Genomic DNA, 142,813 nt, shown 5'->3' with positions numbered 1-142,813 from the left:
GCCCATTTTTAGAAAGCTCATTGGAAAAAGAAAATCCACCTACTCATCAAGTCAGATGTGTTCACCAGAAATGCATAACAAAGCAGCAACAGCCTGGGTTAAAAATGTGTTCAAACCTATTTTCATAAGACATTCATAAATCAACTACTTAGGTGTGAAGTACACCTGCCAAACTCAATTTTGATAAGCACATCTTGAGGGTACGAACTTACAGATTTAGGCTCTTAATAAGGCCTACTTGCACTAGTGTAGTTCTTGATAAGACTTTCTTCATCTTTCTTTCACAAAGAAATAGCCTGAAAGTTAATACGTATAAACTAACTTTAATCAAAGGTAATTAATGAAATCCTAGACAGGGAATAAAGAGAACTTTAAAATTAAAAAAAAAAAGTCTTAAGATTCTTTCAAAAATTACTTCCCTCATATTTAACAACAACAACAAAAAAATTCACCTTACAAAATTTTGGTCTTTCCAGATAATTCCAGGAACATTAGAGCCGCACAGGGATGGGCACCTGTATTTTTTTCTGGGAGGATATGGTTCTGTTAGATCTAAGGGAAGAGGGGAAACTGGCAGGAAGGCATGAGCACTGCACTGGGAAATGTGAGTAGATGAAGTAAAAAAGTTGGTTAAAAAAAAAATGGTTGAGAAGCTAAATCACTTGATTTTCAAAGACCGTGCTAGACTAACCTTTTTTTTTTTTTCTTTTCCGTAACTAAAAATGCACTCAGATCACAAAATGCTGTCTACCGCCGCCACCTTCCAGTCGGCGGAAGCCCTGGCTTTGCTAGAGCCTCCCCCGGCTGGATGGCTCTTTAACTGAACCAAGGAGATTCTGCTCCAACAAACCGGGTCTACTACGAAAACTCAGCCCAAGCAGGAAACACCGTCTGCTTCATCTCGACTGTGGCAATGCAGTCCAGCGTTTCACCCAACGGCGCTTAGACCCCGGGGGCCCCCAAATCCTGACGCCGCTGGAGGAACGAGCTCCGCGCCACCATCTGGGGGGCGCCCCGTATTCCAAAGCCTTGGTCTCTTTGGAAAGAGCTGATTCTTTCTTGAGAAGGCTCAAATACGCCAGGCGTGTGAAAGGGAAAGTCATTTAATACCGACCAAGCTCTACGCGTCACCATCTCTGTTTGGGGCTCCCCGCAGTCAAGAAACAGGACCCGAGCGCGGCCTCCTTTGCGGGCTTCTCCCGCCCCCCGCCCCGGGGGCCCCGGGGACGAGAGGTTCGGGCCCCCACCTCGCCAAATCGCGCCAGCCACGGCAGCAGGCCCAACTCGGGGACCGCGAGGCAGAAGTCTCCCCCGCGTCTGCGGCGCTCGGCGGGCCCCGGGCGCCCGCGGCTCCGGGCCAAGTTCCCGGCGGCGGCCCGGGCCGCGCGGGGCTGCGGGGAGAGGCGCGACCCGGGCGACCCCTTCCCCGAAGCGAGCGCCGGCGGAGGCGGGCGAGGCGGGCGCGCGGGGGCGGCGGGCAGCGGCGCTCAAAATGGAGCAGAGGAACCGACGGGGAGGCGCGGGCGGGGCGGGGGCCTCGGGAGGCGCGGGGGCGGCGGGCGGGGAGCCCGGGGGCCGCGGGGAGGCGGCGCGGAGGGGCGAGCAGGGGCCCCGCGAAGCCCGAGCGACAGCGGCGGGGGCAGGGAGCGGGGGGACGGGGGCAGGGGGAGAGAGGGGGCAGGGAGACGCGGGCAGGGGACGGGGGGGGGGGCAGGGGGCAGAAGGACAAGGCCAGGGGGGCGGGGGGCAGAGGGGCAGAGGGGAGGGAGGCAGGACGGGGGCAGGGGGCAGGGCAGGGGCAGGTGGCGGAGGGGCAGGACAGGGGCAGGGGGCAGGGGGCAGGACAGGGGCAGGGGGCAGGGGGCAGGACAGGGGCAGGGGCAGGGCTCCCGGCGCAGCAGCGCCTGGTTGGCCCCGCGCCGCCCGCCGGCCCGCGGGGTGTCCGCGCAGAGCACGGTCGCAGCAGCGGCCCGGGGGTGGGTGACCCGGAGGGCGCCCGGGGCCCGGCCCGGCCGGAGACGAGCCCGCGCCGCAGCTCGGCGTCGCGGGGACCAGGAGCCCCGGCCGGCCGGGGGTGGGCGCCGGGGCCCGCGAGCCAGGCCCGGGGGGAGGGCGAAGACGGCCCGGGGGGCGGCGGGGCACCCCCGGGGGACGCGCGGCTCCTCCCCGGCTCCTGCCGCCGCCTCGGCCGCGTTCCGGGGTCTCGGCGCGGGGCCGCCCCCGGCCACCCGGGGCGCACGTCGAGGCGGCGGCTGCCCGGGCGTTCCCGCGGGAAAGCGGCCCCAGCGCGCGCGGGGGGCCCGGCTCCACTAGGGGTCCCCAGGGCTCCCGGGTGCGGGGCTCGGGTGGGGGTCCCCGGGGAGGCCACCCCTCCGCCCCCGGCCCCCGCTGCGGGTTTCCGTCGGTTGCACCTCGGTCCCCAGGCAGCGTGGAGCGGCCCCAAGGCCATTTCCTTCGTCTTCCCCGCGCCCCACCCCCGTCCTTCGCTTGCCCTTGACCTCGTCCTTCGCTGCCAGGCAGGCGCTGGCGCAGGGCTGAGGCCGCGGTCCCGCCGCGCTCGGACCTGCCCCGAGAGCCCCGGCCGCGCGCGCCAGGCTCCCCGTCTCCCCGTCTCCCCCGACCGGGGTTGCGCTCGTGGAGGCTGGCGGGGACCCGGCCTTCTGCCGCGGCGTGACGCCTGGCCAGGCAGAGCCCCGGGGTCCCCGCCGCGGTGCCCCCAACCCCACCGCGACCGCGGCGTCCGGGTCTGCGCTTCGCCCCCTGGGCTCCGTGAGGGAGAAGCCTGCCCTCCTGTGTCCCCTCGGCCCCCTCCGGGTGCGTGCCCCCGGACCCCGGCGTCCAGCCGCCGCGCCACCCAAACCGCGCCCCGCGCCGCGCCCCCGCGCAGGCTGCTGCGCCCTGGAGCCGGCTCCCAGGGCGAGCCCGGGAAGCGTGCTGCGCGCTCTGCTGGGATGGTGTAATCTGCCCGGTGTATCGCCACTACTTTACTAAGTGACCCTAAAACTGAGTTCACGCTTCCTGTATCTAGTTTTTCAGACTGCGGGTTTCCACAGGGATTTTCCCAAACGGCAAAAAGCAGTTTTTAAAAAAATTCTGTTCGAAAAGTTGCATAGAAATGCAGTTCTTATCTTACTTGAGGATTATTAAAGTGTTTTTCTTAACAGAAAGCTCAGTGAATGAGCTCAACCTGTGGTCTTGGCATATTTATTGAAGGTGATCCATTCCGTGTGTAAGAGAGAGAGAGAGAGAGATGCTAAAATTAAATTTTCAAATTCTGATAGCCATGTAAGCCATTTCGAATATTCCACAAACTAAGAAGTAAAAATATTGCCAAGTTACCAGGCCTAGGTCCCAAATAACATTGCAGCTTCTTGTTTCTTAGAGATTAAAAAAAAGGGCTACAAAAGATTTTTTAATTATTCATAGCCTGGAATAGATATTTGTTACTTGGTAATATATGACTTTTTAAATATATGATATCTTAAGTTGAACATTATCCATGAGTCTTGTGATTGTTAAGTGGAGTCTTTTGTACCTCTCTTTTTCATGGGAAAGCTTACATTTTACTCACTAGCTTACTTTTAATTTAATCATGATTAAAACACTCAAAACCTAAAGACATTTAAGAAAAGGACATTTTATGGCAGCTAAGTACAATGGCAAATTCACCTTAAAATAAGTTACTTTCTCATCTTTTCCTGGACTTCTTTCTTCAAAAGTAGGAGGGGAAAATTGTACCCTGGTAGGTGTTCTGTCCACTCAAATCCAGCCCCCACATCATCCAATTGGGTATTAAGGCCTTTTTAAAAATTTTTCTTGCCTTTTTAAATAAACAATTGCAAAGCACTTATGAAGCTCTTAAGAGAACCCTGAGTTGTTTCTGTTTTTGGTTTTTTGTTTTTTTAATGAGGCCAAGTACTGGTCAATTGTCAATGCAGAACCAGATCACCAGGTTTACATGTCCCACTTGCAACATTTCATGTGATGAGTATCACTAAACAATATGCAATTCAAAAAGGAAATCCTGTTTCGTAAATTTACGAGGTAAAAGGCAGGCAATCACTGTCTTAGCATTAAAAGAAAAGGTAGAATTTTAAGTAGAGCTCTTATTCTTAGCCAAAATCCATTTAGAAAGATAGATAACATAAATTACCTTTACAGCAAAATTTTTTGGCAAGATAATACTTTTAGAAAAGCCCAGAAGTAATTCAGAAATTTCCAATGAGCAATAATCAATTGATAACACAAAACTATACTGATGATTATTCTTAACATTACCTATTGGTCTAATGCCATTCAAAATCTTAATGTTGGTAATGTGTTGAATTCTTTTAAGGCATTTATTTGTCTTTAGAACTGTCTCCTTCCTTACATCACAAGTCATCATTGCTCTAATCTTCTAAAATATATATACTTTAAATACTAATAAGTGTATTTAAAATAGACCTAATTTGTATAATGAATACTTCAAATTTCAAAATCTGTAATCTTCACATTTTAGAAGCACACTTTTGAAATGACATGTTAGCACATGGAATCCATTCATGTATTTCATTTTAATAGGACCCAAATGTAAGTGCCTAAAATAAATAGAATCATAGGAAGCAGCAAAGAAAATAACTTCATTATAATTCTATTGGCATTTTAAGAACATGCAATTAAAAACATAAAACAGCATATGTTTTAGTTTACATTTCCAATTTACTAAGACCTTATTTTTGTAGTGAAATATTGAAAAGCAATCCTAGTTACATTCTTTAGCATCCCCCTCCCAATCCACTGCTTTATTAAATACTCTTTCTTTGATTATTGATATTTAGTATATTTTCCAGTTCCCTTCTTAATGTTTGGTGCTCTTTCTTAATTGTTTTATGAGAAACCTATATAGTTCAACGATCTTAATGATTTTAAATCTAAAATTAAAATGAACACATGTCATTCATTTATCAAATACATAGAATTATTGTGACCCAATATTACTTGAGCAATGAATGTGTTGAAAATAAATCTTGATATACAGGAAGGTCAAGACTTTCAATTTGTCCTGTTAATTGGGAATTTAGGCGTAGTATTCTTTTTTAGTGATTATTTTACCATTATCTCTTGCTTTGGGAGAACTGCGTATGGTACCAACATCCTAAGAAATGTGCGTGTGTGGCTGGGGGCGCCAGGATATTGAGCCTTCTTAATTACGTGCTTGTTTGAAAACAGTTCTCGTTTGTTTTCAGCTAAATATTTGGCAATATGTTCAAAGCCCCAGGCAATTTCTTAGGTTATTTGTAAAGACCTTAAAAAAATAAAAAAGAGGAAAAGATGAGCTAAGATTTTGTAGCTCTCATGTCACAAAAGTTGAAAATGAGCTGTTGATCTTAAGCGGTATTAATGAAAATTCTGCAAGGCAATATAGAGTAATTACATAGAGATATTACTTAATAAAAAGTATAACTATAATAAAGGTGGAAGGTTATAAACGTCAGTCATTTTTCACAACTAAAACTTCAAAAATGAAACGTCAGTGATCTAACACAAAGATTTCATATATTGTTTTCAGTTCTCCACTTTATCATAGTGTAAGTGTTCTGAATTGAATTGTTTTTAAGCATATACAATTCCCAAATGTAATTTTGTACATAAGGAAAAATAAGTTACTGGAATTCCTGGTTTCTAACCAAGGTCTAAACACACTGATAACAGAATTTCATAAACCAATTATATGCTCCATTTGGAGATCACAGAGCATAAATAACTTACTTGATACCAATACAATGTTTTGTTTCTTTGCGGAACAGACTATGAGCTGTTTTCACTTACTGCACTGAAATGCTGTCCTCTAAAATTAAGGAGGGACTGAAGCATTCTAGGACTGTGCAGGGAACTGAAGACAACCTGAAGCGGAGCTATCCAACTGTCTTCCCAAGTATATTTTCCCTACCTACACATTTATTTTCCACACAGGACCAAGTTTTTTAAAACTAAGCAACTTGGTGGAAAAATTTCTAAATTAATATGTGTGTGTGTATATATATAGAGAGAGAGAACAGTATTATGAACAGTGTGAAATAAAATTAATCACTTGAAATGATATCTAGAAATTGTGATTTTAATTTATAATATTGGGTATAAAATACAGTAGTGATGTACTTTCCACAGTGCCCTCATTTACAAAAACACAGGAAAAATAGAAACAAATGCATGGATATTTCAACAAAATAGACATTTTCTAGTGATGCAAGATGAAGGAGAGTTTTAGGAGGGGCAGGGGACACAGAATTCTCGTCTGCCTCCCTTTCAGGTGAAGTAGACAAACCTCTACTTGTTATAATTTTGAGGTCAACTGATTAGAGCGCATTGTCAAATGTTTCCCTCACCAATTTAGTGATAGTTTCGATATTTCTGTAGTTTAAAGGCTGAACCTAGCTAAAATCCAAATATTATTGAGAAAATCCACATTCAAAACTATTCTCAATTATTTATAGCTTGAATGAGTGTCCAGTCCCTTCTTGAGAGCAAACCTTCGTGAAAGGAAGAGAAAATTTCAGGAGGCTGAGCAATTAATTAGTAATTTCAGGAGCTGACTGGAGAGGGGAGAGTTTGAGGAGGTGGGAGGGGACAGAGAAAGGGCTAACAGGAGAAACTGTTGAGCCACAGAGACAAACTTTGACTCCACAATTTTGCCTGGTCAAAATTAACTAGATAATGTCCCACAACATTAACATTTAATGTTTTATAAGCCACTTCATTTCATACCATTCCTTATACTGTATCTGGACAATTAAGTGATCAGTGCAAGGTGTAATGGAAAAAAATGAATTAGATACTTCAGGGGCAAACTTGAATGAATGTTGAATTTTCATTATATTAAAATCATGTTGATAAAATAGAAAGTGAAATATTGATTTTGTTATGCATTTGGCAACCAGACAATTTTCCAAGTCAAATTAACCAAATGATTGCTAAATTTCAGCTTTTCTATGGAGCGGTGTTAGTAAATATTACGTCTAAACACAGGCTCTTAAATCGTTTGGTAGATTTGGTTTTTTTCCCTGTTGGCTAGATTATTGACTCATTTCCACATTGTGGAAATTAGAACATTTGTCGATTCAAAATCAGCTTTTAAGGCAGCCAAACAATCATGTCATGTTTCAGTTATTTCAAACATACGCCAGACTCAGATTTATTTTTCTAGCAAACAGGTTCCAACCCACTCAAGATACCATTCCGAAAGCAGTATTTAGCAGTTTTCAGGCTAATTCCAACCAAATGAAGATGAATGGATCATCAATAATTAAGACAGCTTCACAATTTAAAGTGAAAAATGAATTGTTGCTCAAAATGCTAATGACATAAACGTGCAATGTATGTGTCTCTTGTTCTCAAACACTGAACGAATATCAACTAATCACACTGTTAGCCCAAACCATAAATACTGAAATATAATTCCTAGTTAATTTGTTTATCAGCCATAATTTATTATCCCTCTTTGCAATTCACTACCTTATCAGTGAGGAAAGGTATATTTCTATTAATTAACCCTTCTTTAAGTTCCAACAACCGGAAACCATTCCTCAATGGTATGGCATTTCTTAATATTAATTCAAGCAGTTTGGAGAAGTATTGCTCATTTTGGAAGCTGATCTGTGTTTATTTGCAGTTGTTCAGCTCGAAACCTGGGCTCTGGGGAAGTAGAGACACTGGTAGGTAAGGATTGGGGACTCTTCCTTACCTGGTTAGGCGCTGGGCTCCCTGAGCCCACTTCTACAAGCCTACCTGCTCCGCCTGCCCACCCCACTTGAGTCTGCTTCCTCGGCTGGTGATTGCGCGCTGACTTTGCTTTCTCCTACCTCCCTCACTTGGACTTGACAGTAAACCGATCTGGTTTTCAGCATGCCTTCTTCATGTCTGATGTTGGAAGCAGCCTTGCCCACCCCACTGCTCGCAGCGCCCTGGCCCCGGCGGACCCTCCCGCGGTGGACCAGCTGGCGAGACGGCTGAGCGGGGCCCGCCGCAGGGACGGGGCTGGCACCGCGGGCTGGGCCTTGGCTTGTCCAGGAGGGGCCACTCGACTGCGTCCGTCCGTCAGAACACACGGGGAAGGTGCCATCTCGGCAGCACTTCGCAGTGGTGCTGGGGCTGCCCTGGGTTTCCCGTATCGACTGGACTGGTGAGCGCCACGTGTCTGGGTTGCTCGTTGCCAACGATGACCTCCCACCGGCTCTGTCGGCGCGGCTGGCCAGTGGCCCGGCTTGGGTTCCAAGCACACAGCAGCCGCCCCGCCTGCCCGGGGCCTCGGTGCTGGAGCCTTCCAGGACGTGCTTCCTTAGGGCTGGGTGGCCTTGGGAAGGCCTCAGCATCCCTGGCCTGGACTTGGCCTTCAGGCTTCATGTGGGGCGTCCGAGACTCTGTCTTTACTGGCACTGGCCCCCTCATCCCAGACAGCCGCCTCGCTGTCCCTGTGGCCCCTTTGGCTAAACCCCAGCACAGCGGCGGACTGCGCGCCCCGCGAGGCAGCTGCGGGAGCCCGAGGCAGGTCGTGTTGTGTGCAGGAAGAGGAGCCATGCCAGGGTTCTCCTTCATTCCACGTTTTCAGCAACACAGTTCTGTCGGTTTTCCCTGCTCCCCTCTAGGATTCTGATGCAAAATATGGGTGGCAGGGCTTAACCCCTCTGCTGGGTGTGCCACTTGGTCCAAGACCTGGTCTGGTCTCCTTATTCCCAGCTATCATCAATTCTAGGAGAAGCATGGCAAGGACCTACTTGCAGTTTTTTAAAAAAACTACTTTTCTAAAATGTCATGTTATGTAACTTATTCCTCCTAACAAGTTTAGGGGGAGATGATCAAGCCCGCTCTTCACGAAGGCAGGCACGTGCTCTCAGCTGATACAACAGCTCGCATTTGGACGAGGGCTGTGCAGAGAGTGTGAAGGGCTTTACCACGACATCTCTGTGAAGTGGGTACAGTTCTTGTGACGTTGTGCAGAGGAAAGGAGACTCAGGAGGGTCACAAAGTGCCTGAGGTTTGCGTTGACGCACCGGCGGCCTCCCTGGGAGTGGACCTTTCTCTGCCCTTACCTTCCCCAGCCTCAGAGCACCAGTCAGGCTTTCAGGCCGAGAGCACGGGGACCTGCTCTTTTTCCGACCTCTTTGTTCTTTTTTCCTGCTGCTTCCTTTTTAACCTTAACTCCCAAAGATGAAGCCTCTTAGCACACCGCATCCATCTCCTCTTCTTTCTCTGCCCTCTCTCCTTAGACGATCCCAACCCTCCCAGACGCTTCTGGTATAGTCTATACTCCTACGACGACAACCTGGCAGCCGCTTCCCTGACCTCTCCTCTGAGCACCAGTCCGTTTACCCACCTGTCTACTCGACGTCGCCATTTGTGTGATTCACGGTAGGACCACACGGTGCAGCCGAGCCAGAATCCTTGATCCTCCTCTACAGCATCACCTCTTACCCAAGTCAGAAACGTGACCATCATTATTTTCTTTAAAATGTCTGCATCCAGTCCATCATCAAGTTCTACCAATTTCTCTCCCCCAAATATCTTCAATCTTTCCATTTTTCTCTATCTTGACTGCCACCAGATTTGGTTCAAGCCACCGTCAACTTTCCTCTGGACTTTTACAATGACTTCCCGGTGGAGAAGGCACGTTCCATCATCCCCTGAAATCTGTTCTTCGCCCAGCCATTTTGTTTTCTAAAGTCAAATTTTACAGAAATTTTATAAAAAGTACACACTTCACAAATGGACAACCTGAACAGAGTCATGTAATGAACAGACAGATCAAGAAACAGACTGTGTCAGCTCCCCAGAAATCTCCCTCCCATCCCCTTCCAGTTAGCAGCTCCCAAAGGGAACCGCCGTCCCGACTTCTAGTACCCTCGATTAGTTTTGCCTGGCTTTGAACATTATATCCACTGGTAACATACAGATTTGAAATCATAAACCATGACACGTCAACTGCTTCAACCTCTCAATGACTCCCCTTTACCCTTAGAGTAAAAAGCAAACGTGCTACCGTGGTCTGGTGGTTTGCATGTACCCCAGAAAAAAACACGTTTTTAAATCGAATCCCTTCCTGTGGGTGTGACCCCACTGTAAGCAGGACCTTCTCATGAGGCTTCTTCAGTTAAGGTGTGACCCACCTCGTTCAAGATGGAGTTCTTTATAAACAAAATGAATAGAGAAAGAGAGAGGAAGGGAGGGAGAAAGCCGCAGAAGCAAGAAGCTGAAATCAACAAAACCTGAAAGAGAAGGGAGAACCCAAAACAGGCCGCCGTGGGCCTTTCCGAAGGCGGCAGAGGAGCCGAGATTGCCAGCAGCCAGTCTTCAGCAAGAAAGCGTCGCTTTGATGATGCCTTGACTTGGACAGTTGCACGGTCTCAAAACTGCAAGCTAATACATTCCTGTTGTTTAAGGCAATCCATTTTGTAATGCCTGCTTTAAGCAGCCGAGGAAGCTGGAACACGTGGCCTACAGAGTGCCAGCACAATCTTCCCTCTGCGTACTTTCCCAGGCGCATCTCCTGCCATTCCCCACTTCTTCACATCCTCCTGCTCACTTGGTCCCATTTCAGTCTCCTGACTGCGCCACGCTCCTTCTCCACCCAGGGCCTCGACACATGCTCTTGCCTGTAGAGGGAGCTTGCTCAGCACGGTGGTTTCTTTCTCCTAAATTCTCCTCCCAGAGACCCCTTTCCTCGACCGCCATACCTGAGACCCCTTCCCAGCCTTTGGTAAGGATAAGGCCTCTAAAGTCTGGAGGGGATCAGGCGTGGATCTGGGTCCCCTGAGCTCGGCAAACCACAAAAGACGTAGGAAGGCTTTTGTTCTGGGTTTGTTTTAGCAGCAAGGCACACATGCAGTTTATGGGGTATTCAAATTGCTTAACTCTGGGTAAAAAGGAATAGAGTTTAAAAAGAAAGCTGGGGGAAGTGAGTGAGCTCCCGCCTACCGCGTGGGAGGTCTGTGGTTCAGTTTCCGGAGCCTCCTAAAGACACAGTACACAGCAAGTTCAAACAACGAGGGGGTGGGAGAAATAAATAAATAAAATAAATCTTAAAAAAAAAAGAAAAGGAAACTGGAGGAAGAAGAAACGAAGCGTCCATCAGATAGGGGAACATTCAGGACCTGCTCCGCTGTCATCCAGGAGGCTAGATAAAGCAGCTGCCTTCCCAACTCCTAACACTGATGTGAGATTCACTGGTGGAAGAGGAGGCTACAGTCTTTTCTTGTAAGATGCGAATATTAAGCAAATCAGTCTTCCATCTTCCCTTGTGAATAACTGTGTTATATATCTACATAGTTGGCAGGAAGGAAATAGAGAAAAGCAGGGGGAGGGTAGTGGGCTTGTGCTTGAGGAAACCGAGATACAAGTTGTCCTCAGTGGGATGCCAAGATCCCATGCTGTCTGGGGTGGCCTCAGGTGCTCCCCAGTTTGCCCCCTTCATACCCAATACCTGGCCCGGGCCTATGCTGTAGCTTCAGACGTTGTCCCTAGAAATTGTTCTTCACTGTCACAGAATGCTCTGGTTAGAATAAGGTTTTTTAATAAAATGCTTCATAGGGGGTTTGGGTTCACCTTGGGAAAGTAACATCCAAGATTTTTCCAATGCTTGCTGTCATGTAGCAGAGGCTTGAAGAGAACACAAACGTATAATTTGTTATTGATAGGCTAAAAGGTATTAGACTTGTGTTACCATTTGGGGTTAAGTTGCTTTTGTTGCAAAAGACAGAGACTGACTGGAGTCACCTCAGCTGATGGATGGTCTGGGTTGGGGTGGTAGAGGCCAAGTTGGGAAGCTGGGGGAGGCCACATTGGAAGCTAGTGGAGGCCAAGTTGGCAGCTGGTGGAGGCCACGTTGGAAGCTGGTGGAGGCCATGCTGGCAGCTGGTGGAGGCCAAGTTGAAGCTTGTGGAGGCCACGTTGGCAGCTGGTGGAGACCACGTTGGCAGCTGGTGGAGGCCAAGTTGAAGCTGGTGGAGGCCACGTTGGCAGCTGGTGGAGGCCACGTTGGAAGCAGCCTTGCTCCAGTGGTCAACAAAATGGATTCACTCACTTCTTGCGTCCCTGTGGTGTTGGCTATTGAGTCTCATCTTGCCATTACTGTGACACAGGCTTCCTCCTTCTGTCTTCAACTGGTGGGCAGAAAGAGGAGAAGGGTTGAAGGAATTTTCCACCACCAGGGATCATGGCCTGGCTTTCTGTGCTCCAGCCAGTAACTTGACCCTTGATTTCTCCCTCAGGAACCTCCTCCTGGCTCTCAGAGCATCAGTCATCTCATAATTTTACAGCTCCAACTTCTGACGCAGCCTGCCTCATTCCCTTAGAGTGACTCATTTCAAATTCTTGAGGATCTCTGGCCAGTCTGGGAAGTCACTGTCCTCTCAGCTGGGGCTGGGACTTGGGGTGAAGAACCATGCAATACATGCACTCAAAAGCACATATTTTTCCCTTTTGGAGGTGCTGGGGGTGATATATCTTCCTTAGAAACAAGATGACTGAACGACAAAATGAAGGACTGAGCACTATAAGGAAAGAGAGTAAATAACGCACACAAAGTCATCTTTTTATTTTACTTGAATGTTAGTATAATGAGGTTGATATTTTAAAAGAATACATTCTTCAAAAAGAAAGAACGGAAGGAAAGAAGAAAGATCTGGAATGTTTATTTGATCCAGCTGTGGAGCATTATTCTACTAATTCAAGAAGTCAATATATTCTTTAGACATATTAGTATCATAATAATCTATTCCTGCAAGCAATAAAAAATAAAAACAAAACATTACGGTTGATGTTTAGTTTTGTGCACCTGGACTTTAATGGAAAAGAAAGCCTTGGAGCTGAGCTGGCTTTGGAGAGACTGTATGAATAGATGTTAGGTATTTCCAACCCTTTTCTGCATTATTTAACATACGTTTAACCCAATTTTTCCTTAGGCTCAATAGAAACCAGGTGTCAAAAGAACAACATGAAGATGTTTTTATATTCCGTAGCTATTTCTGTAGCAGTGAGAATAAGCGTTTTCCCACATTCTGGGAGAAAATAAGATTATATGTATCCATCAGTTATAGCCAAAAACCCAGCAGCGATCCTTGGTTTTTCCCTCACTTTGCCCCCTGCTTCTAGCCAATCCATCATCAAGTCCTGATGATTCAACTTCCAAAACGTGTCCTGAGTCTGCTTCTCTCCATCCCCGGGCACCACCCCCGTCTAAGCTTTAGGCTCTGCACTAGGAATGCATTCAGCAGCCAGAGCGGAAAACTCAGCCGTGACAGCTTTAACAAGTTGAGGATTATTTGTCTCTCATGAAAACAGTCCAAGGGTAGGCCGTCCAGGTCTGGAGCACCAGCTTTTCCATCGCATTGAGGGCCCAGGCTCCATCTTTCTTTTCTCTTATCCTTAATGTATTGACTTTTATTATCATCCTTGTCACCTCACGATCTCCAGATGACGGCTGCGTTTCTAGGCATTGCATCTGTGTTCCAGACAGGAAGAAGGGTGGGGATGGAGAACGAGTTTCTTCAGAAGTTTTGTGTTGTTATTCAGGAATGGAAGCTCTTGCCAAAAGATTTCCCCTCACATCTCATCAGCCAACTGGATCCCATACCTAATCTTAGACCAATCAATATCCAAAGGACTAAATTTGCAGAGGAGGATATTGTAGACTTGTTTCCACAGCATCTCTTCTCCCCCCATTCTACTGTGCTTCCCTGTACAGCAGAGAATGGAAAATAAAAAGTACATTTCCCAGATTCTCTGGCAGCGAGGAATGGAGTTGAGCGAGGAAAGGGTCAGGGTTCAAGCTGTCCATCGGGCTTGTGTTGATTCATACAGATGTGGTCATTCTGGAGCAATTAAACAGCTGCTTCCTTGATTGCCCTTTCTTAATTAAGTGATGATTATGATAATCATTAACTCAGAGATGGACTTGCCACTTTTTGGTTTTGTCTCCAGCTGTTTCATTAGGAATGGTACAAAGCTAAGTTACAATAATGCACTTTACAACATATATGGTTTCCCCATAGTTCATGAGCAGTGCGTGGGCAAAATACATTTCTTTGGTCTCAGGACCACAAATTGCCAGGCTTCTTGGAAAGCACTGGCTACTGCTGGTGGTGGACACCCTGTCCTGGGCCGCTAACGGTGTTTCCTTCTCCTCTTACTATTAGGAAAGCTTCAGTCCAAATGGGTGCTTTCTTCCTGAAACAGCTATGTCATGCATGGTAGCCTCACTTCTGCTTCTCTCTTCCCACTCCTATTTCCCTTTTCCTTGATTCCTTTATTTATTTTTGATATTTCATCCTGTTGCATCTTTTTTCCATGTGACAGAAACCCTTTTTGGAAATAGATAGGATTAAAATATTATTTGTACTAAAGAAGAACAGTCATTAAGCAAAGACATTCATTTGGTCTCCCAAATTAGAAAAAACAGTCAACATACTAGATATAAAAAGTAAAAATTGGGGTTAAATATTTTACGGCTGTAAAATGACTTCAGTAGAATATTTCAAACTGGTCCCAAACATAAGTCTCTGCTTTGTTCCTCCGAAAAATCCAGACTTTCCTCCATATCATTGCCATAAAACTTATGAGTAGGGTGAACATCAAAGATGCATGATCGGTACTGTGCCTTAAATCATCTCACTCTGTTGATAAGGTCTGCACACATCACAGCACTTCACGGAAAGTGTTTGTCACTGACACTTAAAAGAAGATAAGTGCATATGAAAATGTTTAAACACTGGTAGACAGCACTGCCAGTTGAAAACCATGCCGCCGTGCTGGTGACGGCGTCACGGGCGATTTGGAAGAACACCACAGCCAAGACAGGGGAAGGATGTGTGCCCCTAGGGAGAGGAGGCGCTGCGCCCTGCTCCACTGCTGCTCCCTGCCCCAGACCAGGAGCTTTGCAGGACAGCGTATGCTTAAAGCTAGAGATAATATTCCTGCAGAGCAGCTGGGTGATTCTGCTGCTGCCAAGTTGAAAATACATGAGTGGGGAAAGGCTGTGGCTCCGTCAGCTGGGCTCCCGTCTACCGTATGGGAGGCCCTGGGTTCACGTCCCGGGGCCTCCTTGTGAAGGCGGGCTCGCCCACATGCCGCAGAGCGCCACCGGGCCCGCAAGTGCCACAGAGAGCTGACTCAGCAAGGTGACGCAACAAAAAAAGGAGACAAGCAAAAAAACCCCAGAAGAGTGTGCAGTGAATGGACATAGCAGACAGCAAGCAAGCCACAAGGGGAGAACGGAAATAAAAAATTGTTTTAATTTAAAAAAAAATACATGAGTGGTGGGTGCGGATGTGTCTCAAATAGTTGAGCACCTGCTTCACACACGGGAGGTCCCTGGATCAGTTCCTGGTGCCTCCTAAAGAAAGCAAACAATGAGCAGACATTGAGCAAAAACCGACCAGGGAACAGATGAGGGAGCCATGGGAGGGTGGGGGCCCGAATACATGAATGGCCATCCAATTACCATATTCAGGAACGTGAAACTGTGCTTTCTGAAATGCAGTATGGAGCAAGACAAAGAATCAGCCTCAGAGCTTCATGCTGTTTTTGACCCAAAACAATAGAAACATGCTTCATCATTGACTTTGTTTAATTGACACAGTTCCTCTAAATGGGTTTTGTTTCCCCCTCTTCCTCAAATGAAATCCACTCTCAAAAGTATTTATTAACTTTTGTATATTCAAAAGAGTGAGCTGAAGGCAATTTGAAAAGAGCCCTGGGAAGTTTTGAGAGAAGCAGCTTTATCAGATAAGTATGGAAAACATTCCTTGGCTTGCCAATGCACTCAGCAAAATCCACAGCCCCTGTGTTGCCTCATAAGTGTGCCACATCCTCTGCCACCTCCTACCCGCCTTTCTAGTCCATTCTTCCAGCCAGAGTTCCCGCTCACCGCTCAGGACCCGATGTGGGCTTTCCCTCCTCCAAGGAAACTTCCTTCACCTCCACTTGTGTATGGAACCCAACGCACCCTTCACACTGGGCTGAAATTGCCTGCGTGCTCTTCCCACCGCCCGCACACTCCTTGAAGGCAATTCTGAGCTGTTGACCTTGCGTCCCTAGTACCTGGAACAGTGCCTGGATGTGTTTGTTAAGCAAATGAAGGTTCTTAATTCTGAAGGAAACAATTCACTGCTAAGGGTAATTCTGTTGTGTTTGGGGAAAAAATCACTCATCTTACGGACATAATTCATATTTTATCCACACAAATGTTTCCTAATCAATGCCCCCCAAAAGTGCTGCCGTCCAATTTGCTAACCCTACTACTGCATTTTTATCCCTGTGTTAAACTTATGAAAACTTCACTGTAGCTTAAGCAAGAAATTCATAAATCAAAATACTTAAAGAAAGGAAATACTTGCTGAGCAGAACTGGTAATTTAATAATAACATGAAACAAACAGGAACAATATTTCCCTGTTGGATAGGAGCCTAGTCATACTTTTGGCTTATACATAGTAAATAGCTCTTTTCTAAGCTGGGGAGAAAAATATCAAGAATAAAAGTGGCTACTCTCTTTCTCTGTCCTGATGATGACAATAATGATAATAAAAGTGGTAACAATCTACATTTACTAAATGCACACTGGGTGCCAGGCACTTTAAATGAATGGACTCCTTCAGATATCCGGATGAAAGGTAAAGAAATGCGTTTTAGGAAAGTTAAATGACTCGTCCAAATGCACACACTGAGTGGTGCGTGGCAGAGGTGAGGTTTTCGCCCAGGCAGCCTGACAGCAGAGCGCGGGCTCTTGGTGGACTGCAGGGAGAGGGACCCCCGCCTCAAGAAACAGCAGATGCTGTAGCTGGGTGTGGCGGCCCTGGCCCCATACCTTAGGGGGCACCGCTAACAGCCGAGCGGGGCCTTGGGTGCCTCACCCGGTGACTCTCAGCTGCTAGCGTCAGAAGTGACGGTGTCAGTTACGATGGCTACATGCACTCCCCCCGGGCTCCGTGGGCTGGGGTCTCCCAAGGTGACAGCCGCGCTGCTGGCCAGGACTGCGGCCGGGCCGAGGTGCCGATGGGGCTGAAGGACCCCCGTCCAAGCTCGCTCGGCGCTGCTGGCCCAAGGGCCCGTTTTCTCCCTGGCCACTGCTCGGAGGCGCCCCCTGTTGCCGGCCACAGGGACCCCGCCCCGTGGAGAGCTCTGGCTTCCTTTAGAGCGTGGCAGGAGAGCCCGGGGAAGTGGCCGTGCTGTAGCACCTTCTCGGAACGCCACGCCATCTCTCTTGTTCTGTTCCTGCGCATCCGGCCGCTAGGTCCTGCCCACACCCAAGGACAAGGGACTGGACAGGCCAGGGGGTGATGCCAAGAGAGGGGGCGCTGGGGGCCTCCCTGGAGACTGCCCAACCCCCGCTCCTTAGCGTGGACACGGAACGTGTGTTTTAGCTTCATTCCTGAGTTTTAGGTTTCCATTTGTTGGTGTTGGCTTCTCCCCTTTATTCACGTGGAGAAAAAATAGATGATTGGGCTAAATGGCTTGCAGAGGACCCTTTAACTTGAAGACAAAATTGGAAAGATGAACTAAAATTAAAAATCTTGAATTCACAATTACATCCAGTTGCTAATAAATTTCCTAGCAAACATCGCATTCTCTCCTAATACAGTTCAAATGTCGGGACCAGCTATAATGGGCCCCAAAAGAAAGACCACACAAAAAAAGCCAAAGGATGGGGAGCAGAGAGTTGAGCACCTGCTTCCCATGTATGAGGTCCTGGGTTCAATCTCCAGGACCTCCTTTAAAAAAAAGAAAAAAGCACTTAAAAATGCTCTAAAGTATCAATTTCTGGAGTCCATTGTTGTGTCTCCAGTGCACCCGTTTTAGGGCTGACTGATTCTGAAATCAGTAAGACAAGAGTCTCATCAGAGATTACTTGGGGACAATCTGAGCAATATATCAATACTAAGATCAATTCAAGAAAAGGTGTGTCACAGCCTTTACAAAGCAATTCTTCTCTTTTAGAGTCTTTTAAATTAGTTGTTTCAAAGATAAGAGAAAGATACGTTAGACCTAGTGGGTAAAATGAAATAGTGGTATTTACCATTTTAAATCCATTTTGGAATGTTACTTGGAAACTCAGCCTGCCACTATAGTGTTTAAAATTCATAATTTATAATGACATTGTCAGAATAAGAAACCTCTGTTCAGGAAGCTTGTTAAGGACTATGGCCCAAAGCCCTAAAATTCTGATCCAAAATAGCATGCATTTTATTTGTAAGTGAGGTTATATGGTCATCTGAACAATTTTAAGATGTCTGCCCTTGACTTACTAGGTGAAAAGTGTACATGCTTCTGGTTTTTTATTTGTCAGTAACTTCTCATCTCCAATACCGTCTTCCTATTACTTGAACTTTTGTCATATGTTAGCATAATGATGTTTTCCAACTGTGATATTGTTACAATAAATTAATCTCGTATATACTTTACAAGTCCAGGGCCTACTCCAGCACTAACACAGTGAGCTGTGTTGATTGCCCTCACTCTTATCCTATGGCATCCAGAAGTCAAACCTGAACTGAAGTTTCCCAGGCTGAGAGTAGAAATGTGCCTTCCTTATAAATTTAGACTTAGTCTTGACTTTATTATATCAGAGAAGAAAATATTCTTTTCCTTATGCCACTTAATTAGATAATCATCTTGTATAAAAGCTACATAAGATTTACGAGCATATTTTCAAAAATAAAAAGATTTGTAGTTTGAACACTTTCACTGTTTTTAATATTGAGTAGTGTGAAACTTCATTAATTCATATCGAGCAAATTCAGAATTTATTATTCTTATTGCATTACAAATATATTTTCACTTTTGCATGCGCTATTAAAAGTGCTTATAGCTACCTCTAAAATGTAATTTAGATCCCACAAGAGAATGTTTTTGTAGTTAAGATAATAAACATTCTAGAACATTAGAAGCATTTTTTTTTTCAGGATAGTTAGGAATCATATGATCCCGTTATTTCAGTGGTCTCTGAAAGTTTGCTATCCATCAATGCTTAGCTCCTGCCTCTGTAAACTCCGGAGAGAAATTTATCTTCGGGAAAACGCATTCCTTTATATTGTAATTTAGCCGTTTCACTAAGTCAGAAAAGCCTTTTTTATAATCAGCTCAGTTTATCTGGTTTTGTTTTTTTGAAAATTTGAGGGTGCATTATACATGGATTATTCAATATAATGTACTAGAAAAGAAAATCTGTGATTTGAAAAAAAAAAGCCCCATTTCAGATAAGAGTGGATTGCTAGGCTTTTCAAAACAGAGTTTCTCAAATTGCCTCCAATTTCCAATTCAAAGTCAATTTTAAGTGTTATTTGAAATTCTCAGGAGAGAATCATCAATGTAAGGGGAGACCATTCCCCAAGGAATCACTTCAAAATGGAGTGATTTAAGTAGATAATAGGTTTTTGGTTCATTTCAAAGTTTTATGAAAATAAAGTTGGTATATAGCTGGATATAAAAGAATAAAATAAATCAGTTCATATTCAACTCAGGGCCATAGAATATAATTCTGGACTGAACCAAACCACCAGTCAATAAGTACTTACTGAATATTTACTAATATATCCAGCTCTGGGCCAGGTTGCTATTGGGTGATTATACAAGCATAACTAAATATATATATATGTGTCTGTGTTCAAAGAATTTATAATTTAGTTGGGAACATAAGCTTTAATTAAACAGCAGAAATAATTTAAAATTGAATTACATGGAAAGAAAAACTGTAAATCATAAATGCAAGAGAAGTTGAGAAAAGAAAGCAATTATCGGCGCTGGTTCAAGTAAAACTAAAAAAGATGTGTATGTTACCTGAGGCAGTTAAGAGATGAATAGGCTTTCAGCATTTCCATAGAGGGAAGAGAGAGGTCTCAGCTGGAGGCAGAGAATTAACAAATTGACCGAGGAGGGAGGTTACCAGCAGGAAGGAGCTTAACCTGACGGAGTGCAGCGATTCCGGGCGTGGTGGCAGTGGTATCCCGACAGCCTCAGGAGGAAACCGCTGGAAAACACCGCCAGGAGCTCAGATTTGGTGCTGAAAGGAATAAGGGCCCCTGGCAGGTTCTTCAGTAAAAAAAACAGCGATGAGAGTACTTTCAGGCAGCGTTTCACCAATGACTACATTGAAATATAATTAATTAATTAGGAGCCTCTTATTTGGGAAAGATGATGTTGGGAGATAAAGAAAGTGGAGCTTCTTAAATTCCATTCGCTCAAGTTCAATTTTATTTGTCTTTATTCCACCAAAAATAATAGAGTTTAGAAAATAAAACAACATCCCAAGGGAAGTGAAGGCCAAGACAGGGAGGGAGAGAGTAAGAGTGACAAAGGAACTACTTCCACAATTCAGCGTAAGAAAATTGAGTGCCTCTTACTTTCTAGTTGCTTAAGATATGAGGCAACCAAACAATAAAACCCAATCCATGCACCCAAGGGGCTTACAAGATAGTAAAATATTAAGGAGCGCACATCAGACATTTTATAAACATCCTAACAGAGGTGCAGAAAAATCCTATCACTGCAAACAGCCTTGATATCTTTTAACAAATGAATGGATAAACAAAGTATGGTATACGCAGAGTAGACTATGATTCACCTGTAGAAAGGAATGACGTTCTGATAAATGCTACATGGATGAACCTTGAAGACATTATATTGAGTAAAATAAGCCAGACACAGAAGGACTGAGCCACTTACATGAAATAATCTAAAATAAGCAAATTCATAGAGACAGAAAGTAGATTACAGATTATGGGGTGGGAGGTGGGGTGATGGGGAGTTATTGCTTTATGGGCTCAGGGTTTCAGTTTTGGGGTGGATGAGAACATTTTGGTGATAGACAGTGGTGGTGATAGTCCAACATTGTAAATACCACTGAATTGTACTCCTAAAAATCGTTAACGTGGTAAATTTTATGTTCTAGTAATATAGGTTACCACAATTTAAAATTTTATTTTAAATTACGTAAGTGTTCTTAGAAGGGGAAAAGTCTCTTTTCAGGTGGATGAATCCAGGTGGGTTTCATGGAAGAGGAGGCATTTTCGGTAAACCTCAAAACGGGGACGTTTGGCCCGCAGAGGTGGGCAGGCATTCTTGTCAAAGGAACGGCAGGGGAGCCTGGGCACGGGAGCGGGGATTCGGGGTGGCATCGTGTCTTCTGAAGACCCCAGGAAAGGGGGAGAGCGGATCTGGGGGCCAGTGGTAGGGTCTGCACAGCTGGCTGGCGAGCAGCGCGTGGCTCACGGGCGGGGGCCACAAGTTTCCCGCCGCCCAAGCTGCCTGGGCACAGCCCCGAGCCGGGGGAGCTGGCGCAGGAAACGCAGGAGCAGCTCACATGAACGTTTGAGGTCCCAGATGGGGACAGAGCAGAAGCGCCTTGTCCAGCAGAGGGTGACCTGGAAGAGGCCCCTCTCGGGGCCCCCCTGCAGGGCGGGCCCTGACAGCTAAAGCCCTCGTGGCCTCAGGCCCTGCGCTGGCTTTCTCTCTTGCTCTCTGGAAATGAGAAGTCTGACCTCAGAGCTGCTCATACTTTTGCTCCAAACTGGCTCCCATACAGCTATAGTGGTGACGTACTTAATCTCTTATGTGACAAGCAGTGCACTCCACTCAGTGTGAAGCCTCGCCTGAAAGAGGTCACTGCGGACCCCCCAGTCCTCAGACACCCCCCTTGGGTCGCGCTATTCCTGCATTGACGCCCCCACGTCCCCAAGCAGCGGTCGCTCCTCGCTAAACCTGACTACAGAGCAACCTCACCTTCAGCACATTTACTCGGGAAACATGGGAATCGAATTTGGGTGCTCTCAAGCCCCAACTCTTATCACTAAGAAACTGAGTGCTCCGCCTTCTAGAACCAGCCATGCAGCCTTCCCCGAAGGTCAGCTTGATCTAAATATCCCACAGCACTCCCATGCTAAATGGGTTCTTCTTTGTTTGTAAAAAGGACAGGCTGCTAGCAAATGTTTGATGAAGAGATAAAATGTGGTCCTGGGAAACTGAAGAATTTAATTTAAAAACAAAGCAAGACCTTCCTGGGCCTCCTGCAAACAATGGCCGTGGTTTTCCATTCGTTGCCTCTTGGTGCTCCTGTCGGGTCTCCTGTGTAGGGTCCTCCTGACCCACCTGAGTCTAAGCGTTGACGTGCCCCGTGTTCAGTCTTTGGAAGGGGTCTCAGGCCATCTCTAGTCTTCAAGAACTGCCCCTGCGTTGTCAGCTCCCATTTTATGTCTACACGGCGTCACTGAGGCATCTCAGACTCGAGGTGTCCAAACAGAACTTCTGATTTTTCCCCCAAAATAGGGACAGTGCTTCCCACGGTCTCCCCGCCTCAACCACTGGCGCCTCCATCTTGCCCCATTGCTCAGGTGGAAACCTCGGGCCTCCTTGACTCCCTTCTCTCCTCACACCCCCACATCTCAGCTGTGAGGAAATCCCGGCTCTCCGCCCCCTCCCTCCGGGGCAGGGCCCATCTCCCCTGGACTCTTGCGAGGTGTCCCTGCTTCAGTCCTCTCCCTAAGGCCTGCTGAAACAGAGCAGCAGGACATGCTGGGCTCTCCTCTGCTCGGAGGCCTCTGCTGTGTGCTCGCAGCGTCCCCTCAGGATCCCCCAGGTGACTCCAGGCCCTCCGCGGCGCTCCCACTGGGTGACTCCAGGCCCTCCCGGCGCTCCCACTGCTCGCAGAGGGCCTCACCGGCTCTGGCTCTTCCTCCAGCCCTCCAGGCTTCTCTCTCCTCAGCTGGCGGTCCTCGGCCAGAAACATTCTTCCCACAGGTATCCTCATGGATATCTTCAGGTCCTGGATTAAAAGTCATCAACTCAAATTGTATCTGTTTTGTTCACTTAGAAGAGCGCCTAGCACGAAGGAAGTGCTCAGTGGCTACATGGCAAATAAAGAGTCTGCGTAGGTAACTGGGGGAGAAACACCATGAATAAGGATACTTTCGTGAAGAATCTCTCCTTACGAGCAGACACCGTGCTTTATTCATCTTTGTGACACCAGCATCTAAGGTGCCTGCTGTACTGTAGGCATTTAATAAATACTTCCTGGATTTAATTGGGTATTTAGTGGAGAGCACAGACCGAAGCTAGTTTGCCTGGGTTCAAATCCCTGTTCCTCCAATCACTAGTTGTGTAACCTAAGGGAAAGTGTATAACTTCTCTGGACCCATTTTTATTTATAAAAGGAGTAATAATTATAATAGCAATTATGTATAGGGTTTGTATTAGTCAGCCAAAGGGGTGCTGATGCAAAACACCAGAAATGGGTTGGTTTTTATAAAGGATAGTTATTTGGGGTAAGAGCTTACAGACACCAGGCCATAAAGCATAAGTTCCTTCCCTCACCAAAGTCTATTTGGAGCAAGATGGCTGCCGACATCTGCCAGGGTTCAGGCTTCCTGGGTTCCTACATTCTGGGGCTGGCTTTACTCTGGGTTCAAGGTTCCTCTCTTCCTGGGGCTGGCTTCTCTTTCCTCTGTGTGCTGACTTCCTCGGGCGCCAGCTTAAGGCTTCAGCATCAAACTCCAACATAAAAACTCCAACCTCAGAAACCCTGAGCTCTGTCCTTTGCCATGCCTTTAATCTGTGAGTCTCCACCCATCAAGGGGTGGGGACTCAACGCCCTAATCATAACTCAGTCATGCCCAGGTACAGATCAGATTACAAACATAATCCAATATCTATTTTTGGAATTCATAACCATATCAAACTGCCACAGGGTTGTTGTGAGAAATAAATGAGTAAATTTATTTAAAGCTCAGAACACCACCTGGCATCGAATAATTGCTAGATGACGACGACGACGATGACAATGATAACGACAGGATGCCAATGACGGTAGTGATGAGATTTCTAAGAAACTCATAATGAAATGGGAATCTTCTGAGTAATTTAAACCAACTAAGCTTTTTAAATATGAAAAGTTACAGAAATTGAAGCAAAGCTATAGTATGTTGCTCCCTAACTGAAAATCCCTGAATATAACTGCCATTGATATGGGCTCTGTGTGGGGGCTGTGTGTTTCTTCACGAATAACCTGGGCTGTGGGTGTAAACTTGCTAAAAATTAAGATTCCAGCATAAGCCATGTGTGCATGCAAACAGTAAGAACTGCAGCCCCGCCTCTCGTAACCATGCCAACCACTCCAATCTGCCTAGTTCCGGAAAGCCAAGTAAGAGCAGAGGCTCTACAGACTTAGGATATTCAGGGAGGATGCAGACGAAATATGTTAATTCAAGCTTACCTGGAATGTGGGGGATATGTGTTAATTCAAGCTTCTCTGGTACTCAAACAAAGCCCCACTTGACGCCCCAGTCCTATATCCTCTGTATAAAAAGGACCCGAAGCTCCTATTCGGGGCTCAGTTTTTTGGACAAGAGTCCACCATGCCCGGCTGGTCATTAATAAATTTTCCATCTCAAAACTATTCCTGAGTACTGGCCTTGCATATGCAATCATCGAATCTCTGCTTCCACAGCACCATTGCCTCCACAGCAAAACCCAAACTTCCCACTGAGCAGTCCAGGCCCTGCACAATTTGTACCCAAATTTCACTTGAGAATGAAGAAGGTAGTTTTACGATTTTTCAAATCATAAGTCAAGGAATTTTCCAGAAAAATACAATGATTTTTCCAAAAGGCTCCATCAGTTGGGCTCCCGTCTACCAGACGGGAGGCCCTGGGTTCGCGTCCCGGGGCCTCCTTGTGAAGGCGGGCTCGCCTGCAAGCACCACGGAGTGCCACCCGGCCCGCAAGCGCCACAGGGAGCTGACGCACCAACGTGATGCAACAAAAAAAGGGAGACAAGGGAAAAAAAACAACAATCACAGAAGAGCGTGCAGCGAATGACCACAGAGAGCAGACAACAAGCAAGCTGTAAGGGGGAGCGGGGATACAAAATTTTTTTAAAAAAGGAAACCGGGACAGGCATTATTATCTTCAATTTAAAGACTTGTATCCTCAGTTCAAAGAAGAGTAAGATTCACAGAGAGTAAGGGATTAGTTTCAAGTTTCATAGCTAACTTATGGTGTACCCAGGAGCAGAGCTCTGATTCTGCTGAGACTGAATTCAAGGGTGCTTTTACGACCTTCCACTGATAAGCTCGGAATTTGATGACTGGGTTTTATATCCCCTGGAGTGTTTAGCACATGCCAGGAGTATAACAGGCGCTTAATGCATGTTTACTAATTGCATGAGATAGAAAGGACAGTTAGCCACGGTGGGAGCGGGGACTGGGAAGTTAATGCTTATTAAATTGTACAGATGGAAAAGTTTTGGTAATGGACGGTGGTGATGTAGCACAGCACTGAAAACGTAATTAACTGTGCAGAATTACATATCTGAATGTGGTTAAAAGTATAAATTTTCCATCAAATCCAAAAAAAAATTGGACTGTACAGCACAAACACTGAACCCTAATGTAAGTCATGAATTATAGTTAATAATTCAATTATAAAAATGCTCTTTCATTAATTGTAATAAATGTGGCACATTAGTGGAAGGTGTCAATAATAATAGTAATGTATATGGGAATTGTATTTTATGCATGATTGTTTTGTAAACCTAAAATTTCTCTAATTAAAAAATGTATTTATTCTTTTGCTCTTACCTATCAAACTTGTCATCAAAAGAAGAGAGTTCATATCATTTGTCAGAAAATAAGCTAACTTCAAAATCTTGCTGTCCTCCTAATGGTTTCAAAACTTTTTAAAGGTCTATGAACTCCCCTAATAAGCTCGTCATTTTTAGGGACGTTCTTATTTGCTAGTTGTTGTTCTAATAAAAAGGCTTCTTATCAATCTCCTAGGAGTTCTGCAGGATTGACCCCTGGTTTCATGACATGTGAATTATCAGCTTTTACAAGATTTTGTATCCTTCTGACGTGAGTGTGATGTTCCTTCTATATTTGAAGGGTTCAAGAGACTTGACTTTAAATTGTTTTATGCAGCTCTTACACAGCTGTTTAAAACCTTGTGCCTTAACATTCCATCAAGTATGCCTAACATTTTTCAGGTATAATAAAATACAGAAAATAGTATATTTCTATTCAAGGACCTTATGTTTGAAAATAATCCTGTTTGAAAGTGGGCTGTGAGAAGCCAGTAGCCTTGAAAGAATTTAGCAGACACTGTGTAAGAGAGTCTTATCTTTTCTGTTTCACCCACACTCTGATGGGTAGTGGTTTCTTTAAAGCCTAGAAACATCTAGAAAACCTTGGGTCTTTCTAAACCTGCTATTGTGAAGCATCACAAACACAATGGTTTGGGGGAAAAAAAGAAAGAAAGAAAAAGAAAGAAAAAAGAGCCATTTGACCCTTTGGGTAATTCAGTTGTCTGTTGTGGTTGATCTCACAAAGGGAGGACAGAGGTCTCCTCCTGCCGGGTGCTCTTTGGGTGACCTTCATGACTCTCCAAGGTCACTGTCCCCGTGGAACTAACCTGCAGGTTTTTAAACATCGAGAACCAGGACCCTCCCTTCCCTCAGCTCCACTGTGGTTTCTGCCATTTCGTGTGTCAAGAGCATATGATAAAACGTGGCCCAGTTCAACGGAACCCGGTCCAGGCGTTCTGCAGAGGTGACACTGGCATCGCGGTGCAGGCTGCTGGCGTCAGCTGCCACTCCCTGGCCCCTTCCACCAGGCGGACGTCCAAGCTTGTGGTGGGCAGCCAGCCATCCCAACAGATGGGCCCCGGGACGCCCGCCAAGGGCCTCGGTGTGCGCGTCCTCTCTAGGTGCCGAGAGCAGGGCCTCCAGCTGGGAAGATCAAACGGCCGTCTGCCGCAAGTTCACTGCGAAGAGTTCCCGACCGGGGCCTTGTTCAGGAGAAATAGACTGGAATACAAGGGAATGGAGGGATTTTGACCAAAAACCTTGAATGTACCTGTATTATTTGTAAAGATACAAATGTGAAAATAACTTAGACACTTACAAATGGTTTGATGGCATCTTCTGAACTGAAAATGTTTCGACTTTTCCATCGTTTCGTGATGGTAAAGTGTCCCTTTAAGACATAGGATTAGAACCTTTTAAGGGAATTAGCTCTTTTGTGTCTCATTTATTATTAAACTTGTTGTGTGAGTTCAACGCTATTCTTTTCAATGTCATTTATAATTCTTATGGAAATGTATCCTCATAGATCAATTAAATTGAATTTCCTAATTTCATCAAGCTGCTAAATCTCAAAAATGCCGGAGAATATATTTCACATTCTTTTTAATGTAGGAAAGGAAATTCCGAGGAGATGCTTTTGTAGTGTTTTAAATATTTCTTCCTGAAAATAAAATTCAAAACCTCAAATCCTAAACATACATGATTTGACGCATAAATGGGAGGTGGGGCAGGCAAGAGTTAGTTTCAGAGTCCCTTACGGGACGGCAAAGGCCCTTCAGAAGCCGGGACCCCTCTCCTCTGAAACCCTTGTGGAAGGCTGTGTGCCCCAGGCGAGAGCTGCGCCTTGTTTTAATCCTGGTTCGTGGGTCAGCGCCTGCCATAAACGGGCCTCTTGGAGCCGCTGCCTTCAGTTAAGGTGGGCACAGCTGACGAGGGCAGCTCTTACCCCGTACTACTGGAGGTCTTAGAAAGAGAAGAAACTGGAAGCCAGAGGAGCTGCCAAGGTGGACGGCCATGGCCTTGAACAGAGGCAGAGGCGCAAGGCAGGGAAGGCCAAGGGCGGCGCGGCCAGCTGCAGGACGCGGCAGGCTCCGGGGGAGAGCAAGCCTTGCTGATAGCTTGGGTTTGGACTTCTTTTAGCCTCAAAACCCGGAGCCAATCCGCTCTTCCCGTGTCAGCCCGCCCTTTGCGTGCGCTTTGTCATAGCAGCACAGCAAACAAAGACGCTCCTCCATAAAAACGTGTTTAAATTTGTATCGAGGAATAATACAGAGATGAGCCCAGATGGTAACCTGAACGCCGGCTTGAGAACAGCAGCAGATGGAGAAAATCAACACGACAGTGCCCCGGAGCCACCTCACACTCCTTCCCACCACTGCCCCCTCAGAAGCACCCGCTGCCCTGGCTTCTGCACACGAACTGGTTGTCACTGTCTCTTTAACTTCAGACGGATTGAAGCACACAGGGTGCACCCCTTTAAGCACTTTCTGCACCCGATATCTTTCACCCAACATGATGTTCATGGATACATCCATATTCCTGCATATGGTTTGAAAATGTTCATTCTCATTGCCATACAGTATCCCGTGCGTTCATCTCTTCCCCAGTTTCCAGATTTGGGCTATTACAAATAGTATTCCCAAGAACATTCTAGTATCTTTTAGTAAACATATGCATGCCTTTCTCTTGGGTTTATTCTGAAAGTTAGAATTGCTGGGTATAGGGCATGCATATGTTCAGATCTTGTAGATCCTGCCAGTTTTCCCAAGCGATCGTTACAAATTTTCTTGTCCTCCACCAGTTTATGAGAGTTCCAGTTCTCTACATCCCCATCAACACTTGGTATTATATGCCTTTCTTCGTTTTAGCTCTTTGGGTTGTTATCCAAATGTGGTTTTGATTTTCACTACCCTGATGGCTAATGAAGCTGGGCATAGTTCATGGATTTATTGGTCATGTTTGTCATCTTTCATCAAGTGTCTATTCAAGTCTTTTGCCTATTTTCCTGTTGGGTGTTCTGCCTTTTTCTTGGTTTGCAGAAGTTTTGATATCTGAATATGAGTCCTTTCCCAGATATATGTACTGTTATATTATCTCCCACTGTGTGGCTTACCTTTTCACTCTTTTAAGGACATCATTATGAACAGAGTTCATAATTTTAATATAGTTCTGTTTAGCATCTTTTTTCTTTCAAGGTTAGCCTGGTGCTATATTTGTGCCATAGTTCAGACATCTTTGCCTACCTCAAAATGTGTTTTTTAAGGGCTTTTGTGAAAGGCGAGTCTACCGGGTCCCCTAAAGGGACATCAACTCCAGCACTCTTATCTCCCTAATGCTTGCATTTCTTCCTGGACATTATAACAAGGAAATTCTGGTATCTCATTTAGCCAGGTTCCAATCAACCAAATGGGTAATCCATTAGAACCTTTCACAGAGGACTGAGTCAGTGCACCCTATAAATTCAGCCTGATCTAAAATCCCAGGCCATTCTCTTTGGTTTAACACCCTGAGAAGCCATTTCTAAGTTTGTCAATATAAATTGGCATCACCCTGCATTCCTTTGGTGTCTAGTTGGTCTCTCTCTTGTTTCATTTTATTACAGACCATCTCCCCCAAGGTATGGTAGGAGATATATTAGTTCTATTAATTATTAGACATATTATCAGATATGTCATTTTTATAGTTAAATTTAATTATATATCTACATATAGCTATGGATACCTACATATAAAACTATAATTATAACACTATAAGTACATATATATATATATATATATACTAGATAGCTAGACAAACACAATGAGATAAGGGATGAAAAAAACAATTCTCATGAGGTCAGATTTTTACAGGATCTTCAAGCAAGACAAGAAGACTCTATCAGCTTCAGTTGGCAAAGGAGTCTCAAGGGGGATTGCGAAGGCAAAAACAAACAAAGAAAAAACCCTGCTGGGATTTTGACTTGGAGTTTGCTGTTGTGTAGGGCTTTGAAAGCTGAAAAAATAATGTTTCTTCTGATCGTGCCCCCAAATTAAGAGGTGTCCCTTATGTTGAGCTTGCAGTTTGGTAAGCAAATTCTGAAATTAATACGGAAATGCAGAAAATGAAGAATACCCAAGGCAATCTTGAAGAGCAAACCTGTAGGACGTCACTGTCCGACATAAGACTTACTGTAAACCATAGTAATTAGGACAATGTGGCATTCACACATAGACAGACAAACTGCCATGTAGACAAGAGTAAAGAATCCAGAAACAGATCCATACATAGATGATTATCAGATTTATGACAAATGACACTGCAGGGCAGAGGGAAAGGATTGGTGCTTTGTTGATGGGATTATGGGAAAAATGTATCTTGACCCCTACATTACACTATACACAAAAATAAGTTCCAGATACATTGCATGGGAAGGTAAAACTCTAGAGATTTTAGAAAATGACACAGGAGAAATCTTTGACATTAGGGAGTCGGTGTAGCTCAGTGGTTGAGCACCAGCTTCCCATATATGAGGTTCTGGGTTCAACTCCCAGGCCTGGCACCTCAGGAAAAAAAGGTGAAGTGAGTGCCAACATTTATAAGCAAACAAGCTTTGTAGTAGTTATGCTGCATGGCCTGGGGGTGGACGGGGCTAAACAGGCGCCTGATTTCACTGGGGACTCACCGGGGAACATCAGGGTCCCAGGGTGGTAGAGAGAAGACGAGTGGTGTATCACAAGAGCCCTGCGAGGATCTCCGTAAGAGGCTATTGGAGTATTCGCTCCTGATTTCAACAAGGATGGTCGGCCCGGTGACAGCCTGCTTGAGCTAAATCACCCAAACCTCCTCAGCCTGGTGAACAGAGACTTGCTCTGTGCCCTGATGGAGATTCAGCTCTGTGCCCTGATGGAGAGCCACTCTCCCGGTCCCTGCGCCTGAGTCTGCAGGGTGGCCTAGAGGCCCCGCACGCAGGGGCGGCTGAGTTCCAGACGACCTCGCTCCTGCGCGTCCCCGCAGGCACCTGCAGGCATTCAGCCAGGTGTGCAGTCGTTAGAAACGGCTCTGAACTAATTCCTGCATCAAGCTGGTTTCCAGGTCAGAGTGGGGTCCCTCCTTCACGTCCTTTCATCTTAGCCCGACTGTCACCCACCCAAGAAGGTCCTCCCTGACCACCCGCTTGCAAAGCACCAAGCCTCCCGCCTAAAAGCCCCATCTCCCTTCCCTGATTTATTCTTTTCTAATCTTTATTATGGTAACGTATATACAGCATAAAGTTTCCTTGATTTATTTTTCACTCCATAGACTTTGTTGACTTCTAATGTACTAGCTTCTTATATATTTTGTTTATTGTCTATTTCTTTCCTTTAGAATTGAAGGTCCATGAGGGATTTTTGTCTATTTTGTTTCTTGCAATATCCCAAGCACCACCTAGAACAGTGCCTGGCATATGGTAGACACTCAATAAGAATTTATTGAATAAATAAAAATGAGATAAAAGTTTTGATGTAAGCTTGCCTTACATAGACCAAGTAGGCCCCTGAGCCCATGGTGTATTTATTTTTCTGATGCTAAGAGCATAACTTAACAGGTGGACTCAGATGTTGACAGAATCCCATCACCGACTCCTTGTCACAGCAGAGCAAGCACTATTGGGGTAGGAAGGGCCATGTTCAGAATTCTTGGGGTGTCTTCTCTCTACCTCTCCATGCCAACAAGTCAACAAAAAGCAGTACCCCATTCCTGAGAGATCACAAAGAGGTGGGTATCAGGAAAAACCTAGAAGATGCAGCAATAGTGATTCTTTTCACCTCTCTGTTTAACTCACCTGTGGGTCGGTGAAGTCAATTGGTGTCTTGAAGAAGACTGTGTACTGTCACAAATTTAATTCCCTTTATTGGAGAAGAAGTAAGACAGTGAGCTGATGCCAACAGAATTCAGTGATCCTGTATCCATCCTGCAGAGGTTCCTGACTTGTAGAACAGCAGAACGTTCTGTTGAAGACCTAATGATGCATGTCCTTGATAGATGGGTGTGCTCTCTTACCGGATGCAGCAAATGTCCCTAACCAGCCACCACTGATCCCACAGCTAGAGAGATGGATTTGGGAAGCAAGAGGGGAAACCCCTAATGATCCACTTTAAATGTTTGGTTCCCCTCCTCGTGACACTGGGCACTGGCAAAGACGTCTTAGTCCCCAAGGAATACTTCCACCAGAGGTAAAACACTGTTTCCACTGAATTATAAGCTGAGAGGGTCAAATGGCCAATACTGGCTTCTCGTGCCAGTGGGTAACAGCACAAGAAGTATTCCATTGTTTACTGGGGCCAATCCTCCTGACTGCTAAGGGAAAATAAGGCTGCCCCTAGAAAAAGGACAAGGGAAGAGTATGCATAGATTCTAAAGGATATCTTGGGGCACTTCCCAATATATGTCAGCAGGGGTACAAGTTGTAACCCCAAATATGCAGACCCATGAAGGGGCCAGGCTCTTCAGGAAGGGTGGTTTGAGTTATCCCATGGAGTTAAGAATCCCAACCAGCTAAAGTGCTAGATGAAGACAAAGGGGACACATAATGTTGAACAGAAGAGGAATAGCATAGCATCTACCCTGGATTTTGTAATTCACTATAAATGAGGCCTCTGCTGAGTCAGGTATACATTTATACATTTTAACTAACTTCCCCTCTTTTCTCCCCAATTCCTTTTTCCCATGATTTTATGTAAGTTCAAAATTAATCTGTTGATTAATTTTACAATGTAGTCCATAAATTGCAGGATACTAAGATGGAGTCGCAATGAAACCAGAAGAGGAATGGACACGAGCCTGAGATCCTGCCTTGGAAGTGAACACAGGCAAGGATGAGACTTTGGGTTGAACCCTCTGGAGGAGGAGGTGAGCACATTTTCCACTGTACATCAGGGTGTACTCATCATATAAGTCAGGATCAGTTCTTTCCTTCCAAGGTTCTTTTCCTTCTCGCTCAACCTTTTCTCCCTCCTTTCCTTCCTTTTTCCCTTCTTTTCTCTCTTCCTTCCATTTTTGGAAGTTTAAGTATGGGAAGAAGATCGTGTGCTGATATTAGGCAGTCAAAGGGGTGCAAAATATAGAACGGGGACAGACACGTGTCTTTGCCCCCCAGTGTCTGAATTCTCTCTATTGGGTGAATCCCTCACCTTATAAGTAGAGCCTGCCATTCACTAAGCTGCAAAGATGGAATACTTTTCTTTTTCAGATTCCTGGCCTCTGAGTGAGGGCTGTGACCCAGGCCCCGTCAATCAGATGCATCTGACAATTCAAAATCTTGGGAACTAGCAGCACAAAGACACAAGGAGCATGTGCTCCGAGGAAGGTGCCAGCTGCAGCAGCTCCTGAGCCAGCGAGGGCGGTGGTTCTGCAATCGTCCCTGTGCTCAGCGTCAGTGCTGGCGGCAGGATCATGCCACTGCTCGGGGGCGGTGCTAGCTTTCTCCGGGCAGCGCATCTCCTCCCAGTGCCACGTTCATGATATCACATTAGGAGCTTGAAAGCAGCCGTGGTGGGAGATCTTACACCATGGAAATTGGCAGATGCCAAACATCAGGGTTCGACTTATTGTCTTGTTGATTGTCTAGCTGTTAAATGATGGTGAAATGTTAATAATCCGGATTAAACTTAAAGGTATGACAACAGAAGGGGACAAAGAAGAACACACAGCAAATAGACACAGAGAACAGGCAACCGGGAGGTGGGGGGTGGGAGAGAAATTAAAAAGAAAAAACGTAAAGGTATGTCACATCTATAGCCATTAGTTGTACACAGCACAAAAATCGAGGACACACATTTTTCCCAGAGAGCTGGTTGTTAAATGTTTACCAGTGTGCCATTGCCCAAAAAACTCACCCTCTGGTCTTACCAGAGATTCGGAGAGGAACTGGTTTAGTTTCTTTGGCTGCTAAGCAAATATCAAGCAATGGGTCAGCTTAAACAACGGAAATTTATTAGCCCATGGTTTTGACTCTCAAGAAAGGCCCAATCCAGGTGTCATCAAAGTGATACTTTCTTCCCAAAGACTGGTGTTCTGGGTAGTTGCCATGTTCCGTGGTCCTTGGCTCCCTACACATGGCAAGGGCCATGCACACGGCGGCCTCTTCGTCCTCTTAGGGTTCCAACAAATTTCAGCTTCTTGCTTCCTGTGGCTTTCTCTTTCTGCCTCTGTTTCATTCTGCGTATAAGGGACTCCAGCAACAGGACTAGGACCCATCCTGGTTGCAGTGGGCCCCGCCCTCACTGAAGCAGCCTTGTCTAAAGGTCCTGCTTACAGTGGGTCCACACCCACAGGCGTGGACTAAGTTTAAGAACATGTTTTTCTGGGGTGCATACAGCTCCAAACCACCTCAGCAACCTATCATCTTTTTTTATAAAACCCTTTTCTGAATAAATCAGCCAGAGTATGTTTTTAAGGATGGCGCCCTAATGGAGACATTGAGTTTATCTGGAACAGGACAGTTATCTTTCCAGTAGATGTGGCCAAAATCTCTACAATGAGCCTTAGCTCAAGGCAGGGCAGGATTCTGCCTTTCCTTCTGAAGTGCAGCCTCAGATTTAACAAGAGCATTCCAGCCCTCTGGAAAGTAATCCAATCAGTTTCGATTTAAAATCGTGTTCATCCCAACTTAACTGTGAAATCACTTACATGTATTATGACAAATACCCAAGGTTCCTCAAATGTGTTTATATTCTGACTTGGGACTACTCTGCATATTTTTGAAGAACTAAGCTGCTCATATTAAAAGTCACAAACATTTATTGGAGCACCTTCTATTTGAAAAATACTGGGGCAGAAGCTGTTGGAGAATGAATGAAAAGTTTTGTCTGGTCTTGGAAGAACTTTATCATTCTGTACAGGAGATGACATGTACACAATAACTGAAACTCAACACAGAATGTGGGAAACTGATGTGGCCCAAGCAATTGGGCTCCTGTCTACCATATAGGAGGTCCAGGGTTTGATGCCCAGGGCCTCCTGGTGAGGGCAGGCTGGCCCACGCGGCAAGTTGGCCCACTCAGAGTGCTGGTCCATGTGGGAATGCTGCCCCACGCAGGAGTGCCACCCCGCATGGGAATGCCACCCAGCGCGGGAAAGCCGCCTCGCGCAGGAGTGCGGGGCGATGTGGAGAACTGGCGCAGCAAGATGACGCAACAAGAGACACAGAGGAGAGAAAATAAGAAGACACAGCAGAACAGGGATCAGTTCCTGGAGCTGCCTAATGAGAAGACAAGCAGACACAGAAGAGCATAAAGCAAATGGACACAGAGCAGACAACTGGGGGGGGGGGGCCAGGGGGCAGAAATAAATCTTTAAAAAACAACAGAATGTGTTAGGAAACATAAAAGAGATTCAAGGTACTATGATACCTACCAATTTAAGCAAGATAGCAACAAAGCAATCAAACCATCTATAACAGTAAGGCAAATAAGTGCCTGGAACAGAGCTACACACATCTCAGCTGTACGTGGGAAGAGGCACCTTGGAGCAGGCAGGTCTGGGCCTGGGAACTGGCCGGCGATGTGTTTGCTTTGAGGGGCAGCTGAAAGCTCCGTCAGGAAAGCAGAGCCTCCCAGAGCAACAAGGAAGAAGGGATTCTTTACAGGGACCAGGCCTCACCTGAGAGTGGGAGGAGACGAGCGTAAAGGTCCGCAAGGGGATGGCGGGAGGATCAGAGGCGTCACCAACCTGCAGTGGGCGCGGGGCCGCCTTAGTTTGCTGGGGCCGCTGTAACAAAATCCTGCGTGGCTTCAAACGACACCCGCTCACGGCCTCGCCGGAGTCGGTGCGGGGAGCCTGGACCAGGCTCCGCCAGCTTCCGGTGGTGGCCGCAGCCCCTGGCGTCCCCTCCGGGGCCTGGCTGCGCCTCTGCCTCTTCTCCGAGCGCAGATGGCCTCTCCCCACGAGGACCCCAGGGTTCCCCCACCCCCGATCCGGGTCGGCCTCGTCTTCACTAAGCGCCTTCGAAGAGCCAATCACCCACCAGGGCCCCGTGCGCGGGGCGCGGCCCGGGTTGGCCTTGAACTTGTGCGCCCCACGCCGGCGCCACCCCGGGGCGCGGCTGGAGTCGCTGCAGAGCAGCAGGGCAGCACCCGGCGAGGCGGGACGCCAGGGCGGGCACCGGAGGCCCGGGCCGCTCTCCCCGCCTCTCGCGGCCCCCCGACCTGGCCCGCGACGGGGAGCAGGTGCAGAGGGGACGGTGGGCCCGGCGGCAGCGCACCCCAGGCCGCGAGGAGGACGCAGCTCCCGCAGGGGAAGGCCGCTCCGCCCTCCGCTCCTTGCACACATTTTCCTCGTGGTCAACTCCAAACGGGAACCACAGAGGTCCCGGAGTCCTGGGAAACCGAGCCCCCCCGCTGCGCCACGGCACCCTGAGACCTCCAGGAGGAGGCCGCACCGCTGAGCCTCGGTTTCCCCACTGGTGAAGAGGGAGGCAGAGCCTTCGCCCGGGAGAGAGCGGGGAGGGTGTCTCAGGGCCCAGCGCGGGCCTGGAGCCTTTGGGATGAATTAATCTCAAGTTTTTCATGTTTTATGGTATTTCCTTCCATTTTTTTTTCAAATTATCCTCTTCTGGTAAGTTTACTATTATGATTTTCTATTTTTAAAACAATTACAGAAATTTTTAAAAAAATTTTAAACCAGAATAAAGTAAAGGGATACAAAAAATAAAGCTATAATAAAAATAAAATAATTATAGTTATTCTTCTTAAAATATATATTGGAGACAGAGAGAAAGAAGTTTAGCCACGTTTTTTTGGGTTTTTTTTGTTTTTGTTTGTTTTTTAAAGATTTATTTTTATTTATTTAATTCCCCTCCCCTCCCCCGGTTGTCTGTTTTCTGTGTCTTTTTGTTGCGTCTTGTTTCTTTGTCCGCTTCTGTTGTCCTCAGCCGCCCGGGAAGTGTGGGCAGCGCCATTCCTCGGCAGGCTGCACTCTCTTTCGGCTGGGCGGCTCTCCTTACGGGGCGCACTCCTTGCGCATGGGGCTCCCCTACGCGGGGGACACCCCTGCGTGGCACGGCACTCCTTTGCACGCATCAGCACTGCACATGGGCCAGCTCCACACGGGTCAAGGAGGCCCGGGGCTTGAACCGCGGACCTCCCATGTGGTAGACGGACGCCCTAACCACTGGGCCAAAGTCCGTTTCCCATAGCCACGTTTTAATTTCAGTTTGGAATCTGGTTTGCTTGGTGTACATGCATGTTGTTTTTTATTTGTTTCTTGTGTCTTCTTACTGGTACTATTTTAGGTCTTCCAAAATCACAATTCAGCTAATCTTAACCAGGGAATGAGCTCTTTTGTTTGTCATCAATATGATTCATACTAGCAAATATGTTTCTGCATGTGCCTCTCCCCAGGGCCACCTATGGTAAGAGGACCACAGAGTGTGGGTCCTAAAGAACCATCTGTGATGCTGGAAGGGGCTCTTGTTAGCCAAAATGAGGTACCAGCCACGGGAGGCTACTGAGCTGGAAATGTGGCTGATGAATCTGAGGACCTGATTGTTTTCCCTTTTATATATTTTAATAGTGTGTTTACTGTGCCACTTTCTTTGGCATAATTTTTAATATTATTAACAGCAAAACTCAGATGTAGTTAACGTTTGTAGTTATGGTTCCAAACTTGGAAAAACACATAGAATTTGGATTATATGACTTCTCCTCAGTCATCAATAGTCTGGTCTTCAGACTACACTGAATAAAATTTTTAGATCCCTCCAAAATTTTTGCAATCCACCCTTATAATACTTTCTCCTCTGTGTTCCTAGGACCAAAGGTGGCAGTGAAATCAAAGTTCTCAGATACTAGGATTTTCAGATTTAGCACTGAAAAACAAAGGATGCTCAGTTAAATGTGAATTTAAGATAAACAATGAATACTTGTTAGTGTAAATATGTCTCATGCAATATTTGGGACATACATTTCTGAAAACATTATTCATTGTTCATCTGAAATTAAAATGTAACTGGGCACTCTGCATTTTATAAAACAACCCTATCAGCCCCTCCTTTCCTTCTGGTGCACCCTGATCTCACTAATTCAGGCATATCCCTGTCATCCTTTCTAATACTCTATTTCCTGACAGCTAGCTTCATACTCAATGTATCCCAAGGCGAAGCATGCCCTTGACTCCTGGACTGGCTCCACCTCTGTCTATAGTGGCAGTCGCTCAAGAAGAAATAGAGATCATGAGCAGTCATATATTTGCTTAAAACAATAAATGCATAGTTAGAGATCTACTAACAAAGAGAACTATAGGCCCAGATAGCATCCTTGAATGAATTCTACTTAGTATTGAAGGACAAAATTATGCCTAATCTACACACACACTTCCAGGAACTAGAGAAGGAGGGAGCCCAGGATTACCGTGATACCAAAAGCAGACAAAGACTTTTCAAGAAAAGGAAACTACTGGCCAATATCTCTCATGAATATACCCACAAAATCCTCAACAAAATATTAGCAAATCACATCCATCAGCACATAAAAAGAGTAATACATCAAGACCAAATAGGATTTATCCTGGGATACAGTTAGGGAGTCCTGAGAATGCAAGTTAAGTTCAAAATTTTAAATTAATATAATTTAGCATAGCAACAGACTAAAGAAGAAAAATCATAAGATGGGATTTCAATAGATACAGAAAAAGGATTTGACAAAAGTCAACATTTATTCATGAAATTAAAAAAAAACAATGTACTATCCAGCAAACTAGGAATATGGGATGTTCCTCAACCTGAGAAAAAGCAGCTTTGAGAAACCTTGAACTAAACCTCATACTTAATGGTGAAAAACAAATGCTTTCCCTAGAAGATGACAAAGAAGGCAAGGATGTTCACTTTCATCACTCCTATTCAATAAAATACTGGAGGTCCTAGCCAGTGCAATAAGGCATGAAAAATGAATTTTAAAAATATATAGATTGGAGTGGAATAAAAAGTATCTTGATTTATAGAAGACATGATTATTTATACAGAAAATCCAGAAGTCTACCAAAAAAAAAAAAAAAAAGCTATGAGAACTAATAAGTGAATTTAGTGAAAGCATAGGATATAAGGCCAATATACAAAAATCAATTCTATTTTCACATACTCTCAATGAATAACTAAAAATGAAAATTTTTAAAGTATCATTAAAAATAGTGCCAAATAAACATGAAATATTTAGGTATAAATCTAACAAAACATATCCAGGATCTACATTCTCACCTATAAGATATGATGAGAGAAATCAAAGAAAATGTAAATAAAACTAGGGATATTCCATGCTCCTGGATTAAGAGATTCAATATTATTATACTGGCATTTTTCCTCCACAGTAATCTATAAATTTAAAGTGACCCTAGACAAAATCCCAGCAGGATTTTGTAGGCACCAACAAGATAATTCTAAAATTTGTATGGAAAGGGAAGTGGATGTGGCGCAACCAGTTGGGCACCCGCCTACCACACGCGAGATCCTAGATTCGCATCCTGGTGCCTCCTAAAAGAAGAGGAATAGATGCTACCCCTGCTGCAACAAGCAGATACCACAAGCCAGCAGACATTGCGGTCCATGGGGAGCAGATGTGGTCCAGGCCACTGGGCACTCACCTCTCATGTGGCAGGTCCCAGGTCTGGTTCCCAGTGCCTCTTGGAGAAGGCAAACAAGCAAAGAGCAGACAGGCGAGGGAACCACCTGGGGGAGGGGGATAAATTAAGAAAAATATAAGTGAATAAGTCAATAAATCTCTTTTTAAAATTTATATGGAAAAAGCAAATGAAAGAGAATTGCCAAAACAATTTTGAGAAAGAACAAAGTTGGAAGACTCACACTACTTGGTTTCAAGACTTACTATAGTTTTTCTGGTGGTGACGACCTCCTCACGAGAACATGCCTCTCACAAAAGACCTCCTCCATCCCTCTCCAGGAGAGGAAAAGAGGAAACACAAGAAGCCCAGGTCCTACCTCCTGGATGTAAAATCCAGGATACTATAAAATCACCACGGTCTTTAGCTGCAAACAGTAGCTTTGTGTGTGGGTTGCTCCTCTGTCCTCTGCCAACCGACTGGAGGAGCAGCACAGCTTATAGCAGGTGCTCCTGCAGACAGAAGCAGCACTAAAAGCACCCTGAAGGCAGAGGAGGGGGATACCATCCCAACAAACATTTTGGATACCAAAAAAGACTTACTATAATGCCACAGCATTCAAGGCTATGTGGAACTGACAAAAGGACAGACACATAAGTAAATGGGATGGATTAGAGAGTCCAGAGACAGATTCATACATACAATCATTTGAATTTTGAGGAAAGTGCAAAGAAAATTCAATGGGAAAAATGGTAATAAATAGTGCAAAATAATTGGCTATCTATAGGCAAAAAAAATCTTCAATCCATCTCTCACACCATATATAAAATGAATTAAAAAATGGATCGTAAACCTAAATGCAATATCTAAAACCATAAAATCCTAGAGGAAAACATCTAAAAAAATTTTCTGTGCACTCAGTAAAATATTCCTTAGATACAACATCAAAAGCATGATCCAAAAAGATAAAAACTGAGCTTAATCAAAATGTAAAGTTTCTTTTCTTTGAAAGGTATATGGGAATCTTGTATTTTATGCATGACTGTTTAAGAAAATGAGGAGACATGGATGTGGCTCAACCAGTTGGGCACTTGCCTACCACACGAGAGGTCCTGGATTCAGGTTCCGATGCCTCCAAAAGGAGAGGAGCATATGCCACATCTGCTGCAAAGAGCAGATGCCTAAATGAGCAGGTGCCACAAGCCAGCAGACACCACAGCCTGCAGGGAGCAGATGAGGCTCAGGCTGTTGTGCACTTGCCTCCCATGTGGGAGGTCCCAGTTTCAGTTCCTGGTGCCTCCTGGAGAAACTGAGAAAACAATGAGCAGACAGAGGAGAGAACCAGCTGGGGGAGGGGGGGATAAATTAAAAAAAAAAAAAAAGAAGAAGACAAGTGACAAACTAGGAGGAAATATTTGTAAAAGCATATTTGATAAAGGATGTGCATCCAGAATAAGTAAATAAGTCTCAAAACTAAATAATAAGAAAACACAAAATCTTCTTTTTAAAATGGGCACGTTGCTGATGGCACTGGAAAACGGGCAGCAGCTGTGGGAGACAGTTTGGCAGTTCCTCAGGAAGCTAAGTATAGAACTGCCTTATGACCTGGCAGTCCCAGGCCTCCGTGCATTCCCACGAGCATTGAAAGCAGGCAGCTGAACAGATGTTAGCACACCAGTGTTCACAGTGGCATTACACACAATTTCCAAAAGATGGAAGGAACCCAAGTGTCCATCAGACGATGACTGGATAAACAAAATGTGGTATATCCAGACAATGGAATATTATTCAGCTGTGAAAAGGAATGGAGTCCTGACGTATGTGACAAGGTGGATGAGCCTTGAGGACACTATGCTGACACAAAAGGACAAATATTATATGATCTCACTGATACAATAGAATAAGCAAACTCATAGTCAGAATCTAGAATATAGGTTACCAGGGGATGGGGATAGAGACTGGGAAGTTAAGGCTTAAAACATGCAGGATTTATGGGGAGCGGATATAGCGCAAGTGGTTGAGTGCCTGCTTTCCACGAACAAGGTCCCAGGTTCAATCCCCAGTACCTCCTAAAAACAAACAAATGAAAAAACCAGCTCATTGGGGAGCAGATGTAGCTCAGTGGTTGAGCGCCCGCTTCCCTTATACAGGGTTCAGGGTTCAATCCCCTGTACCTCCTGAAAAAAAAGAAATGATGAAAATGTTTTGGTAATGGGTGGTAGTGATGGTAGCACAGCATTTGGCCACAATTGACAGCACTGAAATGTATACATGGATATAATTAAAAGGGGAGATATCAGACTGTATCTGTGGTAACAATAAATTTTTTAAAAAAAATCCATGGAACTGCCTTACACAGTGGACCCTAAGTTAAACCACGGACTTGAATTGATAGTATGATTATAAAAATGTACTATATAAAAAATAGTACAATTATAAAACGTGCTGGGGAGCGGAGGTAGCTCAAGCGTTCAGCACCTGTTTCCCACAGATGAGGCCCTGCGTTTGATCCCCAGGACCTCCTAAAACACAAGCAGGGAAGTGGATTTGGCTCAACAGATAGGGCGTCCACCTACCACATGGGAGGTCCAAGATTCAAACCCAGGGCCTCGTGACCCGTGTGGAGCTGGCCCATGTGCAGTGCTGATGTGCACAAGGAGTGCCCCGCCACACAGGGGGTCCCCCACATATGGGGGTCCCACATGCAAGGAGTGCGCCCCGTAAGGAGAGCTGCCCCGTGTGAAAAAAGTGCAGCCTGCCTAGCAGTGGGGCCTCACACACGGAGAGCTGACGCAGCAAGATGACGCAACAAAAAGACACCAATTCCCAGCGCTGCTGACAAGAATACAAGTGGACACAGAAGAACACACAGCGAATGGACACAGAGAGCAGACAGCTGGGGCGCAGGGGAGAAGGGAGAGAAATAAATAAAAAATAAATCTTAAAAAAAAAAAAACAACAAATAAATGAAAAAACTAATCTGGGGGAGCCGATGTGGTCGAGTGCCACCTTCCCACATACAAGGTCCTGGGTTCAACCTCAGGCCCGATACCTCAAAAAAAAAAAAAGGTTTGCTATCATCAACTGTAACAAGCGTTCCACAGCAGTGCAAAGTGCTGGTGGCGATGGTATACGGGAATCCTGTATTTTATGTATGATTGCTCTGCAAACCCACAACTTCTCTAATAAAGTGAAAAAATAGGCAGAAGATTTGAACGGATGCTACATCAGTCATGACATTCAGATGGCAGTAAGCACACGGAAAGATCATCCCTAGTCATTAAGGAAACGCAAATCAAAACCACACCGAGGGGGGCGGGTGGAGCGCGGGGTTGGGCGCCTGCTTCCCATGCATGAGGTCCTGGGTTGGTTCCTGGTACCGCCTTAATTTTTTTTAAAAGATTTATTTATTTTTATTTATTTCTCTCCTCTTCTCCCCCCACCCCGGTTGTCTGTTCTCTGTGTCTATTTGCTGCGTCGTCTTTCTCTGCTTCTGTTGTTGTCAGTGGCATGGGAATCTGTGTTTCTTTTTGTTGCGTCATCTTGCTGCGTCAGCTCTAGTGTGCAGCGCCATTCCTGGGCAGGCTGAACTTTCTTCCACACTGAGCGGCTCTCCTTACGGGGGACACTCCTTGTGCGTGGGGCTCCCCTACGCGGGGGCCACCCCTGTATGGCACGGCACTCCTTGCGCGCATCAGCACTGCACGTGGGCCAGCTCCACACGGGTCAAGGAGGCCCGGGGTTTGAACCGCGGACCTCCCATGTGGTAGACGGACGCCCTAACCCCTGGGCCAAGTACGCCGCCCCTTAAAACCTCTGGTTTAAGGTACCGCCTTAAAAAAAACCTTTGACATCCCACTACATACATGTCAAACAGCGGGGAGTTTAAGGACATGCTCTAAAGAGCTCATGGAGCCGGGTCAGCTGCAAGGCCCCGACAGCTTCGTTCCTCAGGGCTCTGACGTCCTCGTCTGCGTATCTCCAGGACGTCGCCACCCGCCGTCCTCTAGGGATTCCACGGCTTGCTTTCTCTCTCGCGTCAGGTGATACAATCACGAACAGAGAGCGTGCCTTGTATTTGTGGACCCGCCACGGTGTCTTGCGCTGGAAGGAATCCAGTGCCTGGCTGGAGAGGTTCCCAGTTCCGGGCTCTTCAGGTCTTCATCCGAAGGCCGCTGCAGCAGGGCTGGTTCGAGGGCAAACGGCGGGGAAGGTGAGACTTCCCTCTGGCCTACGTCGAGCTCCCCTTAACCTCCCGTCCGCCTCCGCCTCGTGGGGCTCGGGGAGCTCCAGCAGCGTGGGAGCGGCCCTCCGGCTGCCTTCCCCAGAGCCCTGTGCCTTTCCAAGATGCAGTTACCAACGAAACGGCTCCAGGGCAGTGCTGCAGAGCGAGGCCAGAGAGGGCCCGGAAGGGCTCCTGCAGCAGCAGCTCTCCACCAGCTCTTCCTTCACGTGTGACCCTGACGGCAGAGAGGCCAACTCAGGCAGGACCAGAGGCCGCTCTCCCACGTGGCCTGAGCACCAGACCAAGGCACAAATGGAAATTCCCATCAGCCCCTGCTTTCCTCAGACCTGTCAGCTCCTCCAGGCCACCTGAGTTACCACGTCCCCCAGATCCCTTCAGACTTGTCCCCGACGCTTATAAGTCATCGTTGAACACTGGACAAGGCACAGAAGTTTTTCCATTTGATAACTCTCATCAGTTCAGATTCTGGTTCCCGGCTCCTTTGCCTCTTCACAGCGGCTGCCCGGGCTCCGGCCCTCTCACTCGGAGCCCCGGAGGATTTCAGGAGCCCCGCCTGGCAAATCCTGTTCGCAAACTACTTCCATTGCCTCCTCCCCTTGTCAGAACTGTTTAATATTTTGAAGTCGTAGTGTTTAAGCCTCCACATTCCACATCGTGTGTCCTGGCTTCTGTGGTAGTAGCAGGTTCTATTTTCCTTTGTGTATTTAAATTCGCTCAGTCTTCCCAATGCCTTAGGGTGTGTGTGGCTCTTTGCAGAGCCAAAGGGGCCATAAAGCCCCGGCCGCCCTGCCTGGAGCATGAGCCAGCAGCTCCCTAGCGCAGGCAGTACAAGCCCTGGGGACAGTGTGACGGCATGGCATCTCGGTTTTGCAGCTGACGTCTGAAGCCCTGGTGACCCGAGGAGGCCATTCAAAACACCCCGAGTCAGGCCCCGGGGGAGAGGGCGTGGCCTCCCAGCTCTTCCTCAGGGGTGGGCTGGCGGGGTGGTGCTGGGCGGACTCTGCTTTTCCTTGGGGGTCCAGGGAGGGTGGGGAGGGGAGTCTTGTCATCGGCGCCTTTGGGAGAGTCCTGTGCTGTTACTGAGAGAGCCCTGCTGGAGACCGGAGAGGCCCTGGAGGAGGGTCCAGGCAGCCCGGGGTCTTTATTTTCATCTCTAAGAGGGCTCTAAGGGCTCATGTCCTCATCTGGGTGCGTTCCACGCACAAGTCGTGAGCGTCACTGAAAAGGCACGACCCCAGTCACAACAAAACTCACAACTACAAGGCTACCTTCTCTGGTTGTAACTGCACACAAGGCAGCTAAATCCGGGCTCTGGATGCCGAGGAGAGGCCACTGGTATTCCCAGGTATGCTGGGGAAAATGAGGCCAAGAAAAGAAAGCGGGTGTCAAGGTCACAGAGACAGAAGCAGGTGGGGTGGGGACCTGGGCCTGTTTCCCCTGACTCCAAAACGCAGGCCTTTTTATTTCCTAAAGATTTATTTTTATTTATTTCTCTCTTCTCCTCCCTCCCCGCCTCAGGTGTCTGTTCTCTGTGTCCATTCACTGCGTGTTCTTCTGTGACCGCTTCTATCCTTATCAGCGGCACCGGGAACCTGTGTCTCTTTTCGTTGGGTCATCTTGTGTCAGCTCTCCGTGTGTGCAGTGCCATTCCTGGGCAGGCTGCACTTTATTTCATGCTGGGTGGCTCTCCTTATGGGTCTGGGGTTTGACCCTTGGACCTCCCATGTGGTAGGGGGACACCCTATCCATTGGGCCAAATCCACTTCCCTCTGGGCTTTTTGGCAATCACTCTAAACTGCCGTGATTCATTCACACAGGTATTCTTGACTACCCATCAGTACCAGACACTTGTCTACTCATAGGATCCTTTTTAAGAACAGCAGAAGAAGTCACAAATACAAAGGTTTAAACCCCATGAACTTCGGTATGCTTTAAGAAGGCACTGTAACTGATAACTTTTATAGTAATCCTTACTGATGTAAAAATATCCTTAAAGCTAAGTTATGAATGTTTTTCCACTTAAAACAAAAGAGAATACATGTCTAGGTAAGTGTCCAAAAGACTTTTTCATATTCCTTTTCAAAAAAATCTCGTCACCCTAATCAATTATGCTATCAGAAAAAATGATATTCCACTTAAAACGAAAGATATACTCTAGTCCTTAAATTTGCCATTGAAACATATTTTCCAAAATAATTATTCATACAGTTACTCAGACGTCTTAAAGAAAAAAGAGACTAACAATTTTCACTCAAAGAATGGTTTAATAATATTCTGATACATAAAGTAGCATTCTCTGCCCCTCCTACTATTATATTTAGCTGGAATGATCTTTTTTTTTTTTAAAATGTACATCCTATAAAACCATAATTGAGATTCTGAGGACATATCTATGTAAAGGTATTTTGGTTTTTTTTTTAAACCATCTTAGGAATCACCTTCAAAGAAGTTCAAAACTAACCACATCCTTCTCTTTACATGATTTTCTGAAGTATTAGTAAAATAAAAGGAATCTAAGAGAAAGAGCTTCAGAAAAACACAATTAGATTGTCTTTATACTCTTTGTTAAGACAGAGAACCAAGGCTAAGCTAAAGATTCAGCTCTGTTTCTTTATGACGTATGCTTCTCCCCATTACGTGACAGGATGTTTGCTTGCAAAATGACTGCTTTTCTAGAGCCGCTCCTGAATGTAATACAGCAGACTATCAATATGACTCAACCATGACATTAGTCACCATGGAATGCCATAGTCTTTACAAAAGGACAAATATTGATCTTAGCAGCTTGTAGAAACAGAATAAAAACGAAATGTAGAATTAATTTCAAGTACTAGTTCGAAAATGCTCTTGTTGGTTTCTAAAAAACATTTTAATCACTGGTTAAAAATCTCACCAACATCTGTATTTTAGATTTTTATGTATGCCCACCCTGCTACAGAAAATTTAAAGTATTGGGGGTGGAATCATGGTCCCGGCAAAAGGCGTGTTGGGGCCCGAGGCCCTGGTCCTGGGGTGTGAAAACATTTGTAAATAGGACCTTACCAGATGTCCTCAGCCAAGGTGTGCCCAAACTGAACGGGAGGGGGCCTTAACCCAACAGCGCTGAGGTCCTTAGGAACCAAGGAAATTGGACACAGAGAGGGAAGCCACGTGGAGCAGCCGCAAGCTGGAGTCGGTGGAGCCTGGAAGAGAAAGGAGAGGCCATCGCCAGCCTGGATAGGAAAGCAAGGAACCCCTGGGATTGCTGGCAGCCAGCCCCCAAATGCCCCAGCTTTCCAGGAGAAAGCACACCTTGCTGGTGTCTGGGTTTGGGGCTTCTCCTAGCCTGAAACCTTGAGCCAATAGCTTCCCACTGTTTAAGGCAACCCATTGTCAGGCGTTTGTTTCAGCAGCCGGGAAAACAACAGTCAAAACTACATAAAATCACCTGTGGCAGGATATTATTTTCCTTCTTTTATTACTGGCAAAGGCAAGATCAGTATTTCCAAATATTTCCAGTGTACAGCGTTGGAAGAAAGAGTTCTTTGTAATAAAGAATGCACTTTTTTCTGTAACTTATTAACGAAAATGTGCTTCTCTTCATTGATACCATGGATCTTATAGGCCTCTTCTTCATTTCTATTAATAAGTATTTAATTACATTATTATTTGAGCCAACATGAAAGTTTAAAAAGTGTACCTCTGTTGACCCCACACCTATGTATCACAATGGGCCTCATTTTAAAATTTTCTGCAATTTTCAAATTTTAAGACCAGCATATGAAAATCCAAAGTTTTCCTAGGCCTCATTTGCTCACATAGTTCCACCTTACCGACTGTCTCCTCATTTCTTGGTCTATAATTTATAGAGCACTGCAAATCAAAGTTGCCAATTATCCAGTTAATTTTCATTTAGAATGTTGTTGCTCTAAATGATCCAGGTTTAGTTTCTTTAGCACAAAACAAAAAGAAAATTGAGCAATTACCCAGATACTAAAAACTCAGGTCCCCGTTTCTAATTACAGGAATTAAATTGACTATATAAAGACAATTCTCCCTTTCACCCTCTTGCCAGTCATTATTTTCTTGCTATTTTATTACATTAAAAAGCTTTTACAAAACTATCCTTCCAATCCCTTTCCATAAAAGACAGATTAAAATGCTTTCATAAAGAAATGTAATCTTGAAAAAAACACTTGAAAGACTTAGAATAACTACGCTTACATTTTAACCATAATAAAAACAACCAAACAAAAGTTAAGGGGGGAGAAACTAAGTTTGTCGGGAAAAACACAAGAGAAAAAAGCTTCATCTATTTCCTAGGTGAGTGTTTCACAACCATCTATAAAATTACTTTGTGAGGATTTACCAGGATGGAAAGATCAGTTATGTATAAACTATTTAGTCTTTCCTGAAATAGCTCTATCCATCCAAGAAATATAATTGAGAGATGAACACAATTATTCTAAGGTTTTTATAAAATAATTTTTAGACTGAATTACCCATCAAAGTGTTTCAAATCTCTATTTTACTCTGACAAGGCAGATAAAAAATATATTCTCTTGAAAATAGCATATACAAAACAACCATAATTAAAATGTTAAATTCTTAACCAGTACTCTCTGAAATATACTGTACTGGCAAAATAGTAAAAGTCTTTTACCTTTCTTTGCCAGGTAAGCTCTTTTATTTTGACTTAAATATTACTGCAGGTGAGTTAGAAACACATTTGGTATAGTTTTTTTAGTATTTGTAATGTATCTAATTCTTGTACTAAGCATATAACTTCCATTCTGAAATGCTTCATTTGATAAGTGCATGTGGTCTAATCTTTCATTTTATAGCAAGTACAGACTACTGTACTCATGTTTTCATCTATAAAATACTCCTTACCTTTTTTTTCTGTTTCCATTTTTCTTTATAAAATTATATATTTTTTAAACAAAATAAATATGGATATTGGTAGGTTGCTTACATTTCAGAATTTAATAGATAAAAAGCCTGTTCTCAAAATACAAACTATTACAGAATATTGGCTTTATACAATAAGAATAGTCCACAGAGTAGGCCCATTCGTTCACTTTTTGCTTGAATTCATGAATCTGGTCAAAACTCCAATTTCTGTGGCATGAGAAACACAGCGTTAGAATAGAGATTCAGAATGCAGAACCAAGAAAGGAAGGGCGTCTGTTGGATATTCTCTGCTCTTGTAGTCTAAATGGAGGACATCTTGAAACTCTGATGAGGTCCTGGCCGTGACAGATGAGCTGCCAGGCTATTTCGAGCCTCGCTCTGAGCTCAGTTGAAGCCAGTGTGGCTGGGAGAATCTTGCCGTAATGGGTTGTGTTAGAGAAAATAAACAGTAAAAACAAGCTTCCTGTGATAGTTGCCCCCAGGGAGGGAAAAGCGAAAAGCGTTTCTTCCCCCTTTTTTCCCTTTTCCTTTTTTTTTTTCTTTTTCTCTTTTCTTTTCTTCTCTTTCTCTTGTTCTTTCTTTCTCTGTCTTCTTTCTTCCTTCCTCCTTTCCTCCCTCCTTCCCCCCTTCTCTCTCTTTCCTTCTCTTTCTTCTTAAAACCCACTATTTAAAGGACAGTCTATACATGTGGAAGAATTAGATGCAGTCATCAGAGTACCCTTCTGCATCACACTTTCACCCTCTTGTAGCTAAGCCATGGGTCCCTCTAGTTGACACCAGATCAGTGAAGTAGGAAACCCGAGTGGTGAGCTGTATAATTTAAATAAAGAAAAATCAAAACCTGCTATTGAGTTGGAAACTGTGCCTACCATCTAAATAGCCTATTTGACAGAATTTGTTAGATGATCGGCCAGCTCCTAATTTTCATATCATTTCACTGGGGAAGTAGATACAAATAGTGTGATTTAAGAACTAAACTTGCTTTTTATAACCCATACAAAATATAAGCAAGTTGTAACCATTGCAGTCACTTACCGAATTTAAAGGCAAATTATTGCTTTGTCTATACAGAGTAATTCTAAGACACGACATTCGACCTGTTCTTTTCCTACTAAATGCAATATTGAGTATGATTGCTTTCTTTCCAATTTCTTTCTAATTGCCTTACCTTTAAATTAAAATTTGCCTTCATTCTTTGCCAAACTGCATATGTTTATTGTCATTTCCTTTTAAAAAATCAATTCCTCATTTCTCTCTCACTGAAGACTTGACAATGTTAGTCTGTACACCTCAGATATTCCTGTGTGACAGCAATTGCTCTGTTTCAGAATAAGGGATCAGACTTTTAGAGGAAGTTTCAGTATGCTTCAGTCCTAAAGAGTAGACATGATTTTGCTTATATGCACAAAATGTTTTTAAAACTATAGATTGGTTTGAGGCAAAGATTTGATATTAAAAGTTATAATTGATTCTTCTGTATGTTCCTTTAATTTTACAGAGTCATCTTATTCTGATTCAAGGAGCTAACAAAATCATGGCATGGCACCCTTGAGGATAGCTCCCAAATTTCACCTCAGAAATTCAAGAGTATACTCCTTGCCAATAGCTTGACTATAGAATTTCCTGTTTGCAAACTTTAACAAATCATAGTTTCATAACTTCAGGAAATGCTTTGAGAGTTATCTCTTTAAGAAACTGTATTTCCTGGCTGCATGATAATTTGACCTTTTAAAACTTAGATTAAAAATAAATAATTTTGCTTATTGTTATATTATATTTTGAAGTTTATATTTTATGTTAACCTGATGATACAATTATATGAAAAAATGAAAAGTTTTAGAAAAGGTATTAAATGATGAAAACTACTTAAATAGAAATTATACCATTGAATCTAAGTGTTTTGAATAAAAATTTTATGAAACAAAATCTAAAATATATTTGCAAAACCATAACCATGACTTTTATAAGCATTTTAGAGAACATTAGATCGCTGATTTTCACTGTCATGTTTCCATTTTCTTAAGGGTACCTAGTATTTCTCTTTTCCACATGTATTATGGCACTAATTCCAATGAAAAGAATTTGAGTTTATTTTTAAATTCACATATACAAACTCGGCAGTATTATATGAGGAAAAAAGTTATCCTTACTTATATTAATTCTTGTAGCAATGACCATTTAGGAATTGGATTATATGCTTAATTTAGAAATAAAAGTTTTGTTGACCCTTTTGAATACTCAATTTTGTGTGCCTGACAACATGTAATACCACTCCATCTGAGACCACTGACTACTGTCATCATGAATGAGCAAAAACTTTAAAGTTCAAATTCCACATCTCAAATTATGCCTATATACATTTACAGATATTTAATAAGAGACTGTATATTGGTTTTATGAACTTCACTGAAATGGTTTTTTACTTACACTCTCAAATATCATGTATAACTCAATTAAGTATTCCTCCCAACTGTTTGTGGTGAAAAGAGCTTAAAAAAAACAAACTCTATTTTCATTAACAAACATCTCAAGGCTTTAACATCATTAATCATTAAAGAATCAAGTCTAGGGGTTACAGAGATGATAGTTTCTGAAGTAAAGGTAGTTTTCAAGTGTTTCTTTCTCCTCTCTGGAAAATGAGCAGGTATTCTGTGGCCAGCATTAAATGGAACCCCGCTGGAACACATGACATGTTTATGCCATTAAAACTTCTGGATGACACATTGGCACTTAAACATATTGGTTTGTTTTCCCCCATCGATCTTCAATGAACTCTTCAATGTAAAGGAATAGTTTCCTTCAGCTTTCTTTGCATGAAACCAAAAGCACTTATTCAAACTAAAAGAGAATACTAGGGAAAAAATTATTAAGTCATAAAACTAACATAAATAACACTGAGGCCTTTGGGAAAAACTGACCACATGAGTTCTGTAAAAACCTTGGCCCATTTTAATTGAAATCACACTTAAATAGGACCAATACTAGGTTGTTTCTAAAGAAATTTAACTAACCAGCTCTAAGAACATAGTTTATTTTGAAACATTCTATAACATTATTTTAAATACTTTCTTGCTCTTCGTATAGTTTCTAGTATCTCAAAAATAGAAGCAATTTGATCATCACTGTCAATCTGAATATTTGCATGTTAGAGGGCAAGATAAATTGTTAACACATAGACGTCTGAATATATTTTGTCATTTCAGCAGCACATAATTGCTCTTTTAAAAGGCTGAGACCAAATTTAGGTTTAAGCCTTAAGAAGTTTTTTGTAAAGTTTATTGGGATCCAATACTTTTTAACAATGATCAAAGCAAGCTTGTTAGATAGTATTTTTCACGTTTTCAGAATATGTTCCTACAGTATAGTTTGCCTAACAACAGAAACCACATGGATTTTACTCCTGCAATCAGGAGTCTACATCTGAGTGATCAGACCTTTTCATGATCACATTTTTATGTATTTCAGTAACTACTCATCAAAGACACAGATGTTCTACATTTAAACAAATACTTAATCCTGTGACTCCTTCAAAGGGAGTTGAAATAAATGTAGCTGTAGCAGAAAAATTCAGTTTTTCTAGCATCAGGAAACATTATGGTTAAATTTTTTGTGTGAACTGGAAATTTACCCATCACTTTTGGGCCTAACACATGAATAAATTTAGGCAGAAGAGGACAAGTCCTTTGTTACAGAAAGTACTTACATATATGCAAGAGAGTAACATGACAGCTACTATGGAAGCAACACTTCTGAATTTCCTAACTTTTGTGCCTACAGACTCACAACCACTTAATTACATTTACTCTCCTCTTTTAAAATAACATTTTAAAAAAATCTATGTTCATGCATGCTTTCCTTTTTTAAACACACTAAACTGAGTACGATTACAATCATCAATTCAGATTCTATTAGAGTACAGACTATCAGGGTTATGCTAAGTGATAAGATACTTGCGAAATAAAAATGAGCTTGGGCGTTGATATTGTTTAATATTTACACAACTATGCCCTGTAAAACACATCGTATGTACTCCAGAACTGTTGAAAATCTCCAACTTCCATTGACTAGAGAAGAGAAACGCGTAGACTAGGAAGAAAATGAGCGATGGGAAGAGAAGATGAAGATGATGAATCGGTGTTTGTTTCATGAAGACCCTGGGGAGACTTTTAAAGCCTTCACTGCTAGGATATTCTCGCTGAGGGCACAGCAAGCGCGCGCCTTTCCGCCTGCAGGGAAGCCCTCGGTGGCGAGGCTCTGCCTGTTACTGATGCTAAATTATTCAGCTTGCGTCCTGTTGTTATGAAATGAGGGTTTCTCAACGCTTCCGTGCAAGGTTAAATGTTGAATGCATTCACTGAGACTTTTTTTTTCTTTCCTCCCAAATAGGCACCTATTAAGACGCCAAAGAAAAGAATGCTTCACGTGGGGTCTAACGTTTCCAACAATCGCTCTCTAAAACGACACCGCCCTCCTTTTTCCTCATCCTTTCTCCCCACCTCTCAAACATTTACATTATTTACTTTTCTTTTTCGGTCATTTTGATTTAAAAAAAAGAACAGAACTAGATCTACTTTGCTTCGCTTTTTTTTATTTTTATTTTTAAGGAGAGTAAGTTTTGTTCTGCAAACCAGCTTCGCAGAAATACAAAGGGGAAGTTCAACTTGATGCAGTCGTTGAATCTTGACGAGTATCCCCAACAGTGATTCCCTCCCAACGAAGATCTCGCCATTCCTAACTGCGTTTTCCTCAGAAAAGGGTCTGAAAAGTATTATTTACGAAGATTCTCTTGAGAAATTGAAACCGGACCCGTCGTGCCGCGAGCCCCGTCGCTCGAAGCGAGCATCACGCTTTGCCTGCCCACGGCATGTGTCTGCAGCAGCACGTACGATTTTTAATAATCCTGTCAAATATGTCCATGAATAATTTACGAGGCCAGCGGGCTCCAGGACGGCTTGCGCGCTCGAGGCTGCCGGCGCGTGTGCATGCGTTTCCGTACGCGCGCATGTGGTGCACACGCGCGCACCGCGCGCACACGCAGGAAGAAATCGGCCGTCGTCTTCCAGAAATGACAATGAAAGAGGAAAAATAAGCTCGAGCGGAATAATGAGATTCCGGGCGGCTGAGGCGCGCGGGGCGGCGCCGCGGAGCCGGGCCGGCGACTCCCCTCGCGCCCGGCGGCGGCCCTCCGGCCCCGACCCCCGGCCCGGGGCTCTCCGGGCAGCGGGCGGCGCGCGCCGAGCCGGGCCCGCCGCGGGGGTCGCGGCGGCGGGGCCGGGCCGGGGTCCCGGGTTCGCGAGGGGAGGCCCGCGCCCCTCCCCCGCCGCCGCCCGGAGCCGTGCGCGCGCCCGCGGCCGCCGAGCGCGCGGCGCGCGTCACGTGGTGCGCGTGTCGAAGGTCACGGCGCGCGCACAATGGAGCTGGCGGCCGGCGTGCAGCAGGGCTTCCAGCTGCTGGCCGACCCCGGCGCCTTCGGGCCCGGCGCCTTCGCGCTCGTGCTGCGCGCGGCCTTCCGGAGCCTGCTGGGCGCGCCGGCCGCCGAGGCCGGCCTAGGTAAGGCGCCGGGCGGGCGCGGGGCCGGGGCGCGCCGCGGCCGGGGAGGCCGGGCGGCCCGCGCGGGCGCGGAGCCGGGCTGCGGGAGCCGGGCGCACCCCGGGCCGGCCTGGCCCCGGGAGCTCGGCGCGGGCCGCCCGGCCGCCCCGCGCTTTGTTCCTCCGCCGAGCCCGGGCGCCAGGCGTGCTTGTGGCCTAAGCGTCCGCGGTGGCAGCCCGTCGCGAGCTGTTTTGACACTTGGGCTCCAGCAGGGCCGCCCCCTGCTCTGCGGGCTTGCAGGGCGGGACTGGCGAGGGCTTAGCCGGGTCTCTTTCCAGAGCCGCTGCTGGGTCAAATGGTGTTGACACTTCCCTACGCACAGAACGCCCCACGTCCCCAGGCCCGCTCCAACACTTCAGGCTTGTAGCCTGGAACCCCCAAGTGGGGTGCGTTCCGCTTTGTTCCGCGCCCGTCGCCAGGAGGCGAGGCTCCTTTAAGCGGGTCGGGTCGGTGTGTGCCGGGTGCTGTCAGGACCGACCGAAGGCATATTTTAAGGTGTCGCTTTTAGATAATTTTCTTAAGTATAAATATCCCAACAACTCAAATTTTGCATTTTTTTTTCTGTAGTTTCATAAACTAAACACTTGTTCAAGAAGTATGAAAGTGGAAGTTCTTCAAACGAAAATAGTCCCCACCACCTGGGTTAATCTCAAAAAAAGGATGGCTGTCAAAAACTGAACGTGTTGATAGGATTTTGAATACTGTATTTTATGCTCTGAACTTGTGCCCTCCCCACCCTTAAAATAGAAATGTCCAGGGAGCAAGTTACCCCCAAACTAATCAGTTTTTAGAGTGGAAGTGTATCCATTCTAAAATGTATACCGTGTAAAATATTTGCTTTCTTGTTTTTCCTTACAATTTACTCTACTGTAAAGTCGCCCCCCCCCCTCTGGAATTATAATGATTTTTTTTTAAAGTAAAAGATATACAGACAAAATAAAAAGTTAATTGAAGCCAGGTAACAGCAGAATTATTGATGTGTTCTCTTTATTGTTTTCTAATTGACCCTGTTTCTCATCTCATTTACTTGTAATTAACAGTCCTTATAGTTGACTCTTTTTTTGTTATCTTGTTAAAAGAGGTTCTTGCCTAAATTAAACTGCCCTTCTTAGAAACACTACTAAAAAGAATTTATCATCACAGCCATCACTGGTAATTAATTTATTTTAGATCACCCAGACTTAAAACATATCGACCCAGTGGTATTAAAACACTGTCATGCAGCAGCTGCCACTTGTATACTGGAGGCAGGAAAGCAAAGAGCTGACAAATCAACTCTAAGGTACAGGATTTATTTAAATATCCATTTATTTTCAAGTAGTGCCTTTATGGTTGCAGTTGCAGTTTTTAAAATGGAGACTAATTAAACTTTGGCCTTTTTTCCCTCTAGCACTTATCTAGAAGACTGTAAATTTGACAGAGAGCGAATAGAACTGTTTTGCACGGAGTATCAGGTTACTTAAATTAAAAAAAAAATTAACCATTACTGTTTTCCTCCTCCTCTGTTTGCAAAGATGTGTTTTCCTTTTTTCTTTTTTTCCAGAATAATAAGAATGCCCTAGAAATCCTACTGGGAAGGTAGGTACTGTGTAAGGTGTCAAGCTGAGTCACTTTTCACTTGCAGGTATGAATGGAGAGTGCTGGTGTGAAACAAAACAGGGATGGTGACCAAAAGAAAAGGGGCCAAAGGGCAAGGGAAACAATTGAAGTTAAGCTAATGTTTTCAAAGATACAGCTTATTGAGATAATTTTTAAATGCTTTTTTACTATTCAGAACTTGAAAATAATTTAACAATGTTTTAAATTCAGAATGGATTAAAATTTTGATGGTGGGGTGGGTGAGTGACGTTAGAGACCATTCTTAGTAAAAAAAAAATACTTGAAAGTTTTCCTATAGATATTACATACAAGAGTATCATTGTATCTTTCAGTATAGGCAGATCTCTCCCTCACATAACTGATGTTTCTTGGCGTTTGGAATATCAGATAAAGGTAAAGCTTAACAAAATGTTCTCTGGGAGAATTTGGGGGATAGTTTTATGTTTGTTTTTTATAGAGCTAAAGGCTGATAGGGCTCTGTTGTGTTGTTTTAGACCAATCAGCTTCATAAGATGAACAGACCTGCATATTTGGTGACCTTAAATGCAGAGGTATTATACATAAGTCATGTCTAAAAATTAAGTATGTAATGAAAGCTAAAGTTTCCTTGATTTTAAATAAACAGCCTTTTTTTTCTTCATTAGAACACTGATTCGGGATCCTACCCAGAGATTAGTTTTAGTTGCACCATGGAACAATTACAGGTACAGTATTAGGGTCCATGAAATGCCTATCTTTTTTAGATGTTTGAGAAGTGTGCTTATGGAAGGGTTCAGAAGAACAATCCGTCAGCAGATAATGAAGGATGGGTTAAGAATTTAATGGGGAGGAGACTTCAAAAGCAATATTTTCACATAGGCTTCACTTTTGAAAAGAAGATGTTACTGATAAGAGAATTGGTCCATATTTGCTGTTCCTTCCAATTAAAATAAACTTCTCAAGCACGTGTTTAATGTAAATTTCTTCCATTCATTGTAAGTTTGATCCAATAGGAAAAAGTAAAATTTAGAGCATGGCTTTGAAAATGTCTTCTTTGCTTTCAGAAATTGAATTAAACTTTGAACATGAAATTTTTAATAGACTTTGAATGACTGTTTATGGAGGAACTATCCATAAAATTCTAAACTTTCAAGTTGCCAATTTAAAACTGGGGGAACTCAAAACCACACTGATTAATAGATAGGACAACGAATGTATTTCTTCCTACTTAAAAAAAAGTGAAGATCAGGACCTAAAATTTGGATGAAATTAAATTTTTCAAAGGCATATCCTACAGTCATTTTAGTGTAACCATTAATCAAATTTAAATTTTTCAAATGCGTGCAGTATAACTTTTGTTAGACAACTTGAGAAATTTAGTTTAAAACCTTGCTCAGTAAGAGTATTCCGTAGAAATCATGTTGCAAAACCAAGTTTCAATGTGAGGGCAAATAGCCAATCTGAAGATGGAATATTTTAGGGAAAATGCTTCTTTTTTTGACCGAGAGTGGTTTCTTGTGCATTTTAAACTTGTTTAGGAAGTGTCTCCAGAATTTCTTCTTGCATCTTCCAGAAACTAAAGTACCTCTCTCCCTGTGTTCTATCCTGAAAAACGCTGCATTATATTGGTGCCTCTTGTAGGACTTGGTGGGGAAACTGAAAGATGCTTCGAAAAGCCTGGAGAGAGCAACTCAGTTGTGACGAGAGGGCAAGGGAGCCATCCGTGATCGGTCCGGGGGGCCAGGAGGATCAGGGACGCCCTTCCTGCAGCCGAGCCACCGCTTCTGCGTGCCCTCCTGTTCCCTAGGAAAAACTGTCCTCTCGGGTTGATGCCGCTCATCAATCTTGACACTTTATGCCTCTGCTCCTGGGAAGAGGGGACGGGGGACCTTCTAAGCAGTTGAATTGCCCCTCGCCTACACTGCCCAGCTCTCCTCTGTTGATCTTTTTCAGGTCTTCCAAAGGACGTAGTCAGTATTACACCCTGAATAAATAAGATGGTGTTCGCACACACGACAAGAGATGATATTTTGTTTGGACTCGAGTTTGTGTGTTAATTATTACTTTGTGTGAGGGGAGACACGCTTAGCGTGAACTTGGCGCGATCGCCATTTCTCCGGATGAAGGGAGCGCGGTGGGAAGGGATGCGGTTTTCGGGCTCGGCCCGCGACCCCCCGCGCGGGGCCCCGGGGCGCGGCGCGGGCCGCTGGCCACGCGAGGCAAGGCCGCCGCCCGGCGCCGGGGTCCCCCGGGCCGGGGCCGGGGGCGCGGGCGGGCGGGAGGGCCGGGGCCGCCGCGGTCGCGCGAGCCCCGCTCGGGCGCGGGTGTCGAGGAGGCCGAGCCGCGGGCCCCGGGCCGCGGTGACGCGCGGCGGGGCGACGCCTCCCGCGGCCGCGGGGGCGGGGCGGGGGCGGGCGGCGGGGAGGGGGCGGCCCGCGACTACACCGACACTAATTCCCAGGCCGCCCTTAAGGAATGGGAGCACGTGACCCGGCGGGGGGCGGCGAGGGCGGCGCGCCGAGCCATTTTGGAGCCGGTGTCAGTTTCCACCGCCTTCCGCGGGGCATTTTTTCCGCCTCCCCTCCCCCCGCCCCGCGCTCCCCGCCCCCGCGCTCGGCCCGCACGCCCTCGGCGCCCCCGCCCCCCGCCCGCGCCCCCCCGGGGGATGGTAACCGAGGGGTGAGGGCGGCGCGCGGCCCAGACAATGGGGCCGCGGGCGCGGGCGCCGCCATCCGCCGCGGGAAGCCCCCCCGGGCCCGCCGAGTAGCCCCCGCGCGGCCTCGCGCGCTCCCCGAGCGGCCGGGCGGGCCAGGCGGCGGCGGCGGCGGCGTTGGCGGCGGAGGCCGCGGCATGAGCGCGGCGCGGCGGCTCCCGGCGGCGCCCGGCGCCCATTGACAGCGGCGGCGGCTCCAAGATGGCCGCCCGGCTCGCGGCCGCGCTCTGAGGGACGGCCGCGAACTCGCATTGTCTCGCCGCCGCCCCGAAGCCCCGGCCGCCGGCGCTTTCCGGGTACGTAGCAGGCGCCGCGGGGCGCGCCGGGGCCGGGGCCGGGGCCGGGGCCGCGCGGGCCGGGCCGCGGCCGGGGGAGCGGCCCCCGCCTCGCCGCCCCGGCGCCGGCCGCGGGCGCTGACAGCGCGGGGCGGCCCCCGCGCCCGCCGCCCCCCGCGCCGCCGGGCCCCGGGCCTCCCCGCGCGCGCCCCGCGCGCCCCGCGCCCGCCCCGCGCCGCGCCCGCGCCGCGCGCCCGGCCCCACGTCGGCGGGCCGCTCCCCGCCGCGCGCCCCTCGGCCCCCGCGCCGCACATGGCCCCGAGGGCCGCCCGGGGCCGGCCGCCCGCGCGCCCGCCGGGCCGCGGCGCCCTTTGTTGAGGCGGCGGCTCGGGGCGGCCGGGGCCGGGCGCCGGGGACCCGGGCTGCTCGCGGCCGCGGGCGGCTCTCGTCGCGCCGAGAAAGGGCTCTGGAGGGCTCGGAACGGCCAGGGAACGCACCCATCTTATAGGCACGGGCCCCGCGGGGGGCGGCGGTGCGGCCGCGGCGCCCGGGGGGCGGGAGGGCGCGCGGGCAAAAATGTTATTAACTTAAGTTGGAGGAGCGCTGGTGTGAAATTGGATGGCGGGTAAGATGGCGGTTCCAGCCGTTCCCAAGGTCTTCTGCCTTGGCGTGTAAAATGGTAAAGTTTTCAAGGTGGGGTTGGTGGGGCGCGCGGCGGAGTTCTCCGGCCGCGGCCCGGGGCGTGCTCGCCGGGAGGTGGGCTTGCCGGATCGCGAGCTCCTTTTGGACCGAGGATGGTGCCTGACCGTTCGTCCTGCGTGAGCCTGGCTTTCTTTCTCTCTTCTCTCCTTCCTCCTGCTCTTCTCCTCCCCCGTTTCCCCCCACCCCCAGCCCCGAGACTACCAGTTTTCTCACCCCCTCTCCTCCACGCACTTTAGAACCCTGATTTCAGCCTGCAGGGTTTTCAGGTTTTGCTAAATGTCAGCCCAGGTCATGTGGCAAAGGGTTGCTTTGGAAGAGGAGCACCGAAAAGTTGGTGGCATTTGTTTACGCAGTCTTCCTGACTTGACAGCAGTATAGCTCGATCTTATTCCCAGAGATTTACAGTTAATAGTTGGAAGTAAACAAGTCGAGAGACTTTGATCATTCCCAATTGCAATAAAAGGATTTAGTGGGCTTAGTGGTCACGGTTCAGTCTTTGGAAGAGAAGCATGTATTAACCCCTTCACTTAAGGGAGGCAAATTCCAGGCATGTGTATCCAAATGCAGGTGTAGGTGGGTGGCACCTAGAATGTTATGAGTAGGTCAACCTGTATTTTACAGGATCCTTAATACCAAAATCCTGGAATCGCATTAAGCTACAATAAAGACTTGATGCTTAAAGATGCAAAGTGTTGACCTTACGTACCAAGTTATGAGACTGCATAGTAACGTTAGAGATTTGTTTCAAGTCGACTGCTCAAAGAATACCTGTGTGCTTTTATGGGCAAAATTAGGAATTTTATACACTTCAGTTCATTCCCATTCATCTGTGTCAAAGTGCAGTGAAAGATGTTGGAAATAACCTACCTGTGCAAATGATGCACCTGGCAACAGTAACTAAAGCCATAGAAACTTGCACACACACAAGCCTTCATAAGAAAATTAGACATTTGATTGCACTTAGCAAATGCGTTAATCCTCTCCCACCAGGTTCTGGGATGTATTGTAAGTGGCCAAGTAGACCCAGGTCTCCTTGGGAATCAGTTTACCCCGGCTGTACACGTACTGGTACTGGGTTGTGAGCGCCAATGGGGTTCTGGAGTTCATTTGCATTTCTTAGATTGCAATGGTCAAGCTGACTGTTAACATTAGAACTTGTTTCTATTTTCCTTCATTTTGACATTACTGGTGTTGGGCCTCCAAGTAAACCGATGGCCCCAACTTAGTATGTAATAACGGTAGGTTTTTAACTGTTTGTTGGGTATGCTTGGTGCATTTTTATTCACCTAACTGGTAGTTTCTGTGTTGGAACTTAGAAGGTTTTCATTTCTAAGGTACAAGAAATTGTTTCTCAAGCCTTGTCAAGCATGTCAAGAAACATTTGGGAAGTCCTCATTGGGTTGCCAGTATTTATAAATGGGATAAAAAGATAAAAGAGCTGGTTTTTGTATAAGTAACAAAGTTATAAATGGTAATAGAATTGTGGCCAAATTCTTTTAAACTGAGATAGAGGAGTTGTGTGAATTAAGATTTAAGATGAATTTGAAGGGATTTTGATTAAGTACCGGTGACTTAGATGTTCTCAGCCAACCAGTAGAATGCACTCCACTGAGGCTTGATTGTTGAGTGTTCATTTTTGGGCTTAGGTGGTGCTGGTTCTTGCTAAGGTAGAGGAGGAATAAAGGCAGCTCTTTTTATTGGAGTCCCTTCATAAATATGATCGATGCCATTCGTGTGACCTGCTTTCACAGACAGAAGTGCCTCCCTGTGCCAACCATCTTTCTAGAAAGGTCCTGAGATTTCACCAGGAGAGTTACCTTTACTATCCAAGGGGCTGGTCTTTATCACCAAGTATTATATTTAAAGGCTGCTCCTCTTTAGGGACTGGGTTCCACCTACACCTTCTCCATGACCCTACTTAGAGTATATGAACAGTGTGTTGACAGTTCCTTCTGAGCAAGTAATCCAGAGATAAATGAGCAGTCCCACGTGAAGTTTTCTGGTTGTTGCCACTCTGCTCACTTTGAGTAGAGAGGTTCTGTTGTGCTTCAGCCGGTTTTTAAGTGCTCTAAAGCTTTTAATTTCAGCCATTGAGGTGTGTTCCTCGGCATTTCCCTCTTCTGCATTAAAATCCCCAAGAACTAAAGCCTCAGATGCATCTTACTGCTAGCTTCCCAAGCTCGGGATTTCTGTTCAAGGCAGTTTTCAGAATGTACTTAAGAAGCTCTAGAAACGTGGTGTTGCTGCAGGTTCTGAAATGAAGTGGGATCAGAAATGTGTTTTTCAAGAATGCTCCGCGGAGGAACTGGCTGCTCTGCCGGTCGGCTGCCGTGGGGTAGCTGCAGCTCCCCAGCGTGACTTCCCTGTAATGCAGTTATCTGTTGGGAATATCATTTCATCGTGGGGGGCGGGGGGTTGTGGGACGTCAGCCTAAGAAAATGACATTTGTTTTTCTCTTCTGTCTTTGCTCGGCGTTGGCAAGGTGTTGATTTAGCGCTGGGAATCTGCGGGTCACGTGGTTCTTTACATATTGTCACTCCCGTGCCGATTCCAGTAGTTTCTCTCGCCTCCTGCACGGCTTGCCCGAATCGGACGCGGGGCTTTGCCTCCTCCCCCTCTTCCTGTAAACTGGATTGCAGAGCTCAGCCTTTGCAAAACTTTGGGGCGCTCCTCGGACCTGCGGGAGAAGTTCCCGCTCGCAGAGGGAGCGCTGGAGAGGCTCGGTGCAGGAAGCGCCGCCGCCGGCAGCCGGGACGGGCTGGGCCGAGCGCGCCCGCCGCGGGCGCTGCGCGGAGCTCCTGGCCCCGCTCCTGGCCCGGGCTGCGGGCGTGCGCAGCCGGGGCGCCTGGGCTGCGGGGCGGCTCTGCGCCGGAAGGCGGGGGCCGGGGGCGGCGGCTGGGGTAGGGCTGCGGGCCTCGTGGGGCCGCCAGGCCCCGCCCCGCCCCGCCCGGGGCCCGGGGCTGCGCTGGGGCTGCGGCTCGGCCGTGCCGGGGAGCGGTGGCCGGATGCCAAGTGCGAGTGGAAGTTGCTATGGAAACCCCGACCGAGACGAGTTCCGAATCTCCCGAGCGCGCGCGCCGCGGGGTCCGCCCCTTGCCGCTCGCAGCCCGGCCGGGCGTGGGTCGGGCTGTCCGTGTCCTCCGCCCCGGCGCTGCCCGGGCGCCTCGGCCCGCACCGGCCCTGGAAACGCCCGCGCTGCCGAGGTGGTGGCGCCTTTGTACCGCGCCGGGATGTGCCCGGGGGTTCACCCGCAGGCGCCGGGGACGCTCCCGGGGGGCCGGGGCCGCCGGGCCGGGGGCGGCTGGCGCGCGGGGCGCCCCCCGCAGACCCCTTCTCCCCGCCCAGGGCCGCGCGGGCAGGCCCGGGGCCGTCGGGGCGGCCCTTTCCGGGTGGCGTGGCCCCGGCGCGCGGCGGCCGAGCGCGTTCCTGCCGTCGAGAGCGCGGGGCAGCGGCGCGGGGCCCAACGACTGCCAGGGCCCGGGGCGAAGGCCGGCCCCACGCGCCCGCCTGCGACGCGGCCGCTGTGTCCGTGTCTTACAGGGTCCTCGATCCAGCAAACATGCACCGAACAACCAGAATCAAAATCACGGAGCTGAATCCCCACCTGATGTGTGTGCTTTGTGGAGGGTACTTCATCGACGCCACCACCATAATCGAGTGTCTACATTCCTGTGAGTACGCCTGCGCCGCGCCCCGGGCCTGGCAGGCGACAACGGTCAAGCGGCAGCCTTTGGGGGTTTGGGTACAAAGTGATGGAGCCCTTTTCTTCCTTTGTCTTTAGCGACTTTTTGTTACTACTTTATTTCTAAGTGTGCAGGGTATCCGTGTTTTCAGAGCATTAATTGAGTTGGTTTAGGGAATACATGTTGGCATTGACTTTTTTGCTACTACTGCGTCATGGTAAGTGATAGTAATTTTTGTGCTTTAGCCTCTAATTTTTAAACTTACGAAACACTTAATGTGTTCCCACTTCTAGTCTGTAAAACGTGTATTGTGCGTTACTTGGAGACCAGCAAGTACTGTCCTATTTGTGATGTCCAAGTTCACAAAACCAGACCACTCCTAAACATAAGGTAAGGACTCGTTCACACTCCTTGTTTGCAGTTGTGTTTGAGGTTGCATAGTTTAGTGAAAGCTATTCTGTTTGTTTCTTCATAGAAAATTTGCCTTTAATTTTTTTGCCATTTTAATGGGGACCAACTTTAGACAAAGTTCATTGTTAAGTGATTTTAAAATTTTTGTTTCTCCTTGAAAAAACAAAACAGGATTAGTTCTCCAGCAATTCTTAACAGGCAAGAGTAAATGTTTTTAAAGTGCTTCCATTCTCTCTTTATTCTCTATTCAAATGAGCTAATCTAGTGCCTCGGAAGGCATGCTTCTCTGATCCAATGAAGGTGAAGAATTTATTATTAGTGAAAGTAACTTGGGGTATATTTGTGCTGATTTAAAATGAGTGTTCCTACATCAAAAGGTTTTATTCTTAAAATAAATTTTTGTCTTATCAATGTAGCTATGGACAGAGCAACTTAAGTAAAAGATTATAGCACAAATAAAAACCGCTTAAAAACTTTAGAATGCCTGCAGTTTTGCCATATTTAACTGATAGTTTACTTTCCTAATTGATTCTTTTTCAGGTCAGATAAAACTCTTCAAGATATTGTATACAAATTAGTTCCAGGGCTTTTCAAAAGTGAGTAATTTACTTAATGACTTTAAACGTATTCAGTGGTTTCACCTGCTTTACCAAATGCTTAATGTTTTTCTTCTTTCAGATGAAATGAAAAGAAGAAGGGATTTTTATGCAGCTCATCCTTCAGCTGATGGTAAAGTTTTTGGAGGGAAGGAGGCATTTTATTTGGGCGGAGAAACTACTACCCAGTAATTAAAATTTATGAAAATAGAGCCTAATCTAAAGTGTCACGTCCTTTCCCATATATTCACATATACACAGTACCTTAATTAAATGTTTGATTTTTTAAAAAATTGAATTTCACAATGTTTCTATAGCTGCTAATGGCTCTAATGAAGATAGAGGAGAAGTTGCAGATGAAGATAAGAGAATCATAACTGATGATGAGATAATAAGTTTATCCATTGAATTCTTTGACCAGAACAGGTAAATTCTCTAGGAAATGAGCCCTATGCTAATGTGTTTCTGGACACATCATTTTGCTAATGTGTTATCTGTTTCTTAGATTGGATCGGAAGGTAAACAAAGACAAAGAGAAATCTAAGGAAGAGGTATGTTCTGTGTTTCAAAAATATTTAGAAAAACATTTGGATTTTAGAGTTTGAGGGTTTATGTTGCCTTTTAGAATATTCTCATGTCAAATGATGATGTCAAATAGAAAATTGTCATGTTTGGTGTTTAGAAGTAGTCTACATCCAATAGTTAATAACTAGAATCTATTTTATATGATTATTAGTCTTATAAAGTAACTTAATAATTCATGTTTAATGCTCTGGTATACTTAAAGCTTCCTTTCTGTAAGGAGTTTAGTATAATAATAATAGTAGGAAATACAAATTTTAGTTGAGATTAGTCGTGTTGCAGTTTTATTATTTATTCCTTCTATCATATTCAGGCAATCTGATTGGAATTTTTTTCTTGTCTGAAAGTTAGGAATTTTTAAAAAATTACTTTTCTAAATGAACTTTTAGGTGAATGATAAGAGATACCTACGATGCCCTGCAGCTATGACTGTGATGCACCTGAGAAAGTTCCTGAGAAGTAAAATGGACATACCTAATACTTTTCAGGTATCTGCTTTCATTTACAAGCTTCCTGCATTTTAGGTAGGCCTTTTATTATTATTTTTAAATATTTTTTGGATTCTGAACCCAAAAAAGCTATAGAAAAATATAAACCTATAGTACTTTAATTTGAAGTCTCTCTTAAAACATTCTGTAGGAATTCTGTTTCATGCTAGTCCCTATTTTAAGATATATTGTTCTTCATTTGAAACTGTAAAAGAGATACTTTCTTTGTCCTAATGTTTGAAGAAAATGTTTTTAAAGGACTTTCGGATTGACAAAAAATGTAACTTTGTTTTTGTTACTCTTTGTGATACTTAATTAAATATCCTTATTTTTCCATAGATTGATGTCATGTATGAAGAGGAACCTTTAAAGGATTACTATACACTAATGGATATTGCCTACATTTATACCTGGAGAAGGGTGAATAGCATATCTAATAATCTCTGATTACGGTGGTAAACTTAATTTAAGATTTACAATTGATTTTTTTTTTTTCCCTCTTTCATCCTGGCAGAATGGGCCCCTTCCTTTGAAATACAGAGTTCGACCAACTTGTAAAAGAATGAAGATCAGTCATCAGAGAGATGGACTGAATGCCGGAGAACTGGAGAGTGACTCTGGGAGTGACAAGGCCAGCAGCCCCGCAGGAGGCCTCCCCTCCACCTCCTCCTGCCTGCCTCGCCCCAGCACCCCGGTCCAGTCTCCTCACCCTCAGTTTCCTCACATTTCCACCACCATGAACGGAACCAGCAGCAGCCCCAGTGGGAACCACCAATCTTCCTTTGCCAACAGACCTCGGAAATCATCAGTAAATGGGTCATCAGCAACTTCATCTGGTTGAAACCTGAGACTGTTAAGGAAAAGAATTTTAAACTCCTGATTTATATAGATATCTTCATGCCATTACAGCTTTATAGATGCTAATACATGTGACTGTTGTCCAATTTGCTTTCTTTTGTAGTGACATTAAATTTGGCTATAAAAGATGGACTAGATGTGATATTCATATGGGCGTTAAATGAAAAAGAGTGTTCTTACCAAGAATTGGTTCTGAGAGGCAGGCAAGCTTTTTTCCTGTGTTAGGAAAGATGTGAAATGGTTTCTGTAACCATTGTTTTGAATTGGAAATATGGGTATGAACATTTGGCCATAGTTTGTTAATCCAACTAACGCCTACATTACATTCTCCTTGATTGTTCTTGTTATGCTGTTTTGTGAACCTGTAGAAAACAAGTGCTTTTTATCTTGAAATTTCAACAAACGGAAAGAATATGCATAGAATAATGCATTCTATGTAGCCATGTCACTGTGAATAACAATTTCTTGCATATTTAGCCATTTTGATTCCTATGTTTCCTTTTTTACTTCTCTGTTGCTGCGCAAAACCGATCAAAGGAAAGTAAACTTCAGTTTTACAATCTGTATGCCTAAAAGCGGGTACTACCGTTTATTTTACTGACTTGTTGAAATGATTCGCTTTTGTAAGAATCAGATGGCATTCTGCTTGTTGTACAATGCCATATTGGTATATGACATAACAGGAAACAGTATTGTATGATATATTTATAAATACTATAAAGAAATTATTGTGTTTCATGCACTCAGAAGTGGTTGTTAAAATTCTCCCAACTGGTTCGACCTTTGCAGATACCCTATGTTTGAGCCTTGCTAATCAGCACAGAATATTTTTAAATGTGGATATCTAATTCTAAATTCTGTTCCAGTGGAAGCAACTGGCAAATCTTTACAATATCATCTTTTCTCCAATAACACATTTACTCTTAAATTTTATTGTTGTGGTAAAGCAAAAAGTATGGAATATAAAAAACAATGTCATTTTCCACTGGTTACAATGGTATTAATGTGTTTTTACAATGCACATTTATCACTACAATTCTAAAACAGATTTTTAAATATTCCTGCAATTTGCTGGAAGAAGGAATTTTACCTAAAATTATTTTAATATGTGATATAACAGTAATTTCAAATTTAAGACTGACTTTAACAGTTATAAACAATGGTCATATGCCTTCTCCGTAATGTCTGGAAATAGAAGCAATTTATTATGAGCTTCTACAGGTTTTAATTTTTAAATAGAGTGAGCATGTTGAATTTAAAATATGAAAACAATTTTCAGTTTGTATTTTGCTTTGGTCGAACTTTGGTGTGTGTTCATCACCCATCAGTTATTTGTAAGGGTGTTTCTTCTATATGAATATTGTTTCATGTTTGTATGGGAAAAATTGTAGCTAAACATTTCATTGTCCCCAGTCTGCAAAAGAAGCACAATTCTATTGCTTTGTCTTGCTTATAGTCATTAAATCATTACTTTTGCATATATTGCTGTTACTTCTGTTTTCTTTAAAGATACAGTTAAAATGAAGTTTTATGAAGTCACAAAATACATATATTTTTATTTTGACCTAAATTTGTACAGTTTCACTGTCAGTGTTGTTTCTAATTATAGATGTAAAATTAAATTTCATTTGTAATTGGAAAAAATCCAATAAAAAGATATTCATTTAGAAAATAGCTAAGATCTTTTAATAAAAATTTGATATGAAAAGCACAATGTGCAGAAGTTTTGGAAACCCTAAGTGATTGCAGCAGATAAATGCTAAAGAAAAAGACATTTCTGACTTAGAGTGATGTTGCTAAGTATACACTTTTTTGTATAAATGCTTGAAAGCCCAATCCGAAGATGTTTCTGTTTGTTTATTCTACAGTCTTTGAAGTAAAAGTTATCCATGTTTGCCACTTTGGTGAATTTTACTCATTTTTCTAGGCTTCTGCAGTTCTTCATGATGTTCTCCAAAGCAAAGCTAGTTAAGGGAAGTTCCAAGTTATATTTTTTACTTTAGATGACTGCATATAAAGGATGAAAAAATATTTTTCAGAGTCTAGAAAAACTTCAAATGCTAGCGGACTGGCATTTGACATGCACAAAACCAAGTTCTATGAGGTCAACACTGAATTCAAGGCCTTTATTTACACCTCAACCTCTTGATGATGGACTCATTTTTGAAATTATTAAAAGTAAAATGTTTCATTTATGGCTTAACGCTAATTCACCCTTCTTGAAAACATGCCTATTCATTTTCTTTGAAAGAGGATTTTTTTCCCTACCCATTTTGAAAGTTGCTTAAGCTTTTTAAAAAGGCGATTTTGGCTAAAATCTCCCCCTTCCCATGCCTTAATAAAATTGGGAAGATTAAGATTTTTAAAACTTTTGCTGAACTAAAGAATTTCAACCCTACAAAAACTATCAGAGCTGCTGACTTTGCACTTGACAGAGCCGCGTAGGTGAGAAGCCAGCATCAAGTTCGACTTTTAATTCTGGAAATTCTCCAGGATTCTACACTACAAAGTTAGTACTAACAAAATATTCCAAAGAAAGATCCTCAATTGATTTCACAGCTTTTAATTTAGATGCAAAAAAGAGAAATGTAGGTGGTTGCTGTTGTGTAAATAGTGATCTATCTCGCTCTTTACATGCATACCACTTTACAAGCACTTTTGGCTTTTAAAATTGCTGGCTGTTAATTACACGGAGTTGGAAAAAAAGGTGCCTTTCAGTTGACTTAAGTTGCTAACCGTATTGCTTAAGTCTCATACCCCTATGTGCAAACATGAGGAGCTCTGGAGGTAAAATGTAGCAGGCAGAGTATGCTTGGTAGAAGCTTGAAGGAGTTTTTCTTCATCTTTCCCTGTTATTCTTTATCCAATATTTTGATTTGTAGTTCATCTGTCAAGTCTTTCGGTACCTTCAGGCCTATTGGAATAAAGTTTTGTTATAGAAATCTTAATAGGAACTTAGGTGCCCATAGGGAAATACCACTTGAACTAACCAACAAAAAATGAAGACGTTTGCACTTTTAAAATGGCTTATGGTGATCTTTTGGGGAGATGGGACTTAAATTTTGGAAATAATCTGCTCATGGAAGCATGTCTCAAAATCTTGGAGTGGGGAAAGTTTTTTTTTCCAGACGGTAAATCGTCTATATTTTCTAGGTTTGGATAACTTCATATCTTTTCCTCCCCACTCAATCTGGATTGAGTCGGAAATTCTGATTTAATTTAGGATTTCTATGAAATGGAAGCGCCATCGTATTTTCAAATACTACGGTGGTTTTCTCCATACAATCTTCCTTGCGTTTTTCCCAAAACAAAAGGTCTTGAGCAAATTACACTAAAAACGACTCGATTTTACCATTTTAGGTCTGTATCCGAATTAAGACCTTTTCAAAAACTGCACATGCGTTTAAGACACCTGAGTGCAGAGTCCGGGCCCCACCCAGTTCCAGCAGGAGGCTCTCAGGTTAGGTCCCTCATTTCACTTGAAGATGTTTCTTCAAGTATAAAAAGTACTCGGCAACGGGCGATTATTTATAAGGTCGCTCTAAAAAGTGGATGACTCCTCCAAAGAAAATCTAAACTGGGACCACAGAATTCGGACAGGCAGGTTCTTCACCAGCCTCGCAGTAAATGAAACTTGGGAAACACCCCGCGGAAGACCTGCAGCCCGGCGCTCTCCTTACAGGTTTCAAGATCGCCCAGTTTTGATTATGAAAGTCTCCGAAAATGTTTACACAGTCGAGTGTTTCCTGTTTCCGCAGTTTTTTTTTTTTTTTAAAACACGTTTTTTTTTTTTCTTCTTTTGGGTCTTGAAACGGATTTCCTTTATTTGCACCAGTTTCTTTTTCTTAGTGTGCAATTTCTAGAGGTCTCACATGAAGAGCTGCCCTGGGGCCTTGTGTCTTCATCGAGTCGACGGCAGCGAGCGGCGTTCACCTCGGCGAGCCCCTCCAGGGCGCCTCTGCGTTTTCGGGAGAAGTTCAGGTGCCTTTGGAAAGCTCACCCCGGAGTCTCATTCAACCTGTCGCGTCACCAGCCGGCGCTCAGGAGGGACTTCCAGGGCCGGAATGAAGCTCCGCGCGCGTTTCTGGCCCCTGTGTCCCCCGCCACCGCCGGCCTTCCTCGGCCTCGCCTGCATGTCAGTGGCGCCCGGCGTCGCCCCCTCCCCGGGGCCGTGCGCACCCCGAGGCCTCTCTGGGGAGGCCATTTCGGGTGCCGCCTGCTAGGCGCTCTTCCCGGGCGCCCCGGGCCCGTCCTTCCCAGGCCAGCCGGGGCCCGAGCCGGGAGAGGGGCCCCGGGGTGGGGGACGCAGGGGTGCTGCCGGGGCGCGCCTCGGGCCTCCCCACCCTCCGGAGGGGCCGGCGCTCGCACAAGGCCCGGGAGCGGCGCGCTGGCGGGGTGCAGGGGCCAGGGTCCCCCAAGAGGAAGGAGGGCCTCTGCGGCCCGCGGCCCGGCCCCCGCGAGGCAATCTGGCGCGCCGCCCGCCTCCCTCGACGGCCAGGGGCGCCCCGCGGGGCCGCGGGTGCGGGAGGCCCGCGCCGCCCCCCGCCGCCTCCAGGGCCCGCGTCCTGGGCGCCCGGGTGCGGGGAGGGCAGACTGGGACCTCAATTCTTCGGGAACCCCGGCACTGCGGGAGGCTCCCGGGGCGCGCGGCGGGCGGCGCGGGCAGAGGCCGAGGGCGAGCGGCCCCCGGGGCGGGCCGGGGGCGGGGATCGCGGGCCGGACGGGCCGCCGCGCCGCTCCGGGGGCGGATGTGGGGCCGGGAGCGACGCGTCGCGCCGAGCGTCACCGCGGCTCGTCTACGTGGCGCCGTCGGCTCTTCCCGCCGCTGGGCACGACGCCGGTGCCCCGCCGCCGCCTGCCCGCGGGCGCTGGCCGCTCTCCCCCGGCGCGGGGGCCCGCGCGGCCCTCCCCGGCCTCTGCCGCTGGGACCCTGTCGGTGGAGGCCACGAGGTCGCCGCGCCCTCGAGGGCTCCCGCTCAGACCCTGCGGCTCGAGAGGCCGCGAGCGGAGAACACAGGGCCCGGGCGTCGAGCCGAGGCGGCCACGGGGCCGCGCGGGGGGCGCAGGGGTCGGCCCCAGAGCCCCTGCCCGGGGGATCCGCGCCGCCGCCCTCCCGCGCCGGGGTCCCGGGGCCCTCCCGCGCCTCCTCCACGCGGGGCTGCGGGCTCTGCGCGGCCGAGGCTCGGTGGCCCGCAGCAACCACGCGCCGGCGGTTGGCAGCCCCGCGCGGCTCGGGGTGGGGCGTGGGGAGTCGCGGTGGCCCCGCGCTCGGCCCTGCGCCCGCCGCAGGTCCGGGGAGCCCCGGGCGCTGAGCCGCACCGCAGGGAGAAGTCCCACCCGCCCCGGGGTTCTTTTCCAACCACTTGGCTTTTCTGGGCGTCAAAACTCCCGGTGGTGGCAAAGACTTGAGGTCAAGTCAAGCTTCCCACTCCCTTTCTGGCAACCCCGACCCAAAGACGAGCTCAGGGGTGTGTCGGCTCTTGCGAAGGGCTGCTCTCTGGAATGGGGTCACCGGCACTCGCTCCCGCCACCTTCCCTCTGCTTTGCCTGCCATTAAAGCCGTAGGAGCCACTTGGGTTGACTCAAACAGTACATCCAGCTACCTGAACTTGTTATGGAGCATCTATTTCCCCTCCAGTTCATTTGACGAACCACCCCAGCCCTTGGGTGTGTGAACCGAGTGGTCTGATGCATAAAGAAAAAGACCGACGTTAACTCTTAGGAATCTTTCTGTCTCCTCTCCCATCTGTGGTTCTGGGATGCTGATTTAGCTAGAAAGATGACTCGGGAAATATGTGCATTGCCAAATTCCCTTGCTCTTAATAATTGTACTTTGAATGGTTATTGAGTTAGCTAACTCTTCTCCACGGATGGAAGTTTCATGGAAATCACAGATGTGCTGAAATTTCCAGGTTTAAAGTTTCTTGAGGACAAGCACCTATCTTCTTCATCTTTGTGTCACCCGGAGTCCTTTAACATAACTCAGCAAATATTGGTCGAATTTCCGAAGGAACCTAGAGTCTCAATAATCTTTATTAGAAATATAAACTTACTAATAACTAGCATAAAGCTTGGGTATCCTTAATGAATCTAATGAAGAGCGTAGCATTCATCAGATAGCCTCATTCATGCATATTTTTACATAATTATATTTCAAACGTGATAGATTATAATTTGAAAATGTCTGGCAGGTATTTCCAGAATTCTAAGGAGAAAGATACATAAGAACTCAAAATTTTGCTCTTCTTCCGCCAAAGTGTCTGAAAATTTGGTTAAATAGCCATAAGTAAGGTGAGGTTTTGAAGTGATGTCCATACTTTCAGACAGAGCAGACAGGACATTAACTGGATTACAGTTCAGCAGGAACGTGTAAGGCGTGAGTATTGGATACTACAAGCCTACTAAGGCAACGACCCTTGAAATGTCCTGCTTAATTTAAATAAGCTCTCAAATATACTGAAAGTAGTCGATGTGTCTTAATCATATACGGCTGTAAACTCATATCAAGCATACTTTTAGGTTATGTTCTAAAAGGTGTTCCTCTTTAAGTTTCACAAAATGTCAAGTTCATTAAAGAAGACAGTTTACTTCAAAGAGGAAAGTTAGCACTCCTTGGTTCTTGGAGGCAACATAGCAACCTGTAGCTTGCCCACCACCCCCACCACCATCTTCAGAACAGGAAAGCAAGATTTTAGCGAACGGTTCCTTTCTAAGGTCTTTCAAGAAAGGAAAGCTCCAACCACTTGCTTTGCACCGAGTTAAAGAGATTATCTCCCTTTTTCATTGCCACTGTCTTTCAATGAATTGAAGGCTAAGATCAAAGTGCATTCATATTCATGTCAATTATCACTATTGACCTGAATAATGATGGATTTCATTGTTTTATTTAAACTAAAACCAAGAATGCCACTGTTTTTGAGTTTACACCCCTAAGGCTGTAGAATTTCTTCAAGGAGGACTCAAAAGCCAAGCAGTTAGGTCTGATAACCACGTCACTTCCATCATGTACTTCCATACAGAGGACTTGTTATTGGAATCGGTTACATTTATATAGATTCTTACCTCACAATTTTTTACTCCTTTCCAGCCTTCTCGACTATACTTCTAAGTTCAGCAAACACACTTCCAAAATACTTAGGGATAATTGTATTGGGAAGATACAGTGATGTTTAGAAAGCATCTAGCTGTTCACAAATCAGACAAAATTAGTGTTAACAGTAATTAGCTCAGGAGTGTGTGTTTACTTTGAACATGTTTCATTACAGTTTTTTTTTTTCCTAGTGTAACTGAAGAACTCAGGGTAAGCTTGGGAAATGTGTTTACCAGCTGTTTCTTTCTAAATATGCCTCATGACAATTTTCTAAAAATATTTCCTCTTGGGCTTCTCTTCAAATTGTCCCATCATTTTCTAAGGAGAAAAAGGTAAGAGGTTACCAGAAATCAGTGGAATGCACCCACTTTCATCAAATGATCATTCTGCTCAATTACCTATTAAAATGCCCACCACTTTGGAGAACACTTCTTTACAATAAAGTAAGCTTACAATGGAATAAAGTAAGCAAATGCATTTCCATAAACTTTGACATATACTATTCATGTAACTTCTCTAAACTTAAGGGCTTAAGCAGTCAAGGTGTGTAAGGGGTTTGGGGAGCATCTTTCAGAGAAACATAGTTGCACTTAGTTCCAGTTGCCTGGTGTCACTCTTAAACTTTTGCCATACATTGAAATTATTTTGCATAAGCATACTTTTTTAAAAACCACTCTTTTTCCATCCAGTTGGGCTGCAAGAGTCTCTGTTTTCACAATCCCCTCTATGTGTCCTTAGTATTACACTTTAAATCAGGAGTTTATTGGGAAGTTTGTTTCTTTTTGGGATTTGACCATAAACAGGCTGAATGTATTCGTATACTTGCAAGTTTATCTGTAAACTTCCAAATTCTTTACCCTTGACAATTTAAATGGTAAGGAAGTGTATTTTTTCATGAGGGGGAAGAAAGAACTCCTAGAATAAAAAGCATTTCTTTATAGATTCATTTCCTTAAGACCAAATCTGTTTACTTACAGCTAATTTATTGGAAAAGGCACTGATCTTTTCTTCATATAGGTAGGTATTAATCTTTTAAGTGGTCCGTATGAGAACCTTTCTATTTCACTTAAAAAATGAATATGTGGTGGCATGGAAGGAGGAGGAGAATGAATTAAAGTAATCCAATTTAGTGATAGATGTATCCTCTGAAGCATCAAAAAAGACGACAGGAGCTGTGTTTTGGCCCTTCCTCGGGCTGACGAGGGTGCGAACTGTCACGCAGGCGTCTCCTCTGAAAAGTGCGGAGTCGAGCAGCGAGGGCTGGTGCCGGGTCCCGCTGGAGCGGAGCTCGCCCTCGGCTCGTTTCCGCGGGGGACGCGCATGCCAAGTGCACGCACGGGCTGCGCTGTTTCCGTGCACCCGGGCACCTTGAGGACCTTCTCCCTGTACTCCCCGAGGATTGCCCAGGAGTGGAGGATACAGTCCTTTATTCTTCAGAGGACCCGGCGCAGAAGGCGTTCTGCCTCGGGGCTTGCTGTAGCGAAAGGATGTCAAAAGTTAAAAAAAAAAAACCACCGCCACACACACCAAACCGAGGCTCGCACATGCGCAGTGGCGCGCAGCTGCTTCGCCACCAGCTCCGGGACCCGGCCTGTGCCGCGGGGCCCCGGGGCGCGTGACGTGAGCCGGTGCGGGGCACCCCGGAGCCGCGAGGGGGGCCCGGGGCGCGCCCCCAGGCCCCCCAAGCCGGCGCGCTCCTTGCAGGCCCCGCAGCGCGTCCCGCGCGCTCCCTCACGGCTGCGCCCGCGCGGCGGGCCTCGGCTCCCGGGGCGCGCGGGGTCCCGGGTCTCCGCCCGCCGCGGGCTCGGGCCCGTCCGCCGCCCCCGCCGGGGACCCGGGCCAGCGCCGCCGGGGACCCCGCCGGTGGGCCGCAGGGAGCTGCCGGCCCGCGTCCGCGCCGAAGCGAAAGGACGGAGAGAGGCCTGCCCGCTCGCGCCCCGCGCCCCCGCCACGCCACGCCGGCGCCCGCGCCAGCCCGCGCCCCCGGGGCCCGCCCTCGCCTCCTGCCGAGCCTCGCGCTGTCTTCGCCCGAGGGACTCCCGGCTTCGCTCGGGGACGGAAGCTCGGCGGCGGGAGCGCGAAGCCGCCCTGCGCGGCCGGGGGGGCCCTTGCGGGCGAGCCCACTCCCACCCCGCGCCTCGGGCCGACACCCCCTCGCCCTTGAACCCAGTTGCCCGCCGGGCCGGCGCCGTCCAGCGGGACCCCAAGCCCACCCCACGAAGGGGCCCGCGCAGCTTTTGCAGAACCCGCATCTGGGGGAAGGTGGGCCGCGGACTGGGGGGGGGGGGGGGGGGGGGGCTGGGGGTTGCTTTCCTCCCCGGCTCTTTGCATCTTTGGCTCTTGGGTGGCGTGGTGGGAGAGGAGTAGAGCTGCTCCCAGACGAGCTCAGCAACGCCGGGAGTGTAAAGCTCAACTGCCAGAAAAGCCCCCATTCGCTCAGGCCGTGCGTCCGGGCTGGGGCGGGGGTGTCGCGTGGAGCGGCTGACCGACCTCTGGTGCCCGGCCTTTCGGGTTTTCTATCTGGCGATGCAGGGTTTCGGCACAATTTTTAATTGCTTATTAAGAAAATCACTTCAGTCTTCAAAAAGAAGAGAGTCACACAGCACACACACACGCCAAGCTGCAATAATTCGGATTTTATATGTCATCGCCTTAGAAAATATTATGTGTATTTCAGATTTCTACAACAGGCACACCAATGTTTAGTGTCACTTACTTTGTGCTGGATCCTGCCTTTTGAAGGTAAAAACTATTCGTGTGTAGTATCAACCTAATCACGGCTTGCTTTTGGAATGGAGGAGTTCAAGAATTGCTGGGAGGGGAAAAACATGTATGGGTATACCTTTAGAACTTGGGGATTAGCTAAATCACTTCTGGATCATCTTAACATTCTATTGGCATTAACACTAAAAATAATAGGAAATAGAGACCTAAACACAGTGCATGCGTAGAGCGTGCATCCTTTCCTTCTCCGTGGGAGTGTCCCAGGCTCTTCTGTTCTGCTGACAAAACTTGATGGACAACTGGATGTAATACTCCCACCTAAACGCAATATCCTGACATTAGTTCGCCAAAGAGGGGCAATGCAGCGTTTAAAGATAGTCATGCATTTGCTTTCATCGCCATAGATATTTTGGGTCCCCAGACTTGGCTGTGGATATGTAATGCCTTTATTTTTAATTCAAGTATATTGATCCTGAATCATTTCAATAATTTTAGACTTGGTATTGGCAAAGTGATAACTGTATTTTCATAACCTGAATAATTACATGCAATTGCCAATTGAATGACTTTTTAAAATAGTAACATGACATTTTTATTATTTTTGGAGGGAAGGAGATTTCATATCTAGATAAAACAGCGAATTTTCTTTAAAAAAGTCTTTTGTGATTTAAATGATGCTCTGGATATTCTCACCTTTCCTCCAGGTTACCTGAGCCTTTGCTCCCAAAGCACTTACAGGGCTAGAGCAATTACAGCCCTTAACACACTGGCAGGCATTCTATAAATGCTTGTTGAATGAATTAATAATTTGTTTGTATGTCTACCTCCCACTGGACTTATGTCCTGGAAATCAGGCACATTCTGTTACCAGCAAAGTGTCTGGCACACATTGATATTAAATACGTGTTTGACTTGATGGAGGAATTTCTACACACTTGCTTCACCTCAATAGCAGTTTTTATGTCTATGTTAATATCTAATTAGCACATATAATGCCTTAACTTTTGAAATTCAGCTGAAGAAAAAATATACCTGTATGGTAAAATTTAGTAAAGCTTCATTTAGGAATGCAGAATGTATTCCCTTTATAATGAATATTCTGTATTCCCAAAGATTTTAGAAGAGAAACAGAACAGGATTTTACTGGTGTCTTTTGCAATCTCCTTTTTATAAATAAAGAAGGCATTAAAAGTAAAAATGTTTTTGAAGTTAAAACTATGATTAGTTTTTTACAAAAGAAGCCAAAAGCTTTCACACAAATCTCTCCTGGAAACATTTGTCCAAGTTATTCAGAGAATATGCCATTGTTTCAACCTCAATCAAATATATCATTTAATGTGTCAAGTACCCTGTATATATGTATTTAAAGTAAGCTGGTACTTTAAGAACTGCAATCTTAGTATAATTACACTTTTTTTTTTTAACTGAAGTACTCCTTTGAAAAATTTTCTTTCTAACTGCTTAACTTAGTTTGTGATCAAGAGGTATCCATTTAGCTTTGTAAAACAGAATGGCATTGTATTTTCAAGTTAGAAAATTGAGAAGTGGGTCAGAACATATAAATTGGCTTTCTTTTCAGTAAAAGTGATTTGTTTGCCATATTTTATATTTGAATTACTAACAAGTTTATATGTATATGGTCATTCTATGTTATATTTTTTTCCATTTAATTTTAAAAACTTAAAAAAGGAAAGATGTAGCTTAATATGCCCAAATGTCAGATATGAAGTAGGCATCCTATATTGTGTTTTATCAAGAACACACTTTAAATCATAGACATCTGCTATTCCAGATATTCAGACTCTATATTTACATACCATCTGAATTTAAGTTTTCCAATTTTGTAGTATAACATAAGGAGATGGTGTTCTGTGTTATGCTTTTAGGTTGAGACCCTTTTTTACCCCCACTATTGAGCTCTTATTTCAGCACTTTTAAAATAGAAAATACACAGTAAAGCTATTACTAAAAATGGCAGTTGTAGTAGCCTTAGAAGTTTGAGTTGTTTGTTTAAGGACTGAAACCAAATAAGGAACCTTTTGGTTCTAAGGGGACTTTTTTCATAATGCAACAAGGAACTGAAAATAAAATCACAATGAAGGCTTATTTGTAATCGTAATTATTTAACTAGTTTCCCCCTACATCTCTAAATGGGAACACACAACAATGCCAATTTTAAAGGTGCTTTAGGGAAAAGCAGGGATCATATAAAGCTTATCACGCCTTGGAATTAAGAAAAGGAATTGTGGGTATCACTGGCTTCTGAACTGCGGAAGCAAAAGACACACCTGTTTTGGGGGCGACAGGGCCCCGACTGAGCACACTTCTTTCTTTGACTGTTGGTCCATCCCCAATTCCTTGGGGCTCCCCAAAATGTCAAGACTTCATCAGAGAGCTCAGGCCAGGAAAAGACTGTTTTAGGGGACTCACTCCAAACAGGAGTATCAGCTAAGTTTCAACGCTCTCCTCTACAGACATGCCAAGAGGCTCCCGGTCTTGGTTCCTCAGCAGCAGCTGTGGCTACCGACCCACTTGACACCTGATGAAACTGTAGTTTCTAATGGAAAAACATTTCAAGTTGGCACCTGTCATTGAAACATTTGGTACATAGTTTTCAAAGACAAGCTAGAAAGCAGCCACGGACTAAGTAGTTAATTTTGTTAAACGGAGTCATGGAGTAAAGGTACATAAGCTAGGGAAGTCTGGCCAAACAATTTGACACCCCTTTTCTTTTCGGAAATGCCAACCAGTAAAATGAAACCTAAATAAAAAAGATAAAGGGAAAACGTGTAGGCATCGCAGCCGCAGCCAGGTTCGTGGTCAGCGGGGAAAGCACCCGCGCTCTCGGGGCCTCCTCTCCTGCTCCCGGCCTCTCCGGGGGCGCCTCGCCAAGGCGCTTCCCACGGGACGACCGAGGGCTCGGATGCCGTCGTCCCGGCCCGCCAGGACTCTTGAAACCAGAAACCCCCGGGACAGAAAAGCCGGCGCAGAGAAGAGCCTCGGCCGCGGGGCGCGTGGGCAGGAAGGCGCTCGGCTCGGGCGCCCCGGCACGCGCGGGGTCTCTCGGCGCCGTCGAGGCAGGCTCGGCCCGCCCGCCGCGCGCAGCCCACCACGGCCCCCGCGCCGCGCCCTCCCCGTGCCCCCGCCCCCTCCCGCAGCCTCGCCGCCCCCTCCCCGCCGCCCCCGTCGACCCCACCGCGCGCCCGCCCGAGTGGGGGGGGGGGACCGCCTGCGCGCCGGCGCCGTGGACCCCGCGCCCTGACGTCACGCCGGCGGCCGTTGCCGCGAGATGGCGGCCGCGTTCCGGTTCCGGTCGGTTGCCCGGGAGACGCGGCTACACACAGGCGCGTCGGTCCCCAGCCGCGTCGCCGCGGCGGTCGCTCGGTCCGCGGGCTGCCTCCAGGGGAGAGCGGGCTGCGGCGCCATGAGCCAGAGGCAGGTGCTGCAAGGTAGGCCCCGGGCGGGGAGGGGGCGCGGGGGGAGGGCCCGGGGCGGGGAGGGGGCGTCCGACGGGAGGAGGCGGGGCGGGGAGGGTTCAGGCGGGGCGGGGAGGGGGCGTCCGATGGGAGGAGGCGGGGCGGGGAGGGGGCGTCCGACGGGAGGAGGCGGGGCGGGGAGGGGCGCCCGGCGGGAGGGGGACGGTGGGGAGGGGCGCCCGGCGGGAGGGGGACGGCGGGGAGGGGAGGGGGCGCCCGAAAGGAGGGCCCGGGGCGGGGAGGGGCGCCCGGCGGGCGGGGTGGGCGCTCCTGGCGGGAGGGGGCGGGGCGGGGCGCGCAGACTGGAGGGGGCGCCCGGCGGGAGGGGCCGGGCGGGAGTGGGGAGGGGGCGCGGCGGGAGCGGGCGGCGTGGGGCGGGGAGGGGCGCGCGCTGGAGGGGCGGGCCGGACGCCCCGCCGCGTCTGCCCGCGCAGTGTTCGAGCAGTACCAGAAAGCGCGGACCCAGTTCGTGCAGATGGTGGCGGAGCTGGCAACCAGACCCCAAAACATCGAGACGCTGCAGAACGCGGGTGAGCTGGAGCCCCGAGCCCCGCGCGCCCCTCGTCTCCCCTCGCCCCTGGTCGACCCCCGCCTCTCATTCCTGACGACTCATCATTCCCCGCCCGGCACTCCCGGCCCCCCTCGCCACCCCTCGCCCCGCACTCCCGGTCCGCGGTGTCGCCCCCCTCCCCGCACCCCTGACCTCTCGTCCCCCCAGCCGCGCACCACCGGTCCCCGGTGTCGCCCCGGCACCCGCCGCCTGGGCGGCGCGGTGGGATGCGGCGGGGTGGGCAGGACGCTCCTCTAGCCCACCCTAAGGCCGCGGGAGCTCGGAGTCTTCTCCGTGGGTCTTCCGGACGCGGAGAGGGGTCCCCACGCCCGACTTTCCTCCTCACTGCAGCCAGCCCGTGCCGGGTGGAAAGCCGAGGCCGTGGGAACTGCTGGAAGCCCCTGTCCGTGACCGCGGGCCGGGGGGCGGGGTCCTGCCACTTGCCTTTGGTGGGCGCAGAGGGATTCCTGGGGCGGGCACGGTGGGAGGGCAGGGCGAGCCTTTTGGGGGCCCCGAGGCCGGTGGGGAGCAGGCTGTGGGAGAGCCTGGGGGCACTGACGCCCCTGCGCCGCTGGGCGCGCCGTTGGCTCTCAGCGGCGGGGAGAGACCGTGGGTCCCGGCCGCATCCCCCTTTCGTCACCACCCTGCCCTGAGGAAGCTTCCCCTTGGCGGACGCGAGCCTCAAAACGCGCTCTACTGAGCCGAGTTCAGAGATCACTAAGCTCCGGACTCACTGCCTGGGCGAGAAGGTCCAGCCGCAGAGTTTAGCCTGGGTTTCTTGGAGGGAAATCGCCACATTTGTATAATTTCTTTCATAACTGGGGTTTTGGGATTTATGTGGTGCCTGTTTATGTTTGGGGGATGTTCTATTTAGGATGGAGGAAGTGCATTGATAATATGGAAATTTTATTTTGAGAAAATTGTAGATTTACACGCAGTTTTAAGGAGGGAGACAGAGAGATCCTGTATGCCCGTTATTTAGTTGCCATATTACGGTCAGGATATTGACCTTGAAAGTTATCCAGTATTCTATTCAGATTGACCCTTTTTAACCACACGCTCATCCCTCTGGGCTCTACCCCCCATCACACTCTGTACTTGATTTCTAAAACGTTGTAGGTTTCATGTGGGTTAATTTTCTTTGTTCTCTGTGTGTATTTAATTTGTACTGACTTATTTAAATATATAAGAGCATTATTTGAATTATTACTTAAGTGAAAATATTTTTAAAGATTTTTTCCTTCTTACCCAGTGGTCTTTGTGAATGGACACTTATTTATTAACAAAAATTTAATTTCTGGACATGTTTACACTTAAATCATGTTTTTTAAAAAAGCCAATAACTACAGGGGAAGATAATTGATGTTATTTAAAAATCTAGCCCAAAGATCTAGTATAGATAAAATTTAAGATATAAATGTACAGTGTAAAAATATATTATGGAATATTATCAATCTGTACTGTCAGTCTGAGAGCTCACCAGAATATAAGTGATTTAGCTAGGACATTCTTAAATAGCCAGCTACTTCCACCTCTAGTCTGGCCTATAAAGAAAAGGAATAGAAAAGGAATAGGGCTTAATGTTTTAAAATTATCTGCTACTGACTAATATCTTGAAGACATGCAAAGATTTTCCTTTTTCAAAAATGAGGAATTTATTTTAACATTTCATGTTATCTAGATTGAATTTGAGTGTTCCTTTTGTAATTTTAAGTAGAGATAATGAATATTAATATACTTATTATTTTAATTAAAAAGCAATCTGTAATGTTTGCTATGAAAACTTCTTGTAATTAACTTAACCATTCAAATAGCTTGTTGTTTAAAAAATAAAAATCACCATTGCTTTAAAAATGTTTTCAAATGAACCACAATGTATGTGTATTATATGTTTTGATCAAAATTTTTTCAGTCAGATACCTTCATTTTGTTAGCATAAGATATCTGTATATTTTAGTGTAATTTTTTTTCATTTTCACTTAATTTTCTTTAGAAAAGTTATTCAACTGTGTATTAAATATTTTTATTTTGCAGTCTTATTATCTTGTCCAGGATATATAATTGACTAATGCTATGTGCTTATTTTTGTTTTTTATTTATTTATTTATTTATTTATTTATTTATTTTTTAGAAGACTTATTTTTTATTTCTTTCCCCTTCCCCCGCCCCAGTCGTCTGCTCTCTCTGTCCATTCACTGTGTGTTCTTCTGTGTCCACTTGTATACTTATCAGGTGGCACTGGGAATCTGTGTCTCTTTTTGTTGTGTCAGCTCTCCGTGTGTTCAGCGCCACTCCTGGGTGGGCTGCGTTTTTCGCGCTGGGCAGCTCTCCTTGTGGGGTGCTCTCCTTGTGTGTGGGGCACCCCTACATGGGGGGCACCTCTGTGTGGCATGACATTCCTTGTGCGTGGCAGCACAGTGTGTGGGCCATCTCACCACATGGGCCCGGAGGCCCTGGGTACCGAATCCTGGACCTCCTGTAGGGGAGGTGGATGCTCTACCAGTTGAGCCACATCCACTTCCCTTATTTTTATTTTTGGCCTGTTTTTCACAAACGTCTAATAATTTGATGTAGGCTATTCTGATTTTGAATATCTTCTGAGTATATAAATTTATTGATTAAAGGTACCAATTTTCTTGATTGGATTAACTAGCCTTCAATGTTAAAGTCCATCTTAATTATGAAGGAGAAACATGAAAATACCAAATATTCTGTCAGTGGTTCTTAGACTTTGTGATTTCAAAAACTAATTCTATTTCCCATTTCCCTCTGCTACTGAAAAAGTTCCAAATATTTATTTACCCACTAAGAACATTAATGAAAAAGTTACCCCCATTTACGCTCACCATCATTTCATAAAGTGTAAAAAAAAAAAAAAAAAAAAAGACATGTTCTTAGATTAAGTTACAGGCCAGACCCAGAAAGGACAGTTTGTGTTCAAATGACAAATATTTATTTTTTAATATATTATGCATATATGCATCTGTACATATATGTACTAATTTTTCCTGCTTTGTGTTTGATTAGCAATTTGATTTTGTTGTATAAAAACTTGAAATGTGCATGTTCTTTGACTCAACAATTCCATTTCTATAAATTTGTTCTACAGAAGTACTTGGAACAAGTGCCCAAAGACATAACCATTTATTTATTCAACAAATAATTTTTAATTATTATATTAATTGTTAATTTACTGTCTCACCCATTAGAGTGTAAGCTGTCTGAGATCAGGGATTTTGATCTGTTTAGGTCACTGATCTCTCCCAAATGCCTATACCAATGGCTAGCACAATTACTTGTTGACTAGATGAATGAAATTATTAGTGTGTTAGAAACTGCATGCTGTGAGCAAAATACAGCAGGTTAAGGAGGATTACAAGTTGTAGGGGAAGGGGAGAAGTTATAATTTAGAGTAGAATGCTAAGGATAAGGCTCGCAGGGAGGGCTGAGGGAGGTGAGGAAGTCCCACTGCGGATATGCTGGTGGAGGAGTGGAGAGTTGAGGAGGAGCGGGAAGCAGCGAGTAGCAGGGCTGGCCAGAGCGAGCAGGGGCACAGTTAGTAGCTGAGCTAAGTGGGATTGAGTCTGAGATACCAACATGCTTTACTCCTTACTGTGACCTCTCTGGGGAATTTTGTTTCTCTTGCCTTTTCCCCACCAGTAAACTGTGCAAATACAATGTGTCACGGATCCCAGATAGAGTGAAAAGCATTTTCTGCATCGGCATCATGATCAAACCAACAGTACACTTGTTAAAATTTTAAAAATCCATTCTATGTGAAACGGTGAAAATACTAACGGTGAAAATACTCAGTGGAGTTTTATTTCATTTTTAAACTTTCTGATGTGTGTCATTCCATTTTTGATGTGATAAGAGAATTTGCCTTATTAAGCAATTACCAAAACAAGCTTAAAGTGCTGGGAAATCTCTTCCTCAGAGTATTTGGACAAGGATGAGGCTGTTGATTTCTTTCTAATCAAGATTGTTACTAGAAAGGACTGTACACAATGCATTTACAACCTTGAGCTATTTTTTTTTCCCTTTTAAGAGGAGGTTTTATTCCTTCCAAATCAAAAGATTAAAAAAGTTTGTTTGCTATAGAGATCTCTTATGTATCCTCATTCCTGGAACCCTTCCACCATTGCTATCTAAAAATAAATGTTGTTGCATCCCTGTAATGTTAGAGATAATCCATTGTTACTGCCAGCAGTTGTCAAATTTCAACACTTGGAGGTGTTTTGTGCCTTTGGGACCCCAGGCCCTACGCTGGTTCAGAGAGGCCTTCTAAAATGAGCGAATAAAAGCTCCAAGGAAAGGATTCTTGAGCTGCCTAGCTACAGAAAGCAATTATGCTATTTTTAGCTAATTATATAAGGAAAGTGGGGATAAAGTTTAAAATAATACTCTGTAAATGTTTTACATCTAATCCATAGTAAAACAGTAAAACGTAGCAAATTAGTAGTAGTTATGCAGATTTTCAGAAGAGTAGGAATAGAGAAATTTGCATAACCCTTTAAATATATATTTGTCTGACACTAACTTGCAGATTGAAGCAATATAATAGGTTCAGGATTCAAGAAAAGTAATATCTTTTTTTGACGTAAAATCATTTTGATTTTAAATGATGTATGTCAAGAGTGGAGTGAAACTCCTCGTGTCTAGCACCCTAATATGCTATGAGAAGGAAAAACCCCAAATAAGCATAATAATATATTTAAAACATATCCTGGTGTGTACCATGATTCTCTTACAAAAACTGCTCTTCCAAAGGATTTTGAAACTGAAAATTAGCAGAGCAACTTTCCCAAAACTTGACAAATCATGCTCTTTAAATTTGACATATTATGTCAATATAAAATAAATTGTGAATTTAAAAGATAATTAACACAAAGCACCGATTGTTTTGTTGTAAATAGGAATAGAGAGGTTTGTTATGTATGTTTAAGTGGAAAATATGTCAGGGAACTCTATAAAGTTCTGAATTTGTATGCATCTAAAAATATATTTTAAAGACAAAGATTATTCAGAATTTTATTCTGTGCCCCTAACCATTTTACTACCTGGACATACATTTGTTCTGTTATTATTGCTGTGCATGCTGTTATAGGTACATAAATAGAAAATTATAGAGCGAGAGCTGAAACTCCTGAGACGACATCATTGCATAACTGGACATTAAAAAAAAAAAAACTGGCTCAAGCGGGTGGGTGCCAACTTCCTCCATGGCAGGTCCCGGGTTCCGTTCCAGTGTCTCCTAGAAACAAAAAACAAGCAAACAAACGGACTAACCGCCTGGGGAGCCGACGTGGCTCCGTGGTTGAGCGCCGGCTTCCACTTGTGGAGTCCTGGGGCCCATCCCTGGTCCCAGTACCTCGTATATGTGCACAGAAGCAACCCAGCTGTGGAGGAGCCTGTGAGAGGGCAGGGCTTAGGAAGGGCAAATGGTGTGCGTTCCATTTGAGTGTTACAGATGTGCTGTTTTTGAAGAGTTACTTCTGTTTAAGTAGTTCATAATTCCACTTCACATTTGAGTGCAGTTTCAGGGCCTTTTGCACATCTGCCCGGAACCTTCTCAGCCACTTCTTTGCCTGACTAATTTCTACTTATTCTTTATGGCTCTGTGGAGATGTTGGTTGCTTAGGGAAATCCTCCCTGTGCCCTCACAGTTTGGGGCTTTCCTTGCCTCTGGTCTGTGTTTCTCACAGCCCTTTCCTCAATTCTAAGTAATGGTTTAGTTTCTACTTCCCACCCCTAAAAAACTGTAAATTACATGCCTAGCATAATGCTTAGCATCTAATAGATGTGCAAATGCTTAAATGGAATGAAGGAAGGAGTAACTGTTTTTAGAAGGTTTTCACAGATTCTTGTAGCAGCTCAGGTGGGTAGAGTACTCTTCCTCCGGATAGGTTCCTCGGTCCAAAGGGGACACCACAGAGTGAGCGAAGGCCCCACTCTGACCAGAACCCAAGGTTCTTACGGGCTGCCTGGTCTTGTGCTCCTTCTATTCTGCCTTGTAGAGTAGGTGTGGGCCACCATTGCTGGATGGTTCTAGGAGTTCCTAATGACCCGGCTGTTAGCTGCTGAAACAAGCCTTTGGGCTCCAGGGGCTGGCATATCCCTGTGGAACCCGGGGGCTTCTGAGGTCTCCTCCGGGGCCGTTGAGGGGGTTTGAGGAGGCAGGTGCTGGGGACTGACTTGAATGGACAACGAGCTGGTGGTTGGAAGGAGTGGGAGAAGCAGTTTGGCCTTGAGCTGGTCTCAGCTCCAGAGGGCCTTTAGGCTTCCTCTGGCTTCTTGGAAGAGTCTTCTCAAACCAGGAGTTCTTTGAGAGCACCCAGGGCAAGTCTCTAATGCCTTGGAAGCTCAGAACCCATTTGGTGACTCCCTGGCCACCCCCCTGGGCAGGTGCGCTCACGCGGGCAGGGCGCAGGAAGGCAGGGGCCCTGGGTGTTTGCTGGTTGAGGAGGTGAGGGTGTACGCAGCGCTTCTTCCCATTGCTGTTTATTTAATCCTGTCCTGTGTGAAGGGCTTTTCTTCCAGGTTCTTGGGGAGCAGAACTGTGGGGCTCCATTGGATTGGATTTCTCCAATCCCAGGAGAAATCCAGGCTACATTTTGGCCTTGTCTCGTAGGGGGCGAGAGCCCCCACCTCAGCACAAATCAGACTAAACCGGTTTTCAGAAGGAAATCCTGGTTTTGGCGTATATGCCATGTTTGCCGTTGTTTAAGTGTGGCTCTATTGAACAGTTTACTCCAGCTCTGTTAAAATCAGTGATACTTGTGTATGTGTCTTTAAAGGAAATGACCTCTCTCAACTTTCCTATGCATTCTCTGTCCCTATATCAAGTTAGAAGCACTATTAAATTATGTGCGTAAAGTAGATTACTTTAGTTTTTTCATAGAAATGTCTGTGTAGAATTAATTTAATAATATGCACCCCCTCTTTTAAACAAATGAGTGTTTATTTAAAAAAATAAAGCTGTTTCTCCATAATGTCTTTAAATGTATCATTGAAGACATTGTTTATTTTGTTCAAAGTTCTCCACATAAAGGTATATACTTTCATTCAACAAGTATTTATTAACTACTTTGTGTCAAGCTAGGTGCAGGGTATGAAATTTTAGGAAAAGCTTTGTTCCTGCTTCCTTTTATTTCACAGTGCTTTCCTATTTTCTTCTGCTGCCAGGAAACTCAATGCTCCATTCAGAGCTCATTTGCCACTGTCCTCACCCTCGGTGTCTGTCTGTATTATCGGTGCCTCCCGTGCTACATTATCTTTGTCTTTGCGTACATATCTTTTAGAGTAAACTCACTCTGATTCTTTTTGAGAAAGTGGAGTATGAATATAAAAAAACGTAATTCCACCTGAAGATAGATGTTGGGGTTGATTGCCTGGCAAATGCTTCCTCTTAGGAGGGTATCCAGGAGCCCTCTTGGAGCAGATAATCCTGTTAGTACTGCCTGGTGCGCTGTGCGTTTCTGGCCTCGAGGCGTCCCGTCTCCGGGCAGTGAGCTAGAAAAGGGAAAGCATGCTAGCCAGAGAAGACGCTGTGAATTCAGATGTGCCGCTTCCAAGAGGACCCTCATCACGAGGGAGCGGTATCTCAGCGGGGTAATTTCAGGTGAGGGGCCAGTCTGAGTTACGCACCTGAGGTCTGTAAGCTTTAGGAAAGTGCGCTGATAGGCGGTGACATACACACCTCATGCACCTAAAAAGAACCATGAGCATGTGGATGTATCCTTTTTATTTTTAACTAAAAGTTATCTGAAGAACGAGAAACTTGGGCACAAGTATTCACAATTTGCCCATTCATCGTGTAACAAATACTGTGTCTCACTGCCAGATGTTGCCTAGACGCTGATCAGGCGAAAATCGAAGGTGCTGTCTCTGCCGTTATTTGCTCATGGTGAGATGTATAAACAGATTAAAGACTGCTTGGTCAGGGCCTGATGTCTGGGCACTTGGGGCATGTTGGAAGGGTGGCTTACACGGAAGCCTTCTGGGGAGAGGTATCATGTGGCTGAGTTTCCTAGGAGCTGGCCAGATGTGCGCGAAGGCATAAAGGCAAGAGGAAGGGGGTCCTGGGTGGGAAGGGAAAATGCGCAGGTGCGGCTGGAGCTGGGCGGTCGTGGCAGGAGGCAACCAGGCCTCACGTGGAGGGCCTCGGGTGACAGCGCTCTCCCGAAAGTGATGGGAGGCCCGTGGGCTTTACAGGAGAGGGCGGCTGGGCCCTGCTTTGTCTGTTGGAGAGGCGGTTTTCAGCCGACTGGAGGGGGGTTCAGGCCAGGTGAGAGCCGTTAAAGGGACAAGTCCCTGCGACTTAGGGACTCGGTGGACGTGGCAGCCACACCCGGGGAGACCGGGTGTCATCTTGAGCTCACACTGCCCGCCACGCCTGTGACTGTCGCCTCCAGTGGTTGCTGTGTCGAACCAAACCCCGGTCACTCTTCCCCGCCATGGCCAGACGGTCTCCGTGCGAGACCTGAACAGAGTGAGAATGTAGAGCAGAAAAGTGCTGGCACGTGCAGCTTGCACTGTGCTCTGGAGAAAACGAGTGGGACTTAGATGTGTTGAACCACGTGGGGAAACAGAAAATGGACTTGGACATAGACGGCTTTCAAGTGCGCATGTACGTTCCACGTACCCACACCTTTCTTTCCAGCCAAGGCCTGCCTCCTGAGCTCAGCCCCTGGTGTGGAAAATGCTCCCTGGAGTTGTTGGCTCTCAGCTTTCCCAGGCAGAAGCGTGAGCCCACCGTCACCCTCCTCTTTCTGTACCCTTCTATGGCTCTCTGCTGTGGCCACTTTTTTGGGAAAAGATTTATTTATTTTCCCCCCTTCCCCTCCTCCCACCCTGCTGTTTTTGCTGTCTGTGGTGTTTCTGTTCTCTTTTTCTCTCCTCTAGGATTCACCAGAATTCGATCCTGGAGACTCGTGATGTGGAGAGGGGCTCCCTGTCAGCTGCGCCACCTCAGTCCCGGGTCTCTGCTGTGCTTCACCTTGACTCTCCCCTTGTCTCTCTTTTGCTGCATCATCTTCTCGCTGTGTGACTCACTTGCATGGGGCGCTGGCTCACCGAGCAGGCACTCGTGCGGGCACTGGCTTGCCACATGGGCACGCTTTCTCTCCTTTTTACCAGGAGGCCCCAGGGATTGAACCCAGGTCCTCCCATATGGTAGGCAAAAGCCCTATCACTTGAGCCACTTGCACTTCCCTCACTCCCTGCTTTTTGGGATTCATTCTGACCTTTTTGCTAAATACATACAAGGTTGTTTGTGGGTTATAAGGGATATAATACTTAAAAATTATAATAGGCTTTATAATTATGAAAGTGAAAAAGTATCTCATGGGAAACAAGGCAAATAGATATGCAATACCAATATTTTTGACTTCTTAATCAAATGCAGGAATTGTGGCCAGGGGTATATAATAGAAGTGGAAGAAACCAAGTCAAAGGCTGAAAATTTTTATTATTAAAAAAACAAGGGGGAAGCTGATGTGGCTCAAGTGAAAAGGCCTCTGCCTACCATCATGGAGGACCAGGGTTCGATCCCTGGGTCCTCCTGGTGAAAAAGAAGAGAGCGCGTGCTTGCATGGCGAGCCGAGTCCGCGTGCGGTGAGCCGAGTGCCCACACAAGTGCCTGAGTGGTGAGTGAGTGCCCACGTGAGTGCCCGCATGGTGAGCCGGTGCCCGCGTGGTGATCCAAGCGCCCACCGGGCAAGCCAAGTGCCTGCACGGTGAGCCAGTGCCCGCACAAGACACAGCAAGAGGGGGACGGAGGGGAAAGTCAAGGTGAAGCAAAGCAGAGACCTGGAATGCGGTGGCACAATTGGCAGGAACCTCTCTCCACATCAGAGGTCTCCAGGATTGAATCCCAGTGAATCCTAGAGGAGATGGATGAAAAGAGAAGACAAAAAGAGAAATAAATACTGAAGGTAACACAGCAAATGGACACAGACAGCAAAAACAGCAGGGTGGGAAAGGGGGAGGGGAAGAAAAATAAATAAATCAATCTTTAAAAAAAAATGCAAAGGGGGCACACTTAAATATTTCAAAAAAACCCAAAAAAGACCAGTGAAGGAAAATGAATGTGGTGAAATTCTTTGGTAAAAATAGTCGTGTAAATGCAATAACATTATGGAAATAAAGTTGCTTGCAGAGAGGTTAATAGGTGTAATTATTATTATTATTATTTAAAGATTTGTTTATTTCTCTCCCCTTACCACCCACTCCCTTCCCCAGTTGTCTGTTCTCTGTCTGTTTGCTGCATCTTCTTTATCTGCTTCTGTTGTTGTCAGTGGCACGGGAATCTGTGTTTCTTTTTGTTGCGTCATCTTGTTGTGTCAGCTCTCCATGTGTGCCGCACCACTCCTGGGCAGGCTGCACTTTCTTTCCTGCTGGGCGGCTCTCCTTACGGGGCACACACCTTGCACGTGGGGCTCCCCCATGTGGGGGACACCCCTGCGTGGCACGGCACTCCTTGTGCGCATCAGCACTGCGCATGGGCCAGCTCCACATGGGTCGAGGAGGCCCAGGGTTTGAACCACGGACCTCCCATTTGGTAGATGGACGCCCTAACCACTGGGCCAAGTCCGCTCCCCGGTGTAATTAGAATTACAGTGTGATTGGAGAGTAAGTGGTGCTTAGAGCAGTAAAACGATGTGGGTGTTGGTCTCTGGACCTGAGACCACAGACGTTGGAATGAATGTTAACTGTAGGTTCAGAATTGGGCTAGGTAATTTGAGGAATAGAAAAAAGGTATAAAACATAAGCTCTGTTCTGGAGATATTTGTTCTTTTACTGAAAATCAGCATGCTGTGGCTCGGCTAGCTGTGGCGCTCTGCACTGCCTCAGGTGTGCATTTGCATCGCGGTCTGTGGGAAGGGCATCGTCTGGATTTGTGCAGTGCACAGCCTCTCCAGCTGTACCTGGTAGCCCTGGGAGTTCTTCAAAGATTTCATTTTCTTTTTTTTTTTTTAGGATGTATTTTATTTATTTATCCACCCCCACCCTCATTGTTTGCACTTGCTGTCTGCTCTCTGTGTCTGTCGGTTGTGGGCTCTCTCTGTCTGCTCGTCTTCTTTTTAGGAGGCACCGGGAACTGAACCTGGCACCTCTCACTTGGGAGAGAGGCACTCAACCACTTGAGCCACCTCTGCGCCCTGCTTTGTTGTCTCTCTCCTTGTGTGTCCTTGTAGTGTCTCTTGTTGCATTGTCTTGCTGTGCCAGCCTGTCGTGTCAGCTCTCTGTCTTGCTCATCATCTCCAGGAGGCACCAGGAACTGAACCCGGGACCTCCCATGTGGGAGGTGGAAGCTCTGTCACTTGAGCCACATCTGCTTCCTGAAGACTTCATTTTCGTTATTCACTTCTCTAAGAATAAATGGTGGAAGTCATAAAGCTCCTCAGTGACTTCCCATTCCACTTAGTAGTTTGCCCTCCAGTCACATCTGGCTGGACTCTACCCAGCCTCTGCAGTTACCCTGCCGCCCTCCTCTCCCGCTTCGTGCCTGAGACCTGGTGAATTTATTGGTTTCTTGAGCAGAATAGATTGTGACAGCCGGAAACTTGCAAGTACGGTGACTGCTCCCCCGAGGGTCTCCCCGTCCTCCTCTCTCTTAGCCTCCCCCTTCGCCACTCCTGTTCCGCATCTTCCTCTCTGGCCTCGGCTCCTGCGTGGGCCTCCTGTCGCCCACCTCGTCCCTCCCACCCTTTCTGGTGTCCGCAGCGCTAACGCTCACCCGCACTGCCGGTGGGACCTTTGTGACTGTGGTCTCCATGTCTTAGCCTTCTTCCTCCACCCTTTCCCTCTCCACCTCCCCTGTGTCCCAGCAGGCGAAGGCCCGCAGGCCCGAGAGCCCTCAGCTGCCCCCGTGGACGCCCCCTCCCCGACTGCCCTCCGCCGGCCCTCCCCGGCCCACCCTGGGGAGGCCCTGTGCGGTTCTAGAGCAACCCCTGCTTACCCAGAGGACACGCGCCGCGGGGTTACCCCGCAGCTCCCCATGACTTCCTGGAGGCCAAGGGCAGCTGTCTTTTCAACCCCTTGTACCTTCCTCCCAGCTAGTTCTTGAATTAACGGTGAATGAATGATTCAGTTCATAGTAATCCTAAAACATATATTAGAAGTCACTTCATTTTAAAGTAAAAAAAAAAACAAAACACCAAAGAAGGTAAAAGGGTAACCATGGCAACCAGATAGCTTTACCCAAAGTTCCAGTTTGCAGATACTTGTTTTTAAAGGAACAGAGTTGAGATGGTAAATCTCTCTCTAAAGCGCCACAGGTAGAGTTCATACGTATATACATTATATATGTGTGATAACGAGAATCAATATTTTTTTTTGTTATTGGAAATGTTTCACATTTCTTCCCTGATGGTTTATATATGCTGTTGGCATACAAAAAGTAATTTGTTCTCCATTGTGTTATAAGGAATTAGAGGAAAGAGTTGAGATTGTTTGGAGGGTATTTTATAATCCCCTCCACTAGCTGGTTAATTCCGTAGAGTAGGAGCTGCCGTCATCCATCTAGGTCCCTGCTGGTCATTGGGAAGCCCTGCTCCGGTTCTGGAAGGAGTGATTGCAGGCTGGGCCGGTGAGGAGGCTTCTTTGCATCCTAGGGGTTAGAAGCAGTGTCTCCAGTATGGCCCTGGAGCACGAGAAATAGAGAAGCACTCAGAGCTCTAAGTTGCCAGGCTGGGAGACTAAAGAGTTATCCTAGAAGTTAGATTTCAGAGGTATTTTCATACCTATCACCAGCTTTCATGGAGTAGACAGTGTTAACTGTTTTATAGCTATTAGGGTACAATATGTGCATTAGTACTTTAAATATTGGATTTAATATCGGCTGGTACATATTGAGTTCTTCCATGGAGGCCTTGGTGAGGCCATTAGCTCCTCCCTAGAGGCCTTGTTGATCAGATTTTCCAGCATCTATCCAGACTGCTGTAATTTATAGACTCTAAGTTTATGAACTCTAAACTTCCGTGCATCACTCGCCATGGATTTCTAACGGACAGACAGGTAAGGAAAAAGTTTTCTTTTTATGTCTTACATATGCTTTTCCTTTCCTTTCCTTCTCCTTCCCCCCCCCCCCCCCCAACGCTCCTTGCAGTTCCTTTTGCAATTTTCTCTGTCCTTCTAAGATAAACCTTTAGTTAGCATAAGAGAGTCCAGGCTTAAGCTGTGAGGTCACACCGCCCCATCGAGAGACGCCCAGGACTTATGAAAATGAAGCGCTCAGTGGTGATGCCAGGGCTGGACATTTGGGGCAGTAGGTAGGAGAATTTATTTTCTTCTCCAATAAAAAATGACCTTATTCAAACAAAGGTGTTGTACATGGAGACTTTAGTTTTTACCTTTCTAGCTTAGAGAGCTTTCAGTAGTTGACGTTCTCATCGTGCCACCGTCTGAACCAAGGAGCGCAGGAAGAGGGCAGAGCAGGACCACCCGCGGAGAAGGGGCACACATACACACCCCGGAGAGAGGACAGTTCTTTTGAGTCTAGGGACAGTGAAATGCCTTTCGGGGGGGGGGGGTCTAAAATATTTGTTAAAATTGCTAACTGAAATTTTCAAAATGGGGAGATTTGTGGTAGATTAGCTAAATAATGCATCTAATAATAAACATGATTAAGTTAAATGTTATAGACCCAGATAAACTCATATTTCTTCAGATTCTTAACATAAAAGTTCAAAGTTCTTGAGATTTCTTTTTTTTTTTTTAAAGATTTATTTAATTTCACCCCCTCCCCTGATTGTCTGTTCTCTGTATCTATTTGCTACGTTTTGTTTCTTTGCCCGCTTCTGTTGTCGTCAGCGGCACGGGAAGAGTGGGCGGTGCCATTCCTGGGCAGGCTGCTCTTTCTTTCGTGCTGGGCGGCTCTCCTTACGGGGCGCACTCCTTGTGCGTGGGGCTCCCCTACGCGGGGGACGCCCCTGCGTGGCATCAGCACTGTGTATGGGCCAGCTCCACACGGGTCAAGGAGGCCCCGGGGTTTGAACCGCGGACCTCCCATGTGGTAGACGGACGCCCTAACCACTGGGCCAAGCCCGTTTCCCGAGATTTATTTCAACATGTCTTGGCTGAGTAACACAGTGTGGATTGATTTCCCAATTGTGTTTCAAAATCCAATAAGCTGGGGAGTGGATGTGACTCAAGCGGTTGAGCTCCTGCCTCTACATAGGCGGTCCTGGGCTCAGTTTCCCATGCCTCCTGAGAAAACAACAACAACAAAAAACCACAAAAATAGGAGCAACAAGCAAAACAAACAAAAAAACCAACTCAGGGAAGCCAGTGTGGCTCAGTGGTTGAGTGCTGGCTTCTCCAAAAAAAACACAACAAAGCCAAGAAGCTACCACCATCACGTCACATAAATTTATCCAGTGAGAGAAAAGGTATTCCTTCAATCATCAGGAAAAAGCAACTAATGTGAAACATAATTTGATTCTTTTTAAACTATTCTGAACATATTTATATTCATATTTTTGACCTCATTAATGCATTTATTGTGACATTTTAAATATGTTAACAAATTTAGCTTTTCTCTTTTAGAGTAATGGCTATTATTTTGTTTAAAATGGTACGTATTCATTCTCAAAAACATCAAATAATAGACTACAGAGACGAGATCAGCAAATTGTTTTAGACTCAGCTTTGCAGAAATAACCCGTAGGACATTTGGCAGCTGTTATTTTCATACCCTATTCTGTGCTTTAAACTTCTTATGAGATATTTCAGAATTTCTCTATAAAAAGTGCAGCAGAAACGTAAGTGGCTGTGCCGACCACAGGCGCACCACAGGCACACTTAGGTGGGTCTCCCGCGCCGTTGCCAGGCACATGGCGCAGCCCCCAGCCCCAGGGCTCAGAGCTGCAGCGTGGCCTCGGATCAGGCATCAGACCAAGGTGACTTGGAGCCCTGATGGGGCGGAGGGGCCACGCCCGGGGCCCCTTGGTGGCTCTGTTCATTTGATCTTGTTTTGGTCTCACCCTAAATATTATTAGAAATGTTTTCTATTTTAAACGTTTCTGTATGTGTCATTATAAAAGGCACTGTGCTTATGTATCACTGAGGTTTGTTTTTAAAGAAAAGATATAATAACGTCAAGTTGAACAGCCTGGTGTAAATCAAGTAACGTATAGAAGGTCAAGGGGCACTTAGTTACACTCTGAGTTCTCTCATGACCTTTCTCATAACTGTAGCCCAAGGCACCATGGTTTAAATAGAAATAGCAGTCACCTATCTTGCCAATTTTACAGTAAGTGAAAACCTGTACTATAGTTGGAATATCCAGTAAAATAACCAAAATGCAGTTATTATTTTTCTCCATGGTCCCATCTCCCCAGTGTTTCAATGCATATTATTTATTTAACAGTTATCAAGAAGGAATACCTGAATTTCTAACCTGGCTTTATCATTTTTCTGTGTGACAATTTACTCAACCTTTCTCAGCCTCAATTTCCTCATCTGTAGAATAGAGGTAAAAATAGGGCCTATTTCGGAGTTTTGTCAGGAAGGTTGAATGAATTAATATGGGGAAAAAAAGTCCCTGGAACAATGTTTGGCTTCTGAAAGGGTTTGACAAATCTACGGTGCTTTTTTGTGGTGTGGTGATGGTGCTGGCTTTACTGTGGAGTCACTCCTAGGGCACATGTTGTAAGAGCGCGGGATAAGATACCATCCTCCCCAGGCACAGTGCTGATGCGCGCAAGGAGTGCCCTGCCATGCAGGGGTGGCCCTGCGTAGGGGAGCCCCAAGCGCAAGGAGCGCGCCCGTGAGGAGAGCCGCCCAGCACGAAAGAAAGTGCAGCCTGCCCAGGAATGGCGCCGCACACACGGAAAGCAGACACAGCAAGATGACACAACAAAAAGAAACACAGATTCCCGTGCCGCTGACAACAACAGAAGTGGACAAAGAAGACACAGCAAATAGACACAGAACAGACATCCGGGGTGCGGGGGGGGAGGGGAGAGAAATAAATAAATAAATCTTTAAAAATAAAAGAGATACCGTCCTCCTCTCCGGGAATTTGTTTATTTGGAGATGTCAGACATCTGAATTTGCAGCCCTTGGTGAAGGGGAAGCCGCATCCCAGGGCCCTGCCCACCCCGCCCTCAGATAGACCCTACTGGAATTGCTGGATCCACTCTAAGTGCCACTGGGGCCAGAGGAAAGGCCCACAGAAGTCACTGGGAAGACATCACCGAGGAGCAAGGCCCCGACCCGAGCCTTGAGAGACTGGGTTCCGAGTGCCAGCCTTGTGCTCGGCCTCCTCCTGCAGGGCACGCTCCCGGCCGCCTGCCCAGCCCCTGCCCGTGGCCGGGCGCCCCGCGCTGGGCTGCTCCCCCCGCGAGATGACCCCAGCGGCCCATTTGGTTTTTTTTTTTCTTTAAAGCTTTTAAAATTTTTTAAAAAGAAAAGATTATTTATTTCTAGCCTGCCCCCCCTCCCGCCCTCATTGTCTGCTCTCTGTGTGTGCAGCGCCTCTCCTGGGCGGGCTGCGCTTTTTTTGTGTGGGGCGGGTCAGTGTGGGGCATGCTCTGTACACGTGGGGCTTCCCTACGGGGTGGGGGGGACACCCCTGCGTGGCAGGGCACTCCTTGCGTGCATCAGCACTGCGCATGGGCCAGCTCACCACACAGGTCAGGAGGCCCTGGGTTTGAACCCTGGACCTCCCACGTGGTAGGCGGACGCCCTACCTGTTGAGCCACGTCTGCCTCCCCCATTCGTTTTTGACCTTTTTTTATTCTTTACTGACCTCTTCCCCTTAATTTTCTTTTTTGCATGTTCGCTGATGGGCACGTTTGCCTTTTAACTTGTGCGTTGCTGCGCCCCTCTCAGGCGTGATGGCCCTGCTGCGGCCGCTCCTTCTGGACGTGGTGCCCACAATCCAGCAGACCGCCGCGCTGGCCCTGGGGCGGCTGGCGAACTACAACGACGACCTGGCAGAGGCGGTGGTGAAGGGCGACATCCTCCCCCAGCTCGTTTACTCGCTGGCGGAGCAGAATGTAAGGCTTTCCAGACAACTGCCTATTGTTATTTATTGTAGATTTTTAAAAAATTGGCTAGTTTGGGTATAGTTGCAAGCTTGCAGTTTAGAATTATGAGTTGTTAGCACAGCCTTCACTTTCCTGAACTGTGTCTAGTAACATCTGTAGGGGCTGATGTGCAGCTTTCCCTGTTATTGTTAATATAAAGAGAAAACTTTTAAATTTTTGTGGGGAGTTACACAGAAATGAGAATTTCTGTGTTTCAGAATTTTAAACAAAGTGATAGCATCAGTCTTAGAACCAATAAAAAATTTGCTTTTAGCAATCCTTATATACACGCAAAATCTGCTTCATGGAAACAGCCCTGAAGGAATGGGGAGAGAAGCACCCAAAAGAAAGGGAGAATTGCAAAATGGTAGGCTTGATAAATCTTTTTTATTTTACCAAGTATGTAAGCAAATATGCCCCATTTAGGATCCTCTAAGAGGGTCCCGGTTATTCCGTCTGGCCTGGTGCCGCCTGTTTCTTATACCACCACCGTGGATGATCCACAACAGTAAGGACCTCCCAAAGGCCGGCCCTTGGCCGTGCATTCCACTCTGCTGGTTTGTTGTAACCTAGGGATCAGTTTTCCTTGATGTGTCTTTAGGAGTAAATTGCTATTTGGGTAATAAAAAGATAAACATTCCAATTAAAAATGGGCAAAGGGCTTGAAAATAGATATTCACCGAGGAAGATAGACAAATGCCCAAGACGCACATGGAAAGATGCTCAGTGTCATTAGTTATTAGGGAAATGCAAATCGGAGCCACAGCGAGGTACCACTCCACACCCAGCAGGATGGCCATAAACAAACGGGGACATGACAAGTGTCGACAAGGGTGGGGAGAAACTGGGGCCCTGATCGGTGCTGGTGGGGTTGTGAGAGGGCGTGGCCACTGCAGAAAACAGTTTGATGTTTCCTTAAAGTATAGCATACCACAGGGCCCAGACACTCCTCTCCTAGGTGTATACCCCCAAACCGAAAGCAGGGCTCAGACTCCTGCTCGTACCCCAGTGTTCATAGCAACATTATTCACAGGAGCCAAAAAGTGGGCACAGCCCACATGCCCACCAGCCCTGGAGTGGAGAAACTGATCTACCCCACCCTGCAGTGTTGCTCAGGCCTTAGCCGGGGTGAAGAACCGAGACAGACGTGCGGAGCAAGAAGCCAGGGGCCCAGAGGGAAAGACCAGTTTACAAATGTCATCCAAGATTTCTTTTTGGAATTCGTCAATAATATCAAACTACTACAAGCTACTTTAAAATTCTACCCTAATTTTTACAATAAAGTAGTAGGAATTTGTTTACTGATACATGAAATTGAACTTTATAGGGAATATTATAATACCTCCAGAACATTTAACCAACTGAAGAAAATACATCGAATCAAAATATCAGCACTAACATGGCATATTGCTTAAATTACCATCTCTAGAGATTCTTGAGGTATTTTTTGTGCTGAAAGGGAAGAGTCGGGGGCTGTGAAGGCTGAGCAGGCGCCGTGATGCTCGCCCGCGGCGAGTGGCGGGGAGCGTGTGCCAGCCCCTGCCTGCGCCCCTGGCTGCAGAGGGAGGGAGAAGCGGCTGGTCTCGCGCTCCAGTGTCAGTTTATCATTCTTAGTCTGAGAAAATGTGTAGGTAAAGAAAATGTTAAAAGCAGTATTTGAAATTTACATGGAGGCAAGTGATTTGCTTTTAACTATTTAAAAAGGTAAATGACAGAGCAGTTAATAACTCCTGTCCCATTGTTTAGCTAATTGATTTGCCAGGAAAAACTTAGAAATATGTCTTGGTTGTTTTGCCCTCGTGTTTACCTGACCACGGGTGAGCGGCGTGTGGCTGCTGCTCCAGGGTGACCCGCCGCCCCTAGGGGTGGGGGCCAGCAAGGGAAGGTTACGGTCAGTTTGGGGCTCGCCCTCCGAGGGACCCTCCCATGGGCCAGTGCAGACCGTGTCATCCTCTTGAATTTGTGGAAAGCCTAATGCCTGTATCTTGTTTTGTGCAATTTCCACACGAGTGAACCCTTTGAAATGTAACTTAAAACTCAGGTGGTGCCTGGTTTGGTTGTTGACCAGAAGCCCTGAGGGCACCTCGCGAGCAGCACGGTTTTGCAGCAGGTTTTCGCCGCTGCGCCTCGAGGGCCGCTGGGTTTGCGCCCTGACCTTGGGTCATGGCGGCTCACGGCGCCCCGCTCTCGTCTGCTCTCTCCCAGCGCTTCTACAAGAAGGCCGCGGCCTTCGTGCTGCGGGCCGTGGGCAAGCACTCGCCGCAGCTGGCGCAGGCCATCGTGGACTGCGGCGCCCTGGACACGCTGGTCATCTGCCTGGAGGACTTCGACCCCGGGGTCAAGGAGGCTGCGGCCTGGGCCCTCGGCTACATCGCTAGGCACAACGCAGGTCAGGGCAGGGCTGGGGGGCGTGCGCTGTCGGGTCAGTCGGTCTTGCTTGTGCGCAGACCACAGGTGGGGTTCAATGGTGATTTTTACACTAGGGGAGAGAAGTTTTGTATGATCACATATTTGCAAAAACACCCCACATTTCAGCCTTCATCTTACGTGGCAAAAGAGCACTGACGAGGGGAGGGGGATTCTCCACGTCCTTGGTAAATGGGCTCAGGTAACCAGGCGAACCCTCAGGGTTCTGGGCTCGCCCCACCCACGACGGGGGTCTGCCGACCCACAGCAGGTGCACAGGCGATGTGGGAACCTCAGGGCCGTGGTGATCTTCTGAACGTGTTTCTTTGTACTCAGCCCCTCTTGGGCAGTGGGGGAGGGGGTGCAAAGGAGGGCGCCTGCCCACGTCACGTGGCAGCCCAGCAGAGTCTTCCAGAGGGGCCTGGTCTCTGCGAGGGCTCTGTGGGCCCACCCACCCCCCAGGTGGAAAAAGCCACGTGGCGCAGAATTGCCCCTGCCACTTCCCAGCAGTCACTCTATAATATGACAAAAGAAAATACATTTTTAAAACAAACATAGGTAAAAGCGATCAGCTTGGCTGGTAATCAAAGAACTGCTTAGGAAGAGAGCAAGGAAAACACCTTGTCCCCCACATTCCGTTTGGGAAAGACGCCGCCGCAGCCTCAGGCAGGCCTGGGCTCCGAGGCCAGGCTCGGGGCGCTGTTGCAGTCTCGGGCCCGTCGGTTAATCTTCCGAAGCCTTAACTCCCGCGTCAGCGCACAGCGTGGGGAAGCGTAGCTGCTGGGAGCCCTGCCTGCGGCCTGTGCGCTAACCACTGGGGCCCTCCACCCGCCGCCCCGGCTGGGAGAGGACAGGGCGGCACTCGGGCTCGGGGGGCCGCTACGGCAGTGTGAGCGCGACCGAGCGATTAGAGGTCACGCTGTTCTCAGGCGCCCACTCGGGAAATTGTCCTGAGGGGAGAAGCCCGCAGGATGGGAGAGCTGTGTCAGGAAAACGTTACAGTGGTATTGTGTGTAATAGCAAACGCTTTAAATACTGGGCAGGGATCGAATGGGTAAATTATGGTAGATACTTTAATTTGTTGTTTAACAAAATTAAAACGTAATTCTGAATGCTGACATGGTAACCTGGAAGTGGTAATATTTAAAAAGGCAAAATTGCATATTATAATGATGCAAAAGTAAGTTTATATGTGGACATCAATACATGCTTGTATGGATTTTTTTTTTTTCACTTTACCAGAATTTTTGGTGTGTGCGTATGTAAAACAGCAGCTGCTGTTTCCTGGCCCGTCGCTGTGTGCCCAGGCAGGTGCCGTGGGCTTCAGGTGTGCTGGCCTTCTGGGCGGCACCTGCCGTTCTGGATGGCACCTGCGAGATCACAGAGGGAGGAGGAGGTCCCAGGGATGGTGCCTGTGGTTCCGTGAAGGGTGACCCAGAATGCGAGTGGACGTCTGGGACTCCAGAGCCCACGTAAACTTAGACGTATCAGAAAGCGTCACTCGATGTTCTGAAAGAGCACTGGAGGGAGAACTGAAAGCAGAAGCAGCGAGCTGCTCCCCAGGCCTGCCTTTATCAATAACTTAGTTCTTAAGGTGTTGGCACTAATAGAGATTAGAAAGAAATGAAAGAAGATAATCATCAGGGGAGAAGGGAAACTGTGGCCATGCTTAGAATGGCTCAGAATTAATATATTAGAATTATTTCCTTGGTATCAGGATTTTGGTTTTCCAACTTGATCAGGTGTACCTTAGGACTGTCTCTTGGTACTTTTTAAAAAAGATTTGTTTATTTATCTATTTCTCCCCACCCCCTCATTGTGTGCACTTGCTGTGTGCTTTGTCTTTAGGAGGCATCGGGAACTGAACCTGGGACCTCTGATGTGGGAGGGAGGTGCCTAATTGCTTGAACTACCTGCATTCCTTGCGTTGTTGTGTCTCTCATTATGTTTTTCTTCTTGTGTCTCTTGTGTCATCTTGCCAGGCCTGACCGTCACGCCTGTTCACTGTCTTCTTTGGGCGGCACTGGGAACTGAACCACAGACCTCCCATGTGGTAGGCGGGAGCTCAGTCGCCTGAGCCACATCCGCTTCCCTGTTGGTACTTATTGATTACGTTTTAAATCAGATGCAGGTTATGGGGAAATGACGTGAGTGTACCTAGTGAGTTGTTGCGTGTCAGGACTTTAAGGAAACAGACAGAACATGAGTGTGTCAGAGAAGGCGCAGAGGAGCGACAAGCACACCGGGAAGCTGCGTCTCTTTTTTGTTGCGCCATCACGCTGCGTCAGCTCTGCGTGTGTCACTCCTGGGCAGGCTGTGCTTTTTTCATGAGGGGCAGCTTTCCTTGTGAGGTGCACTCCTTGTGCATGGGGCTCCCCCACGCAGGAGCATCCTGGGTGGCATGGTACTCCTTGTGCGTCACAACTCTGCACCTGGGCCCGCTCATCACACTCCACACCTGCCTCTTGCTGAGTGCTGGCTTACGTGATTATTACGGCTCATTTATAGTTCTGTCTTGGGGGCACCGTTCCGCTCTCCTGCTGTAATCTGGCCCCACATGGAATTCCCTCCGTAGTTTGACCATTTCCCAGTCATTCGGCCCAGGGACCCAGAACCCCGAGAGGAGATGACCACTTCATTCTCTCAGAAGGAAAGGAATTTGTTAGCCAGCAAGTGAGCGAAGAAGTCAGCATTCACGCCCATATCAGGGAGAGGAGGATTTACTTCCCGTAACCTGATTTTTTTCTCAGTGATTTCTTGTAAGTAGGATACATTGAGATGAGTGGAAAGACATTCGACGTTTTCCCCTTACCTATTACTATTAGTGATAAAATGGTTGATTAGATCTTTAAAAAGTATGAACTTTAGAGAGAGATGCAAAAGAAATAAAGCCTACTTTTAAGTGGAAGAGAAGGAAAAAGTTTTGTGTCTTGGAAACAAAAACAAAACAGACATCACTAAACAGAAGAGAGAAACCAATGGACATTATCTGATTTTTCCTTATTTGAAAAACACAATTCCTAGAAGTTACTTCTATGTGTCGATTTCAAAGCCGTTTTCAGAGAACCGAAGGGGAACAGGGTTGACAGCCAGAAACGGCTCCCGCCCAGCTCTGCTAGGGTTTGTGTCATTGAATTCTAGGATTGAGCTGCCAGTTATTGAGTATATATACTATTTACCTCTTAGTTCGATGACGGATAAGTGCCTTCTTTAAACCTTTTTCCTGCTGCTTCGTGAAGACTGAGGCAGAGTTCTCGGACGGGCTGTCTCCCTTGTGCTGCCCGGCCGCTCTCTCCCACGCTGCGGGGTTATCCTAGCGGATGCTTAGCCACCCAGTGAATGGTGATGCGCTCACAAGTCCCAAGGGTGCTGTGCTTTTGGACCTAAAGGGGTGGTGAGAAGGGTGCCAGGCGAGGGGCTGGGGGAAGGAGACCCCAGGCCGGGGGTTCCCTGCGTGGCCGGGAGGCGGCGTTCCGGGCCCAGGCAGGCTGCCCTGGGCTGGCAGCACCTGCCCCTCGCCTGCCGCTGAGTGGACAGGCGCTGAGGGGAGCCCGACGGAGCCCTTGGGACGCGGCTCGGGCAGGGGCAGGTGGGAGAGCGTGGAAGGACACGGGGAGCCCGGCAGGTTTCGGGGGAATGTGCTTCCACGGCTGGGCTCAAGAGCATTTCCTTGAGGAGCTAGAAACTGCTGTCTCTTCGTAAGTCTGGCAAAGAGGAGCACTAAAACTCATGAACGCTGCTGCGGTCTTCGCCATTCTCAATGAGGCAACGAAGTGGAGCGGAGAAAGGATGTCCTCTGCTCAGCCAGCCGAGGTGGCATTGCTGGGTGGCCACTCCCAGCTCTCAGAGCTCCTTCCTTGCCGCAGCGTGGAGGAGGGAGGCACGTGGGAGCCCCGCGCTCTCCCTCTGCAGCCCCTGTACTCGTGACAGGCCTGTGGGTAGCTGCTGTGAACCCCACGGCGGGGCCCACAGGTGTGGGTGTGCTTTCTCCTGCAGAGATTCGGGCCCTTCCCTTCCAGCTCAGAAAACTTCCCTTCCAGCTCAGGAGGCGCTGGGAACAGGTATTCCTGCAGCCGGAGGCGGGCAGTGCTTGGTGTGGGTGGAAGCGGGCAGGCTGCTGACGTGGCCGCCGCCAGCGCAGAGGCTCACGCCCCTTCGAAACAAAGAAGATCCGCGAGGCAGGGATCAGGACCGAACAGCCGCCTGATGCCTTCTCTCTCATGGAGAATAATGAAGTGATAAAAGGAGGAAGTAATTTGAAAATGCGGAATTTTTGTAGATATTCTTTTCATGCCACCCCTATACAAATACCAACAGCTACGTGGTGTGGGACAGAGTTAGGAAGAAGTAGTGGACTTTTTTTTTTTATCCCCCCCCTGCCTTGAAGCTTGCTAGCAGTCTGCTCTCTCTGTCCATTCGCTGCACTCTCTTCTGGGTTTTTACTTGTCTCCCCTTTTTTTGTTGTTGCGTCAGCTTGCTGAGTCGGCTCTGGCGCTCGTGGGCCGGGTGGCGCTCTGCGGCGTGTGGGCAAGCTGCCTTCACAAGGAGGCGCCGGGACGCGAACCCAGGGCCTCCCATACGGTGGACGGGAGCGCAGCTGACGGAGCCACAGCCGCTTCCCAGTAGCTGACTTTTTAAAACCAAAATCTTAGTGATAAGATATCTAAGTGATATCTGAGGAAAGAGCTAGGGACTTCTTGGAGTGGGAATGGTCCAGGAGAAGGGGATGAGGGCTGGTAAATCAGCATTATTATACTTTTTATTTAATTCATCTTTTTTGGCACACAGTCCATATTCCCCAAACACACTCTTCCCCTCCTCATGCTCCCATACCCTGGTGACCTCTGTTCTACTTTCTACCCGTGAACTTGCTATTTCTAGCCATCTTTTAAAAGTGGCATCATACAGTGTTTGTCCTTGTGGGCCTGGCTGTTTTGCTAAGTGTGCTTTCGAGGGTCTTCCAGGTTCCAGGTTTCAGAGCTTCATTCTTTCTTATGGCCACATAATCCATTGTTGTTGTTTTTTTTAAAAATATTTATTTATTTCCCCCCCCGCCCCCCGTCTCCTCCCTTGTGTCCATTTGCTGTGTGTCCTTCTGTGTCCGCTTGCATTCTCGGCAGCACGGGGAATCTGTGTCTCTTTTTGTTGCATTATCTTGCTGTGTCAGCTCTCCGTGTTTGCGGCGCCACTCCTGGGCAGGCTGCGTGGGGCGGCTCTCTTTGAGGGGTGCACTCCTTGTGTGTGGGGCTGCTCTATGCAGGGGGCACCCCTGCGTGGTATGACACTCCTTGTGCATGGCAGCACTGTGCGTGGGCCAGCTCGCCACACGGGCCAGAAGGCGCTGGGCTTGAACCCTGGACCTCCCATGTGGTAGGCAGATGCTCTATCAGTTGAGCCACATCTGCTTCCCCTGTTGAGTTCTATGGATCATATTTTGTTTATCCATTCTTCTTTTGATGGACACATGGATTGTTTCTGCCTTCCAGCTATTGCGCATAATGCTGCTACAAAAGACTGAGGTACAAGTAGCTGCTTAAGACCCTGTGTGCGTTTTCTTTGGGTGTGTGCCTCGGAGTGGACTTGCTGGGTCATATGGTAGCTCTAAAGTTGACCTTCTGAGGAGCCTCCATATTGCTTTCCACAGCGGCTGCACATTTTACTTTCCCACCAACAGTGCACTCGAGTTCCAGGTTCTCTGTAAACATTATTTTAAAAGCCTCTTTACCGAAGCTTGTAGATAATAATGCTGATTTCTATAACATCTTTTTCTTCCTTATTTTTCTCTTTTTATCTCCTTTTATCTGGGAGGAGCTGAGTAACATGTAAACTTAGGGGCAACTGACATGTCTGGGATTCTTCATATTACATGTCGTGCCTGCTGTGGTTCTAATGCTTGTTTCCACAAATACCTTTCTCTTTATTAAGGTGTTGGTGAAAAAGGATAACGAAGGGAAATTAAGTGATCTCTTCTATGTTCAGTGGGCAAGGGCCAAATGTGTTGAACAAAGTAACATTTTAATTATAACTTTATTTTACCCAGTTAACTAATTTGTTGGTCATTTTCAAGGTTCAGTTTATGTGCTAGTAAAAATACGTTGAAAATGTCTCAGCGTTTTTATTTCTTGTGATTTTTTAGTTGGAAACTCGGACTTAATAAAACCTGTTGAAATTTTTTTTTGCATTTTTGAAGAATTTTTTAGAATTCAGAATAAAAAACAACAATGTAAAATCATACCTCACCTTCCTGAGTCACTCACTCTTCTTTATCACATCATCCTCATTGTAATATTCCAAAAGCATATGTGTTCCTATGTATGTGTTGCCGCGTCTTTCTTAGCGTGCAAAGTCAAGTCAGTTGGCTGAGATCTGCCATCTAGGCTTTTCCAGTCTCAAACAGAAATTGCCCCAGGTGAGCCGCAGGTCCTGCAGACCTCCAGGCGGGCCGGCTGGACACTGCATGGGGTAATGGGAAGAAGACGGGCCGCTCAGCTGGTAGCCAGCCATCGGATTGCGTGAAAGACAAATCATGAACTCCCTATTTTGTGCAGTGGCAGAAAGGGGGTCATTTTCTTCTTCTTAAGAACTTTGTTACAACCCGGAAATCACCAAACAGACCTTGGGCTTGGAAAGCTGAGGACGAAGTGGCCCTGGTGGTGGGCTTGGGGGGTGAGACAGCCCTCCTCTACCAGATGGCACCGAGCGTCCTCGTCGAAGACTGTTTCCATTTAGGGTAAAGGCCATTGGGGAGCTCCCACGTAGCCCCTTTCCCCCAGACACCCAGATCCACCCCTTTTCACCAGTTTGCCACATTTGCTGTATCATTCTGACTGTCCATGTGGCTCTCTCTCCATCTGTATGTGTCTCTCCTGGTCTTTCTTTTTTTTTAAGATTTATTTATTTCTCTCCCCTCCGCTCCCTTGTCTGTTCTCTGTGTCTATTTGCTGCGTCTTGTTTCTTTGTCCGCTTCTGTTGTCGTCAGCGGCACGGGAAGTGTGGGCGGCGCCATTCCTGGGCAGGCTGCACTTTCCTTCGTGTTGGGCAGCTCTCCTTACGGGGCGCACTCCTTGCGCATGGGGCTCCCCTACACGGGGGACACCCCTGCGTGGCAGGGCACTCCTTGCGCGCATCAGCACTGCGCACGGGCCAGCTCCACACGGGTCAAGGAGGCCTATCCACTGGGCCAAGGCCGCCGCCTCTCCTGGTCTTTGAATCCATTTCCTGAACACTTGAGTGGAGGCTGTGTGCACCGCGGTCCTTGAACCCTTCATACGGCCTCGTACCTTTCCTAAGAACAAGCATATTCATATGTATCCACATAAAGTGCAGTTATCAAGTTCAGCAAATTTTATCATTGATCTAAAGCTTATAGTTTATACTGCATTCCCCCCCCATATATCCCCATAATGTGCTTTCACACCTTCTTTCCTCCCTTGTTAGGGCCTATCCAGGGTCATGTATTGTCTATAATTGTCATTGTTCTTTAGCTGATATTTTTAAAAAATTTTTATTGTGGGAACATATATACAATGTGAACTTTCCCATATCGGCTTCTCCCAAGCAAACCATTCAGTGGGATTAATCACACTGTTTTGCAGTGCCCTCGTCACCTTCCCTTACTCGAACTCTCCCATTACCCCAAAGAGAAACTACCCATTTTACAGAAACTCCCCCTTTCCCTGGCAGCTGGTACTCTACTTTGTCTGTTTGCGTGCACATTTTCTGATGTTTTCTTTGTAGTTACCATGGGGCTTAAATTTAATATGAGATACCAACTAACTTCAATTGTTCACACAAATTATATTCCTATACCTCTCTGTCCCCCCACCTTTATGTAGTCTTTGTCACAAATTGTGTTTTTATATTATGAGTCCCAAACCACTGACTTATCATTACGTTTTATGCATTTGCCTTTTAGATTCTGTAGGAAGTACAAAGTAAAATACGATATACTGAGATTTGTATTTACCCCAGTTGTTACCCTCTCTGGAGACCTTTCTTTCCTCATGTAGCTTTGATCTACTGTTTAGTGTCCTTAGCATCCTTTCCTCTCAACCCACAGAACTTACTTTATCATTTCTTACAGGACTAATCTAGTGGTGATGAATTCCCTCTGCTTTTGTTTATCTGGGAATGTCTTAATCTCTCCTGTATTTTTGAAAGGCAGTTTGGCCAGATACAGAAGTTTGGTTTTTTTTCCTCTCCCCCTGTCCTCTCCCCCCCGGTCTGCTCTCTGTGTCCGTTCGCTGTGTGTTCTTCTGTGTCCGCTTGTGTCAGTGGCACCTGGAATCCATGTCTCGTTTTGTTGCATCATCTTGCTGTGTCAGCTCTCCATGTGTGCGGCACCATTCCTGGGCAGGCTGCACTTTCGCGCTGGGCGGCTCTCCTTACGGGGTGCACTCCTTGCACGTGGGGCTCCCCTACAAGGGGGACACCGCTGCGTGGCACAGCACTCCTTGCGCGCATCAGCACTGTGCGTGGGCCAGCACATCACACGGGTCAAGGAGGCCCGGGGTTTGAACCTTGGACCTCCCATGTGGTAGGTGGATGCTCTGTCCGTTGGGCCAAATCTGCTTCCCAAGATACAGTAGTTTTGGTTGGTCAGTCTTTGCTTTCAGCACTTTAAATCCATCGTCCCCTGCCTTCTTGCCTCCATGGTTTCTGATGAGAAGTTTGCACTTAATCTTCCTGAAGCTCCGTTGTACGGGACGTGTTGCTTCCCTCTTGAGGCTTTCAGATAACGTGGTGCAATGTGGGCTTTCCTGCGTGGAGTTTGTTGAGCATCTTGGATGTGTGTGTTCATGTCTTTATTAAACTTGGGAAGTTGTCAGGCATTACTTCTTTGAATATTCTCTCGGCCCCTTTCTTTCCTTCTTCTCCTCGTGGGACTCCCACAATGTGTATGCTGGCGACTTGATGGCGTCCCACCAGTTCTCAGGCTCTGTTCCCCTTTCTCCTTCTCATACCAGACTGTCTCCAGGTCCTTGATTCATTCTCGTACCAGGTCCAGTCTGCTGTTGAACCCCTCTAGGAAATCTTCACTCTCTGTTAACTGATCTTCAGCTTGGTTTGGTTCCTTTTTGTAATTTCAGTCTCTCAGTTGATATTCTCTTTGTGTTCATCTCTTGTTTTCTGATTTCCTTTAGTCCCTTGTGTGTATCTTCCTTTAGCTCTTTGAGCACATTTAGAACCATTAAAAAAAATCTTTATCTAGCACATCCCAGGTCTGATTCTCCCCACCAATGATTTCTAATGTTTTAATCTTCTCCTTTGTCTGGCCTTTACTTCCTGTTTCTTTGTATGTAGTCTTTGGTGAAACCTGGATATTTTGATATATGAATGGGGAATTTAGACAGTGAGTTGTCTGTTCCTTAGGCTTGCAACCAGCTCTTGGTACATCAGAGCATTCCCTGAATGCCAGGATCTAACAACAACAACAGAAAACACGTTTTCCAGCCTTTGCAGGGTGGCTTGTGCCTGTGCTCTCCTTCAGGGTTTATCCTTTCAAAGAGTTTAGAGACTAGCTTCGGGCCAGAACCTCGGGGCCTCCCTGGCCTTTTCTGGGTGTACAGCTTGTCTTGAGCAGGCACGTGTAGCTCTAGGAATCCCCCGTCTCCTCTGTCCCAATGTTGTGTCCTCTCCTCTAGGAAACACTGCCCTGCGTGTCCTCCAGCCCAGGGGGCCCGCCTGGACTTCCCTCCTCAGCCTTCTCTAGAGTTCTCTGAGCTGCCCCCTACACGCAGGGTGGCTTCTGGGACGAGTCCCCAGGCTCCCAGACGGGTGGGCCAGACACCCATGCTCCCAGGGTGTGCACCAGGGTCCAGGGAGCCATGCTGGGACTGGCTGGGGTGGTGCAGGGCCCATCCAGGGTGCTGCCTGCTCCCCTGCTTTTCTGTGGCCTTTTTCTTGATTCGGCGCTCGCCCTGTTCCTGCAGTCCTTTGACTGTCTTCTGGAGCTTTGAGAAAGATGTTTCTGCCAGTTCTAACTGGTTGTCGAAAGCTTCTGTGGGAAGACGGAGCCCTCGGGCTCACACTCGGTCACTTTGATCTGGAACAGCAGCTCCCAGGGACCCCTTGGAGTCAGTCCTCAGCTGCTGACTCGAGGCCCCTTTATTTTTATTTTTAATTTTTTTTCCTTTTTATTTATTTTTTTAATGTTACATATACCCCCATATACCCCCCACCCCCCTCACCCTACTCCTTCCCCCATAACAACAACCTCCTCCATCATCATGAGACGTTCATTGCACTTGGTGGATACATCTCTGAGCACCGCTGCACCTCATGGTCAATGGTCCACATCATAGCCCACACTCTCCCACAGTCCACCCAGTGGGCCATGGGAGGACATACAATGTCCGGTAACTGTCCCTGCAGCACCACCCAGGACAACTCCAACCCCCGAAAATGCCCCTACATCACATCTCTTCCTCCCTCTCCCTACCCCCAGCAGCCACCATGGCCACTTTCTCCACACCAAGGCCACATTTTCTTCTATTACTAATCAATATAGTTCATGAATAGAATATCAGTAATCCACTCTAATCCATACTCTATTCCTCCATCCTGTGGACCTTAGAATGGTTGTGTCAATTGCACATCTATGTCAAACGGGGGCTTAGATTCCACATGGATGCTGGATGCAATCCTCCTGCTTTCAGTTGTAGGCACTCTTGGCTTCCTGGTGTGGTGGTTGACCTTCTTCACCTCCATGTTAGCTGAGTGGGGTAAGTCCAATATCGAGGCCCCTTTATAAAACACCCTGGGAACTTGCTAGTTCTCGATGTTTTCTTCCTCTCCTTCCCTATTTCTCTGCCCCTCTGCTGGCTGGTGGAGAGACCCATCAGGGCTGCCGAGCCCTGTTCCGTCTGTCCCCCGTCAGGCCGAGCTCCCTGAAGACAGGGCTCCTCTCCTAGCACTGGGCTGGAGCAAATAGTGAGTCAGTGAGCCTGACTTTTAAAATGCTCACTGCCTGTGGTGCAGTTTTCAGAAAGCGCATGCGAGACTGTAGGTGGCTCGAAGCCATAGCTATGGCTGCAGTAGCACCGAGCAAGTGAAAGCAGACGGAAACCTCTGGAAACAAGCTGTATTTTGTGAAGGCTTGATTCTAAATTATTTACTTTTGATCTTCACTGCAAGGGCACTCCAGCTGCTCTCTATAACTTTGGCTTATTCTCTTTATTCTCAGCTGTTAAGTAGTTAAATGCCTAAATTGGTGGGACTTAAAAAAATTTACTTTCCCCAGCCTGTTCTCTTCATCTTTTCCCACCTTCTCCTTCTCTGGTCTGTACTCCTCGACTCTGCCTGGGCATGTTTCGAAGCTGCCTTCTGTTCTTGGGCCAAGTCAGAGCCTTGGGCTCACCCCCGCTGATTGTAATTTCTTACGTAGGCTGGTGGACTCCACATCAAGGCCGCTGAACTCACTGGACTCCGTAAAGGGGCCACAGTCCTTAGCCCTTAGAGCACAAATGCAGGTATGCGCGCTGGCGCTGAGCTCTCACCCCCTCGCCCCATGTTAGGGTCAGCGAAGGCTCTGCAGTGGTGGAGGGCAGCAGGCGGGAGTGAGGGAGCCGGAACCCGAGGTGGGGGCCGCAGAAGGGAGAGGCACCCAGCGCCCCGGCCCCACGCGCACAGCCTCTCCTGCCCTCTCCGCACGCCCACTGCGCTGGAGCCCCGTGCCCCCGCCCAGGCCACGGCGAGGTGGTCGCCTGTGGAGGCAGACAGCCTCCCCCGTCACGCCAGAGAAGCGAGCAGGAGCGGCCGGCTTTATTGCACCAAGGTTTTGAAGTGAAACAGTTCTATATTTTTACAGCCAGATGCAAAAAGCAGCCCATCTTTAAACAGGCAAATATGGCCACCCAAGAAATGATTGGCTCAGGACTTTCTTCTCACTCTTAATGAAACTAATGGAATGTAACTTTTGTAGGACTTAGAAATCATAAATTAAAAGCAGTATTTGTGAAGGTCAATTAGAAAGCAACAGAGTTAAAAGAAGTTGGAGTGCCAGGAGAGTTTGAATTGCCTGCTTATTTTTCAATTAGTGTGCTAGAGATATATATATATAAATTTTTTTCTCCCTTTTTCTTTTTGGAGAGCCTTTTCATTTTGTGTCCTTTTTTGAGGTCTCGTGATGGTTTAATTATTTTTACTTTGCTCAGGCTCCTGTCTCCTGACTTCTCCATTCCAAGCAGGAACATTAGTTGAGTGTCATGATATCTGCTTAAATTTATGCCCTTTCTTTGCAGGCCAGTTTTCAGGTTTTCTTGGGATTCCCCTGTGAATTCTCGCATAGCCCATAGTGGTTCTCCCCAGCGACCGACAACTCAGCTGCAGGAATCCGAGTGTACCCCCTTCCTACCCAGCGAGCCACGGGGGTCGGCTGGCCGCGGCCCATGGTGGCGGGTTCTGCCTGGCCTGCGTGATGCCAACCCATACATTGTTCATTAGAAAAAAAGATAAAGCTGACATTGAAAACCCAGATCTGACATTGATCTCAGATTCCTGGCTTCCCTTTGAAAACCAGAAGGCGCGAGCCACTCCACCGCGGCAGCCCCGGGCCGGGGCCTGCGCCCCCTCCCCTGCTCGTGTGCGGCCCTGCCAGCCGCCTTGCGTTTGCCACCCCGCGCTCAGCCACCTGCCAGCCACTCCTGCCCAGCGTGGACCACCCCACTGTGCCCGCCCTGGCCGGCCTTCCCCTCCACCCTTGTCCCCTGAGACCCGCGGACCCCCTCCCGGAGGTCCTCCGCCCGGCTCGAGCTGATGCTGAGCTTACCGAGGGGGTTGATGTCGAAAGGCCTCCCTTTCACCCGCGTTATTGGTGTGTTTCAAAATTCAGCTCCCAGGTGTCCTGAACTCTGTAGATTTGTCTGATTCGACGATTTGGAGGCATTTAAATCCTCACACTCTGTATCTGTTAGCGAGAAAGCATTCCACATTCAGCCTTTATTTTGTTAGGAGGGGAGAAGAAAACAACCTGGGTCCAAGAACAGCACAGAATGAAATATTCAAGGAAAAGCTGGTGCAACCAGTGAACTCGTGTAGCCCCCAGCCCCGGCAGACCTTGGATGGCACTCTTAAATACCGTGTTAATACTTAACAGAAAAGTGAAAATCATCTCTGAAAGCCACTTAACATTGTATCACCCCTTCCACTTTCTTCCCACTTTCCAGGGAGGGGCTGGCGCGGAGGCAGCGGTGGCTCCGTCCCCTGCGTGTTGCAGGTCTCCCGCCGCTGCGGCCCCCACCCCAGCAGAGCCCGAGGCTGCCAGGAGCCCGCGGTGCTGTCAGGGCCACGGCCCCACCCGTCCTCTCATGCCCTCTCTCTCCCCTTCTTCTCTGTTTCTCTCCCTCTCTCTCTGCCTTTCTTGCTTTAAAAACTGTTTTCCTCTTATCTGCCTCTTGTCCTTAAGTTTGACTCTACTGTATTTCACGCAGCCCTTCCTCGAGAGGCTTGCGTGGCCATCGCGTAGCTCTAACGTAGAAATGCCTCCTCCATGGCAGTGAGCTCTGCTCCCAGTGCCACAGCTCCTCTAGGACTCCCTCCATGAGAGAAAGAATGACCCTTTATGCAGATCGGGACTTCCAGAAGAAGACAATAATTTAAGAGGAACAAATGCTGGACTCTATCCTGTGTTTTCTAACATTTTCTTTTAGAAAATGTGAAATTACCAAGTTTTTGAACAATTAAACACCACATTTTCTTCAGATGAAAGACTTGAAGTGGTATGCTGAATAGCCTTAGCCTGACTTCTTTTCTTAAGGAGGTACCGGGGATTGAACCCAGGATCTCGTACTTGCAAAGCAGGCACTGAAACCACTGAGCTACATCCGCTCCCCGCCAGCTTGACTCTTAAGACGTATTCATAAATTGCCAAGGCACATGACAGGAAAGGAAGAGGTGACAGATGTAGGTGCATGTGCTTCCCTAAGGGAGGCCACAGGTGTGCTGGCAGTAGACTCGGATTCCAGGCTGGGCTCCGTGGCTCTCAGAGGACATCTGCCTGTGTATTATGTGGGTCTGGCGGCCTGTCCCTCGTTCTCTGTCATTTAAAGTGATTTATTTTTATAGCTGTTACTCTTGGACACACAGGAAATCAAGATGTTGTTTATCCAAAAAATGTTTACTTTGATTTCTGACACGGCAAATGGTTAAGATAGATTTATACCTCGATCCAAAGATCGTCATATCTATATGTATGTAAGTATGTTGTCCACTTGTAAATCTTGTTTTGGAAAGTGTTTTTAGATGTACAATGAAAAGGTGTATTTATATTTTGTATAAAGTAAAAGTCTTACAAGTGCTATAAAATGAGAGGCATCTGAAAGCACCATCATTGGTGTGAGGTGCGTGATAACGTGGCTCACAGCACAGGAGATGTGTCTCCTCAGTGCGGCCAGCAAACCCTGGGCGCTTTGCTCCGTGATTGTAAACTGTGCATAAAATGATGTCTCCTGAGAAGTGCAGGGCGTCAGCGCCTGAAAAGCCGACGCCTTACTCCCTTAGAAAGGACGACACGCGCGCTGTGGCCCCGCGCCCCGCCGCGCTGCTGCGCACACAGGCCCTCTGTGGACGGGCTCCCTCCGGCTCGGGGCAGGTGTGGGGGCATGCGGGGAGGCTGAGTGGAAGCGCTGCTGGCGGCCCGGGGATCCCCCCTCCCTGTGTTCTGGGCCGGACCTGCCCGGGGCCCGCCGCCCACGCACTGAAGGGTCTCTTCGGGCCCACAGAACTGTCGCAGGCGGTGGTGGACGCGGGCGCCGTTCCGCTCCTGGTCCTCTGCATCCAGGAGCCGGAGGTGGCCCTGAAAAGGATCGCTGCCTCGGCGCTCAGCGACATCGCGAAGCACTCTCCAGAGCTGGCGCAGACGGTGGTGGACGCGGGGGCCATTGCCCACTTGGCCCAGATGATCCTCAACCCCGACGCGAAACTGAAGGTACCGGGGCTGCCAGTGCACGGGGAGAGAGAACCAGTAGAATGTGCTAGAAACAGGTGTGAGCAGAGGGTGGTCTGACCTTTCCATACGTGGAAAGGGTGCTGCACAGAGAGTGAAGTCGGGGCTGGGAAAACTCCATGCCAGGCTGAAAACGAGCAGCCGCCGCAGCAGTGCCCAGCAGTGCCCTCTACAGTGAGAACAAGGGATCCATGGAACCAGGGGCTGAGGGTCTGCTGGTCCCACCACTCTAACATCTAAGCTGGTGAAGAACACTCACCTTTTTTGGTCTGCTTTTTTAGCTAAAATCTGACTTTAAGCTACTAGTTTAAACTCATCCATTCCAATAGTTACATTCCATATCGTTTTTATCTGGTTAATGTTAACTACGCGGTGGAAAGTTCTTTGAAATAGTGCCATCATGCCAAAATAAAATGTTAGTTTTGCTTGATCATTTTTGTATCAAATGCCCACATGTATCATAAATGAACAATTTCAGTTTTTTGGTCATCTGTAGGAGAGTTTTACATAGTCAATAGAAAGCAAAAACATTTAATTTTTGAAAAAAAAGTTTGGGTGTGAAAGGATCGCAACCCAGAAACTGTAACGATGTGAGCTATGCAATTGCCTTTTCCTTTTTGTGAGGGGATTTGAACACGTTGGAAGTACCTCTGGGCTCCTCAGGGGCGGCTGTAACATCATGTTTCATTGTGTTTTTCCTGCCCAGCGTCAAGTGCTCTCGGCTCTCAGTCAGATAGCAAAGCATTCTGTGGATCTGGCCGAGATGGTGGTTGAGGCAGAGATATTTCCAGTAGTGCTGACCTGTCTGAAGGACAAAGACGACTACGTGAAGAAAAACGCGTGCACTCTAATCAGAGAGATCGCGAAGCACACACCGGAGGTAAAGAGAGAGCAGCTTCAGAATACAGCGCAGGGCAGCTTCAGGTTGCACAGCTGGAGCGGCGCGCAGGGCCGGGCTGCACCACGTGGCCGCCGCTGTCGGGTCGGCGCTCCCTGCTCGTGCTCTGCGGTGGGGCGTCCAGCACAGTGCAGGGCGCTGGGCAGCACCCGCCCGCTGCAGTGACCCCCTTGCCCCAACTCGAGACAACCAAAGACGTCTCCAGACACTGCCAGGTGTTTCCTGGGGGGCCAGGCTGCGCCCCGTTGGAACCAGCCGTTGGAATGAGCAGAGCTTGCATTGGAAACTGGAGTTTTTAATTGCGCCCAGCTTTCCTTCCCTGGACTGTGGACCTTTGTCACCCTTATCATTTTATCATCATGAGAATGATGTCCTGTCAGATAGAGAATGGTCTCTGTCTAGGGGCAGAGACCACAGGGCCCCCAGCCCAGCGCAGCCCCAGGAGCGCCTCTGCTCTGGCCACGTCCTGCTCCGCGTTCTGAGATGTGATGCTTGTCGAGACAAAGCAGCCCCCGGGGGCCCTTTTCATTCCCTTAAAGTCTTCATTCTTTATTACACCCAACACGTTCACTTGGTTGAGGTTTCTCAAGATTAACCCGCGGTCAGCTAGTGGTCATCACTAGCAAGGGGGCAGCTGGGTTAGACAGCTCCAGGTCTGACACGGGCTTTGGGCACGCCGTGACTCGTGCCCGCCACGCATGCGCCGCACTCAGGCTTTCGGCAGCTAGCCAGCGGTGGACGAGCCAGGGGCGCAGCGGCCCAGGTGAGGAGTTTGACGTCCGTGAGGACCGGGATAAAAGCTGTGCCTGGGACGCATGAGAAGCTCCCCTTAGAGACCGCCGTCCGCTTGGCGGTGACGGTCGTCTGGCTCCACTTCCTTGCAGCTGTCGCAGCTGATCGTCAACGCAGGAGGGGTGGCTGCTGTGATCGACTGCGTCGGGTCCTGCAAGGGGAACACCCGGCTGCCCGGCGTCATGATGCTCGGCTACGTCGCCGCGCACTCGGAGAACCTGGCCATGGCCGTGATCATTTCCAAGGTGTGTGCCGCCGCCTCGTCTCATTCCTGGGGTGGGAGGGCCGCTCTCCCCTCGAGTGCCAACTCTGCATACCCAGCTGTGGGAGGAGAAGCGCCCGGAAAGCTCTTTCTCAGTGCTCGTTAGGTTTCCCAAAGCAGGGCGTGCTTCGCAGGAGGCTCAGGGAGGTTTCCCTGTTCACACGAGCTCCTGCGTGCCCGCCCGCCTGTGCTTAGATGTCCCCTGCACGTGCACCGTGGAGTGGCCGTCCACGTCTGCAGCACACACAGCGTCCTGCATGAGGACTGCCAAGGCCACTGCCCTTGGAGGTCTCTAAAGCCCCCCTTTCCTGTCACCTGGGCAGGAGAGGACAGCGCTGGGACATCTGCTCTTTGTCCCCCTTCCCTCCCTCATTTCCATCAGCCAGGGGCGCTGGCTAGGTAGCTGCTGCACGGAGTTTGCCTTATCTCCGTTCACAACTTGCAGTGAACCCCAGTAGGGTAGCCCTGGCACATAGTAGGTGCTCAGAAAGCATTACTGAGCAGCTGTTGCTCTCCTGAAGACCCCTTGGAAAGGTGTACCTGGCTCCGTGGCCCTGGGGGCGGGTTTCTCAGCAGCACAGGAACCTGCTTTTTTGAGCCTTTGCAAATGCTCAGTAAAAAGGAACCTGGGGACTCCGTTTTCTCTTTGCTTCACCCCCTTTGTCCCCCCCGCCCCTTTCCTTCTGTTCTGTGACCAGAGGCCACCGAGTGACTGAGCGGCCGTGTGCTCCCTTCGGGCTCAGAGGACAGGGCAGGCTTACACCGTGGGGGCGCAGGAGAGAAGCTGCAGGTGCGGGGGCCTCCTGCCTCACCTCCCGTGTAGCGGGGGCTCTCCCCGTGCTTGGTGGGGGCTGCTGGTGGTGCCCGCCCCCTCTGCCTCCAGCAAGTGGAGGGGTGGGGGTGCTGTGGGAGGCGCCCCAGGCCCCAGGCCCTGCCCCGCCTCACCTCTAAATAATCCTTCGGGATGTTCAAAGCACATCACTGGCTGTTGACCACAGCTGGGGGGCGTGGGCCGGCCCCTCCTCCTGCTGCTGCAGCCTTGGAAAGCCCCGCAAGTGGGGCCTTCCTGAGAAGGTGCTTCGTGCTGAGGACAGGCCTGCCTTGGTGCCGCAGACCCGTTATTCTTAGCGGTAGGAAAGAAGCCAGCAAAGGCATCTGGCAGGTCTCTTCAGGAAACCGGTCTTAAGAATCAAATTAAAAGGTGGAGGGGGATAAAGGTGCCTGGTGATTTGGCCTTTGCAGTGATAGCATGATCACATGATACTGTTTTTTTGTGGTACTAAATTTAAGATAATTATTATCCTGTCCAAGTGGTTAGACTATTATGCATATACAGAATCTAGAATTACAATTTGATTTGCTTATTTGAGTCTCCCTTTAGTTATTCAAGCAACCAAACTGCGATGAATTTGATTATTTGATTTTCTGCTTTGATTATTTACATAAAAAGGAAGCCTAAACTACAAAACATTAAGCACATGCCATCTGGAAACGGGTAATCGCTTCCACTTTGATGTTTCAGGCAGGTTAGGATGGACAGAATTGCACTTTAGAGTTGACAAGAACTAATGGGAAATTTGTATGAATCATTTCAGGACAGGTACTAGTGACTGCGTTTCATCTAAAAGGCCCTTAAATGGGGTTCTAGCTCCTGGTATTCATTTGCTCTTAGTAGTTACTACATTCTCAGATACCTTTTGCTTGGTGAGAACGGCAGTTTCTTTAAGGACGCTGTGTGAACTTGTTGAACAAAGGACAAGGCAGCGTTGTAAATCCTGAGCGTTTATCTCGCCTGTCACCGGGGACTCCGGCTCTGCCCTCCCGGGACTGTGGCATCTGGCGTTTGGTAAATGCCTCTATCTGGGGGGTAAAGCCAGCAGAGACCCCCTTTGTTTCGTTGGGTTGGTACAGATCATTAAGGCAAATTGGTTGTAGTCCCTTTATTGACTTGAAAAATGCCAGCCCCTGTGATGTGCTCATTTACTGAGCCATTTAGGAAGGAAGGATCAAGAGCAGAGCGAGGGCCGCTGGGGCCGGGGAGGCGCGGAGCCCGTGACCGGTGGCCTCCAGCCCTCCCCCTTTGATCGCTGCTGCAGGGTGTGCCCCAGCTGTGCATCTGCCTGTCGGAAGAGCCGGAGGATCACATCAAGGCGGCCGCGGCGTGGGCCCTGGGACAGATCGGGAGGCACACGCCCGAGCACGCCAGGGCGGTGGCCGTCACCAACACGCTGCCCGTCCTGCTGTCCCTGTACATGTCAGCGGAGAGCTCGGAGGACCTGCAAGTGAAAGCAAGTGCTTTGCTCTTGGCCCTTGGGTGCAGATTTGCTGGATGCGGACTTTTTTTCCTGGGGGTGGGGGGTCCTGGGGAGTGGGGATGAACCCGGGACCTCGTGTGTGGGAAGACGGCACTCAACCACTGAGCCACGTTGGCTCCTCTTAGTTGGCCCTCCCCAAGAAAGCACCGGGAACTGAACCCGGGACGTCCCATGTGGGAGGTGGGAGCTCAACTGCTTGAGCCACACCTGCTCCCTCTGATTCATTTTTTTTTTTTTTAGATTTTATTTTTATTTATTTCTCTGCTCCCCCGTTCTCTGCTCTGTGTGTCCATTCGCTGTGTGTTCTTTCTGTGTCTGCTTATGTTCTCAATAGGCAGCTCTGGGAAACGATCCTGGGATCTTCTGGAGTGGGAGAGAGGTGACCATTCTCTTGTGCCACCTCTCCTCCCTGCTCTGCTACATCTTCTTATTTTCTCTCCTCTGTGTCTCCTGTTGCATCATCTTGCTGCGCCAGCTCTCCACATCAGCCGGCACTCTTGTATGGGGCTGCTTTCTTGTGCGGGACGGCTTTCCCACACAGTGTGGCACACATGCGTGGGGCAGCAGTCCCTGCATGGGCCAGCACTCCACGTGGGCCAGCTCACCGCGTGGGCCAGCTTGCCCTCACCAGGAGGCCCTGGGCATCAAACCCTGGACCTCCTAAATGGTAGACAGGAGCCCAATTGGTTGAGCCACATCTGTTTCCCTGATTCATTCTTAAAAACACATAATTTAAAGTGTTTTGGTTTTCCCTGTGGATGGTATCATGTGGGTGAGTCAAGAAATACAAATGCATCAGAAGGGTCGAGGGACTCTTCCCTGAGAATGGGCTACCTTGTCTCTAAGAACCAAATACATTTAAGTTGTCTATTGGTGCAGATTAATTTGTGAAATGAATGTCCGGGTATTGTGTTCTTGCTGCCTTTTCTAATGAAGGAGGAATTGAAGAATAATAGAATCTTGGGGTCAGAATTGGCTGGAGAGAACTTTAGTATATTTTACATGAAAAAATCTAATCCAAAAGAACCCAGGGTGATTTGCAAAGGTCCAGTAAAACGAGCTGGAGGGCAGTGCTACAGCCAGAGGCTCTCTCTGTGGACTCCAAGTCCTGTCATCTTTTAGTTGTAAACCCTGTGTTTATTCCTATGGAATATCAGTTTGTCCACTAAATTCACTGCATTAAATATTTTTAAATGGTACATTTTTTAAAAAGCAAGCTTTTTGAGAAAAAGAATTATATTAGTTTTTGAAAATATTCTAAAACATGAATATAAAATAAGGTAGTTTGTGTAATCATTTTATAACTTCAAATAAAGAAATGTTTCCAGCATACCACCTACTAGGAAAACATGTAACGCTTTGAATGCAGCTTTCAAAGTTGACTTGCACTGAGGGGATTACGTAGCAAAAACAGTAATTCATGATAAAATTGACAACAGTAAGTTGAATTGCATTGAAATTTTGATTAAAACAGTAAATTATCCCGCATGAGAGCCGCCCAGCGTGAAAGAAAGTGCAGTCTGCCTAAGCATGGCACCGCCCACATGGAGAGCTGACACAGCAAGATGACCCAACAAAAAGAAACACAGGTTCCTGTGCCGCTGACAACAACAGAAGCAGACAGTGAAAAAGATGCAGCAAATAGACACAGAGAACAGACAACTGGGGCGGAGGCAAGGGGAGAGAAATAAATAAATCTTAAAAAAAAAAAAAAAAAGACATAGGAAGAACTTAAAAAAAAACAGTAAATTATCAAATAAGACATTTGCTGAAACATAACTTTAGATAATCTAATGAGGCAGGAAGTTTACTTGAAATGTGTATACATGCATAGCTGAGGAACTCTGAATTATAATACATAGTCAATCATTTATTTGATTATGAATTTTATAAAAGCAAATTACATGTTATTTCTCTACGTGCATTGTGATTTCTAACATTGACATTTCTTGGATTTTGAAGGCTTTCTGGGTCAGAGCGGTGTTGTCGTGGTTTCCAGCCTTGCCCTGAGGTTCCCCGACGGTGAATGCCTTCCTGGGCAGTGCGTGGTGGAGAGAGGCAGGTGACCTGAGCTTGCTCTCCAGGGGCTCTCTGGCCTAGCAGCTCTGGGATTCGGTGACTTTCCGGTCAGAGGCCACAACCCCATTTCCAGTTTTGAGTTGCCCAAGTACAGCTGACTTGCATGTACCTAATTTCATCTACACGTGTAGCCTTCTTTTGGCTTCCTGTTAGGTTAATCCATTACCATCCTTCCCCCCACTGCCCCCCCATAGCTCCACTGTAGGGGCTCCGCGGCACAAGCTGTGCCCAGGCTGTGACCGTAATTGTGTGCAGCTTCTAGATTGTCAGCAGATACATTATTCATATTGAAAAGGCCATCTCTGTTTCTTCCAGATTCTGTCATTTGACAATTTTTCTCCTTCAAGTTTTGGAACTGAAGTAAAGGAATACATGAGTTAGAACATGAATAATTAATATTTCGAGTCAATAGTAATTAGAGCTAAAAAAAACCCTTGTAGCTAGTTCCCCAAGGGTGCACTCTAGTACCGTTTTATCAAGTTTACATAATATAAGGGTTTTAAAGGAATTGCTATGAAGTAACATTGTATAAATATGACTGGAGTAAAATAAGTTTGCAGATATTACTTTGAATAGGATAACTTTTGCCGTGTTCTAATTTAACAGAGGCTGTTTTATTCAAACCCTTAGGTTTGCTGTAGATATTGAGGTTCCTTTTGCCTGTATTTGATGCAGTATTTGCTGTCAGGAAATGCACTTGGCCGTAAGTGAAAATGTAGCATGGTCCTCAGTCATGCTGCGAGTGGGCCTTCCAAAGTTTACGTGCATTTAGATATTTTCTTTCTGTGAGGACTTGATCACCTTCCCACCCGCTTCCCTGCAAGGTCTCGTGGATTCTCTCAACTGCTGTTTTTAAAGGATGTAGAACGAAGTCTGTTCTCGTCAGTTTGATTGGACACTATCGCCGTAGGGAAAAGTATACCCAAAAGATTGTGGGTAAACAAATTTCTCATTTGTTTCTCTGTGGCATTCTTCAAATTATAGGGCCTTGTTGAAGTTCATTTTGTCCCAAAGGCATGTCAGCTTCCTCTGGTATTCTGTAGTTGGTTCTAATCCAGTGAGCAGCCTTGGAATTTCTTGCATTTTTTTCACATAACCTTACTATATGTTTGCATCTATGTTATTCCAAATACCTTCATAAAAACTGAAAAAAAAAGTTTATCTGATCATCATACCTACATATATTTTGAAAATTTTCAAGCAACTGCATTTTTTTTTGGTTCTGATTTAGGGGACATCAAACTGAATTGTCCTGAGAGCAGATGTGTCTCAAGTGGTTCTGAGTTTCTTCTTTCCACATGGGAGGTTCTGGGTTTGGCTCCTGGTGCCTCCTTAAAACAAAAAAAATGAACAGTAAGCAACTCAGTGGAGCCAATGTGGCTCAGTGGTTGAACGCCAGCTTCCCGCATGGAACGTCCAGAGTTCAGTACCTGGCCCCGGTACTCAAAAAAAAAAAAAGTAAGAAGTATCCCATCTTAGTTTGGCATTTAAATCAGTTCATTTCATTACCTTAGTTGTAAAACTATTTCTAAGATAGTTATTTGACTTAATTATTATGTACTTGTAGTCGTGATTGCGCCCCCTTCATCTTTTAACACCTGCATTGAGGTGTATTTCACATACCGTATAGTTCACCCATTTAAAGTATACAGTTGAGTGGTTGTTAGCATAGTCACCATAGTCCAGTTTTCGAACATTTTCATCCTCCTAAAAGGAAACTCAGTACCTGTTAGCAGTCTCTCCCTGTCCTCACGCCCCACCCGGGCGCCCTAGACCTCCGTGCCCCCTGGATTTGCTGGTGCAGCGCTGTGTGCGTGGGGGGAGCGGGCCCTCTGTGCCCGGTTAGCGCCAGTCTGCGGGGCCGTCAGGCTGTGGCAGGCGTGGGTATCATGCCCCTTGTGCTCCACGGCGGGGATAGTCCACATTTTGCTTATCCATTCTTCAGTTGATGGACATTGGGGTTGTTTCCACCTTTTGGCTATTGTGAGAAACGCTGCTGTGAACATTTTTGCACCAGGTTTTGTGTGGATTTACGTTTCATTTCTTGAGGGTATATACCTAGGAGCAGAGTTGCTGAGTAATAAGTAATCCTGCATTTAACATTTTGAGGAGCTGCCTGTTTTTTTTTTTTTTCGGTTGTCTGTTCTCTGTGTCTATTTGCTGTGTCTTGTTTCTTTGTCCGCTTCTGTTGTCGTCAGTGGCACGGGAAGTGTGGGCGGCACCATTCCCGGGCAGGCTGCACTTTCTTTCATGCTGGGCGGCTCTCCTTACGGGGCACACTCCTTGCGCGTGGGGCTCCCCTACGTGGGGGTCACCCCTGCGTGGCACGGCACTCCTTGCGCGCATCAGCACTGCGCATGGGCCAGCTCCACACGGGTCAGGGAGGCCCGGGGTTTAAACTGCGGGCCTCCCATGTGGTAGACGGACGCCCTAACCACTGGGCCAAGTCCGCTTCCCCTAACTGTTTTCTAGTGCAGCTGTGTAGTACATTCCAACAGCAGTATACAAGGGATTGGATTTCTCCACATCCCTGCCAACACTTATTATTTTTAAACAAATCAATTTTATCGATACATATTAATAAAGCATAAATCCATCCAAAATGTGCAGTGGTATTTACTATAATCACATAGTTGTGCTTTCATCATTTCAATCATTGATAGAGCATTTTCATTATCCCAATTATGATAAAAAACAAAAACAAGACAATAGTTTAATAGTGGTCATTCTAATAAGTGTGAAATGATATCTCATTGTAGTTTTGATTTGCATTTCCCTAATCGCTAGTGATGATGAACATTTTTTCATGTGTTTTTTTTCCCCTGCCGTTTGTGTTTTTTCTTTGGACAAATCTCTATTCAAGTCTTTTACCCATTTTTAAATTGGGTAGTTTGTCTTTTTAATGTTGACTTGTAGTATCTCATTATATATCATGGATATTAAACTCTATAATCAGATATGTGATTTCCAAATATTTTCTCCCATTGAGTGAACTGCCTTTTCACCCTTTTGACAAAGTCCTTTGAAGTGCAAAAGTATTTAATTTTGAGGAGGTCCCGTTTATCTATATTTTCTTTTGTCACTTGTGCTTCGTGTATAAGGTTTAAGAAATTATTTCCTACCACAAAATCTTAAAGGTGTTTCCTGCATTTGCTTCTAAGAGTTTTATGTTTGTAGCTTTTATATTTAGGTCCTTGATCCATTTTGAGTTAATTTTTGTATAGGTGTGAGATAGGGCTTCTCTTTCTTTTGGATATGGCTATCCAGTTCTCCCAGCACCATTTGTTGAATAGACGTTCTAGCCCAGCTGGGAGGGCTTGACAGCCTTGTCAAATATCACTTGACCATAGATGTGAGGGTCTGTTTCTGAGTTCTCAGGTTCATTTGATCAATCTGTCCTTATGCCAGTTCAGTACCGTGCTTTTTTTTTTTTTTTTTTTTTTAACCACTGTAGTAAGTAATATGCTTTAAAGTCAGAAAGTGAGAGTCCTCCAACCTCATTCTTTTTTAAAGACATTTTTGGCTATTTGGGACCTCTTACCCTTCCAAAGAAATTTGATAATTGGCTTTTCCATTTCTGCAAAGAGGCTGTTAGGATTTTATTGGGATTGCTTTGAACCTGTAAATCAGTTTGGGTAGAATTGACATCTTAATGATATTTAGTCTTCCAATCCATGCAACCAGAATGTCCTTTCATTTGTCTTTTTCAGTTTCTGAAAAAGAAACTGAGTACAGTTCTAGCTGTAGGTTTTTCATAAATGCATTTTACCATATTGAGAAAGCGTCCATCTATTCCTATCTTTTGGAATTTTTTTAATCAAGAAAGGATGCTGTATTTTGTCAAGTGCCTTTTCTACATCATTCAAAAAGATTATGTGATTTTTCTTCTACAGTTTATTAATGTGGTTTATTACACTAATTGATTTTTCTTCTATTGAATGACTCTTGCATACCTGGGATAAAACCCACTTGATTGTGGCATATAATTATTTTACTGTTCTTTTGGATTTAGTTTGCAAGTATTTTGTGGAGGATTTTTGCATCTATATTCATTAAAGAAATTGCCCTGTAGTTTTCTCATATTACCTTTATCTTGTTTTGGTATTAGGGTGATGTTGGCTTCATAGAATGAGTTTGATAGCATTCTTTCCTATTCGGTTTTTTGGAAGAGCTTGAGCAAGATTGGTAATAGGTGTTCTTTGAATGATCTACCTTTGAATGGCAGAATTCACCTGTGAAACCATCTGGTCCTGGGCTTTTCATCTTTGGGAGGTTTTTGATGACTGTTTCAATCTCTTGTCACTAGTTTGTCGAGGTCTTCTATTTCTACAGTCAGTGTAGGTTTTTCATGTATTTCTAGGAATTTGTCCATTTTGTCTACATTGTCTAGTTTTTTGGCATACAGTTGTTCAGATTATCCTCTTAGAATCTCTTTCTGCGTGGTCAGTGGTAATGTCCCCTCTCTCATTTCTGCTTTTATTTATTTGTACCTTCTCCCTTTTTTAATTCTTTCTCAGTCGAGGTAAAGGTTTGTTGATCCTCTCAAAGAACCAGCTTTTGGTTTTGTTGATTCTATTGTTTTTTGTTCTCGATTTCATTTATTTTTGCTCTGATCTTTACTATTTCTTTCCTTTGGCTTGCTTTGGGATTAGTTTGCTGTTCTCTTTCTAGTTCCTCCAGGTGTGCAGTCAGATCTTCACCCTTAGCTCTTTCTTCTTTTTTAATGTAAGCATCAAGGGATATAAATTTCCCTCTCAGTACTGCTTTTGAGGAATCCCATTGATTTTGATATATTATCTTCTTATTTTCATTCATCTCAAGATATTTACTGAATTCGTTTGCAGTTTCTTCTTTGACCCACTGATTATTTACAGTGTGTTGTTTAATCTCCATGTATTTAAGCATTATCCCTTCTTCTATCCATTATTGATTTCCAGCTTCATTCTGTTGTGATCAGAGAAAGTGTTTTGTAAAATTTCAGTCTTTTAAATTTTACTGAGACCTGTCTTGTGACTAACATATGGTCTGTCCTGGAGAAGGATCCATGAGCACTTAAAAAGAATGTATACCCTGCTGTTCTGGGGTATAATGAGCTATAAATGCCTTAGGTTTAGTTCATTTATCATATTATTCAAGCTCTCTCTTTCTTTATCCTCTGTCCAATACTGAGAGTCTGTTGAAGTCTCCAACTGTTATTGTAGAGACATGTATTTCCCCCTTCAGTTTTGCCAGTGTGTGCCTCATGTTTCTTGGGGCACCCAGGTTAGGTACATAAATGTTTACTGTAGCTATTTCTTCTTGGTGAATTGCCCCTTTTATTAGTGTATAATGACCTTCTTTATCCCTTGTAGCAGTTTGACATGGTTCATGAATTCCAAAAATAGATATTATGTTTATAAACTGGTCTGTACTTGGGCATGATTAAATTATAATTAGGGCTTTGATTGGGCCATGTCAGTAGGGTGTTGAGTCCCTGCCCTTTGGTGGGTGGGGACTCACAGATGAAAGACATGCTAATGACAGAATTGGAGTTTTGATGTTGGGGTTTTGATTTTGGAGTTTTTTTTTTTATTTTTTTTATTTTTTTTATTTTTAATTTTTTTATTTTTTATTGACTTTGTAATAATATTACAATATTGTAATAATATACATTAAAAATATATATGTGAGGTCCCATTCAAAAAATATGGAACGCTTCACGAATTTGCGTGTCATCCTTGCGCAGGGGCCATGCTAATCTTCTCTGTATCGTTCCAATTTTAGTATATGTGCTGCCGAAGCGAGCACGATTTTGGAGTTTTTGATGTAGGAGTTTTGATGTTGGAGTTTTGATGCTGGAGTTTTGAGCTGGAGCCCAGGAAGTGAACACACAGGAGAAGAACACAGGAATAGAAACAGCTCCTTAGACATAGCAGAAACCCTGGGGAGAGAGACAGCCATTCACCTGAGAGTCTGAAGCTAAGTCTAGAGAGCCTCATAGTCTACAGCTGACCTTGTGGAGAAAACAGAAGGACTGAGCCTGTAGAGAAATGAACCCTTGGAAGAGAGGAGCCCAGGAAGCCTGAACCCTGGCAGATGTCAGCAGCCATCTTGCCCCAACATGAGGCAATAGACTTTGGTGAGGAAAGTAACTTATACTTTATGGCCTGGTAACTGTAAGCTTCTACCCCAAATAAATACCCATTATAAAAACCAACTGATTTCTGGTATTTTGCATCAGCACCCCTTTGGCTGATTAATACATCCCTTATAACAGTTTTGCATTTAAAATATACTTTGTCCAATATTAGTACTGCTACTCCAGTACTTTTTTGGTTTCTATTTGTGTGGAATATCTATTTCCAGCCTTTCACTTTCAACCTTATTGTGTCCATATGTCTAAGTTGTTTCTCTTGTGGACAGCATATTGATGGCTCATACTTTTTTATTCATTCTGTCAGTCTGTATCTTTTGATTGGGGAATTCAAGCCATTAACATTCAGTGTTATTACTTTAAAGTCATTAGTTATTTTGTCCATTTTATCCTCTGACTTTCTTTTGTCATATCTAACTAGTGTCTGTCCTTTTACCCTTTAATTTATCCTTCATAATAATCTTCATTTCTACCTTCTTCTTCAAGTCTCTTGCCCTTGTTTTTTCCTTTCAGGCTATATCACTCCCTTTTGTATCCTTTGTAATTCTGGTCTTTTGGTAACATACTCTCAGTTTTTGTTTATCTGTGAAGACTTTAAACTCACCCTCATTTTAGAAGGAAAGTTTGCCAGATACAGAGTTCTTGATGGGCATTTTTTTCTCTTTCAATACCTTAAATACATCATACCACTGTCTTCTTACCTCCCTGGTTTTTGATGAGAGGTCAGCATTTAATCTTATTGAGGTTCCCTTGTTATGCGATGCTTTGCTTTTAGAATCCTCCCTTTATCTCTGATATTTGTTATTTTGAATAGTAGGTGTCTTGGAGTAGGTCTATTCAGATTTATTCTGTTTGGGGTGTGTTGCCCTTGGATATTGATATTTAGTCTTTCATAAGGGCTGGGAAATTTTCAGTCATTATTTTCTCAAATATTCTTTCTGCCCCTTTTCAATTCTCTTCTCCTTCTAGGACACCGATAATGCATAGGTTTACGTGTTTCCTGTTGTCATTCAATTATCTGAGACCCTGTTCCATTTTTCCATTCTTTTCTTTTTTTTGTTCTCCTGTCTTTTCCAGTTTAGATATTCTGTCCTCAAAATTGCTATTTCTGTCTTTGAGTAACTCAAATTTGCTGTTATGTACCTCTTAAATTTTTTTATGGTTCTGAGATCGGGGAATGAACCCAGGATCTCATATTTTGAAGCTGGCACTCAACCCCTGAACCACATTGGCTCCCCTGAGTTGTTTTTTTCATTTGTTTGCTGTTTTTGTTTTTAGGAGGCACTAGGGACTGAACCCGGGACCTCCCATGTGGGAAACAGGTACACAACCACTTGAGCCGTATCCATCCCTCTAATGTATTTTTTTTTTTTTAAGATTTATTTTATTTATTTCTACCCATCCCCTTATTGTTTGCATTTGCTTGTCTGTTTGTTGTATGCTGGTCTTTTTTTCTTAAGGAGGCACTGGGAACCAAAACTGGGTTCTCCCATATGGGAGAGAGGCAGGCAGCTAATCGCTTGGGCTACCTCTGCTCCCGCTTGCGTCTCTCAATATCTTTTCCTCTGTGTGTCTCTTGCTGCATCATCTTGTTGTGTCTTCTTTAGGAGGCACCAGAGACTGAACCCAGACCTCCCATGTGGTAGGTGGGAGCTCAATCACTTGAGCCACGTCCGCTTCCCTAAAGTATTTTTTATTTCATCCATCATATCTTTTATTCCCATAAACTCTGTTACTTTTCTTTGTACACTTTCAAATTGTTCTTTATGCTCACCCAGTGTCATCTTAATATTCCTTTATCTCTTTAGTCATATTTTCGTTCAATTCTTTGAATTGATTTAGGAGGTTTGTGTGATTATCATTAATTAGTTATCTTAAATCCTATATTTTGTCAGGACATTTCATTTGTTCTTTTGGCTGGGCCATCTCTACTTATTTCCTAGGATGGCTTCTAATTTTTTTGCTGATGTCTAATCATCTGAATATTTTGTGAATTTACTCTGATGGTCAGTTTCTTTTTATTTTCTTTTTTTCATGGCTCTTCTTTGATTTTTGATTCAGCTTATTCTGAGTCTTTAAAATTGCCCAGTTCAAGTTATCAAAACTATGTTTCTACACCAACAACCCTCATCATTATGGACAGGGTTAGATTTTAGAAGAAAAAAGTGAATGAATGTAAGAACTGTGGATGCTATGCTAGTTCAGAGAGAACCCAGGCTCAAACCCAAGCTGCCCTGAAGAGGTAGCTCCTGGCTCCTTCCCTGACATCATCGTATATTATCCCTGAGGATAAACACTAGTTAATAAACGTGGTAACAAATAGCAAAATTCATAATCTGTTATTCATGATTTCAAAGTAAGATATTCCTTGACTTACATCCTTAAGTAAATAAAAGGATGTGCTGAACCCATATAATTTCTGTAGAATTTGCAGTATGAAATTTAAGAATGATTTTATTTTGCTCGCAACTATAAACACCTAAACATAAGGCACATTTTCTATATGCTAACAAATCTTAAACCTGACAGATGACATGATCTTGTATGTAGAAAATCCTAAGAAGTTGAACATTTGCAATTTGCATGCACAAATACCTACAATTAATGAGTTTAACAAGGTCACAAGATATGAGATCAATACATAAAAATCAACTGTGTTTCTGTATGCTAATAATGAGCAGTACAAATATGAAATTAAGAAAATGGTTACATTCACAATAGCATCAAAGTGAGTAAACTATTTAGAAATAAATTTAACAATAGATGTATAAGACTTGTGTGCTGAAAACTACAAAATATTGCCTAAAAAATTAAAGAAGATTTGAGTAAATGGAGTAACATCTCATGTTCATGGATTGGAAAACTCAGTATTAAGATGGCAGTACTTCCCACATTGATCTACATATTCAGTATAGTCCCTATCAAAACCCCAACTGTTTGTTTTTTTTTTTCTTTTCAGAAATTGAGAATAGAGCCTAAAGTTCATATGAAAATGCAAAGGCTCCAGACTAACCAAAACAATCCTGAAAAAGAAAAAGGACTTACATTGCCCAATTTCAAAATTTAATACAAAGTACAGTAATTGAGATAGTGTGGTATTTGATTAAGGAAATATATATTTATATATCTCAACAGAATTGAATTGAGAATCTAGACATAAACCCTTACATTTATAGTTATTTGATTTTTCACAAAGATGCCAAGACATTTCAATATGGAAAGGATAGTCTTGTCAAGAAATGCTGGGAAAATTGTTATATACATATGCAAAAAGATGAATTTGGACTCATACCATGTACCAAAACTGACCTAAATGTTAGAGCCAAAACCATAAAACTCTTGGAAGAAAACATAAATTAAATGACTGTAGGTTAGACAAAGATTTCTTAGATGTGACACCAAAAGCAGAAGTAATTTAAAAAGTGATGAATTGGGTTTCACCAAAACTAAAACTTATACTTCAAAAGACATTAAGAAAATGAAAAATCAAGCCACAGACTGGGAGAAAATATTTGCAAAAGATGTATCCGAGAAACGATTTGTATCCAGAATTTATAAAGAGCTCTTATAACTCAATAAAGACAAAAAAACACAAAACAACCCAATTAAACAATGGACAAGAGATCCAAATATACATTTCATCAAAGAAGAAATACAAATGGCCAAAAAGCTTATGAAAAGATGCTTGATATCATTAGTCACTATGAAAATGCAAATCAAAATCATAATGAGGGAAGCGGAATTGGCCCAGTGGATAGGGCGTCCGCCTACCACATGGGAGGTCCACGGTTCAAAACCTGGGCCTCCTTGACCTGTGTGGAGCTGGCCCACACGCAGTGCTCATGCACGCAAGGAGTGCCGTGCCACGAAGGGGTGTCCCTGCATAGGGGAGCCCCACGTGCAAGGAGTGCGCCCTGTAAGGAGAGCCGCCCAGCGCGAAAGAAAGTGCAGCCTGCCCAGGAAAGGTGCCGCACATACAGAGAGCTGACGCAGCAAGATGACGCAACAACAACAACAAAAGAAACACAGGTTCCCGGGCCGCTAACAACAGAAGCAGACCAAAAAAACCCAAAAGAACATGCAGCAAATGGACACAGAGAACAGACAGCTGGGGCGGGGGGTGGGAGGGGGAGAAGGGGAGAGAAATAAATAAAATAAATCTTAAAAAAAAATCATAATGAGATACTACTTCACACTCAAGGATGGCTCAAATTAGTAGAAATTCAGTAACAAACGTTGACCAAGATGCAGAGAACTTTGAAATCATATTGCTGTTGTATATGTAGTATGTTGCAGTTGTGTTGGAAAACAATTTCGCAGTTTCTTGAAATATTAAATAAATTTACCGCTATCCCCCCAGAAACTCTCTTCCTAGTATAGAAATGAAAACACATTTAACACTAAGATTTGCATATGAATCTACATAGCAGCATTATTCATAATAGCCCAAAGTGGAAACAACTCAAATGTCCATCAACTGATGTAGTAGGGAGAGACTGTATCCCGGAAAATCATGTTCTTAACGGTCCATTCCTGTGGGTGTGAACCTGTTGTAGGTGGGACCTTTTTTTTAAAAAATTAATTAATTAATTTCTCTCCCCTTCCCCTCCCGACCCTGGTTTTCTGTTCTGTGTGTCTATGTGCTGTGTCTTCTTTGTCCACTTCTGTTGTCAGCGGTTCAGGAATCTGTGTTTCTTTTTGCTGCATCATTTTGTGTCATTTTCTCCGTGTGGGCGGCGCCATTCCTGGGCAGGCTGCACTTTCTTTGGCGCTGGCGGCTCTCCTTACAGGGCGCACTCCTTGCGCTTGGGGCTCCCCCACGCAGGGACACTCCTGTGAGGCACGGCACTCTTTGCGCGCATCAGCACTGCTCATGGGCCAGCTCCACACGGGTCAAGGAGGCCTGGGGTTTGAACCGCGGACCTCCCATGTGGTAGACGGACGCCCTAACCACTGGGCCAAGTCCGCCGCCCAGGTTGGACCTTTTGGTGAAGTTACTTAAGTTAAGGCATAGTCCAGGATGGGTCTTAATCTTCTTACGGGAGTCCTCTATAAATGGGATGAATACAGAGAGAGAGAGAGAAAGTAACTGAAGCCAGAAGCTGGTAGCAACGAAACCTGAAAGGGAAGGGAGAGACCAGCAGATGCCGCCATGTGCCTCGCCTCACCACAGAGGAGCCGAGGAGCACTGGCCGCCAGTCCCAGAGGAGAAAGCATCACCTGATGACGCCTTGATTTGCCCATTTTCACGGTCTCAGACCTATACACCTGTTAGCTAATCCATCTCCGTTGTAAAAGCCAATTTCTTATATACTGAATTTTAGCAGACTAAGGAACTAATAAATGGATAAACAAAATGTGATAAATCTGTATAATGGAATAGTATTTGGCAATGAAAAGGACCAAAGTACTGATATGTACTCTGACCTGGATGAACCTCAAAAACATTGATTGTGCTTAGTGAAAGAGGCCAGACACACAAATTTACATATTATGATTCCACTTATATAATTATCCATAATTGTCAGATCTGTAGAGACAGAGAGCCAACTAGTGGCCACCAGGGGCTGGGGGGGGGGGAGGGAGGAGGGAGGAGGGAGTGTCTGCCAGTGGGTACAGGCTTTCTTTTTTGGATGATGAAAATGTTCTAAAATTGAATTGTGGTGTTCGTTGTCCAACACTGTATATTTACTAAAAACCATTGAATTCCACACTTAAAATGAGGGAGTTTTAAGGTATGTAAATCGTATCTCAATAAAGTTGTTAACAGATCTAAAGTCCAGAAATATGTAAACAAATTCTTAACTAATATACTAATAGTTCTTTCATGCTGGGTAATTTAGCTGATTATAAATCATGACATACATTCCCACCTAGGAGAAAATAGTCATAAATAGACTACGTTTCTTCCAGATGGGAGCTGGTGAAGCTCAGTGAATTTCCACTGTCACTCAGCTCCTTTCTGGAGTTTGGGATTAGTAACGTGGCATACAGCGGTGAGTTGGAGCTGGGGTCAGAGGAAGGCGGCTGTGTCCAGGAGAGGCTGTGGCCCCGCCCAGAGCAATGTGGTCCAATCTGCTGACCTGCTAAGGTTGTCACGACCCTACGGTGGTCCACAAAGGTATGATCAGGCGTTTGTGGAATCAGTAGTTGAATTCCAAATAATGTACTGTTGTGGAAAGAAGTGGGGCTGTGTTTTGCACGTCCCTTGTTTTATTTAATCTAGTTTATATGATGATATTTGAGGACTAATGTGTCAAGATAGGTTAGACAAGGCTGCCCAGCTGAGGTGCCTGGTAAACCTTAGATTTAAGAGCTCCTTTACTGAGACTACAACTCTGTTGAAAGTCGCTGAATCCATCTACTGATGACAGAATCCATGATGCCAAAGTCAAAATGCTCCTTGACCTCTCAAGAGCATTGGTTGCTTGACATTCAGGAGCAGAAGTCCAGGTCTGCTGAGGTCTCTGAGGGCTGATGCGATCCGAGGAGATCTGAGGAGATCCAAGTAAGGGCCCTGAAGCACAGACACCCAGGCAGAGGTCGGCGGTTCTAGGAGACACAGCAGGCGACAAACCCACTTGCAGCGCAGCGTCCCAAAGCGGTGCAGACCCACAGAGAGGCCCAAGGAGCCACCTCGAGCCTGCTGCAGCGCGTCCTCCACACACCAGCCCTTCCTTCTCCCACCCCAGTCGGGTGAGGGCTGCAACACGCAGCGTTGAGGAGGCAGGGTGTGGAGGTCTGGGCCGGGCACCCCCAGCTCATGGGTGGCTTACACCCCAAGGCCGAGGGGCCTTTCTTCTTCGCTGAGCATCACCCCTCTGCTGCCCATGGGCTCTTGCAGCAGAGGGGTGATGCTCACTGCGTGTGCACCCAGAACGTTTCCCAACACGCCTCAGAGCACACCTCAGTGCACACCTCAGAACAGACCTCAGAGCACACCTCAGACCACACATCAGAGAACACTTCAGGACAGACCTCAGTGTACACCTCAGAACAGATCTCGGAGCACACCTCAGAGCACACCTCAGAACACACCTCAGAACACACCTCAGGCCACACCTCAGAACACACCTCAGAACATATTTCAGACCATACCTCAGAGCACACCTCAGAACAGACCTCAGTGCATACCTCAGAGCACACCTCAGAACACACCTCAGACCACACCTCAGAACACACCTCAGACCATACCTCAGAGCACACCTCAGAGCACACCTCAGACCACACATCAGAGCACACTTCAGGACAGACCTCGGAGCACACCTCAGAGCACACCTCAGAGCACACCTCAGAACAGACCTCAGTGCACACCTCAGAGCACCCCTCAGAACATACTTCAGACCATACCTCAGAGCACACCTCAGAACAGACCTCAGTGCACACCCCAACATACTTCAGACCATACCTCAGAGCACACCTCAGAACAGACCTAAGTGCACACCTCAGAGTACAACTCAGAACAGACCTCAGAGCACACCTCAGACCACACATCAGAGCACACTTCAGGACAAACTTCAGTGCACACCTCAGAACAGATCTCAGAGCACACCTCAGACCACACTTCAGAGCACACCTCAGAACACACCTCAGTGCACATCTCAGAACACACCTCAGTGCACACCTCAGAACACACCTCAGTGCACACTTCAGAGCACATCTCAGGACACACCTCAGAACAGACCTCAGAACACACCTGAGAGCACACCTGAGAGCACACCTCAGAACACACCTGAGAGCACACCTCAGAACACACCTGAGAGCACACCTCAGAACCTGCCTGTGAGCAGAGGATGACATGTTCCACCCGGCTGGGCACAGTGTCCTGCGCACTGACAGTGGGAAGGGGAAGTGTTACTCACCTCCCAGCTTCCTAGGTGGACATGTTTACACCAACAGACCTCACATCCTCATTTCCAGTGTATGATTTCATATTGATAACTTCACTTCTCATTTCCTCACAGGTCCTATAAGAGCTCAGTAACACACCGACCATCTGAACAAGAAGGCAGAAGGCAGGGTAGTCTGTGGTCAAACCAGAGACTGAAGGGGTCCTTCTGAGAACTTTTTTAAAAAATCAGCAACTGCAGTTCAGACCAGAAAATTGATTTCACCGCCATTTCCCAGAATGTGAAACACGAATTCGTGTCAGGCTTTTTTTTTTGACTGACTTTGGTCCGTGTCTCGCTTTGTCTTTCAACAGAGCAAAAAAGCGATAAAGAACATCCTGCAAAAGTGCACCTACCTGCCGGCGCTCGAGCCCTTCCTGTACGACGCGCCCCCCAACATTCTGAAGCACGTGGTCGGGCAGTTCAGCAAGGTGAGGGCGCCCGCCCGGCGGGGCAGAGCGGGCCGGGCCCTGCCTCCTGCTGCCGCCTGCTTCCCCGGGCCCTGCCTCCTGCTGCCGCCTGCTCCGCGCCGCTCCGCTCGGTACCGACAGGGAGGCTGACGAGTCCCCCAGAACCCTCCCCCGAATCAGCCACTTCCTCGTCCTCACCTTCTCCCCTGAGCCTCTGCGCTCCTTGGTTCTCTGGGAGTGACCGTCCGTCAGCACCTGAAAACCTCAAACCCTCGTAACACACGTACCCACAGGGCCTTGCCATTGTCCCAGCCCTGCTCGCCTCACTCACCTGGGAACGCCGCACAGATTCTCCACGCAGGAACGAGGTCCCCGAGCCTCCGCGGCCTCCCCAGGCTCCCTGACTCCCTTTCTGAGCGGTTTGGACAGGCGTGGCTGGGTGATGCCTCAGGTCACTGCAGATTGCAGGGGAGGGGGAGCGGGCAGGCCCCTGGCCCAAGACCAGCTGATGGGAAGGAGGGGACAGTGTCGCTGGCGACCCCGAGCCGCCCAGGGCTGGCTACGTTGTGCTTGGCGGCCTCGGCCTCAGAAACGCGAGCCAGGGACGCTGGAGTCCCCGGAAGGCCAAGAGCTCCGGCCTCGGCCTCCTCCCCAGCCCTGGTGCCTCCAGCAGAGCCTCGCTTCTGGCCGCAGAAGACGGTGTAAGTACCTCAGGTCGCCGCGGAGGTTGAACGGCAGAGTGTGCAGGGGCTTGGCGCGCTGGCCTTTGCGAGGAAATCGCGCCTGGACGTGAGGTCCTGTTGGTGACGGGCGTTTAAACAGGACACGAGCGGGGCAGTCCTCAGCTCCGTGCACTTCCCTTTGTGGCGCTCCCCAGGTCAGGAGCGGAGGCTCTGGACTGTGAGGACGGAAACCGGGGCCCCCGGGCCTGGGCTGGGCGGGCGTCCAGCTGGACACCGCAGAGAGCCTCCAGGCTCCAGCTCGCCCCAACGCCGCAGCCCCCAGCACCGCAGCCCCCACCTCTGCAGCACCCCAACACCGCAGCCCTGCAGTACCCGACTGCAGCACCCCAGCACCACAGCCCTGCAGCACCTGGCACCGCAGCCCCCACCTCTGCAGCACCCCAACACTGTAGCACCCCAGCACCACAACCCTGCAGCACCTGACACTGTAGCACCCGACTCTGCAGCACCCCAACACCCCAGCACTGCAGCACCTGACTCTGTAGCACTCCAACACTTTCACCCCAACACTGCAGCTCCCCAACACCATGCCCTGCAGTGTCCCCTGCCACAGCAACCCTCGCCGCAGCACCCCCCGCCACAGCACCCCCCGCCACAGCGCCCCCAGCCGCAGCGCCCCCCGCCGCAGCGTCCCCCGCCGCAGCACCCCCCGCCACAGCGCCCCCAGCCGCAGCGCCCCTCCTGCGTGCTCTTCGTGATGCAGCCCCTTGTCTCCTGCGGACCCTGCGAGGTGCAGGTGGTCTGCCGAGCCAGGAGGCCTCCCTGGAGGAGGGGCGGGGTCACGCTTTAGGAGGAGGGAAGGAGGGGCGCTGTGTCAGAGGAGCTGGCGACGGCCAGGGATGGCCAGGCCCCCCGACCTCTGGCTCGGCCTCTCCTGCCCGGCACCCTGAAGGTCTCCGCGCCCCTGGCTCTACTCTCCCGGCACACCAAGCAGGCCCGGGCCTCCCCGCCCTGAGGAGCCCTCAGCACGGCTGGCCTGGCTCTGCCCTCAGCCCCTGCCTCCCTCCTTGCTCTCTGGGACCTGCAGGCCCGGCTTTGCTGGCCCCCACCCCTGCCCCGGCCCCCTCCTTGCTGTCCTTCCCTCACCGCTTGCACCTCCTCGTTGCCTCCTCTTGGCCGGGCAGCCCCTGTGCTCGTCCCTCAGGGCTTCTCTTGGATCGAGCCCCGCCCTTGGGCTGGCTCCGGGCCTGTCTCTCCTCCGTGGCGCTGAGCGTCACCTGAGCATCTGCCGTGCACCGCCGGGTGACACTTAGGTGCGGTCACCGCCACCAGATGCGGCAGAGCGGGAGGGGCTTCGACAGAGTGGCTTCGACGGCCTGGCTGAGGGGAGCTCCCGCTTCATGGGCTTGGAGGGGCACCGGGCAGGGCGTCTGGAAGGAGGTGACCCCTGACCTGCCAGGAGGCCGGGCAGCCTGTGGGCCTGGGGACGCGCGAGCAGGTTCCTGGAGTGGCCCGTGTGGGACACGCAAGGAGGTTCCTGGAGCGGCCTTGAGGACAGGGCCTGCCGACAAGGGAGGTGGTGGCCCGGAGTGGAGGCTGGCCTCTGTCTCCCGGCCCTCGGGTGCCACCGCGGCCCAGCGGCCTGCGCGCCACGTGCTCCGTCAGTCCTCGGCCCGGCGGGCACTGGCAGGTGTGCTGAGCCCCGGCCCTCCCCGCCTTCCACGCTGCCGCGGGGGAGAGTGACGCGGCCCGCCTCCCTCTGCAGGTGCTGCCGCACGACAGCAAGGCGCGGCGGCTGTTCGTGACCAGCGGGGGCCTCAAGAAGGTGCAGGAGATCAAGGCGGAGCCGGGTTCGCTCCTCCAGGAGTACATCAACAGCATCAACAACTGCTACCCCGAGGAGATCGTCAGGTGGGCTCGGGGCGCCGGGCCGCCCGTGGGGACGCCCCCGACACCGGCTCCCCGGCTCCCCGGCGTGCCGGCCCAGGGCAGCCGGGAGGCCTGAGAGGCGCCGCCGTGCCCCTGGACACGGGCTTTCCCAGGAGCACCCGCACGTGCGGCCAAGTCCAGGAGGAAAGCACGGGGCGCGGCTCGAGGCCTCAGCCTCGCGAGGGCGGATGCCCGATCTGGAAGGGCTCGCCGAGGCCATCTGTTCGCCTCCCTTAAGCCCACATTTACCGTAATGGTGGGAGCCTTACAAGCGGAAAGGAGCTGTTGAGTGGTGAAGAGAAAATAGCATCCAGATGCAAAAAACCTCAGCGATGCTGCTGACTCTCTGCAGGTGCCCAGAGTGATGCAGCAGGACGCTCTTTTTAAGATTAATATATTTTAAACATGAGGTTAATTTGCAGAGCATAAAACCCACGCCTCATCCTTATAAGCCTGAAGGAAAACTGTATTACTAAACCCCAAATAAATGAAAGGTTATCAAGACAAGGTGGAACGATTTAAACACCAGAATTTTGGTGAAAAGTGCCCACAAAATAGGCAAAGTAAAAGGCCATATTTATCTTTTTTCCTAACCCTATCTTCATTTCTTACTTTCTCCAGTTGATATTAGAGAATGTAAATTCTAATTTTTTTAACTGTGTTGTAACTTATCTGTTTATCTGTTCATTTCTCCTATTTAGTATCACTGGTTTTTACTACATGTGGTAACACTGATTTCAAAAGCACAAAAGTAATTTATTTTCTATTCACATACATTCATTCGGTAAATTATTTCTGGAGGTGCAAGTTCATGTGCTTTTGGGAGGTTTTTGAGAAGTCCTTGGCCAAAAGGGTTTCAGTAAGTGAGCTTTGAAAATATTAATTTATATGTCAAAGAGTAGGCATATCATAAGTTTTACGTATTATTATACCTATAGGTATAAAATTATATAAAATGTCATACAATGTATATAATATATGCATCTAATGTATATAGTATGTATATTTTATTAATATTTAATATATTAAATGCCTATATATTCCAATATAATCATATATCAAAGAAGTTGGTATAACATATAAAGTATATATAAAAGCCCTAAAGGAAGTATGAAAATCTTTTATCAAGAAAAGAAATTTTACATGGAATGTATAACCATCCCTTCAAGAAGAATGCTGTTTTTCTGTAAATTTAGAAGAACTTTCAACGCAATCTTCTAACATAAACAAAATTGTAGAAAACTGATAGAAAGCCAACTCCAGGGTCCCCAGAGTGGAGTGACCGTTAGACAGCCCACGTAAGGCTTTTCTTCCTTTCTAGGAGCACTTTGCGTGAGCACCAGGGAAGTAAAACCCCTGTCACGTGAGAATCTCACCAGCCCCCGGGGAGGGTTCAGCCCAGTGGGTGTCTGCCGTCACCCTGCTGGGCACCACGGTTCTAATTCCCTTTTCTCCCGAGATAGAGGGACACGTTCAGGAGGGTGAAACAACGCTGGCACAGTGAGCCCGGGGAAGCCACCTCGCAGCACGGGGCCACTGACTGCTTTTCACCGCTTTGTTTTTGATGATAAATGTTTATCAAGTAAATTATGGTTTCATTTTTGCACACATAAACGAGAGTAAGGATGGTTCTGGTTGGATTCAGACTCTGAGCCGCTGGTGTGGGGCTCCAGACGCTTTCCTGAGGAGAAGCTGCTCTAGCGTTCCTTCGCCTCGGGTGGCCTGTTTGGAGTGGGGCCTTCTGGGAGTCAACGGACAGCCTTGTGGGTGGGTTTTGGGGCTTGAACCTGAGGTGCGCCGTGGCCTGGGTGCCTTTTAGGAGCTGAGTGCCCCCTCTGCCGCCAGGGCTGGGCCTCAGCCACCTCCTACCCCTGGGATCCTGCCAGGTGGAGCCTCAGGAATTTCCGGAGGTCCTGTTGACCTACTTATTTTAAAGCAACACTCTCCAGTGGAAATATAATACGGGCCACGTGGGCAATTCAAAATGTTTCCAGTAGCCACAGTTCAAGAAGATAAAACAGGTGAAAAAAATTTTGATGATACTGTTTTCTTTAAACCGGTATAACCAAAATATTAGAATTTCAACTTGTAATCAATGTAAAAATTAATAATGAGCAATTTCACATTTTTTATACTAAGACTTTGAAATCTGGTGTGCACTTTGTCACTCCCAGCACACTTCAATTCAGAAAGCTAAAAATCATTCTGGAACACTTGAGCTGTGTTTAGATTTCTTAACATTATAGTTGAAAGAAAAGATTTCCAAGTTGTTCCAAACATACCTAAAAGTTTTCTGATGACTGGATTATCCATTTTTAAATGTAAATCGAAGTTAATTAAAATGAAATAAAAGAAAAAATCCAGTCCTTCAGTCTGAGTAGCATGATTTCCAGTGCTTCATAGCCCCACCTGGCTGGTGGCCGGCCCCCAAGGGAAAACAACACAGTTTAAAGGTTTTTTTAAATCGACCTCTTGCCATTTATCTAGAAAGTACCTGCCTTGTGTCCAGCATGTACATACACAAAGCCTAGGAAAGTCAGGCCTGCCGTAAAATTCGTGACCAATCAAGACCGAGAGAAACAATTGTAAATTCCTCAGGGTAAGAGTTCTTCAGAGAGGCCTCCTGTGGGAGGAGCGTTTTCTTCAGGGTGGGAAGCCTTGGAGAAGCGTTCTTCTTCGAGGTGGCTCCCCGTGGCGTGTGTGCCTCGGTGCCTGCCTGTCAGCACACGCTCAAGAAAAATACAGCTGTGCTATGTACGCCTTAACTTGACAATTTGTGGGAGAGATAAGTAGTGTAATACAAATTATGGGAGGTTCTAAGTCAAGTATCAAGAACAGGTGAAGATAGCTGATCGAGGATAATGCAAAGTCTCTAACATTAAGTTTTATCTGGAAATAATTCCTCATTATTTTGAAATTTTGGGAAATTTCTCTTCCTTAGATTTTTTAGGGCCATTTATTAGAATGTCTGCCAAATGTTATTTGACATATTTTTATATGTGTGAAAATCTTTCTATGGCATTAATATATTTAGTTATTGTATATTAAATCTTTTATAAAATGTCCAATTTGTAAATATAAACTAACACTACAGATGCCCAAGAACTAATGAAAACAATTGATTTTCTAGGTTTGTATGATGGAAAATTTGTAAATCATTTATTAAATGATCTTTTAACGTGAATTAAGCTCCCAGAATTTTTTTTTTATGGGCAACCATATATGATTAAAACAGACACTGAGAACAGCCCCTAAGGCAACCAAAATGCAGAAGTTAATTAGTAATGATAGACTGTGCTAACTTCTAGGAAAAATCTCTTGGCTGTGATGATTAAATCAGCAGTCACTTAGTGCAATAAAAATAAGGGCTCTGTAATGGAATATTGTTACCAGATTGAAGCATCTTGCTGTGAAAGTGTCTCCTGTTTGCCATCAGGTTTACACGTCTTATGTGTTTCACCACTTACCTAGGCCAGTCTTAAGAGATGCTCTTCTCCACAGCCTCACCTTGGGCACAAAGTGCTCCAGGGTCACAATGAATTCTGTGAGATAAATACCTCATCTTGAATCTTTTGTGCCTGCTGTGCAGAAAATTTCCACAAGTGTCTAACGGAAAATTTTCTTTTCTAGGTATTATTCCCCTGGATATTCAGATACCCTTCTGCAGAGAGTGGACAGCTATCAACCACTTACCTAAGGAAGCGAAGTGAAATGTTTATTCTCGAATTCACAGCAGAGTATTTATGAGTAACAGTTGTTAAAGCTCTTTCTAAATATTTGAACTAAGTTCATTCTAGATTTATTCAGTGTGAAATAGACAAGATACCATTTTCTAAATTTATGCAATGCTTAAAAAGTTAGTAGCTTGTTTAAGTGAGGAACTAGTCGTGGTGGTTTGCATCACAGGATTTGTTCTAAAGGTAGGTTTAAAAGCAGACATTAATAAAGGCATTTGTTACCGCTGTGTGAAAAGCCACATGCCCGCACGCCTCAGCTAGATGGAGTTCAGAGGCCCTTGGTGACCTCAGCCGGCCCCTCACAGGCGTAGGGCAAGCGGCCTGGCGGATTCCACGGTGGGACGGAGACGGGGAGAGTGGAAGGGAGCACCTGGCAGGTTCTGCCGGGTCAGTGCGGGCCCCACCTGCGGCACAGACCCCGGGCGCCTGCTGGGCTCCCCGAGGGCTGGCACGGCCCCCTGCCCGCACAGGTCTGCCCATGTGCGAGGAAAGGTGCCGGGCTAGCTTGTGAGCAGGAAGGAAGCAGAGCAGCCAGGGGAGGGGTCCTCGGTGGCCCTGTCTCCCCAGCGTCACTCTCCCACTGCCCAAGTCACGTCATCAGGGGCTGCAGGAGTCACTGGGTAGGAACATCAGCAGGCTGGGACTCCACCTGTAGCCCACCTAAGAGGCCTGACGGAGGTAGGGTAGATGGTCAATAAAATTTCTGTACGATTTGAAAAGCAGTACAAATGTCCTTTCCGTCCTTCCCGTCTCCTGTGTCTGGCCCGGGAGGTGGGGATTGGCCGCGAGCCTTGGCTGGGTGGCGCCTTTGATGTGCAGGGACATTCCCAGCCCCCTGCCCGCCCCCTGCCCCGTCCCCAGGCCTGAGGCGGCGGAGGCCGCAGAGCTTCCAAGCCGGCCCTCTTTCCAGGGGCTTTTCTTGGACTCTTTCTTTTTCCTCCAAAGGAACCTATTTCGTTTCGTATTTTCTTGATTTATCCGTCCTCATTTGTTGCATCTTTTTAAACCTCACCATGTCTAAGATCGTCCCATTTCTTTTTGCCTTATATCAGTCTAGAATTACTTGTGAACTGAGTTTTTATTACTTCCTTGGGCCTATTTTGTTCCTTTGCAGTAATTTCTTTGACTCGTTGCATAGGAAAATGTAATTTTCACTCTCAATTTTGTAGCATTCCTCCTGCCAGCTCTCCTTCCTGCCTGCCCAGCTTGTCTTAAGAATCTTTTCACACTCTGAGAAAATGGAGGTACTTTTCATCTGTCTTCGCCAAGACCATTTTCCTTGGATGGCTGTGTTGGTAATGACAGGCTATCTGGGCGAAAGCCGCAGCGATGGGGTGGAGGGTTTCCTTGCATGTCGTTCTTGCCATTGTACTTGAGGTTTCTCACTTCATCCACCGTTTCAGGCTTAACGTGCAGGTAACCCAAGGAAGTACTCAGAGGTTTAATAGTGTTAGGATGGGCGCTCGCATTTCACCATTTGCCATTTGGAAAATGTACAAGAGGAACTGCTTTTGGACATAAAACACTTAGAGCTTTCTTTACCTTTTGAAAAGTCTACTGTGAGAGTTTTTAAAATGATCAACAAGCCCAAATCTTTTCTTTTTGTCCTAGAGCAAGAACGTGTCACGCACTGATGGGGTTTGCTGATGTTTTCACTCCTGGTGTGAATTTTGTCGATTCCA

General features: G+C 46.8%; 2 protein-coding genes and 1 non-coding gene across 4 annotated transcripts; 2 read left to right on the top strand and 1 right to left on the bottom strand.

Annotated features, from left to right (window-relative positions):
* Positions 1-53,695: 53,695 nt before the first annotated feature.
* Positions 53,696-67,258, top strand: BMI1 (BMI1 proto-oncogene, polycomb ring finger). The gene is made up of 14 exons (XM_058297862.2): positions 53,696-53,853; positions 55,063-55,174; positions 55,283-55,346; positions 55,436-55,470; positions 56,136-56,195; positions 62,701-62,831; positions 63,137-63,233; positions 63,795-63,850; positions 63,933-63,983; positions 64,168-64,276; positions 64,356-64,401; positions 64,822-64,920; positions 65,260-65,340; positions 65,435-67,258. Exons 1-14 carry the CDS (start codon positions 53,715-53,717, stop codon positions 65,759-65,761), a joined length of 1,407 nt encoding a protein of 468 aa, XP_058153845.1. The 5' UTR covers positions 53,696-53,714; the 3' UTR covers positions 65,762-67,258.
* An 11,603-nt stretch (positions 67,259-78,861) lies between these two features.
* SPAG6 (sperm associated antigen 6) lies at positions 78,862-141,853 on the top strand. 2 transcript variants are annotated; one of them, XM_058297858.1, is made up of 11 exons: positions 78,862-79,041; positions 79,503-79,598; positions 96,458-96,624; positions 98,860-99,043; positions 113,781-113,986; positions 114,711-114,884; positions 115,787-115,939; positions 118,053-118,244; positions 134,687-134,803; positions 137,231-137,376; positions 141,025-141,853. In XM_058297858.1, exons 1-11 carry the CDS (start codon positions 78,882-78,884, stop codon positions 141,089-141,091), a joined length of 1,662 nt encoding a protein of 553 aa, XP_058153841.1. In that variant the 5' UTR covers positions 78,862-78,881; the 3' UTR covers positions 141,092-141,853. The 2 variants fall into 2 exon arrangements, with proteins under 2 accessions (XP_058153841.1, XP_071071597.1); XM_071215496.1 differs by lacking the exon at positions 79,503-79,598 and having other exon boundaries at positions 78,917-79,041.
* Positions 126,031-126,137, bottom strand: LOC131278637 (U6 spliceosomal RNA). Its single transcript, XR_009186020.1, has one exon. It is a non-coding gene; the product is annotated as a U6 spliceosomal RNA (small nuclear RNA).
* Positions 141,854-142,813: the final 960 nt, after the last annotated feature.

The sequence above is a fragment of the Dasypus novemcinctus genome, chromosome 5, assembly GCF_030445035.2.
Source record: "Dasypus novemcinctus isolate mDasNov1 chromosome 5, mDasNov1.1.hap2, whole genome shotgun sequence".
Taxonomy (NCBI): domain Eukaryota; kingdom Metazoa; phylum Chordata; class Mammalia; order Cingulata; family Dasypodidae; genus Dasypus; species Dasypus novemcinctus.
The sequence above is the reverse complement of the archived record's forward strand: the minus strand, read 5'-3'. Positions and strand labels throughout refer to the sequence as shown.

Bases quoted from the DNA above. Each gene is read 5' to 3' on its own strand.
- BMI1 (XM_058297862.2), top strand. From the start codon at position 53,715: ATGGAGCTGGCGGCCGGCGTGCAGCAGGGCTTCCAGCTGCTGGCCGAC. The intron at 55,347-55,435 runs GTTACTTAAATT...CTTTTTTTCCAG, and splicing joins TGTTTTGCACGGAGTATCAG to AATAATAAGAATGCCCTAGA. The intron at 63,851-63,932 runs GTGAGTAATTTA...TTCTTCTTTCAG, and splicing joins AGTTCCAGGGCTTTTCAAAA to ATGAAATGAAAAGAAGAAGG.
- SPAG6 (XM_058297858.1), top strand. From the start codon at position 78,882: ATGGCGGCCGCGTTCCGGTTCCGGTCGGTTGCCCGGGAGACGCGGCTA. The intron at 79,042-79,502 runs GTAGGCCCCGGG...CTGCCCGCGCAG, and splicing joins CCAGAGGCAGGTGCTGCAAG to TGTTCGAGCAGTACCAGAAA. The intron at 115,940-118,052 runs GTGTGTGCCGCC...TCGCTGCTGCAG, and splicing joins TGGCCGTGATCATTTCCAAG to GGTGTGCCCCAGCTGTGCAT.